Here is a 144,179-nt window from a genome sequence, read left to right as displayed (position 1 = left end):
CCCCTCCGCCGAGCTGTCTCGGGGCCGCCCTGGGGCTCGCCTCGCCCGGCCTCTCAGAAACACTTCGCTGATCGCGCCTTGGCTGTGACGATCCAGGCTCTCCTGCCTGCTGGTCCCCGGGAAGGTGCGGCCTCCTCCTCCCCACCTCCCCCGGGGCAGCGCGCATCCGAGCCCCGCTTCTCGGCAGCGGTCCTGAGCCCGAGGCGCCTGTGCGGGGCCCCGTGGCCCAGCCGCGCTCCCGGGGCCGGCGGCTCGCGGGGCGGCAGGCTCGCTGCTCCGCGGGGCCGGGCCGGCTCCTGGTAGCGCGTCTCTGCGAGAGGGGCGAGGGCTCTCGGCGGGCCCGATCCTGAGCAAAGCCCCGGGACACGTTCACGAGAGCTTCAGGCTGCCGGACCCGTCCCCGGGACCCCAGGTAGCGCCGCGTACTGCTTTTCACCGTTGAAGGCGCGGGGATTTCTCCCTCGGGAGCCCCTGCTCATGCTTAGCTGTCATCCACTCACTCCCCCCGCGCCCAGCTGCGGACAAGGCCGCCGCCTGCAAATGCACCGCAGCTCTGTACCTCTGGCCCCGATTCTCTTCGGCGAAGACTTGGAAGGGCCCGCAGCCGCGCGATTGGTTTTGCAGCGGGGCCGCAGATCCGGATGCGGGGAGCAGGGGCGTTTTGAAGCTGCCCCTTGAGTGAGTCCCAGCGTGTGCTTAAAGGTTTGCTCGATGCGCGCAGAGCTGCAGTCTGTTGTCAAGCGCGGGGGAAGGGACGGGGGCTCCGGATCCGCGGGGGCGGGTGGGGGACACGCTCCGGCCTCCAGCGAGGCGCCTCTGCGTTTCTGTCCCTGCCCAGGCTCGGAGGGCAGACACAACGGCTTGACCCCGTTGAGGGCTGGGAGACGGCGTTTAAAAGTTGCACCGCGGAGGAAAACGAAAGTGCTGATTCCCGAGAGAAAGAGAACCAGGCGGGTTATTGTGTTTTACATGCACAAATGCATGGGCTTTGGTCTTCACTCAAACGGCAAAGTTTCCGCAAATCTGGGCTGACCCCTGAAAGCCGAGGGCTTATTCTGGATTTCCACGGGTTACCTGATACATCAGTTTTGACTCTAAAGATCATCCCCCCCAAAACATGCACGCTGGCCACCAGCACTCCCGCGATTAAAGCAGGAGAAAACTCATCCTGGCGCTGTGCCCCGCTGCCGTGTTTCAACCGAATCCACCAAACCTTTCTTGTCTGATTAAATCGCTATCCAATCATTAACAAATAACGCCTATAAAAACAGCCAATAAAATAAACCGCAACTAAAAAACACCCCTCGATGTCTGTGTAATCTAACGTCCTTGGATGTCTCCGAGTGTGGGGTTTAGACACCTGAGTGAGGAGGCTTTTGACAATGCAGGATCTGCCTGTGTTGCTACGTGTTGTTCGCACACCCTCATGAGAAGAGGGCGGGGGGGCGGGGGTGTCAGCTGTGCTTCCACCAAAGAAAAAACACTCCATTAAAATATTCTGCCTTAACCCCCGGAGGCCGCCTGTCCTCTTTGGCCTTCACACTGACCCGGCGACCTGGGCACTGGCCTTCTGCCCCCCGCCCAGCGCACTGGCACCTGCCCGGCTTCCCAGGGGCTCCGCAGGAACCACGATAAGGACTTTTTTAGGAGCAAAGGTGAAAAAAAGGTTAAGGGCGGTAATGGGGCTTCTGTCACTTCGAGGCGAGGGGCACGGCTAAGAAGGATGTGATGGAAAAGCAGGCTGTGCGGAGGTTTTCATTGCAGTTAAAGGCAAGAGGCGCATACGAAAGCTGCCTGGAATTTGCTACCGAGGACAAATAAAATCTCCCTTGACCTTTCCACACCGGACTTTGATTTCACCTCCCGTTCCCTCTTCATCTGGGCTGAGAAACTGTCGCATGTTTCTCATTCAAACTCACTTGAAGAATCCACAGTGTTTAGCGTTGTTTTATAGCAACGGCAAAGGCTGCTGGGCGTAAACAGCTGCAGTCCCAAACCCAGTGCACAAAAGAAAGATGCTCCAGGATCGTATTTCCAGAGCTAAAGTGTGTGCTGAGCTTTCAGGATTCACTTGTTTTGGGGGGGCTTTGTTTGTTTGTTTGTTTGTTTGTTTTCAGTGGGAAACTTCCCTGAGTGAGGAACGTAGATCCTTGCCTAAGATCCCATACCACTTAATTTCCTCAGCTGCCCCCTGCAACAAAACGGGAGATCGCAATGATTTATAGCCTAGCCACGTCTGATAAATAGGTGCGTTGATTTTATGTGCAGGATGGGCGTGTGGAACTATAGAAATCCACGAGTGCAGAGGGGCTTGCGGACCTTACTGCGGAATTCATCCCTGGAAAAGCGAAAAAGGTCCTACAGAAAAAAAGAGTAGTACTGCCCCTACCAGGGAAGCGGGAATGTCAGTGCTCCGCGGGCGATCAGCACGTGCGGCTGCCTGCCCCCGTCTTCCATCGTCCTCCCCCTGCTCCGGCCGGGGAGCTGAGTGAGGGCTAGCCGGGGGCACCTGTGAACGCCCCAGGCTTCTGAAAGGGGCTACAAAGTGCCGATGCACTGATCCAATTTGGACTAGGGCAAGGGTGGAGCAGTGGGGAGGGGGCCGAATCTGGTAATCCCCTCCACAAGTGGAATTGCTACTGACTTCCCCTTCCCCTAGATCTTGATCGCAGCCTGGTAGAGGTAAGGCGATGCTAGGCGGGGCTGTTCACCGCATCGCCGCTGCTTTTTCCTGCCAGAAGCATCCAGCACCTGGCGTGATCAGGTTCACTCCCGGGCATTAGCTTCATGACATTCCCTTCTGTGCCTGTGTCTTGTCAGATGCGCTGGTTTTGCTGCCCGGGTGCACGCGGGAGCATTTTTTTTCAGCAGCGCATGTCGGAAGAGATCTTTTCTCACCCAGCCCGGACGCTCCCGACACATCCGAGCAGGCTCGGACCGGCAGGGGTGGCTGATGCTGACAGCGCTCTGCCTCCGGGCCGCGTCTCTCACGTTTGGGACTCTTAGCCACGGGCTCCCGGCTGATCTCAGCTGCTCAGACAAAGCCTAGCGGGAGAAGGGGGGCTCCCAGGTCAATCTAGGCAGGAGCTCGAGTGCACTCTGGACGGGGCTTCGCACAGCTGCCTCCTGCACAGTCTGGCCCTGGGAGGCCCCCGGATGGGGGGGGGGGGATCACAAAGAGGTTGATATCGAAGAGGATCGTTGCCATCTCCTAGCTCAGTGCAGGGGAAAAGAGATCCCTATGTATTCACTGCCACTGTCAGGGACAGGCAGGAACCAAAACACACGGCTCTCCCTGTGGATGGAGAGGAGCAGAGCTCAGACGCCACTGCTTTGCTTCCCACCCTGGCCTTGGCAAGGCAAAGCTTCCCACTGTGAGAGCGGGGGTAAGGAGAGAGACGGATGCAGGCAGCATGGGAAGCTCCGCGCCCACCCGCCCCGTCGAAGCCCGGCCCGAGCGGCCCGGCCCGGTGCCCATAGCGAGCTGCACGACGTGCCTGCGGCCACCGGGGATTTTTTAAAATTAAACGGTGCCTCTCATGCCTCCCCCCCACCAAATCACCCACGGGTGAGCCCGCGAGGGGCAGTAAGATGGGACTGAGTCCAGCTGGATAAAGATCTGGTATCCAGACTTATCTGGGTGGAAACTGGCCACGGTGACAGTGCCATGGCCAGGCCGGGAGCAGGGCGGGAAGAGGCCAGGGCAGGCGGACTGGCGGGGAAAGCGGCGAGGCGAAACGCAGAGTCCCGGCCCGCTCATCCCGCAAAAGGAAGCGGAGGGGCAGGCGCTGCTGTGCTTCCTTCTCGGTGCTGGCTGAGACCCCAGATCCCCGGTCTGCTTGGCCCTTGCAGGGTGGGTGCGACCGGGCAGGGCTTAAGCAACAGGAGGTGCGTGCGTGGGTTTGTTGTTGCTCCCGCGCCCGCCCAGCCCCAGCCTTGGGTAAGTGGCTGGATGCGAGTCCTGTCGCAGTCCAGGAGCAGCTCCCCTTGCCCCGGGGCGCAGCCGCTCCCTGCCTCTCCCCGGGACCTCCCACCTCCTGCGCCGCTCCCGGCCCAGGCACGGCCCGGGGATCTCCAGCGCGTCCAGCACCGGGCCAGCTGGACGGCCCCATATATCCGTGTCATGGCTCGAGTCAGCCAGGGTCTTGCTCCTGGCCCTGCGGGAAGTAGGGCGAAGCGGGACGGCCTCCCAGGTGTGGCTCGGGGCTTCCAGCGAAGCTCGGCTGCACAAACAGCGGGGCCGCGCGCGGTCCCCTGGTCTTGACGGGCTCTCCGAGTGTGGAGCAGGGTTGGGGGATCAAATAGCCCGGGGATCAAATAGCCCGATCTCCCTGGCGGCGGCTGCAGGGTAGACCCGGGACTGGGTTTCTAGAGTCGCAGCCGGACAGGACCTGGCCCCGCTTCTGCCACCAGGCGCCTCGAAAGGCTCCGCGCGGAGCTTTTGCACTTAGGGCTGATGGCAAAACAAGCCGGTGATTTAAAGCGCAGGGAAAACCATCATAAAAACGGTTCTCGGAGGCTGACGAAGCAAACGGAAAGCTGCTTCTCAGAGCCGCGGCTGGGGAAATCCCGAGCGCCGCCAATGCCAAGGCCGCGGGCAGAGCGGGCAGCGAGCGGGGCGGTCAGGGGGCGGCAGGAGGGCAGCGCAGTCCCGGTGCTCCGCGCTTGTGATCCCGCCGTGCCTGGCAAAGGCTGTCGGAGCCAGCCGGGGGCGAGAGGATCAGTTCTTCCTCGTGGGCACCGGTCCGAGTTTGTGACATTGGTCAGACTGCGAAGAGTGAATCAGACACGAAATTCCGGCTGAGCAGGAAACAGGGGTGAAGGCTGGCAAATCGCGGGGTTCACTCCTGTGCTCAGCGCGGGAGACTGGCAGTGCACTCTCCGGGCTGCCGCACGGTCCTAGCACACGGGGGGGCGGGGATCCCCCCGCACATACACACTCTCTCCCTTGGCCACAGATAAACCTGTCCCTTGCCTCGCTTTAGAGGTCAGTAGGGAGAAGATCTGAGCGCTTGGGCATGGCAGGGTTTTGAGGAGGGAGAAGAGGATGCTGTTGTTGGGCTGGGGGAGAACAGCGCAGCTTGGCCAAGGCAAATAAGGGCCATTAGGACTGAGGGTGCGGGGCCCCGGCGGGGCGGATCACACAGCCAGCCGAGCACGCATCGCCTTTCTCGGCTTTTGCAGTGAGATCATGAATGAAGGGTCCCTTAATTCGTGGCTGCAAAAGGCAGCGCTCAGAATACCTGCGGCCAGGAGCTGAGGGGCGGAGAGTTGCCCCGGATTTGTCTCTGGTTGAATGGCGCTGGGAAGCGATCGGGGCTGCGGCGTTTTTAGCAAACGCAAGCAGAGATGGGTTTGATCATTGCGTTTGCATGGCAGGCTGCAGGCGACGGCTGTTTTCTGCCTTCGATTGTTTGCAAATGAAATACGCCTGCTTCTCGCCGGACCTTTCCCTCCTGCTTGGGGTAACAGCTTACCAGAAAGTGAAAGAGGGGGAAATTCACAAAACCAGAACTACCTTATACTAGTATGAGAGTAAAAATGATCAATGAAAAAAAAATTTACGGAACTTTACATGGACGTTGCATCATTTCCCCCAGCAGTTCGGAATTAGACACATGCGGGTTTTTTCCCGTTAAAAACATGAATGTTGGCATGTCCTTCACACACACACAGGTACACGTTCGCTTACGTTTAACCAGTCAACCATTTTCAGACTTTTTTATGGCAAGAACGGCAATCATTTTAGTTTGCTGTAGCCACGAGAAAATGGGTAACGCTTTTTTTTTAATCCCAAGAACTGCAAGTCGCAGCATCGATCCGAGTTCTGCGAACAGATCTGCGGCAGTGACCTGGAGGCTGCGGTTTGAACGTTGTGCTCGTCGTTTTAGCGCGCTTCTAAATTAGTTAAACGAAAAATTGCTTTTCAACGAGATCAAGATATTTCTGTCCGATATGTTTAACATAAAGAGAAGAGGTAGGGGAAAGGGAGAGGGGGAAGGGGGAAATGCGGCAGTCTTAGCCAAATAATAGAAAGCTGACCATTCCTGTTAGGAAAAAGTCTGCAAAAAACAAAGTAAAACAAAACTCTGCTTAAAATTCATTTTATGTCCAAAAGAGTGAATATTTTCATCTCCAGTTTCTCACCAGAGCGAGATCCTCCTGGGTTTCAAATATCTTTCGATACACACAAACACAGGTAACGTATGTGTATCTATATACATACACAAACAAACACATATATGTTTATATTTAGATACACACATATATAAGCACATATATGTATAGATACACACGCAACGTACATATATGTATATACGTGTATATATGTATACTTATACACACACATAAACATATATCATATATCAAATATATATGATATAGGCACATATATATGTATATACCCCCATATGCATATATATATGTGTGTGTGTATGTGTGTGTATACACACACGTACACTCATACATACATACATACTAGTGCCCTAACCCTGGTTTTCTCACACGTACATCACTTCTGAGATACACTCACCACATATACAAATACGAACATACAGGGGTACGTGTGTGTGTGTGTGTGTGTGTGTGGTGCGTGTTTCTCAGAAGGAAAGAGTAATGTACGTGAGAAAACCAGGGCTAGGGCTAGGGCACAAGTTTCGTGCTGTGCAGCAGAGCTATAAGCCGCAGGAAGCAGAGAGGACCGGGCTCAGGCGGGCAGGTCCTCCGAGGACTCCAGCAACAGCAGGTGCTCCAGACCGGACCCTCAGGATGCTCCCGGGCCGCGGGACCTGCCTGTCTCCTGCCCTCCCCGCCCTCCCTACTGGAAACCCCGGGCAGGCTGGAGACAGGCCGGCCAGTTACATCGCCCCGACGTCACTGTGGCCCGGCTCTGGCTCTGGCTTCCCTCAGCTGCACAGTGCTCGGCGCCCCTCCAGCCCGGCCTCCCCCAGGGGCGCGCCTGGGGCCAGCACGGGGACTGGCGGCCCTCTGGAAAGAGCCGGGCGCTGGGCTCGGCCCGCAGCAGGCGCTGCCTCCGCTCCGCCGCTCAGCCGGGGCTGGGCAGGGGACAGGGCGGCTTGGCCGGCGCCCCCCGCAGGCAGCCGCGGCCCCTCCCCGCGGCCCAGCCTCGGCTCTCCTGAATGCCAGGCCTGTATATTTGTAGTTGGATTTCGCACGTCAAGGGTAATTTCTTCATACAACTTAATGGACTCGGTTTGACATCCATAATGATCACTAATCATTCAAATTATTTTCGCTAGCGCCCAGACATGTTCCAGTTGTTGTGATAGATCGCGTTTCACCGTAATGACGGACAATTACCATTTCTAATTCTCCGGCTTTTGACACCTAAATCCACACACCATATGTGGCTCCGGTGCGAGACACGGATGACATCTCAGCGGGCCCCGCCGGACCCCCAGCGCCGGGGGAGAGCAGAGGACGCCCGCACAGCCCCTGCCCCGGCGGTGCCCCCCACTCCCCCCCGCGGCACGGCGCTCTCCCCGGCGGGGCCCGGCGGGGCGGGCTGGCTGGCTCCCCGGCCCGCACCCGGCCGAGCCCGCTTTCCCGGCCTGCGCGGGAGCCCGGTGCCCAGATCGGAGCCCGGAGCCGGCTCCCCCGGGCCCGCTCCTGCCCGGCCTCCCCGAGGGCGGGGGACGCCCGCAGGCCCCTCAGGGACCTCCGCCTGCTGCGGGAGCTGGGCAGGGCTGCGCCCGGGAGCCCTGGGCCGGGGCTGGCTCCCTCCGCCGCTTCGTACCGCCGGCCTCACCCCTCGCTCCGCCGGGGCGGGCGTCGCAGGGACCCCGACGGGCCGGGCCCGCGGGTCGGCCCCGCTCCGCGGGACGGCTCGGGGAGCTGCCGAGGCGCTTGGCGCCACCCGATCGGCCGGGCGGGGGCGCGGGGCAGCGCGGCCCGGCGTGGCCGCTGCCTCCGGCCCCAGACTCCCTCGCTAGCTGCCCCGCACATCGCGGCTGCGGCGCTCAGGTGCCGCCAGAGGAGCCGCTGGGGGGTCGGAGACTGAGATGAGATTGGCTTCTCCTCCCCTGGCTGCGGGCGGGGGGACCTGCCCGGGCCTCGCGCACCGCGGGAGCAGCCCCGCAACCGAAGCCCCCGCATCCCGATTCGCTTGGCTGGCCGCGGGAACGGGGCGCTGGGGAACCCCGGCCCGCCGCGGGGCTGCCTCGCCGGCCCCTCGTGCGGGGCTCCCGCGCCGCCCCTGCGTCTCCCTTTTCTTCCCTCGCGGGACGCCGGTGCCCGGTACTCAGGGAGAGCCCGAGCGGCGCGGACGGCGCCCGGCCCGCAGCTCCGCCAGCGACACCCTCACACCAGCCTGCCCGGGCTCAGCGGGGGGAGACTTGGGGGGGGGGGGGGGAGCCTTTTGTCACAACCAGATGAAGCAGACGGATCCCCCCCCAGCTTCTGAATGCAGACGCAGGGATCCGTCCTGCCCAGAGCCGGGCTCCTTCACAGCTGCCTAAACTGACTACTAAAAAACCCCCCAAAAAACAAAAATACAAAAAGAAAAAAAAAAGAAGGAAAAACGGAAAAAAAGGAAAAGAACAAGGAGAGGGAGAAAGAGAAGGCAGGGTCGATGGGCGCCCTGTATACCGGCCAGGGCAGATCTGTAGACTTAGCACAAGCCGATCTATAGACATAGCTGAAGCTTCATCTGAAGCTGATACAGATCGGGGACGGGGGCTGATGAAGTGAGCGCCCGCTCACGAAAGCTTGTGATGCATATATATTCCCAGTCCACACATACACACACGCACACAATATTTATATATAATATATGAACGATATATGAAATATATTATATATTAAATATATCCTAAAATATATTAAATGTCTATATTCTACATCACACATATCACATATATGTGTTTGCATGTGTACATATGCATATGTGTGTGTGTGTATACACACACACACACACACACACACACACACACACACACAGACTCTTTATGCCTGAAGAAGGGTTTGTGCCCGAAAGCTTGCAAAGATTAATTTTCCCAACTATTTAGTTGGTCTAATAAAAGATATCACATCTACCTAGATCATTTTGTCTTCCTACACACACACACACACACACACACACACACTTTGGTATATATAATACATATACACATCTACATACTTTGGTCAGTCTATGGTAATGCTATGTCTACTGGTTTACTGGTTCAAATCTCCTCTGCCTGGTACTTGACTTCAGGCTGACACGGCTCCCTATTAAAACAAAACAAAGCAAATGCCAACAACAGCTTTGGAGTAAGAACTGCCTTCATCATGGGGTAGATCAGCAAGATCTGCCCGCGAGGGAGCCCTGAAGGCCCCAGGCGGGCACCGGGAGCAGGGGAAGAGTTTCCAGCTGCCCCGCGCGCCCCTCGCCCCCAGGCCCTGCCAGGCGCGGCCGCCCGCTGCCTCCCGGCCGATCTCCGGGGTCCGCAGGGGCAACGCGCAGCAGCTGCGGGACCGTCTCCTCTGGAGGGAACCGTGCGGGCAAAATACCCGGGCGATCACTGCTGGCGAAAAGAGCGACCCCCGATCCTTCCCCGGGAAAAGCTTTGTGAGCGGATCAGGGATTTGATCACGGATTTAGAGGCAGCCGGAAAGATGGAGGAGAGTCCATCTCTCCTTGCCGCATGCTCCGTGCGATCGACAAGCGCTGGGGCCCAGGTGCCCAGCCCAGGAGCAAGGCAGAGCTCCCCGGCCCGGAGCAGGGCTGCTCCCCCCAGGTCCCTCTCCCACAAGGATCGCCCCTCGAGCCCGGTGGCAGACGCGGCGCTAGGAGGGAATTAGGTTCCTAACCACGGAAAGGAGGATTTCTTTTAGCCACAAAAGTGGAAGGCTTTGTCCACGTGTCTGCTTACGGGGAATTGCTTGTCTGAGATTTCTCGGTTCCCAGGGAGGTATTTTGATGGGAAGGTTTATTCCCAGTTAAACTTTCACGGCCTGTTTGAGGCGTTCCTGCCATTTCCCCGGGAGCCAAAACACTTCCCCAGCCCTCGGGTCGCACATAAATGCCGGGGACAAGCTGCCAGGGGCGCGCTCCCCACGACGGAGCTTCAGGTCGATGCCGGGAGCCCCGTCTGCCTTCCCGCCTAGGAGGTGAGATGCCCCGGGGAGCGGGGAGATGCCCGGGGCTCGTCCTCAGCCGAGCAGTAAATGCAGAGCGAGGGGAGAGGAGCCCTCGCAGACACTCAGGCATCTTGCTGGGGCACGGACGGGGCGGCTCTTGGGTGCCCGGCGGGGTCAGGGGCAGGGTGTGCAGCAGCTCCCCGCGCTGCCAGCAATGGGGCGGGCAAAGCAATCAAGGGAGGAAGGACTGGAGAAGGCTGGGCCCGCCTGCCCCACTCGCCCTGCTCCCCCGGGGCCGCGCGCCCGCCAGCCCGCCTCCGCCCCGCGGTGCGGGAGGCAGAGGCGGAGGCTGCCTGCAGTGCCCCGTGCCCCCAACAACGCGTTGCCCCTGCGGAAGGCCGAGCCCGGCTGAAGCGGAGGCGATTTGCATCGAGACGCTCCCTGGGAGGAATCCTAGCAACATCTGGCTTCTGCTCAGCAGCCAGCTGCTTACATAGGATCTTTCTCCCCGTCAGAGCAGCAGCCTCCTTGTAGTATTATCCGACTCAGCTCTTTGGAGCATAGCACCTAGCAGCCAACCCGCTCGGGTGAGCCGTCCCTCCTCTCCCTCGCAAACCTGTTGCCCGCAGTGGGAGGGCTGGTGTGGGCACGGGACACCTGCTCTGTCCCAGTGTGCAGGATGGGCCCACGGGCTCACAAACCAGCTGTTGCGCTGCATGTTGTGCTGCCAAGACTACATGGGGATTTGCCGCCAAACAAAGAGATGGATCTTTGAAATGCAAACAAACAGACTTAAGGAGCACAGTGTTTTCCAGGAATAGCTTATTCTCCTTTCATGAAAACAGACTTCTGCATAGCTGTCCTGAAAAGATACTACCTTGTACCAAGAAGAAATTGCTGTCAGTTGTAATTAAAGTAAAAACTGGACAAATTTATCTTTATTCAAGGCATTGTCTCACTGGGTTTAAACTCTTTCTTCCCTTCTTTGCTTCCCTTTCTCAGAGCACAGTGGGGCCAAAAGTTTTTGGCAGGTGTACCACAAATTAGCCTGGACCCTCCCTGAGTGCTACTCCAGCCCCTAGCTCTGCTTCTCTCCTTCCTGCCCTGTCTACTACTATCCTGCCTGTCCTCTCTCCAGTCTGTGCACCACACACAGAGATTGCCCGTGCTACTCATGGCACACACGTTGTGGGTTGGTCACCCCTGTCCCAGCAGATCCCATCCAAGTCTCCATGGCTAAACATGCCGGAGGCTGATTTTGCTTTGTCAAATGAGTATTTTGTTGTATTTCTGTTTTCTTATCGCTGGGGGCTAAATCAGTGGAACGATATACACAGTGGGACTTCTTCCTGTATCCAGGCAATGAAATTCAATAGGTTTCACTTGCAGAAGAATTTCGGGACCAGCGTCTTAGTTTTGCACCCAGAGGAGGTGGCTGGCATGTAGACTGCAGTGGAACCAGGACTTGCCCTGAGGCCCTTCCAAGTGCTAGCAGAATGATTACAGGGTTGTAGGTTGTAGCCATGTTGGTCTAATGATATAGGCAGAGAAGGTTCTTTGAATCTGGTATCTTTTATTAGACAACTTAAATAGTTGGAACATTTTTTCTTAGCAAGCTTTCAGGTTTAAAAACCCTTCATCAGGCTTAGTGTGCAGTTGGTGTGCGCTCTTCCTGGATGGAATGAATAGTAAAGAAGCCAGAGGTTGGTATGCATGCAAGAAAGGCAGTCATTATTAAGCCTACCAAGCATACTGGCTTGAGGTGACCATCAGCTTCCTTAATTGTATTGAACTAAGCAGTACAACTAAAACATGGGTTTTTAGTAACACATAAATGTTCTTTCCTGAATGTCTTTGACAAGGATTTGGTCCTCATTTACTATACTACTAGCTCCTTTATTTAGCCCACTAAAAGAAGAGACTTACAGATATGAAGAAAGGCATAGTAAAAGTTCAGATCTGATTTTTCTGCAAAACTAGCCTTAAAAAGAGTAGAGTGAGGTTCCTTGCAGTTTTCCTAACACTCTTTCTTCTGGGGGGAAGGGAATGAGGCTGAAGATTTTGGAAGACATGTTCCCCCCCTAGTGCCATGGACCTTGGGGGTCCTGTAGGACAGGGGTGTCAAACATATCCTATACCCCAGGCTTCATCTAGACTGTGGGGCTCCTCAGTGGGTCTGATATGTGGGTCTGGTGGCAGTGGCAGCAAATGTGGCAATGGCAGCAGTGGGGCAAGTGGCAGTCACTTGCTGTAGCTAAAGCAGCACAGCCCTTTTTCAGACCCCTGGTGTGGAAAGACTTGCCCACCATTAGCCACACCCCCAAATCCCATGGCCCACTGGTGGGCTAGATGGAATGGCGCTGTGGGCTAGATCCAGTTTGCAGGCTGTGTTACCTACATCCCAACTGTAGGTAATTCTGCTTCTTTGCTTACCTTACCTTTGCCCTGCAAGATCCATCCTACAAGCAGTTGAGTGCCCATTGCAGCTGTTCTGGGAGAAGTAATGGACTACAGAGCTCTACCTCCCATCTAGATGAGGATACCAAACTCCCTCCCCAACCATTCCCAGCCTATAGTACCTTGTCAAATAGGCATGTTTCTTTTAAGGTTCCCATCTTGTGTTCTAGACTTTAAATAATTGTTTAAACATTAAGTCACCAGACCTTTTCATTGCAAAGAAAACACAAAAGTGATGCATGGAGGAAGCAATGGAGTTCCATTGTCAAACCTGGAAATTTATTTGGTGAAGACCCTCAGTGTGTTGGAAACTGCAGAAGCTCTCTCAAACCATGACTTTGCCTTTAAATGCTCTCTCTCTCTGTTTCTCTCAAAAAGGCTTACTGTTATATAAAAGAGAGTGAACCAACATTTATTTTATAACTTCTAGCCTTTTCTTTGGTATATTGCAGCCTTAAGGTTACCAAAACATGGTTTTGTTTTTTAATTAAAGTATAGCTTGCAATTTGCTGTATCCATTTAAAAGTCTTAAACTAGTATAAGAATGGTGCAATTAGAGTAAGTGATGAAAATTTTCTGGTGAGGACTTCAAAATGCATCAAATTAATAATGAACAAGGTGAGGAAAGTGTTGCAAATAATGTTAATTAAAAAAGACCATGTGTAGTCCCGTTGAGAGCATGTGAATAAATGCTCTTAATAGAGTTTCTATTGGGATCTTAGTTTACACTGAAAATGAGGAAGTCTTTATAATTCATAACTATTAGGGAGTCTTTATGAATGGTCTTTCTCATATTTCCCACTGGAAACCATTAGATAATCTGTTTTTATTATGCAGAGCCAAACATTTGGTTTAATATTTTTGTTTTAGAACAGACCACAAAATCATAGGGATATTAGCCATCTCATAATTTTTAGGGTGTCTTAAAACTGTGTACATTTATTCCTGTCTTGAGAGTTTCTTAAAGTTACAAACTTTGATCCTTGTTCTCCAAAAAACGTTACCCAAGATGCACATAAAACAGGCATTAAAGGGGTTTCCTACCCTATGTTTCTTCATTAACCATCTACCTTACCACCCACCAATGCTGTGGATTTAAGAGAGGCTGCATAATTGAGTCTGTAAATTAACAAAAACCCAGACAGCTGCAGAAACTAAGCAATAGATGGGACATTGGCCCTAATGTTCTCATATTAGCACATTAAACAAGCAAAAAGGGAGCTCTTAATTATACCTGATTTTATGGGAACTTGATAAATTCCTTCTGCTGACCTTCCTGCAAAGTCAATGTATTTTTTGTACTAGTGTTGAATTCATAGATATAACAAAGGCGCTGGGATGGAAGGATTATTCTGAGTATCTGAGAAATACTCTAAGTAGGTAGTAATGAACCTCAAGCACAATCCAAACTGCTGTTCAGTTTTCTGAACTAGGGGTTATTCAACATTCAAACTGACAGCTTGTAAATGTAAATTTTATTAAATGCACAGCAATAAAAATTTGTAGGTTTCTGTCACTTTGAATTTTAGTGGCTCACAATGAGGCCCCTAGCCTTCTAAATTACAGCTTGTACAAGCACAGCTCTGAGCCATTCACCAGTCTTAAACTGGTGCTTTTTAAAGCCTCATTATATGCATTTGCTCACATAATACCCTTGTCAAGATCCAGGTATGCATGTCTCTTGTCACTGATGGGCTGACAGGCTTGTATTTTCAGTTGCTTTTAGATCGTATATTTATACAAAGCTTTACTCTCATAGGTCTAGAAAGGTAGAAAATAAAGTAAGACTAGCAGTGATATTACACGGCTCAGGTAACCTACACTCCAACCAACCTTGTTTCTTTTATTGTAGTTGCACTTCCTACATGGGACAAGCAGGATTTGTCTTCAGACCAAGTGATTATGCTTAAGATGAAGAGTTCAAAGCTGCAGGCCAAGTGGCGGTTTGGGAACAAAGCAGTTGATATGAGACTCTAACAGGAGATATTTCAAAAAAGTTCTTGCCTGCCAAAATGAAATCAGTGGAAGTCTTGGGTAATATTTGAGTGATAGGGCTTGATGTGGTGGCAACTTTGCTGACTTAAGGATTGTGGGATTTAGCCCAAAGGTGCATGCTGCCAGATTTTTTTGAAAAGACCTCAGCTGCATCCCTATGTAGCTAATTAAAATGATGGACTTCTCAGAAGTTGTATAACATCCAGTGCTCCATTATTGTTAATGTGAGCCACTTGGTACCAAGCACATCGCTTACATGCCTAAATGGGAGATACAATCTTTTAAAAATCTGCTCCTGAGGCACTAGAATGAAGATATGAATGTCTGGTCTCTTTCTCCGTAAGGTATTGAGTACAGATTATTTCCTTGCCCCATAACCAATATGATTGTAAAATATTCAGCAGGGCTATTCTCCTGGACACCAGGATTTGGAGGTATCTGGGAGTAGAGATTTATATAGACAGGACGATGACAGAAGATATTTTCTACAAGGTACTTGAGCTTATTCAAAACTACTAGCATTTAAACCTAACAGATTTACTACATGTACTACATGTATTCCTGGAAAACAGCTGCTGGGCCACAGAAGTAGATCATGATCCAGAATGCTGAAAGAAAAAAGAGATCGGAGAACTAATGAAGAAGGAGAATAATTCAAGTAAGTGGTATGACCAGAATATACTACAAGAAACAGATAGGAGTCTAACAGGAACAAACGTCTTGAGAGAGATGTAATCTATTTGCACAGGAACAGATGGTGTTGGGAAATATTGAAAGTTAATCCTGTTTCTGATACTGACTCTGTGTGTATGTGTGTGACCTTAAACTAGTCCATCTGTCTTTGTAAAATAGAATAGTAATAATGATACTACTTAGAAGTGATATTGTGAGAATCAGTCAGCTTATTACAAGCTTGCACTGTAAAAGTACAGTACAGTACAAGCATAGTACAGTACAAGTACAAACTTGCTCTGAGATGACTGACTATGAAAATGCTGAAGGAGAATTATTGTTGAGCGGTTTCTGTACAAAAGTGATTGATACCTGGGCAAATAATCTGTAATAAAAAATCAACCATTTTTTCTTTTTTCTTTTTGTGAAATGATCATTACTTTCTCAGGGTTGATTTATATTTTAAAGGGATATCATAGAATCATGGAATTTTAAGGTGGGACGGGACCTCAGGAGGTCACCTAGTCCAGTGGTCGTCAACCATTTTTGTACAGGATCCATTTGTAAACACCAATGGCCAGTCTCTAACCAGTGTCCCTCACTTCTGACCCACTGTCCCTGCCCCCAGGCTCCAGCTCCCCAGTGTGTGGGGCAGGGGGTTGGGTGTTTGAGGCATGGGAGAACCCAAGCAGCCCCTTGCAGGTTGGAACTCTGATAGCCTGCAAGGAAAAAGCCACTGCTTCCCACATTTTTCTCCTTTAAAGGAGAATCCAAAGTTGTTGATTAATTTTTAAAGTTTCTTCATGACTCTTTCATACATTTTTGTGACATGCTTTTGGGTTGTGACCCACAGGCTGAAAAATGCTGTTCTAGTCCAACCCCCTGCTCAAAGCAGGACCATCTCCAATGAGGTCATTCCAGCCAGGGCTTTGTTGAGCCAGGCCTTAAAAACCTCCAACAATGGAGATTTTCTGATATGTTCCATGGTATAAGGTTCAATTTATAATACCTGCAATTATGATGGTATTAAACATAACAGATTGTATAATAATAGACTGTTCCAGAAAAAAGGTTTAAAGATCTACATAAATGGAGCTAATAGTACAGAAAAAGGACAAATTCTACTTTTTTGGTGAAATATCTGCAGTGAAACTTCACATTTTCAAATAATTGCAGATAATTTATATACTACTAGAGCAATAAGGTGCAGCCACACATGCTTGCTCCAGAGCAATCTGACTTGACTTCAGGGTATGAGTAGAGCGGACACGTAACGTACAAGCTTTACACTAATGTATGTTAGTTAATGTATATAGTTAAGTTAGTATGTTAGTCCACTCTGAGTTAAAGTTGCCTCTTGGAAAGAGAAGAGTAGCTGTATACTAGTTTAAATTAACTGGATTGAGGAGCTTGGCATTAGATTGTGCAGGAGTCTCAAAAGTTCTTTTACATCTGAGGTGCTAAAACTATTGAGGAAAGGGAAAAACTTGTAGCAAGGGCTTAACAGATGAACAGCCATTTACGAAGGATGTCAGGAAAGGCAGAATATTCTTCAAGAAATAGGGAAAAAAGAACTAATCAGCAAAAAACCCACCAAAAAGCCCTACATTTTGGAGATCATAAGGTGGAAGGAAAAATTGAGATCTGCCAAAATTCATGCTGAGTTAGGCTTTACAAAGGGTATTAAATAAGAACAGTTTCTTCAGCTATATAAATAATAAGAGAAGAATAGAAGAAATCAGTCATGAATTAGAAGTAGGGTATAAATAAGGATAATCTAGGTATGAGTCTAACTGAATACCTCACCTAATTTTTCAGTAAGTGAGACTGTGATGAATGTTAGGGCAAAGACAAAATAGATAATGTAAATTGAGGGTATGGAGATGGAAATAACCAGCACCAAAGAAGAAATGAAACTCAAAGTTTTGTGTATTCAAATCAGGGTACCTGATAATCTCCAACCTAGAACTCTGAAAAATGCAGGTCTGGTAGCAATTTTTTTATAGCTATCAAGGGAGAGGTGATACTGAAAAAAGACTGAAGAATAACAAGAGTAATACCAGTATCTGAGAAGGGAAACTATAAGTCTATTAGTCTAACCTCAATGGAATGGCAAGGGTTTAAGCAGATTTTGAAGGAAAGAATAATTAAAGGCACTGAGGTAAATAAGATACAATACAATGTGACTTTACCAGAGGTAGATAGTGCCAGGTTAGTCTGATATAGTCCTACAATAAAATTACCATATTTTCTTTGTCAAGAAGCTCAGGGTATAAATTAGCCATTAATAAGCATAGAATAGAAATTAGAAGGAAGTTCCTAAGCACCAAGACATTCTAGAATAGTCTTCTGCTCAGAACAGTGATGGCAACCTTCCACCCCCCCAAAAAAAACCAAACCACATTTTTAGTATGGATATTAAAAAGTTTACAAAAAAGTCACTATGTGACATGGTACCTGCAACAGCAGAGGACGCAACTTAAGGACCAAGGTGGTTCTTTCCAGTACTACCTGCTTAACCCCTGGCTGTCGGGGGACAGCAGGAAAGCATAGACACCCCAGTGTCCTGGCCAACCCTGAGAATGCTTCCTCCACCATTTGTAGGGGCTTTGTGTAAGGCAGTGCTTCTCAACCAGGGCGTCGCATGCTTTTTTCAGTGCGTCGTGGGGTGCTCTTCAATATTAGCACTGTTATATGCAGAAACATCTACACGATTCACAAGATAAATCCAGAGATTTTAAATGTGAATTTAATAGTTCAAAAACATTCTGATCCGTTATGGATTTTCTGAATTCTTTGCAACAGAATTATTTTTCTGTAATCAAGAAATTAGTGAAAGTTAAGAGCTGGCATTTTGGGGGGGGAGGGGAAGGTACCTTGAACCTAAAAATGTTGAGAACCACACTTTTAAGAGGTAGGACAGGGAATGGGATTTTTCAGGTCTTCTTCCAGGCCTGATTGGACAGTTTGGAGGTCACGTGGAACCTTTATTGGCAATGAGACTTGCCTCCTATGTGTGTTTTAAGTTGCTCTCTTTCCATACGTGACCTACCACCCTGGAAGTGTCTTAGACCCTTTTACAGTTCTATAGTTAGGTTGCTGCTCTTTCCTTTGGTTTCTGAGTGTGACTGATGCTTTTTTTTCTGGAGTCAAAAAATAATTTTCTTGCAAATGAGTATGTGTAGTAGGACAGACACATTTGGCTAGTCTCTCTATGAAGCTCCAGAGTAAGTTTCCAGTGTAGGTTCCTCATGATACCTAGCCCAGAAGTGCTGTTGCAGTCTCAAAGGTTGGCTAGGTATGGTCTAGGTAGACCACACCATTTTTGCAGGGTTTGGGTCAAGACTTTTGTGCCTGGACCCTTTTCTCTCCCATAAGGAGATAGCAGAGAAGGATCTGGCGTGTTATATTCAAATCCTTCCATTGATTTTGTGTGAGGGAGATGAGGTTAATCTTCTCGTAAACATTTACAAGAATGTAAATGCCTTCCTAGTCATGTGTTTGGTGAACCTCTGTGGGTCTATTTTACGAGGTAGTTTATGGAGAAGATCTGGCTAGTAGTCTCTCCTGCTTTATTATGTCATGCAGTTAATAAAAGTTGTGGCCTTGCTTTAACTATATGCCTATATGAAAGGTCTTATTCACTTCAATGTTTGGGACATATCGTGATCAAGAGTAGAGTGCTCTTATTTAAAATGCCTAAACTTAGCAAGAGAAACAGAAAGGAGAACAGAGCAGAGGCAAGAAATTCGACCTTAAGATGGGACAACTATTTACATCTATACCAAGTGATCCATTACCATTTCCTCTAAGTTTTCAATCTGATCAATTATTGGTTCATATATCTAATTTACCATCAAAGGAATTAAACTGCCCCATCAGAAAATACACAGATGTAAGCACTGATTGGGTAGACACATTAATTATGGGAATTATTGGAAACAGAATGTTTAAGGGGGATTTTTTTTTAAATCTGAAAGCTTCTGATGGACTGAGAGCTAAGAAAGAACATAGTGGGCACATCTACACGTGACTCTACGTCAGCCTACCAACACACTATAGTGATGTAGCATCAGCAGGCAAAAGCTGTGATGACGCAGCTACATCACTGTAGCAACATGCTCCCTCAGTATAGTGCGCTGCTACAGTAATATAGCAGCTAAACATAACTGTGTGCAGCTGGCATGGCACAGTATGGGCTGTTACTGCACTATTATTTAGTACTTCCAGAAGTACAACGTATGGCCATGTGTAGATGTGCCCAGTGTTGACTTGAGCAGGACTAGATACTACCAGTGTATCTATGACTGATTTTCTAAAGCAGCTCCCTCCCTATCTTTTTGTTAAAGCTTTGGTCTTTTTCCCAAAACACCAAAGTCTTTTGGGAAGACTTCTTGGTCAAACTGATATAATGGGACATTTACTTGCTGGAGGAGAAATGGTCTGGTTTCCAATGGAACTTGCCCATTGTGTTGTACTCTAGATGCCCTATAGAGACAAAACTCACTAATTTTGATGGGCTTTGAATCAGCACTTAATGCAGGGAACTGGATCCCTGAGGAGTGGCATGATTGGTTGAAATAAGGAGTTTACTAGTTCTGCACAATTTTGGCTGAATTAGACAATAGCAAGAAAAAATGCCTCTCCTAAACTGGAGAGTAGTGTGAGCAGAATTCCACCTATTAACCAGCACTACAGAAAATTTAGTCCTACCTTACTAATAGTGAAAGGTTGTGCTAAATTTTCTTAAATACTGGTTGATGTGTTCCATAGGTGGAATTTTGCTCCGATTACCCTACACTGCTAACCAATTTTGGGAGGAATGTTAAGGAAGAACCAGCTGGAAGGAGAACAAGAATAACAGATTTTTTTTGTTATATGCATTCCATATAAAATAGGATTTTTTCCATCCTAGGTAAGTATTTTTGTGCTGAAAATTCTGGCTTACTCTATATGTCGATGCATATACAAAAATCCTGATTTGCATCCGACTATCCAGCCATGCGTGTTCTCACATATAAAGTGGGTATGCATTTGCTCATGTAGAAGAGCTACACCTACACAGAGTATGCCACAATCATTTAGCCTGGTTTAGTTTGAAGACAGAAGTCAGTACTCCTCATCAGTGGCTTAGGGTATTGGTATTAGGCCATGCAATACCAACTTCCCTAAATCTTCCATGAAATGTAGAGAAGGTTACAAGAGATCAGCAGCTATTACCAGTTGAATGCTATTTGGTGTCCCAGGTGAAAGAAATTGGTTCTAAGTCGAGTTGCTAGTAGAAATATCCATATTTAAAATCCAAAGACTGAAAGAGATTTGAGATTGAATTACTCTCTCACATTAAGACTTGGTCAAACCAGGTCAAGGGTAAGGCACATTAATAGGTAAACTTGCACTGCTGTTGCCTCTGCCATGGTTATAGAGGTTTTCAGGATTGTTGATGAAGCTCTTTTACAAAAAAAATCACATCAGGTTAACCAGAGTAAAGTAATCACAAATTAAGCAAGCGGCACAATAAAGACTGAACCTTCTAATAAACTACAATATTTATTGCCTGTGTTATTGGATGAGCTGGACATATGTAAGTAATAATCACATTCAAGGTCACTTTTCTGAGATTTTTTTTCTCACTGTTCTCAGAGATGCATTAGAAGAGATTTAGACAATGAGAGCTGGGCATACTTCCAGAAATGAGAAATCTCTCTTTTACTGCGCAACGAAAAAACTATTTTGCTCCTTAGTTTGTTAATTCTGTAATATGCCTTGCAATTTCCTTTTCACCTTTTAAACTGCTCTTTGGGGTATACACTACCTTCATTTTGTGTCTTATTAAATGTTGTTGATGTGTACCAAATAACAGAGTAAAACAGCAACAGTAATAACACTTCAGTTTCATAGTTTCCTTGGAAGGGGTGTGCTGATAAGAACAATTCATACTCTCACTCTGCATAAAGTGACTACATTGCAGCGCTCAATGAGGCTGAAGAACATAAACTACCAAGCCAGTGATTATCAACCAGCATGCCATGGCACCCTAAGCTGTCCTGAGATCCTTTCAAGTATGCCACACAGTCTTAATACTGTTAGGTATGCACACATGATGCATAAGATAGAACCTGAAATTTCAAATAAGACTCCATAGCTTTAAAAACATTTTTCCCTGTTGTGATCTTTCTGAGCTCTCTACAACAGAAGAATTATTCTATTATTTTTCTGTAGTCTAAATATGAATGAAAACTAAGAGCTGGCATTTTCCAAGGGGTGCCTTGAGTTGGATGAGTGGTCCTTGAGTCCTAAAAGATTGAGATTAACAGGTTGGAGCCTGATGTCTTCACCCCATTATGGTAATATAACATGCAACAGAATGGAAAATTAGACCTTGATTTTTTTTTAAAAACCAAAATGTGTTACAATTTTAATACTGTTGGGCAATGTAGGCATTAGAACTCACAATTTTTTCATTTTACAGGACTGATTTTAATATGCCAAGAATGATTTGAACATATCGTTGTCTTCCAGATACTTAATAAAAGCACTGAGGCTCTGGAATTTTAGTCGCCTAGTTACATTTCCATGTTGTCTCCTGGCTGCCAGTGGCACAGATAGTTTTATTTTTTAATTTATTGCATCATCCTTTGTTTTTCCAACATTTCAGCATTATCGATTTAAAAAAGATTCTGGTATTTTAACAACTTGATTATTAAACAACTAACAATTATGTTATGAAGATACTGCTAAACTAAGAAATTAGGAGGACTGAGGATAACCACTGTTCCTCTCCACAATGTTTCCTTTCTTAGAGTAAGAATACTACTACCTTAAAAAAGACTTAAGCTAAGACAGCATGTAGAGAAACTGGAAGAAAAGGAATGAGTTACAAAAGAAAGTCAGTCAAATGTCTGTACTTTAGGATAGTTGGTATATGTATGGTTTGGTACCAGAATGGATGTATTCTGCAGATCTATTTTGTGGCTGTCTCTTCCCACATCCCATATTTACATACTTGCATCCTCTCACTTTATTTATTTCCCATTGTCACATGCACTGTCCTTAACTACTTCATCATGTGCTTCACTGATTTTTTTTCTTTATTATTAATCTGACCTTTTCTATAATCTCTTCCCACCTGCCCCTTTCTTATTTTGCTTCTCCCCCTTCACTGTTTATTTGGTTGCTTCCCATTCCTAATTTCTTCCCTTTTTCCTTTCTCTCCCCCCAGCTGTCTGACTTCCTTTTTCCTTCCCCACCGGGCAGTTTTTTTCCTAAATCTGTGAATCCCCTACTGCTCCTTCCCTTTTCCCTACTCCTGATTTGTGCCAAGCAGCTAAATGAAAATAACCAGCTGTTAGCAGAGTAGTGGAAGCACTTCGGAGCTGGTTAGTTTCATTCCCAGATTTGTTACTCCACTATGGAATGGGGGAGTGAAATTAACCAGCTGTGAATTGTTTCTACTACTGAGTTTCACAGCTGGTTAATTTAAATTAGCTGCTCTACTCCATACAAGAGCAGAACAGAAGAGTCTGCTGGGCAGAGAAGACTGTTATTTCATTGCACTAGCATGAACTATGAAAGCTTATCCCTGCTATAACGCTTATTATGTTTGTGGTAGTAAATGCTGTAGTTAAGGCTGAAAAGACATTTCCATATAAACCCCTTAGCTTTGTTCAGGCATAACTTTTTAAAATACTTTCCCATAAGCTTAAAACTTCTATTTTCCAAAGGTGACCTTTTTGAGAGAATTTGAGTAACACCAGTTTAGCTGTTAAATTACAGGAGGGTTGCAGAAGACTGTTCCAGCTGTAATGATATTCTAATAATTGTGCACTATTAGAAATATTAAGTTAATCATTTAATGAAAAAAACATTTGAAAAGTAATTAAGTTTAAGCTGCGACATGTGCATGAGCAATGTAAGCATTTGGTGACTTTGTTGTAAATAGCAACACTGTCGTAGGTACACAATGTTACTTATTAAATGGATAGTAGGTAAAATATTTTGGGAAAATTGAGATTTGGTACTTGCATCCTGAAGCAGTGCTCCCAGGCTGCTGAGAAAAATATAGTGGCATACTGGCCTGCCAGAGTGCCTTCTATCCCGGTGAGTGGCGAAACACCAGGCCTCATATTCTGAGTCTCATCTACGCTATTACATTAAAAAAAAAAATGTATAGCGTTAATTATACCAAACTTCAATAGCTTCATAAAACTTGAAGGAAAGTTTGTTAGTTTTGATTAGTTCTGATTGCTTCCCTTTTATAAAGAAGCTGTTTCAGTCCAATTACAATACTGATCTCACACAAGTTCCTGTTCAATAGACGTTAACCTTTGCATTCGAAATTCAAGACCTATTTACCCTTTTCTTCCTTCAGGAAAAATTCTATTGATTACTAACTAATACCATTTGGCCTTGACTCTGAAAACACGCAAGCATAAAAGTACACTTATATCCACAAACAGTCATCCTAAAACTTACTGGGCTACTAATACGTGTAGAACTGTTGGCAGGTTTGAAACTTTTAAAATAAAGTTACCAAGAAACAAAACCCAGTTGTAAAGGTGAGATTTTCTCTCTCTCATTTTAAAATGTTGTTTTGTTGTTGTTGGTTTGCTTAAATATAGTCAGCTTGTCATCTCATCAATTTAAATAAGTTTGAAATAGTTTCGGTTACACCTACTCATGAATCCTGCTGCCAATTTCTGTGGTTTAAGAATGTATTTTCCCATTGTCTTCATGAAAGTGAAAGATATGTCGAAATAAGGGAAATGAAGGCTCTGATCTTGCAGTTGGATCTGGCTGGGTAGATTCCTGCAGGCTGCATGATGGCAGAATTGCCCCCTGACTAGCTCTATAGAGGAAATGATGAGCCTGTCCAAAAATTGCTCTTCACTGCAGAAAATAAAATTCATTTTCTTCAGTCTTCCAGTTACAGTAATTTTAAGTGTTACTTTAAATTATAGCAGGTTTAAAAATAAATTCAGACATAACTGCCGTTTTTAAGTGGCTTGTGGCCCTTTCTCATATAATTAAGTAAAATGCCTGGCTCAGAGTTGGTAATAAAACTCCTTTGTCAGAAACTGAATATCCTCAATTAATGGTTAAGAAATGTTTCATTCCACATTTCTAGGTGCTCCAAAGGGAAATTTCCAATAACAGTGATGATTAGAAAACAAGAATATGGGGGAAGTCAAGTCTAAAGTCTTCAAGTCCACTCAGATCTGGAAAGCTGCCAAGAGGCATGCCTTGCCCACTTTCTCTATTTTCAAAACCAGAAAGAGGGAGAGAAAACATGTTGAGGGTGTCCCTCAATGCTGAGTCCCTCAAGATGTGTTTCTAGTGGGCTTGAGAACAGCAGTGGGGGATGCCCCTCAGGGGATTTCACTGCCCGATTCCTGGGTTTGATGTGTGCAGTGTGAGTACGCCTGCTTCTTGGAGGCATTCTTAAGAGCATTAGGAAAATGGTATAGACTTACCTTTTCTTTGGCCTGAGGCCTAGGATGCAAAGACAGAATGGCTATTTTTTTTTAAAGCAATGAATGTAGCTTATAGGTTTAAGCAGTGACTTGTACTGATGCAATTTACATCAGTACAGTTTTGGTAGAGGCTGGTATTAGTGTAACAACATCCCACTAGTTATGTTATTGTCTAATAACCCTAGCATAGACAAGGTCCAACATTTTCTCCACTTAATTATAATGGGCAGCTGTAGTTCTTTCTACAAAGGGAGATATGTGGCTACCAAGGAAAACAGATTCTTTTTACTACCTCAAGACAGTGACTACCAAAATCAGGTCAGAAGTAGGGGCGAGATGAAGAAGCGGAAGTGCAAGAAAGATGCCATCACATGCTTCCATCCCAACCTTACAAACTCCCAAACCGAATGGGCCTAAAGATCCAGCCCAGCACCTGGACAATTCCTGGGCAGTTAGCACCTTGCTTTTTCAGGGACACCCTAGCACTAGCACAGCCTGGGCAGCACTAGGGGAAAAAAGGAAGCAGCCAGTTGTCAGCCAGATTCCAGGCTGGACAGGGAGTTGGAAAGAAGGCGTTTCCTTGCCAGCTGAACAGGGTTTCAGCCAGAACAGGGTGGGGAAATGGGAAAGCACTTTCCCTGAGCCTGAGGAAGAGCATGTGTACCCAAAAGCTTGCACAAAAAGATATATATTTTTTGTGATTTGTTACTTGGTCTAATAAAAGATCTCACCTCTGAACCAAGAGTTCTGCATTCCTATTGCCTGTGGGGCAGTGCTCACCCCACGCCACAAGCAGGGGAGCGACACGTCACTGCGGAGCAGCCGGCAACCTCTGCTGAGCCGTTACCTCTGACTGGCTGAACTGAGGGACAACCATGGGAAGCTCCTCTGTAGCTTGTGTCTGCAGCCATATGGCTGAGGGCCGGCAAAACCTGGGGGCCTCTGAACCCCAAGTCTCTGGGCTTGGGCCTATACGTAGGATACCTGCCAAAAGACTTTGGAAACATCTGAAGCCCCTGGTTGCAGGACTACTTACTCACCGGCTGTAGGACCACTTACGAGTCTGAACTGACTCACGGATTTGGACTTGATTTGGCTTCGAACACAAAACATTAAAAAAAACAACAAAAAAAAACACTCTCCCAAGTCCCGCCCCCTGCCAAGGAAGGTGGCTGCAGCCCCACAGCTCAGCGACCTGCTCCGTGGGCGCAGCCCCACCTTCCCCACGTGCCGCAGCGCACAACACGCGAGGCACCGCCCAGCTAAAACCCCTCCCACAATGGGTCGGATCCTAGTTAAGCCCCGCCCCTTGGAAGCCTCCCCCTTGGAAGGCTACTTGAGTGGGAGGAGCCCGCGCGCGTGCCCTTTCACCCCACGCCCCTTAGTTACCACGCTGCGCGTCACGGCGGGGCTAAACCATTGACGCGCCAAGTGCCCCGGGCCGTACCACTGTCCCTCAGGAGGTGACAGGGCGCCTGCTGGTCCGAGGGGCCGGCTCGGGGCCGCTGGTGGGACAAGCGCGGCTTGGACGCGCGGGGACGCCGTCTCCTCCCCCCGCCCAATGGTTCCGCCCAGCCCCGGCCTTAGTGACGGCGGCCGCATCGCGGGAAGATGGCGGTGGCGGCCCCCGCGCCGTGAGGCGGCCCCGCGGAGGCAGCATGTCGGACTCGGAGGAGGAGAGCCCCGAGCGCCAGCTCAAGCTCGTGCTGTTGGGGGACGGCACGTCCGGCAAGGTCAGTGCCGGGGCGGGCCCCGGGGGCGGAGGCGCCCCGCGCCGGTGCTGGGGCGGGTGAAGCCGGTCCCTCCCGCGGAGGGGGCCTGGCGCGGTCGTGGTCCGGCAGCTCCGCGGGGCGGGCTGGGTCGCCGTGCCAGCCCGGGGCTTTGGAGCACTGCTGCGTGTCGGGGCCGGAGCCGGAGCTGGGCCGCCGTGAGCGGGGAGCCCGGCCTGGCTGCTGAGCGTCCCTTGGGCGGAGCGGGTTGCTTTCCCTCCCGCTTCCCCTAGATGATGCTGTTCCCAGCTGTGCGGGTTCAGCACTAAACCCTGTGAAAGGTGGCAGGGCTCGGCCACGTCTGGGCACCTCTAAAGGCGTGCTTCTTTTAGGTCCCTCTCCCGTATTGTCACTTTTGTTCTCAGGCTTGGTAATGTTGTGTGTGTCTGTTTTCCGCAAGGCTTTCTTCCCGTGCCTTTCATCCCGTGCTCTTTGCAAACTTGCTCGGTGCCCGGCTGCAGGATTTTTTTTCTCAGGCTCCTTTGTGGGGGAGATGGCAGATGCATGTTCCCATGTGAAGACCAGAGTTGTTTACTGTCTGTTTCGTCCTCCTGACCAGTCTGACTTCAGTCCGTCTTCTAGGAGGCAAGATGATGTGACCTTGCAGACAGGAAGGCAGCAGACTTGCATGAGTCTCTCTTCTGGTCTCGTGTCTGGGAGAGGAGGGGTGGATTTGTGTGGAAATGCTGGCAGCAGAATTAAAGCAAAGCTCCCTAGTTGGCCAGTCCCAGCTCAAGGTAATGCCTTTTTGCGGTGCCCAGAAGTGGCCCTTTCTATGTGGTAGGGACAGGTGCTTTATTCCTCTTCACTTTTACTGTTGGGCAACGAGGAGGAGTGAGGAGCAGCATAAACATAAATGCAATTCTTTCTCTCACTGTGGGCAACCCATGGAAAAGCATGGCTGGAAGGGACCTCGAATTCATGAAGTCCAACCCCCGCAGACAGCGTGAAACAGGGACAGATGACACACAGGACCGTGAACGCACTTGGAGGACAGGAGAGCAATTCAGAAAGATCTTGATAGATTGGAAAGCTGGGTTAGAGCTAATAGGATAAACTTCAGTGCTGACAAATGCAAGCTGCTAGACCTCGGGGGAATAATCAAAGACAAATAGGTAACAATTAGCTGTATGGCAGCACTGTAGAGAAGGGTCAAGGAGTCTGGGTAGATCAGGGACTTGGTGCGAGTCTGTAATGTGGTGTGGCTGCAAAAAAATAAAACTCCATTTTGGGCTGCTTTTGTAGGAGCATTGAGTATAAGACATGGGGGATTATCATGTGTGTCTACTTGGTTCTGGTTACGCTTTATTTAGTGTATTGTGTATGGTTTGAGGCTCCACATTTTAAAAAGCACAGCGGGAAGTTAGGGGTCAGGAGGCAAAAATGATTAAGGTTTGGAAGGCAGACCTCATGAGATCAAAAGCCTGCTGAAAAGGTAATTAGGTGGTATAATAGCAGTCTTCAAATATCTGAAGGAGAGCAATTTTTCTCTGCTGCATACCAATACCTTGAGGTTGCAAAAAATAGGTTTAGATTGGACATCAGGAAAGCCTTCACTGTTAGATCAGCAAGGCAGTGAAATTTCCTTCCTTGGAGGTGTTCAAGAAGAGGCTGGATAAACATTGGTCAGAGATGATCTAGGATCTGGGAGCAGAGTTCTCCCTGCCCAGAGATCTCTGTTGGAAGCAGCAGTTGGAAGCTCTTCCCAGTGATTCCATGTGCGATCACAAGAAAGCTGTGCAGCCCCTAGCAGGTGGATATTGGAAGAAACCAGGCTCAGTGAAGCAGAGCTTCACAAGCAGCTTAGTCACAAAAGAAGATTAAAGGAGCTGGGATAAGTTTATAGAGTGGATACAGATAGGGGAGTTCTAGCTGTCTGGTTAGAGGGTGTGATGTGTGGAGTTATACTTTCTGTCCTTAGGTTGCAGAGCAGAGTGGAGGATGTTTGGTTTTCCTGTGCTTTTGGCTGTTACCAGTTGCCTCATTTGGCTAGGAAATATTTTTTCCCCACCTGTTGCTACAGGTATTCATTTTTTTTCTTTTGCATTCTTCAGAAGCATTAGGTGTTGGCTGCAGCAAAGGCTGAACAGTTAGATTGGGGTGTCTCAGTGGTTGTGATAGGATGAAAACCCAGAGGTTCCTGGTTAGAGGTCTTGTTCTCTTACTCAGGATCTGATAGGTCACCAGATTTGGGGTCAGGAAGGAATTTTACACCAGGGTCAGATTGACATAGACTGTGGGGATTTTCGCCTTTCTTTATAGTGGGGAGCATGGCCCTTTTCCTTGGATCTCACAAGCATATTTTAAGAATGCTTGCAGTAGGGATACACCAATTAACATTTTTTTTTTTTTTGGCTGATACTGGTGGCCAGTTATTAACCAGCTGTATTGACTGATACCGATCTAATAGCTGATATGCCGCACAGCAACTTGGAGAGCAGCATCTGGTCTTTAAGTCTGTGGGGAGGAAGGTGCGAGGGAGATGGAAAGGGCATGGTGGGGCAGATCAAAGTCTACGTGGTGAGGGAGGGAGTGGGGCAGGGGTAGGCACTGCCCAGAAGGTGTAGGGCACTGTAGAGAGTGGGATGGAGCCATGGGCAGCTTGTCTGGGGGGCACAGAGGAGTGGGGAAGGAGGCAGATTCCTGCTGGTGGGAGAGGCATGGGGGGCATGTGCATAGGGTGAGGGTTGGCTGCCTGCTGTGGGCTCAGGGCCAGGGGCTATGCCAGCCTCTTCCTGGTGGAGGGGCTGGGCTGGGGCTGCACTTGGGGCAGGCAGTGGCAGCACTGGGTACAGGGGCTACAGGGAATTTTGAGGCGACTTCAGCCTACCCTGTAGCCCCCCTTCCCCAGTGTCAGTGTCACTGCCGCCTGCCTGCTGCATGCCCAGCCCAGCCCCCCTGTTGGGAAGAGGCCTGCGTAACTTCTGGCCCCAAGCCTGCCTCAGGCAGCCCTCCCTTGCCTCATACACACATCTGGGGGACACATGACCCCATGCCTCCCCTGGGGGTGTGCAGAGCAGCTGGGACCACCCCTCCCACCCCTGATATACCTGTCCACCCCAGATGTGCCACCCGTGGCTCCATCCTGCACCCTGCCCCAGCCCTAATTCCCTCCCCCACCGTGGTGACCTCAGTCGGCACCCCTGCCCCCCCATGACCCTTCACTCCTCTCACCCCTTCCCTCGACAGACTTACTGGCTGGATGCTGCTCTCCAAGCTGCCTGGCTGCATTCCTGGCTACATACATGCTGCATCTGCACGCATGCATATGGTATGTATCAGTGACATTATTGGCTACACTGGCCAAAAAATGCTGATTGACGTTAATGTCAATTTTTATATGGACTGATATATCCGTGCACGTCTACTTTGCATTGATGGCACACTGACGGACTTCACCCTCCTCTGTTACTTGTGGAAGGTTAGGGTGTTCTTTGTGTTTTTGACAGGGCTGTGTAGTTTTTAGGAATAGGTTAAACAAACAGTCGTCTAGCCCAGCCTATAGAAGTTCTGTAGCTGGCCAAAAGTGTTTAAGGCCTGGGTAGCTGAGTGCAGTGTGGGATAGCTTGGCTGTAGTGGGAAAATCCAGCCTGGGTTGGAAGCATCTGGGGCAGGGTGGCAAGGTAGATGGAAGAGGTGAAAGGCATCTGAAGAGTGTGGATTTTAATGTTGTCAGGGGAAGAAATAAATGTTGCTAGATGAGGAGATGGAGGAAAGGAGAAGAAAAGAGATGATGATAGAGATGGAAGCGGGACAAAAAGCAAAAGAAAACCAGTTATAAAATGGTGAAAATAAAGAAAAGAAAACATTTGTGAAGGTAAAACTGGGGAAAATAAAATGCACCACATGAGAAAATGTTGTGATAGAAGAGGGCTAGAAGAAATTGGGCAAAATTGAGTAACATAGAATTAATTAGATCAAAAGAAATCAGAAATGGGAGGGGGTAGGGGAAGGGTAGCTGAACTAGATAAAAATAAACAGCAGTGTAATACAGTAAGCAACTTATAAAAGGGCTGAGAATGAAGAAAGTAACTGAGCTGAAGAATTTGTTTTGTTGTTTTGTTTTAGGCTTATCTCCAAATGGTTATTAAAAATCAGTGACTTAAATGCGGATTGGAAAAAAAAATGGTATTGTAGTCTGGATACTGGCTTGCATCTTGTTATGGATGGACTGGCTTGCATTTTCAGAAGTATGGCAGAAGTGGTACTAACTAGAGTTCTGCTGTGCTGCTGTTTGGAAGACTGTATGCCCCTGGAGGCAGGTCTAGGAGCTATTCATAAGGAAGGAGGTCCTGAAAAAACAGATGGTTGGAGAGATAGCAGGAGAAATTCCACCCTCACCCCTTTTATAGTACTGTGAGGCTGGGGGAAGAAATAACTCTAGAATTCAGAAGACTTCAGAGGTAGGGAGCCATCCTTCCTTCCATCCAAATACGGGGCTTGATATGTAGGATGGAATATGAGCAGGGCCCTAACTGGGAAACGCACAAAATTCTGTTTTCTTGATCTGATGTTGGAACTGGGTTTTTCAACTTTGCATTCCCTCTGGATTCTTTCCCCAAACTCCCTTTTATTTTATATGACAGAAACTAAAAGAAAAGTCCTCCAGTTTCATTGGTTAACGGACTTGCAGACTTCAGTATTCTGAGGAAGGTGAGCTCTTTACTGACTGGCACGTGACAGTCATCAGCCAAATCAAGAACTGAAATGTCTTCCTTTTAGCTGCAGTACCATATTTTCTCACATAATACATGTTTCCTCCCCCAAAACCGGGGAAATTGAAGTACACGTTATATGTGAGACATGCAGTTCCCCAGGAGTTCAGAAATTTTGTAGCTGGGAAGTGGTGGCAGCTTTAATTGCTGTGGCTCCCCAAGCAGATCATGGAGCTATGGTAAGTAACACTGTCTTTGCTAAATATCCAGACCCCTGACCCCCACCCTCCCCCACTAGATTGCATTACTCCATGTGGTGGATTGGGCTGGTGCATGAGGTCAGTCCCTGTCTGAATCCAACTCAGGGCCCCAGACTGGCATGCTGGATTGGGCCCCACACCTGGCCTTAGATCTAGCATGGTGAATTAAGCTGGTGCATTGTGTTCCACAATTCTCATCTGGCATGTGGAGCTGGTTGCAGGCTGAGGAACAGGCATGGCTTCCACTACTCAGTTACTTGCCCATAGTACAAGGGAAGAACTCCTTTCTTCGTAGTGCTTTTCAGAAACGGTGCCAATATTATTTTCATGGGCATTCTGTGTGTGAGAGCCTTTCTACTCTTCTAGTACTTTGTATTTTTATGCCATTTTTCATTTGAAGATTTCAAAGTGCTCAACAGATATTATTAAACTTTATTCCACACTATAATACTGTAGTCTCAATTTTGAGCCCTGGGTGTGGGTGGTATCATGCAAGGAGCCATTGGTCAGCCTAAATACAAAAAGTAAAATTTACATGCAGAATCTTCACTTTTTTTAGGGTTGATCAGTTTTCTTTCAATGACTCTCTTTCATTGTGGGAAACCAAATAATTCCAGGTTATAAGTGGATAATCTGGTACAAAGCTATGCTGCTGGGGAAGTGTTACAGGAAGTTCTTACAAAACTGAGCAGAGTGATAGCTGAAATTCAGTGGTGCTAAGGGAAAATGTAATTTACATAGAGACAAATGCACGTGACACAATAGTCATCTCTGAATTAGGTGTTCATTTGGGGAACTGGACTTGGTAATCATTGTGGATAGTTCTGAAAAAACAGGTCAACATGCAATGGTTTAACAACTGTGAATAAAAGTGAGTAAAATGTTAGGAATTAGGAGAGGAATTAAGAACAAAGCATCACTGCCATTATAAGCCCATGGTGTGTCCTAATCTTGAATACTGAATGTCATCCCACCTTAAAGAATATACTGGAACCAGAAAAGATGGAGAGAAAGGTAACAAAGGTCATCATGGCTGTTAATGATCTGGAAAAAGACACTAGGGAGCTACAGGTAAGCTATTCACTGTGTCTTATAACTAGGGACTACTGGAATTTGCATTGGAAGTGTGCTACACAGCGGCTCCTTTAATCTTGCAGTTTTCCCCATGTGCCCCTCCCCGCACTGGTTGGCAGAGGGGCCTCGCCGCTCACACTTTATCTGCTGAGAGGCAAAAGCTGCAGTTTTAAATTTGCTGTGGCTTTTGTCTCCTGCTGCTGATTGGCTGAGGAGCCCTGGCAGCCCTGCTGCTTGCTGACCAGATGGGAGAAAAAAACTGTGGCATATTTAAATACGCCACTTTTTTTTTTCCCCACTCCCATCCATTTAGCAGCAAGTGGTGGGACTGCTGCGGCCCCTCTGTCAATCAGCAGTAGGGGTGTATATGGGTGAAATGGCAAGGTTAGAGGAGCTGCTGCGTGGCACGCTTCCGGTGCAAATTCCAGTGGACCCTACTTATAATGCAAAATGTATGGAGCACCTCCTGAAATTAGGAGGTTGAAAACAACCTAAAGGAAGTACTCTTTATACACAATGTATAATTGACTTGTGGAGTTTATTGCCATAGGATCATGTTGAAGCCAGTAGTATAATTGGGTAAAAATAGATTGGACAAATTTATGAAGGGTAGGTCCATCAAGGGCTACTAAATACAACTGGCAGGGATATGACCTGAAGCCTACAGTATCTCTAAGCCAGTAATTCGTAATCTTTTTAGACGGTAGCCTTAACGTTGTTGGGGCCATGGGCAAGAGAGTCATTTGGGGCCCCTTAGAGGCTTAATTTTGATGACCTATGAGCAGGTCAGACATTTTTTAATTTCAATTTCACTTCGCCCTATCCATGTAACTGCAATGAAAGTATCTTAATACAGTATTGATAATACGAATATTCAGTGTAATTAATTTTTATTTTTATAAAGCGCGGGGCCCCAGGCGGTCACCCAGTTAGGAAAGGCAAAGGCCGCTACTGAGCCGTTGGTGAGGTGCTATGACTGATGCTATCTGGCAGTAACTGTATCTACCCTTTAACTTGCCTGCTAACACATCAGGGTATATATGTATGTATGCATGTATGTTACTGTTTGTTTGTTTATGGCAACAGTGCCAACATGGGTCATGCAATGAGTTGTTGCTTATGTTTTTGGATGAGCTATCAGGTATTTATCTTTTTTTACTTATTACATTAAAATGTATTCTCGTTATAAAGGGACCCATCACTCCATCATGCAAACAAAATAACCCCCTGCCCACACCTTTGTTTTTTTAAGTTTATCTGTTTTTAATATTTATTTTTTATGACCTTACTGACAATTTTTAATTTAGCATCTTGGAGTCTTTGGGTAAAAGAAGGGCTACTTAAATGTTATCTATCATATACATTAAAGCTGAGATTCAGCAGTTTATCCTTATTTAGCAAAACACATAAGCATCTGCTTAAATTTACACACATACTTACATGCTTGCCGAATTGGGACCTAAACAGAGTCTTAGCTGTGGAACGCCACAGTCGGTGTTCCACTTGGGTGTTAGTCAAGAAGGCAATGAGGGCAAAGCTCCCTTACAAAATCCCCTAATCCAAAAAACTTCTCCAGATTTATTAATGAAATTCTGGGGGTGGACAAACCTTAAAGTGACTGAAAAACTCATCCTTTTTCTTGGAAGGTTGGATGATTTTACGAACTATTTAAACAAAAAAAACCTTTTTTTTACCTTGATCAAAGAATACAGATACTGGTAATATTCTTCATTAAGCTTTTCCAAGAATGGCTGTAAAAAATCATTTTTAGAATTGGAAGAAGGTCTGGCATTACAGAAGAGCCTCATTGAGCATATTTCTCCATTTGTTGATGTGGAGAAACTTGAACTGCTGCTGTTAGTATTCTTGTGGATAAATACTTACTCCATGAATAAATAGAGGACTCCAGTCTCCAAAGCTGGCAATCCAACACCTTTCATGAGCCCTAACACTCATTTAAAGTATTTAAAAAGTTAGTCAATGATTTTCTGCTATAAATTCCTATAAAGAGAACTTGGCCATGCTGTTGATTATTTGTTGTGATATTTGGCTGGCTGTTGATTGAATGTGTGTTGTTTATTTTTATTAACACCCCTAGAAACATTTAGGGAATATCAGGTGTTGCAAAATGATAAAGTTAATATTTATTGAACCCTTTAAAACAAGAAGGGAGTAGTTGCTTATTTAATGTGAATCTAAATCAACATTCTGTATTTTCTAAAGTCAGATGATATTTTGTTCCGCATCTAAGATGCTAGTCATTATTTTCTAATAAAAGGAAAAATTACATGAAGAGCATCCTACATGTTTTGCAAAGTAGCATTCAGTTTACAGGAAGAGGAAGGTATAGAGTACGTTCCTGCAACACTTTTTTTTTTTTTTTTTTTTTTTTTAAGTCTACCAGTAATATTTGTTTCATACGCAAGTAAAAAAAGTTTGTAAAGTGCAAGTATTGAGATTACAAAATTAGTGTTACTGAGTTTTTAGTATTCCAGTCAAAATTTGTAGCGAGCTTTTATTCTGAATATGCAGGTGAACTAATAGCCAGAGGGAGCAGTTAGAATGTCCTTAAGACTCATGTTCTGTGGTCCTCAACCTTTCACTAGGAACCCTGAGAGAGAATACCATTTGTATTGGCTATTTTAAAAATTATTTTCTTAGTTTTCTATAGGTCTGTGTTCTCTGAAGTAAAAGGAGAGTTTCCTACTACTTTTAATGGATTTTGGTTCAGGTTCTAAAATATTGTTTGCTTTCAAAATACCTATTATTCTGACATTTATCCAAATTTGAATGGACAATCAAGCAACTTTTTGTATTATTATTTTTTTTAAACAACTTTATAGCTTTCTGAATAAATGTCGTCTTATTCACATTTGTACCTTGGTTGTCGACTCCCCTGGCTATGACATTAAAGTTAACTTCTTATGCATAAAGGGTACAAACTTTTAATTTATTTTTCTACAACAAACTTCTAGTGTCTCTTATTTTTTCCATATTGTATTGCATAATGGTATTGCAACTTATATGTTTTTCCTTACAGGACTATTGTATATTGTTTACAGGCATGTCTTATTTACTTGGTATTTTCTAATACCGGTTTTTAATTTCAGCACTTTGCGGGGGAGGGGGGCTGTTTTTTTTTTTTTTTTTAAAGTCTTAATAAACTGAAGGATTGGTTAAATTCCTTTTCTGCTCACTTTGACTGTTAGTCCTTGGTAGTGGAAGGCCTTTTTGAAGCTGTTACCTGATACCGTTTTTTGTACACATAGGTATAGAAATGTAAAAAACTTCTGGCATTGCTTTATTGTCAGATTTGTAGACGTTTTGTTAACAAGAAATGTAATAAATGCTTGGCACTCATCTGCAATACAGAGGTGTGCGCGCGTGCGTGTAGCATGGCATGGCATGAATTTTAATGACGTCTATTAGTTTTTCAAAAGTTGTAAGTATGCATACAGTTGATGTCCTATACTCTTTGTATCCTTTTTATATCGTGGTTTGTGTGTACACATACACTTTCTATTTTTTTATTTCTCTTCTTTTCACAAATACTTTAATAAATATTGTATCTGTTGCGCTAGAAAACAGTTGTGTAGCAAACCACATTGCTGTAAATGTAGTTTTGTAAAATGTAATATTTAGGAAAACAATTCCCAGGGTACTGTTTAAGGGCATGAATATGAAAATGTATGTATACACAGTTTTACAAAACTTAGCTTTTTAATGCAGGTACATGTTTGCCAGATAAGTCCTATCCTTGAATCCACAGAGAGCCCCAATAAGTCTGTGGTAGGGGGCAAATGCCTGTTCCCTTAATAACTGCTGTGTTCTGACAAGAGCTGGTTCTTCTACAAATCAGAACTTGCTTTAAAAAGTATAGCTATGGGTAGGAACTGCATCACTTCATTTTTGTGCAGTAATAGCATGCAGAAACAGTGTAAAATTCTGGATTTTCAATATTGTAATATTTTAAAAAATGTAAAGGAAACGCAACATTATGGCTTCTTTTTATATACATACCATGCTACTATAATATCTTTTGCTGTATTTTCAGCTGACCAGAATGCTTGTCTGTTTGCTAATACAGACAAGCGGTAACCACCATCAGCAGGCATTGATTAGAAAGTTACTTGACTCTTATTTCATAACTCTGCTTTTACATTGGGCTTGTTGACTTTTATATACCAAATTAATTTGATCTGGTTCTGTTTTCAGACATCCTTAGCCACGCGTTTTGCCCAAGAAGCTTTTGGGAAACAGTATAAACAAACTGTAGGATTGGACTTCTTTTTAAAAAGAATAACATTGCCAGGTAAGAGAATAAAGAACCTAACATGGAAAGTGCTGGCGACACTAAGACTTGCAGAGATAAGGTCTTGAAAATGCAGTACATAAAATAAGCTTATATGCTGCTTTTCATGCAGAAAAGATAATTTGTGATTTGTTTTTTTTATTATATTTCTTAATATGTAGATACCAAGTGGCAAAGGGTTGTGTATTTGTAGGTCTTTTATGAATAACAGATTAAGTTCTACAAAAAGGTCAGTTAGCTATACTTTTAAAAATTACTTTTGATAGACATATACAGAATGTTATTCAAGTGGATACCGTAATTGAGCATTTTATTTGAGTGGATAGTGTAATAATGCAAAAGAATAAATAAAATATAACTTTAAATGAACTACCTACAAAATGTAAGTTTTTTGAAAGATATATAATTAAAAAAAAATAAAGTATACTGAACTTTGTATTTGTGTTGTGGGGGAGAAGTATAATGTAGCTATGGAATCGCTGTGCTCTAATATGTGAATGCTGTTTTATGCAAGGCAGCATGAAATTGCTGGCATTTAATAGACCACTAAAATTTAGGGTCCCTCGGCACTCATAAAAATACAGTTTGAGCATTCAAGATGTTTCACTTCGGCAAAGAAACTATTTAGATGCCAGTTGCAGCATGCTGCATGGAAAATGCAAAGAAATAATAAAAAAGAATGGTTGCTACTTAAAGTTTGCTTCTGAACAATTGGGGGTCTAAACTGAGGCTTTCGTTAATTTGTGGTGGTTCAATCTGTAAGCATGATAGTATTCCATTAAAAACAATTTAGCCTGGTGAGCTTAATAAACCAAAGCTGGGGAAAGCATTTTTAAGTACCAAGATTGCAGTTAAGTTTGATAAAGTCGATGCAAGTTCTATCCTTATTATTTTGGTGACGTACAAATAGCAAACCTGAAATGAAATATATTTTAGCTCTAAAATGTATGTAGTTCTGAACATTATTTTATTACAGTTTTATTTTGTCAATAATTTTCCAAAGTCATGTTTATTTTGTACCCAAGTGAAATAGAATGTAGGAGTATAAAAAGATTATTTTGTTCTTTGTTTAATTATTCCACTGTACTCTTCTGTGCCTGGTTTAAGTTCTAAGTCTGTGTACTTATTCTCTATAAAATGGAATGAGAAATATTTTATTGTCCTGTCTGCTCTTCTAGAAATACAAGTATGTAGAAGAATTGCTGCAGCACTTGCAAATGGAATGTGTACACAAATCATGCAGCGTGCATGCTGAGAACTTGTATTTTTGCAAGTTTTTTTCCAGCTGTTAAGCATACAGAAGCTATTAGTACATTATTGGGATTCTAAATATTCTTGTGGGGTGGAAACTTGGAGAACTATCAACCTCTTGCCCCCCCATTTATTCTGTTTTGTTCTTTAACTAGTTTGTCATAAAGTAGGAGCCTAAGTATAAACAACATCTAGAACATCCAGGATAATGACTGCTTGCCATTTTTTTTCATTTCTTTCTACGTACAATAGAAAACATTATACTGATTCATGCAGAACCTTTTTCTTCACTTCTTTTTTAATTTGTGTATATTGATGAATACGTAAATACAGATTTATACATTTTTAATGGAAAGAAGCAGATTTTTTGGAGGCAAGTTTGAAAGTGCAAGAGTAATATTATGGAATGCAGTACTTCAATAAATTATTTTAGTTTCTTAGTTGTGGGTTTTTTTTTTTTAACTAGTTTTGATTTTACAGTATTGTCTGTATTTTATAAATTTTATTGTACTGGACAAAACTTGAGGGACATGTCAATAGAAAAAGATGCCCTAGCTTGTATTCTGCAATAGAACAGGTGGTTGATCAATTCTTGCTGTTGCAAAATTTAATTTATTTTATATTTAAATGGAAGTAGATTTTTCAAAATTTCAAATGATGCAGTTTTAAAACCAAACAAACCTATTTTGCTATCCTCATAATATGGGGTAAGATTAATTTAAAAAACAAATTACAACGTGGTACTATTGAATAAAAATAGAATGCTAGTATCAGTAGTCTTGGGCTCTTTAATTTTGTCAGTAACTTCACTATAAAAAGTAGAATCTTTTATCCGGCAGTGAAACAAAATGGTAATTTAATACAAATAACAAGTTTTTTTCATTGGTTTTAATTGTGAACAGTATGACTCTGTGTTTTAAATAGTCACAAATTCTCTTTGTGCAGCTTTTTTCAGGGTAATTACTTCCCAAATACTAAACCATTTCAGTATATTTCATGATCCAGTATGCTGTATAGTCTGGATGCAACCACTGTGCAAATTTTATTGCTTAAAATAGTGTATCTGTTAGTCAGAGGTTCTGCTGATAGAGCTTCTTAAGAGCCATAGTCAAAATACTTTCAGGAAGGTTGTGGGTATAGTCCAGTAAACAGGGTTCTACTGTGAAAAGGTTTTTTAAGTCTTTATTACAAGAAGTGGGCAGACTTAGGTTTTTAGTTCCATCTTGACTGTAGCACTTTAAGTAAGGTTAACCAATTCACCAAGTATACTTTTACAAGGTCACTGTTGAATTCTCTCAGTGGCTTTACTTCAGACCTTGATTCCTGCACTCCTGTTGCCTCATTTACACATTGTAGCTTCCTACGTTGTGCTATTTTCTACAAAGTAAGGTATACACACGTTTTCTTATTTACTATTTGTAAACCATACGCAGTTTCTTGGAAATTCTTCAATCGTTACTGCTTACTGGCATACGGATGTTGATGCTTTCAGAGAATGCACTACATTTTGAAAGCAATAGTTTTCCTTCATTTGTATTTAGGTTGTCATGTCCCATGGTCCCCCCCCCCCCTCCGCCCCCCATACTGTCATTCATGAATTAATATATACTTCCTTTACATTTGTCAGTTAATAGCAGATTTAAGTTTCATGCATTTAAGAAGTTGTTACCATAGTTAATAATTCAATTTTAAAGAGTTGAGTGTTTTTTTACACTGTTCCTTAAAAAAAAAAAAGACCAAGATTAGATGCTATACAGTACATAAAATCTGGCAAAAATGTATTAAATGGAAGAGGGCTAATAATTTCTCCTTTTATAGATAGCAGGATAAATTTCAGTAACTTCTATAGTTTTAATTAAAGTCAGGAGCCACCTGGATGAAGGAAACACATGGGCTTTATTTTTTTGGGGAAAAAAAAAAGGATTTTCCTGGGGGTTATTTTGTAGTCAACAGAAGAAAAATAATACTTCACAGTTATGTATTTTAAGGCCAGAAGGGACAAATCATCTCGTTTGATCTCCTGTATACAGAGGTCAGATAATTTGACCCAGTTATCCCAGTATTGAACCTATTATTTTACTCTGTCCTAGGGGGCAGGGAATACAGTTGGAAATAATTTAAAAACGTTTTAGTACAAAATTGTTCATATAAAAACTTGTTTTTGAAAGTTATAGTATTTCTAAAATATTTTTTCCTTGTATCTGGCGTGAATTCAATGGAAAATTGTCAGGAAAAATCATTCAACCAAGTCAGATGTAGAATGCAGCAGCATGCCTTGTCTGGTGGGCTTTTGAGTATGTTTAGTTTGGTTACCCACTGAAGAAGCAGCATAGTTGCTTTACAGTGCTGATTCACCAGTTTGTCTGTGCCAGATAAGTTATGGAAGACTTAGTCCTGTGCTGTCTGTAGGTACTGCAGATTTATGTTCTAGGCTTTAAAAGAGTCACTAAGCTGGTAAATGCACTATCAGAACAGATATGCTTTTTCTACAAGTGAAAAGTTAAATTTACTTTGAGTGTTCAGTTTCCTCTGATTCCATAAAAAATTCCATTTATATAATTTTAGAAGGGGATTTCATAAAAAGAGATTCAATAAATAAAAGGTAAAGTTTCTACATTCTCTTGCATAAATTGAATCTTGCAGAATGTATGTGAAATTTCTGGCTACTGACTTTTTTATTTTTTAAGAACAGGTTAAAAAATTTGAACATGTAACCAAAATAAAATGAGGTTGCCATACAAATGGATCAGCCGTGCTTTGTAACACAATGCATATCTATTTATACATTTGTAACTTAGTATCTGTAGTGACAAACCAGTAAAATTCATTTTCATCACAAGCAGGCTATGCACTTTTTTATAGGACTCGATGCTAATGGTAGTTCCTTGTAAATTTTCTGCTCATTGATGGATGAATGGAAGATATTGTTCAGTAATATAAAATTTAAATTTTTTAAAGTAACAATAGTTTTAAATTTAAGGTGTTGTTGTTTTCATAATCCATAATATTGTGCTGTTTTCCTTCCTCTGATATCAAGTGATTTGATTATTTTAAAATGTATTAAACTTGAATTTTGTTACTTAGGGTATAATCAGTTTAATTTTTTATAGTGTTTTTGTCTAGGTGCAATAATTCACAAGAAATTATTTTTGTACTTTATAAATACCATTAACCTAAGCTGTGTATTGATGTTATTGAAAATTTACATTGATCTTAACTGGGCTAGAATATGGTGCTACTTTGTATTCAGTTTAGCTCTGGAAGTGTTAAACTGATAGCAAAAGAGGACAGTCAAAATTCTTAATGCGTTACATAGTTGACGTAAATCAGGATGTAGGTGTTTCATTGTCATTATTTGCCTATAGAATGTAGTTCTGCTAAATCATCTGGTTTAGCAGACCACTGAGTTTGGATGTAAGGTACAAGTATTTTAAAAATTGCATGAATACTAATTTGGCATGCTTACATAGACAGCAGCAAACTTTTTATAGCACAGGAAACTTCTCCCCTCTTCCCCCAGTACCCACACTTTTAATCTAAAATATAGATTATGAGTTAAAAATTCACATTAAAATTGTTTGGAATTATGAACCAAAAGATGGTCTATTAACTGGCTCTGAAAACACTCTCAAAGAGTGGGAATTTGTAAGTAAAGTGAGGTTTGTGGCCAAGTGGTTAGTTTTGGGGTCCTTCAGATTTTTTGGAGGAGGAAGGTTTTCACTCTGAAAATAGGGTTCTGTTAATAATTCCATGATAATATAACGATACATTATAATCCATTAGCTGTATGGTAGTATTAGGAACACCACTGACAAAATAGTTATTTGTATGCATTTTCCAGCTTCTAAATCTTTTTAAAGAAAGTTTAATAACTTTTCCAGGTATAAAATGCATAGTTTAGGTTGATATTACTGGAAATGAAGGACAGTGCAGCTGCTTTCTTGTCAAATTTTCTTTTGTAAAACTTATTTTCAAATTGCTTCACTGAAGTATATTTTTAAACTTCAGTTAGGGAAATTGCCCTGTGCACAATTCTAGGTTTTTTTTCTTTCAATGTCTGTTTACACTTAAATGTTCATATCTATCTAGTTTTACTGGATCTAATACTTACAACAGAGTAGGAACCTTTTTTTTTTTTTCTTCCAGTTGATGTATTCCTCTAGGTATTTTGATGTGTCTAAATATTCTTTGGTATAGAAGGTGCTGTTTGTGAAAGCTGTTTACTTGTATACTGGTGTTTTATACAAGCTTCTGCTACATTTTGAATATACTTAAATGTAAGTTCTCCAAATAAGTTAACTAATTTCTGTATTTTTCCCCCCAGGAAATGTGAATGTTACTCTTCAATTGTGGGATATAGGTGGGCAAACAATAGGAGGCAAGATGTTGGATAAATATATCTATGGAGCCCAGGTACAGTAAAAATAGTCACTGTAATCCAAGGTATCGTCAGGTTTACTAAAATTTGTTCTCATAATTATATATTTTTTTTCAGGAAACTATAGATCATAAAAAATTAGATATCTGCTTATTTTTAAGTCTTTCTTTAGTAATGCATGTGAAGTCTTATTTTTGCTATGGTAAAATTTGTTTAAATTAATTGAGGTGGAGGGGAAGGAAAGGTGCTAGTTTGTAGAACCGTAACCAGTCTCCAAAACAGATGCATGTTTCCATGTATTGTAGCTTGCTTGAAAAAAGCAATCTTAGTAAACAGTACAGGCTATTTGGATATTCACATGGTAGATACAGTGCTTGCTTTGAGAGTAGATGCCCCCTGAGGGGAAAAAGTAGAAGGAGGAAATTAAGAGCAATCCTACACCATTAAGTTCATACATGCCACTGGGGTTATAAGAGGGTAGAAAAAGGAGGCGACTGGGTAGCTGATTTTTTGCAGAACTGCTATATAGTGAAAAAATAAAATTTGTTCTAAAAGCTAGCTAAGCAACTTAAAATACTGTTGCAGTATTTACTTTATTTAGATGTTGTGTGCACTCATTATTCTGGCACAGTGATATCTGATTGTCTACTATGTTCTTTTATTTTTGGCAGTTGCAATAAATACCATGAACAATAATACCTTTTACCATATACATTAAAAAGAAAAACAGGTGAACTGATTTTACTTTGATTTGTTCCTCTTTACTTCTCACAACTTGTGAGCTGGGGTTACAACTGAATTCCTGCATCAGTCTATTAGACAGAGGATACTTCCAATTAAAGGAGACTCTAGGATGTGCAGACTGATAGGGTAAAGGCTGAGACTATCATCAACTTTAACATTTTATCACTTTCAAAAATAAAAAAAAATAGTTAAGCTGTCTTTAGACATCAAGCCTGCCTTCATGTCACTCCAGTAGTTTTTGTGGTCTTATAACAGTTTCTCTCTTTTAATGAAAACTATTTTCCTCCTTGTGAAAGATTTATGGAGCGACAGGAAAGCTGGCTACCTTGAAGCAAGGACTATTCACAAAGTGTTGTCAAATGAATTAAGTAAGCAAATGAAAGGAATAAGACTGATAATTTATTTTATTGTTTTCAGGAAAACCTTAGGAATTTTTTCATCACAATAATTTTAAAAAGTTCACATTGAGATGTGTATTTCCTGAAAAAGCTGATTGTGTGTTTAAATAATATTAACTATTTCTATTAAATTCTGTCCAAATGGAGAGATACAGAACCCACTGTGTTTTTAAAGCATGTATTTAGAATTGGATCAAGTAGAATTGGAAAATGTACAGAGGGGCAACCAAAATGTTCAGGGGTATAAAGCAGTTGCCATAATAGGAGAGACTGAAAAGTCTAGCACTCAAGTTTGGAAAGAAGAGGGGTAGAGGGTGGGGGGATATGATGGAGGCCTATAAAACTGGGTAGTCTGGACAAAGTAAACACGGAACTATTGTTCACTAAGTCCCAGAATACTAGAACTAGAGGACACCTGCTGAAGTTAGCAGGAGATATAGGTTTAAAACTAAAAAGAAAAAGTACTTTGCACAACATGCAAGTAGCTTGTGGGATTCTTTACCACAGGAGGTGGTAGAAGCAGATAGTGCAGCCAGGTTCAAAAAGGGACTAAACAAATTAATGGATGGTAGAACTCTTAATAGATGTTGAACAGAACAATTACAGATGCTTCTTTTGGCATCTCTAAACCAATAATGGTGGGTGCCAGGGAGGGTAATGGTGGGTAGATCACTCTAAATGCATCTGATTCAATGTTCTTCCTCTAAAGCATCCACTTCTGCCACTGTTTTGAGGTAGGATTACCAGTCTAGATGGACCATTGATCTGACCCACTATAGCACTTATTCTTTTTTCAGCTTTCTTATAAACTAGTGGCAGTTCTCTCACCTCTCAATTATTGTACAGATTACTCCAACTTGTATATGACTAGTTTTCTCCCATGGGTTGTTCAGGCCACTTTTTTTTTTTAGTATGGATTTTGAGTCTCCACTGAAGGATGAATGAAACAGCACCAAAATAAGTCTTATTATCTTTCCTTCTAGATTGCATGAGCTTGAAAGCATGGCTGAACAGAAAAAAAGTTGAGCTAAAATAGGTCATCTCAGGGAGATTGGAGGAGAGAGCTATTCATTTTAAATGCATAATGACATCTAAAGAAAGGGAATGGGTAGGCACAGCAAATGCTTGTATGAACCTGCTGTCCATCTCACAGTACCCATGTGAAATTGTTGGGAGGTTGAGCCTTATTATCAATAGCAATTGTAATGTCAACTTTTAATATTAGACACAAAATTTATTGCTCTTTTTAGAAGCACAGTCATACTACCATGAAGGATTGAAATGTAGAAATCCATGATGTCCAAAAGTCAATTGTTTTAAGTATTCAAATAGAAAGTCTGTAACCTGACCTGTTGCTCTTTTAATTGGAATTGTGCCTTATTTTGGTGTTAAGTAATTTGTTAACATATTCCATGTGTTTTTTATTTTTTATTTTCATAAGGCTTCAAACCTGGAAGTATTTTCTTTAGAAATGAAATTATTTCATGCATGTCAAATATTTGGTCATGGTAATTTGCATATATTAAATTTGGATTCTGAAGCAAAAATCCTGTAATGAATTATCACTGCCAGACTTACTCTCTTGAAATCAAAACTTCAGGATTCTATTTACTTAAATACACTTGTAAATCTACTTCTAAGTGCCTCAGTACAGAAATAGGAGCTTGGTGGGATTTACAGAAACATGTAATCAGGTTATGCCCTCAATTCCAATAGAAGGTTGATGGGGTTTTGGCTTCTAAGGCTGTGGGCGACTCACGAATGGAGAGGTGAAGTGCATGGCCAAGAGCCTGGATCCCATTGTAGTTTGCTGTATACAAATAAACACACTGTACATTTGAAAGCATGGGAAATCAGGAGGCTCTACTGAAAGATACGGTTTTGAAAGAGTGACAGATTTATCACTAAGTTGTCCAGGCATAGATTTGCCACTATTGTAATGGAACTAAACTTCTGAGGTGGTCATGTGTTGACAGCTTGACTTGCCATGAGTTAACTAACCTGTTTGTAGGCCTATGGCTTAAGCCATAGGAACAAGTTATTGCAAGGAAGTGGGGTATGAATTGTCTGTAAGTTCAGTAAGTGCCTGTGTCCACACTTCTCTCACTGTAAATGTGAGGCAGTTTACAGCACTTCTATTAAGGGGTATGCTACCTCACACTAACTATTGAGTAAGAGTAAGCATATGGGAAGTTACAGTGCATTGCATACGCCAGAGTAAGTTCACAAGCTTGTTTTACCTCACAGTAGTTCACGTGCCCATGTTTCCAACTGCTTTAAACACTTCTGGGAATGGCAGCGTAGGTGCTGTCACCTGAGTGTTCTACCTAAGTTTCTGTTAATTATTCCTGCGGAGAAGGGTCAGCCTATCCATACATAATGGCACTTTTTCCCCTCTTTGTCAAATGCCAATAGTGGCAGACAGATCTATAGTGGGGATTTACCTAGGTGTGCTCCTTTGGCATTTTGGTTGCCGCTCTGTACATTTTCCAATTCTACTTGATCCAATTCTAAATACATGCTTTAAAAACAAAGTGGGTTCTGTATTACTCCATTTGGACAGAATTTAATAGAAATAGTTAATATTATTTAAACACACACAATCAGCTCTTTTAGGTGTGAAATAAATGTGGTTGCACATTGCATAAATATCAGAATAGGCAGCATTACCCAGAGCACCTGTTTGAAGCCTGGCCACTGGACAGCCAGGCAGGGAAGACATGTTAGGAAAGAAGGAGAGGAGCAAGTCAGAGCAAAGATTGGACAGTGCTCTGGAAAAGATGGGGTCCTAAGTCCTAGCTTGAGGCTCTGGTCACAGTGAGGTTGAAAGTATCCTAATGGTATTGGTCCAATTTAATCCAGTGACTTAAATTCAAAGTGCCATGGACCAACTTCAAGAGGAGGGCTAGAGAGTGCTTTAGCCAGTGTCTAGCCCTTGATCTAGTGATTTTAGAGCATTTTTCTGAAAAGCAAGTTTGGTTCTCTGAGGGGACCCTAGAGCACAAGTCTTCTGCTTCTTGGATAAATGCTCTAAATGTTAGGTTAAAAAATGGGTTCGACATCCTCCTTCTCTTCCTCCTCCTCTATTGTTTTACTTCTAGAATGTATGCACACAGAACAGTCCTGTTCTGCCAGACTTATAGAATCCAAACTGTGAATAAATGTCAAAACAGCTATGTAAGTGTTACTTTATTTTAATGCAACTAAGATTTATCCCTAAGTTTCTGGAGAGTATGCAAAAAGCTGTAGTTTTGGGTGTTAAAGCAGATGGTGCTGTCTGTCATCTGTGTTGCTGATTATTAAGAACTGATAATTTACTTGTTGCATTGTATAGAACAGGAAGCCTTCCCAAGGAACATAGCCATGGAAGACTCTGACCCTACAACTTGCTGCATGTGAATGTCTGCTGTGGTTGTGCTGTCTCGTGTAAAGTTGAATGCACTCCATGTGAATACAGGGAATGCCATTGTAGTTTTGGAGCAAATGGTAGATACTGATACAGTATGAGCTGTAGAAATAATTTCAAACTGCTTTCCACTTGCATAATTTTAGGCCACAATTTAGTCTGATTATATTATCAGGCAGTTGATTCTGCTCATACCTTTGAGGCAGGAAACCCATACGAAGTCCGGAAACAGAACAGAAAAATGCTGTATGAAGCACTCTTCCTTGTGAGTAAGAACTGTATTGACTCTCCAGGGTGGAGCTTCATGTTATGCTATGGTGGGAGGTACCATCTTTTGACTGAGGCAGCTGCTGCTGTCTTGTCCCATGTTTTACAATGGTAGTGAAACCCTGGTGTTCCAGTCAAATTCCAGTGTGAATTCTCATTTCCCATGTGGTTTCAGTTGGCAAAGTTGTAATTTGCTTCCTCCTGAAACTATTGTTTTTGTTTTGTTTTTTTTAAATGTTGCTGGTCTAGAATGGTGTGTTGACTGCATTTCAGTGGTGGCTGAAATGATAATAGTGGTTAGAGCTTTGGGATTTTTCTGTTTGAAAGATGCTAAGTAAACATTGTTTAAGCATGCAGATGGGAGACATCCTTTATGATCTAACTTTACAAATGTATTTAATGTGTTAATGTATTATTCTTATGACTGCTGGTATAAAGAACTTAATACACCTATATTAACAGTAGGAAGATATAATAAGAAATTAACAACCTAAATATATTATTTGCATCATTTCTTATTACGTTAGATCAGGGGTCAGGATTGGAGGCTGGAATGATCTAGTTTGGGTGGGAGGTGGCTGGGCATTAGGATCTGGCTGCTGTTGTCGCTTTATCCCATTGCTCAGCTGTGGTCTGGTGCAGGGCAGAGCTCCTCCTCTGTTGGAAACACAGGTGGTTCAGGAAGAGAACTCCTGCCCCATCTTGCCCCAACCCTCCCAGCTGCTCCAGAGGCCAGAGGTTGCCTACCCCGGCAGTAGATGGTTGTCTGCTCCTTTTTACTCATGAGGTAAACAGTCTTATTCCCAGAGACCATCATTGCTAGGTATTGGTAATCTCTTATTAATCCTATCTGAGAGGCAAATGATTAAGTAAACAAGGACAATAAAGTGCCTTCTCGGTAAAGATGGCCTAACTCGCTGCCTGTTTCAGCAGACGATAGGGCAGGGTGGCACCTAAGAGCAGTGGTTCTCAACTTTGTTAGACTTAGCACCCCTCAGAAAATATCAGTTCTTAGTCAAAAGTGAAAGCAAAAACTATAGAAAAATAAGAGGGTAATTCTTCTGTTGAATAGAACACAGAAAGACCACAGAGGGTCAGAATGTTTGTGACACTGTGAATTTGTTTGAAATCTCTGGGTTTATCTTGTGATTCATACTTGCACACCTAGTAGTGCTAACATTATCTTGGACCTGGTGAAACCCTTGAAAGAATCTCAAGGCACCCTGGTTGAGAGTCACTGTTCTGCAATAGTTGTTTCAGAGAGATGTAGGAGCTTTTGTAAGCAGTAACCTACCTTTCATATATAAAATATTGAAGAGAAACTTCTGATTACTTAGTTATGTTTATTCTGCAACTAGAAGAGTGGTGTGTAGTATTTCATGAACACACAACATTTTAAAATTTTAAATCAACTCCTTTGTAGTCAGGTCAGTCATTGGACAGTCAAAACAGGATAAGCATTGAGAATAAAAACAATAAGTATGAAACTTAAATTGTTTTAATACACCTGTTAAAGTTTGACGTTATTAAATGAGTACATTTACATTACACAATTGTCATTTACTATTGTCGCAAAATCTTCTATAATTACAGTTCGGATATTTATAATGTAACTATATTTCAGACCCACTTTTGGTTTTCAGCTGAAATTGCTGTCTCTGTCTACATCCCCTGCACCTTGGATTATATTAATAGTGATTTGCAAATCAAGGGATGTAATTCTTTTGCTCTGTTCAGCACTGGTTAGCCCTTACCTGGAACACTATGTCCATTTTTGGGCCCACACTTCAAGAAGGATGTGGATGATTTGGAAGCAGTCCAGCACAGACAACAAAAAATGCCTTGGGATCTAGGAGGCAAGACTTATGAGGAAAGCTTGAAAAAATGAGGGTTATTTAGCTTGGAGAAGAGAAGGCTAAGGGGAGATTTGGTAACAATCTTCAAATACCTGAAAGGCAACTACAGAGAAGAGGGAGATGGGCTTTTCTCCATGGCTGTTGGGGACAGGAACAGGACTAGGAACAGTGGCCTCAAGCTGCAGCAGTGGAAATCCAGCTTGTTAATTAGGACAAACTTTGTCTGAGGGTGGTCAAGAATTGGAACCAAGCTATCTAGATAAATTCCAGTCTTTGCTCTGGTATAGTGCCCGAAGACTGGAAGAAGGCCAATGTGGTGCCTATCTTCAAGAAAGGGAGGAAAGTGGATCTGGCAAGCTATAGGCCCATCAGCCTTACTTCTATCCTGGGGAAGGTTTTAGAAAAGTTTATTAAAGAGGCCATCCTTAATGGACTGGCCAACGTCAGCATCCTGAGGGATAGCCAGCACGGGTTTGTTGTGGGTAGGTCTTGCTTGACCAATCTTATTTCCTTTTATGGCCAGGTGACCTATCACCTGGACAAGGGAGAAGAGATTGATGTCATATATCTTGACTTCAAAAAAGCCTTCGATCTGGTATCCCATGATCACCTCTTGGTGAAACTGGCCAATTGTGGCCTTGGGTCCACCACGATCCACTGGCTGGGAAATTGGCTCCGTGGTCGGACCCAGAGGGTGGTAATTGACAGAACTCAATTGTCATGGTGCCCTGTGACCAGTGGGGTCCCCCAAGGCTCTGTCCTTGGACCCATATTGTTCAACATCTTCATTAATGATGTGGACATTGGAGTCAGAAGCAGACTGGCCAAGTTCACCGATGACACTTGGGGCAAAGCATCCACACCTGAAGACAGGAGGGCGATCCAGGCTGACCGGACAGGCTTAGCAAATGGGCGGATGAGAACCTGATGTTGTTTAACATGAAAAAATACAAGGTTCTCTACCTTGAGAGGGAAAACCTGCAACATCCTTATAGGCTTGGCAGTGCTACACTGGCTAGCACTATGGAAGAAAGAGACTTGGGGGTCATCACTGACCACAAGATGAACATGAGCCTTCAATGCGATGCTGCGGCTAGTAAAGCGACCAAAACACTGGCTTCCATCCATAGATGCTTCTCAAGCAAATCCCGGGATGTCATTCTCCCCTTGTACTCGGCCTTGGTGAGGCCGCACCTGGAGTACCGTGTTCAGTTTTGGGCCCCACAATTCAAAAAGGATGTGGAGAAGCTTGAGGGAGTCCAGAGAAGAGCCACATGCATGATCAGAGGTCAGGAAAACAGACCTTACAACGACAGGCTGAGAGCTATGGGGCTCTTTAGCCTGGAAAAGCTCAGGCTTGGGTGATCTGATGGCCACCTATAAGTTTATCAGGGGTGGCCACCAGTATCTGGGGGAATGTTTGTTCACCAGAGCGCCCCAAGGGATGATGAGGTTGAATGGTTATAAACCGCTGCGAGACCGTTTCAGGCTGGACATAAGGAAGAGTTTCTTTACTGTCCGAGTCCCCCAGGTCTGGAATAGCCTGCCATTGGAGGTGGTTCAAGCACCTACATTGAACACCTTCAAGAGTAAATTGGATGCTTATCTTGCTGGGATCCTATGACCCCAGCTGACTTCCTGCCCTTCGGGCGGGGGGCAGGACTTGATGATCTTCCGAGGTCCCTTCCAGCCGTAATGTCTGTGAAATTTATGAAACTGTGAAATCTCCATCCAGAGAGCACTTTTCACCACCAGGTTGGACAGACACTTGGCTGGGAAGGTTTAGTCGGGGATGATTCTTTTTTCAGCAGGGGATTTGACTAGATGATCTTGTCAATTCATATCCCATCCTACACTCTTAGGATCTGCACTCTAAGCATCCTTTAGAGCTGGTACATGCTACTTCAGTTGGCTTGTTAATAGAATAAGAGTGCTGGAAACCAGACCTTGTCTAGAGACCAACAAATCATTTCTATAATACACTTATGTCACAACCTTGGTAGGCACTGGGAGTACCTCTCCTCGCTAGGCCAGGCCCCCCAACTTACCTGCTACATCTTGATGGAACTATAACTGAAAATTCATAGATTCATAGATGTTAGGGTCGGAAGGGACCTCAATAGCTCATCAAGTCCGACCCCCTGCATAAGCAGGAAAGAGTGCTGGGTCTAGATGACCCCAGCTAGATACTCGTCTAACCTCCTCTTGAAGACCCCCAGGGTAGGGGAGAGCACCACCTCCCTTGGGAGCCCGTTCCAGACCTTGGCCACTCGAACTGTGAAGAAGTTCTTCCTAATGTCTAGTCTAAATCTGCTCTCTGCTAGCTTGTGGCCATTGTTTCTTGTAACCCCCGGGGGCGCCTTGGTGAATAAATCCTCAACAATTCCCTTCTGTGCCCCCGTGATGAACTTATAGGCAGCCACAAGGTCGCCTCTCAACCTTCTCTTGTGGAGGCTGAAAAGGTCCAGTTTCTCTAGTCTCTCCTCGTAGGGCTTGGTCTGCAGGCCCTTGACCATACGAGTTGCCCTTCTCTGTACCCTCTCCAGGTTATCCGCATCCTTCTTGAAGTGTGGCGCCCAGAATTGCACGCAGTACTCCAACTGCGGTCTGACCAACGCCCTATAGAGGGGAAGTATCACCTCCCTGGACCTATTCGTCATGCATCTGCTGATGCACGATAAAGTGCCATTGGCTTTTCTGATGGCTTCGTCACACTGCCGGCTCATGTTCATCTTGGAGTCCACTAGGACTCCAAGATCCCTTTCCACCTCTGTGCCACCCAGCAGGTCATTCCCTAGGGGTTCAGTGGTGTTCTAAGCCTGAACCCAGAGATGGGGTACTCGCTGCCTTGTCGTGGTTGGTCCTGGGGCTCCGCCTCCCCTACACTCCATCCACTTGACAACCGTCGGAGTTGTTGTGCCGCTGTGCCTTCCTGTGGTCCCGGCTTCCCTTCTGTAGCTGAGGGACCCAGCTTCTTTGGTCTCTGCTCACAGTGCAGGCTCATGGTTGCAGCCTGCCCCTCACTGCAGGTCCTCAATTCTTCTTAATTCCAGCATAGGGTTTATGCTTATGGTGCCCTCCACAAGCTCAGGGTGGGCCAGACCCTGCCAGTGCCCTAGGGTTCATGACTGACCCCAAGCTCGCTTTTGTGGAGCTTGGGGTTGACAAGCCTTGCCTGGCTCCCCAACACTGCCTTTGCCAGCTCACCGCAGGGCAGAGTTTGTAATTATTGCTTGGCTGGGTTGCAGCCCAGCAAGCTCAGCTTCTCGCCTCTGTCGGCATCTGCTGGCGTTTTTAAATCCCCCACAGTGGCAGCTGCAGCTAACGTCATCAGCCAGCCGCCACTGAACTTTATTGAGAACTGCTTAAAAAGTTGGTGCAGAGCTAGGTCACACAACCCACCTGCTGGAGCGGTCTGCTTCTCTGGTAAGTTTTCTGCAGTGCTGGGGTCCCTGGGTCTATCCCCTAGAGCGTCGGGGCTTGTCCTTGGGAACGGCTCACACCACCACAGACCTCCCTCTTTAACCTGCTTTGTGACTTCATGACATCTTGCTAATCGTCCGTTGCCAACTGGTGTTGTTCCTGGTGCATTCGCCTTGCTTCCTCGATGGAGTCATCTCGATTTAATATATCTAGAAAGAAAGTCAGGCACGAGGTTGGTTGTTTTTGCTTTTTGCCAGGGTGATGCACTATCGTGAATTTAAATGGTTGTAGGGCTAACGCCCAGTGGGTTATCCATGTTTTGTCTGTGTGAGACCTCATTAACCATTTTAATGGGGCATGGTCCATCACTACTAAAAATTTCCAGCCCTGTAGATGGTATGTAAAATACTCTTATCGCCCAACAAATTGCCAAGCACTCTTTCTTTATGGTTGCATACTTGCTCTCAGCTGCTTACAGCTAGTGAACACCATGGGATGCTCTTTTCCTTCCTGCTGTTGCAGCAGCACTGCTCCCAGTGCGCTGTTGGATGCATTGGTCTGGAAGATAAAAGATGCTGCGAAATCAGGGGTATGTACCACTACTTTCCTACACATTGCCTCCTTTAGTTTCTCAAAGCTTTCAGACATTTCAGGAGTCTATTGTGGTGCCTTTGCACATTTTCCTCGCAGGGCATGTCAGGGTTGCTGCTAGCTCCGAAGTGCGGTATGAATAATAGTCTCCTATAATAGCTGATGAATCTCCCATAATTGCCGTCAGTTCTGCGGTTCTTGGAAGTGATGTATTGCTTCAACTTTGTCTTTCAGGGTTCTGATTCTTCCTTGCCCTGCACAGAATCCCAAGTATTTAGTCTCATGACTGGTGAGTTTGCACTTCTTGGGGTTAGCTGTCATCCCAGCTGCTCTTGGCTCTCCTAGGATGGTTTTCAGGGCCTGGAGGGGTTGAGGCCAGTCTGTTGTAAAAATGACTTATAGTGTCAATATAAGTGGCCGGATAAGCCACATGTGGTGCTAGTAGTGAGTCCATCAACCTTTGAAAAGTGACTGCAGCCCCGTTAAGCCCGAATGGCATCTGTAGGAATTTGAATAAGCCCCAGGGTATTCCAAAGGAGGTCTTGGCACAATCCAGTATTTTCACTGGAATTTGCCAGTAACCTTTGGCTGGGTCTGTGGTGGATATGAACCTCACTTCCCCTATCTTCTCCAGGAGGTGAGCAACATGAAGCATAGGGAACGTGTCGAACGTTGCCAACTCATTTAGCTTTTGATAGCTGATGAGCAATTGGGGCGTCCCATCGGATTTGGTGACGGGTACTGTGGGGCTGCGTCAGGGACTTTGTGACGGGCAGATGATACCTTGCTTTCACATCTCGTCTGTTTCTTGACCGACTTCTTCGTGTAGCTGTTGGGGTATGGGTCACCACCTTTCTTGGACTAGCGCCCCGGGTGGGATCCTAATCTCCTGTTCCATTCCTCTAGCCTGGTCAGTGCAGGGGTTTGGGGGGAACTGCACCTCAAGCTGTGGACAAGCAAATCTTGTGCCATGGGTGACAGTGTGTGTGTTAAGGTGCAGCAGGGTGACAGCTGCAGGGATGGTGGCCCCTGCTGAGGCCACGACGCCTGCTAGCTGTTGAGGAGATAGGTGCAGGGGGGTTCTGGGGCCCTGCATCCCTAGCTGCTGACGGACAAAACTCGTGCCATGGTTGCTTGTGGGACTGCATGTCTTCGTCTTGGGACAGTTGATTGTATTGATTCTTTCCTCTCCTTAGCCTCGTTTTGTAGGTGCTAATTGATGGCAATTAACTGGCTACATTAGCTAGGTCCTGTGTATTGAGCTGGTCCCTGAGTGAATCATGATATGGCCTTAGTGAGGCCGCAGCTGGAGTACTGCGTCCAGTTTTGGGCTCCACAATTCAAAAAGGATGTGGAGAAGCTTGAGAGTCCAGAGAAGAGCCACGCGCATGATCAGAGGTCAGGGAAGCAGACCCTACGATGACAGGCTGAGAGCCCTGGGGCTCTTTAGCCTGGAAAAGTGCAGGCTCAGGGGTGATCTGATGGCCACCTATAAGTTTATCAGGGGTGACCACCAGTATCTGGGGGAACGTTTGTTCACCAGAGCGCCCCAAGGGATGATGACTAGGTCGAATGGTCATAAACTACTACAAGACCATTTCAGGCTGGACATAAGGAAGAATTTCTTTACTGTCCGAGCCCCCAAGGTCTGGAACAGCCTGCCACCGGAGGTGGTTCAAGCGCCTACGTTGAACACCTTCAAGAGCAAACTGGATGCTCATCTTGCTGGGATCCTATGACCCCAGCTGACTTCCTGCCCTTTGGGCAGGGGGCTGGACTCGATGATCTTCTGAGGTCCCTTCCAGCCCTAATGTCTATGAAATGATTTGGTAAATGGTTAACACAGTAGCTTAGCAGCCAGGCCTGCAGTAGTGTCTCCCATGCTCCAAGACAGAGAGTCAGTCCCACAAGTACCCATGGCACAAGTTTTGTCTGTCATCAGCTAGGGGTACAGGGCCTCAGAACCCCCCCCCCCCCCCCCCCCCCCCCCCCCCACCGATTTCCTCAACAGCTGACAGGCGTCTTGGTTACAGCAGGGGCCACCATCCCTGAAGCTGTCACCCCACTGCGCCTTAACACACATAGTGTCACCCATGGCACGAGCTTTGCTTGTCCACAGCTTGATGAGCAGTTCCCCCCCAAACCCATGCACTGATCTTCTTGAAACTTGACAGGCTTCGTGCTCTCTGCAGAGTCTACCACCCCTAAAAATTTCATCCAAATCAGACAAAAAACAACGAAGTTTATAGATGTTTTATTTTTTTCACCATTATAACCTATACCCTATGGCCGGATCACCAAAACGGCTCCTAACTGCTTTGGAAGCTCCGAACCGCTTCGGGAAGCCTAACAAGGCCAGCGCTTCGACCTGGACGTGCTGTTTCAGACCCCAAAGCGTCCGAAGCTTCTCTGGATCCGAAGCTCTGTCTGAAGCCTCTCACAACCCTAGTAGGAAGCATGACTAATACCATATCTCCTGGTTGGAATACTCACTGCTTTGCCCCATGATCATACTGGGCCTTCTGCCACTCTTGTGACTGGTAGATTTTGGGTAGCAATCTCTTGTGCTCTCTGTAGTCATTTCTGTAATTCCTTTCAGTAACTTTTGGCTGTGACCCTGGGTCCCACCGGTCTCTCCCATTTTTCCCCGATCATATGCAGCAACCCTCTTGGGTTGTGCCTGTACATGAGCTGAAACAGTGAGAATTGAGTTGATTCTTGTGGCGCATCACGTAGTGCAAACAACAGTGGCGTTAGTACCATGTCCCGCTTATGTGGGTCCTCCTGTGCGCACCTCTGGAGCATCCTCTTGATTGTTTCATTTAGTTTCTCCACCAGTCCATTGGACTGTGGGTGGTAGATGGATGTCTTCAAATGAGTAATGCCTAAGATATTACATAGGGCCTTCATCATTCCCGACATAAAATTGGTTCCCTGGTTGATGAGGATTTCGTGAGGTATGTCTACCCAGGCAATCCATTTTAGCAAGTCTTCTGCTACCTAGCTGGGCTGTAATGGATCTGAGTGGCACCTCTTCTGGGAATCATGTGGCATAGTCCACCAGGACCAGTTTGTATTGGTATCCTGCATGAGACTTTGGTTAGGGGCACTACGATATCCAGTGCCACCCATGAGAAGGGAGTCTCAACTACCGGCATTGGCTGTAGAGGGGCCTGAGGTGGCCTCCGCTCTTGAGCTCTTTAGCATTCAGGGCATGCTGTACCCCGCTGCCCTACATCATCCTGTAGGTGTGGCCAGAAGAAGTCGTGGGCAAGCCGTGCTTTCGTCTTACTTCGCCCCAGGTTGCCTCCCAACGGGGTGTTGTGCACCAACAGCCAGATCTGTCACTGGAATGGGCTCGGTACCACTAGCTGATACTTCTCGGCCCCGAGCCCTTGTCCTCTCTATACCCGATAGAGAAGACCCCCGCTTTACCTCATACTGGGCTATTCCTGCTGATAGCCCTTCTCTGGGGTCCTCATCCACTGATCAGTGTAGCTCAGGATCCTCTTGCTGGGCCTGCCAGAACTGAGGCGCACCAGCCACCTGTTCCCAGTTTGCATGCCCCCTCATCTCTTCCCTGTCGGGTGTTCATCTCTCCGGCCCAACCTTCGCCTTTCCTCAGGTGTTTCCTCTCTTCCTCTGTCATTCTCACCTGCTCCAAAACTATATATATGGGGTCCTACTCCCAGCCTATGATCACTTTGCAGGCCAGTGACAGGGCCAGTCCAACCTTCAGGGCGATGACGTTCCAGGGCAAGCTGAAAGGCAAGTAGCATCCCCCAGGATACATGTTATAGTGAGGGGGCTGGCTGTCTTCACTCCAGCCTTTGGTGCCAAGTCAGCACGGAGTAGGGATTGCAAACGCCTAGTGTTCAAGCTTGCTCAGACCGCTCGGTCCCCAATCCATGCTGTCACCACAAGGCATTCCCATCCACCCTCCTGTGACGCAGACCCATAGCTGCAGTCCATGGGGTCTCTGTGCTCTATGTCCCTGAGCCTGTCCCTCGGCGGGGGGGCAGGTGTTGTCACGTGGCTCAGTTTATTCAGGCCCAATCCACACTCCTTGGAGACGTGACTGACCTTGCCACAGTGGTAGCATACTGTGCCTCTCACCATCCCTTTCTGAGGGCCCATCTTCTCCTCTTCCTGTATGGGGTTGATGACTGGGGCCTGTAAACCCTGACCATGGCTGCGTTCGTTCTCTGAGACTGAGAATGCTTCCACTAGGCGGAGTGCCTCCTCGCAGTTCCGTGGTTGGTGCTGTCTTACCCATGTCTGCATCTCATCCTCCAAATCCCACAGGAACTCTTCCAGTAGGACTTGGTCTATCACTCCCCTCCTCATCGAATCTGTTTGCCAGAAGCCATTTATTCAGGGCATCCCTCAAATATTGCATGAAGCTTTGGGGCCTCTTAACCTCTTTCGCTTTTCATGCCCTAAAGGCTTGCTTGTAGCGCTCAGGCGATATTTCTAGCCTGTACAGGATGGTGGCTTTCACTGTCATAATTATGGGTTTCCTCCCTCAACAGGGCTCAATATGCTTCCTGGGTCTTGTCAATGACTAGGGCCCCCAGCTGGTGAGCCCATTGTGAGTGATGAAGCCTGATTTGTATGACTGTTCACTTGAATGCCTCTATATAAGCTGCTGGGGCGTCATCCTTGGTCATCCAGGGCATCTTAAACAGGGACGTGTTAGGTTGCATCCGTTCCTGTTGATGTGCCCCTTGTCTCTGCAGCATCTCAAGCACTTGTCCTATTGCCTGAATGGCCTGGGTAAAGGGTGCTGCATGGCGGCCTTCCCCAGGTTGGGATCGCTGATCCTGTGTTGAAGAAATTCCTGGCCAGTGCACCACCGTCACGACCTCGGTAAGCTCTGTGAATATCTCTACGCTCCCTGGGATGGGCCCTCCTAACTCATCTGCCATGTCTTGATGGAATTATAACTGAAAAGGAAAGGTTCAGTGGTGTTCTAAGCCCAAGCTGGAGACAGGGTACTCACTGCCTTGTCGTGGTTGGTCCTGGGGGCTCCGCCTCCCCTCCACCTCAGAGAGCAGGGCTGGCCCCACCTCTCCTCTCTAGCTTGAGCAGGGGCGGGGACATGGCCAGACACATCCCAGCGTGGCCCTGTTAAGGCAAAGAGGGCAGGGAGGGGGTAAAGTCTTTCCTCCTTCCCCTCCCCACCACTACAGCTTGAGGTCTGCTTGTCTTCAGGCAAGTGGTGGAGGCTGTGGCTGGCCAGGGCTTGCAGACCCCAGCTGCAGTTCCTGGGGGCAGAAGGGGAGGAGGAGGAATTAACCCTTTCCCTGCCCCTTCACCTTAATCCGACTGGGCATGGGGGAGTGGCAGCAGCCTTTGTCAGGATGCCTAGGAAGGGGTTTATTTCCACCCTTCCTTGCCTGTCCCACTGCCAAGGACTTCAGCCATCCCAGCATGGCCCCATAAAGGCTTAGGGGGCATGGAGGGGATTAACTTCCCTCCCCCACCTACCCCCACCAGGGGACCGCAGCCAGGGTGGAGCATTTCCCCCCCCCCCCCCTTACCATCCTGGGCACGGAGAGCGGCTGTCACAGAGTTGCAGACACTGGGGATGGCCCCACCCCTACAGCTCAGGCCGGCCCCACTTGGCCCTGGCCTAAGCAGTTGCATGGCGGGGCCAGGCCAGGCTGTGGTGGCAGGGTCCTTCTCAGTGGCTGCAGCTCAGTGATAGGGAAGCTGAGCCCTGTTAGTAGGAGCAGCCTGGCCCAGCGCTCATGGGCAGCGGCTGGCCCAGCAGCAGGCTAGCCAGGCCGGCTTGGAGGTGCTGCGGGGACTCATGTGTCCGCAAGCTTGTGTAAGAATAAATCTTGTTCCATTTACAGCCCCTTTAAATCCTCTCATTCCAATTCCTGATATTCAGAAATGCAAAAGTAAATCACTATGTACCTACAGTTTATCTCATATTTTCCCATATAAAATTACCTGAAAGGATGGGTGGAATATGTATGAGGAGGTCGGGAATGTGTTAAGGGGCAAATGATCGAAGACTTGCAAGTGGATTGGTGGAAGTCAGTGCAAGGTATCGGATGCAGTAAGTGTGGTAAAGGAGAAAAGTGTATTTCCAGGGAAGGAGGTCATGTGAAGGAGGTGCTGGTTTTTTAAGGAAGTTGATGGGATGGATTTGTAGCGGGGGGGGAATGTTGGTACATGCTTCTTTGACTATTTTTTTTCAGAGGTGGACACTAGGATAGGAACAGGAATTGTAGAAGCGGATTGTGGGTGTGAGTTGGGGATATGGGATACTTGTTCTCCAGCTATTTCTATATTAATAACTGTGAAATCTGTAGAGGAGATGAAACGAAGAGAGCAAGTAAAAATCTGTAGGGATATTGGGGACATCAGTAGATTTCTTATTAGTATCTATCCTAAGTATTTCTTGCTGGCAGCCTAATCTAAAACCCACTGTAAATGGAGAGAGTTCGGTAGGCTGCACAGGTTCTGGATCAGTCCTTTAGTTTGTCCTTCTTAAGTTAAGTTGACAGTACTTACTTGCTAGTCTTCTGCAACAGTAAAAGAGTGGAGCTGGCTTTTTACCCCAGGGGAGCGTAAAAGAACCAGGCAGACTTTGGGGGAAAAACTATGAAACTAGAAATTAATTAGAAAGATGCACAGCAATCTTTCTACATCTTAGCTCTTGCAGGACTAACTTGAAAAGCTGTATTTTTTTTTTTTGAGAGGATATTTTTAAAAAAATGTAGCTATTAGACAGTGACATTGTAATATAACCAATATACAGTTTTCTTTTTGCTAATTTACTGTTGTGTATTTAATTATAATGCAGCTAATAGCCGAGTTGTATATTTTTTCAAAACTGCAGTATTTGTTTCATATATACATATATTTTTTTAGTGGAGTTCAATGTACTATATTATTACTGTAATGTGATGATTACATATGAAATTTAATTATAGATAATATCTCAGCTTTTGATGAATATCCAAAATAAATTTAATGTTAATTAAATGTAAATAACATTAGTGAATATTTTTTCAGTTAATGCAACATTTCCAATATATCTCTTTCTTATTAGGGTATCCTCTTGGTATATGATATTACCAATTATCAGAGCTTTGAAAATTTAGAAGACTGGTATAATGTGGTAAAGAAAGTGAATGAAGAATCAGAAACACAGCCACTTGTGGCCTTGGTAGGCAATAAAAGTAAGTTGTTAATGCTAAAATAATAAATACACTGAAGTGCTTTGAAATAATAGAGTGAAATAATATAAGGCCTATTATGTTGTTATGCTCTAATTAAATGTTTTGTATATTAAATTTAATTTGGTTCTGCATGGCAGCAGTAGTGACAATGCTTTCTCTGTTGGCTGGGAATAAATTTAATAAAATAACTGTGTTTTAAAAACATGATATTAAGTCTAAAGAATTCAGTTGGTAAGATTTCTGTTAGATATCTTATGTGCCACCTGTAATTTTGACTAAGTTGCCCTTTTCCCATGAATCTGCTGTTTGTATTTATCCTTAACTCTTTTCCTGATTATCAGAACATGACCTGATAGTTTGTTCAGTTGTTATCATCAAAGAACCTTAAGAAACTGCATCCATGTTCTTCCCTCACTAGAACAAATCACTAGATCAATCTTAGTTCTCGCTTCCCCTTTTCTGAGCCTTCCAGAAATACCCTGGCTAGAAAAACAAGACCCAATCTCACTCTTACACTGTTCCAATTGGATTCAAAGTTAAAAGTTATTCCAAGAGTCTAAAAACAAATGAGGGTGGGGAGGGAGGGGGGAGTTCTGCCACCTTTTAGTAATGGTAACATATTTGTTTTAACAACCCAAAAGGTCAAAATAATTTTTGTGCACTTCTCAAATGATTTGAAAAATGTCAAGACCCAGCTTGGGGTGGGGGGGAAGAATAATTCAGAAAGGTAATATTTTGTTCCCACAATACAACCTTTTTTTTAACGGAAATCCTGAAAGGATCCTACCACTCCATCCCTCCCTTTCTTCCTCCCCATGCCCCCCCACCCCAATAAACACTGACTTTCGGAGCTCTTGTGCACATATAAGTAGCACTTCTGAATGCGTAACACAGATTCTGTAGCACCACTAGCCAGTACCGTATTTACTTAGATCCAAGATGACCTTGAATTCAAGATGACTCCCCACCAAGAATTAGATTTTAGACATGGAAAATTTATAAATCTACTAGCCAGGTGCCCATCAGGAATGACAGGGGGAGGGGGCGGGTGGGGATGCAGTGCCACCACCCACCACCCTGTGTTGCTGCTGCCTCCCAAGAGCAAGGCGGGGGAAGCTTGCCCCTCTGCCCCCCTTGGCCAGCTCCCTGCACCGCTGCCATCTCCAGGGAGCAGGGCTGGGTTGGGGTAAGTCCAGCATGGCTGGCCTCATCCCTGCTGCTCCGTTCCCTCCGTTGCTGCTGTCATGGCGGCATGCTGCTGCTGCCTCCTCCTGTCCAGAATGCTCTTGGAGCATTCTGATTGGTTGTTTCAGTAACCAGAGTGCTCCAAGAGTGTTAGGGACAGACAGACAGACTCAGCCCTTTAATAGACTAAGCCCTTCCATGCCTAGAATTTAATTATTGGGGGAGGTAATCTTAAACTTGTTCCCCTCAATTGCTGCAGGAAAACAGAGGAAGGTAGAGACAAGGGGACAGGCAGGGGGAAAATAAGTTGGAAAGCAGGCATTCTCTCTCTCATCCTTTGCCCCCTAGTGACTACTCCTTGACCACTTACCTCCCCCTTCTGCTGCTTTCCTCACTGATCTAGGCACAGGTCAAGCCCTAAAGGTGCTCCTATGCCATGCTGCAGGGAGGAGCTATGCTGGGAGCCTGGTTTTCCAGGCACAAGTTCCTCCTTCCCTGCCCTGTCTCCCCTACTGCTGAGCCTGCTCAGGGGGAAGGAAAAATCTTTGCCTTCAGAGCCTTTTCCCTGCATAGTTATTTCTTGCAGTCTAGGGCAGGAATGGCCAGAGCTCTCCTGTCTGCTGCAGCTAAGAATCATAGAAAATAAGGGTTGGAAGGGACCTCAGGGGGTCATCTAGTCCAACTCCCTGCTCAAAGCAGGACTACCTCCAACTAGATCATCCCAGCCAAGGCTTTGTCTAACTAGGTCTTAAAATCCTCCAAGGACAGAGATTGCATAACCTCTCTGGGTAGCCTGTTCCAGTACTTTACTACACTCCTTATGAAAAAGTTTTCCTCATCTAACCTATACTTCCCCTGCTGCAGCTGGAGACCATTGCTTCTTGTTCTGTTGTTTGCCACTACTGAGAACAATCTAACTTCATCCTCTTTGTTGAAAACTGCTATTAAATCCCCCTCAGTCTTCTCTTCTCTTCTCCAGACTAAATAAGTCCAGTTCCTTCAGCCTCTCCTCATAAGTCATGTCTCCCCAGCCCCCTAACTATTTTCATTGCCCTCCACAGGCATGTCATTGCCCTCCATTTTCATTGCCCTCCACTGTCTCCAATTTGTCTATATCCTTTCCATAGCAGGGGGCCTAAAACTGGACACAGTACTCCAGGTGTGGCCTCACCAGTGCAGATCACTTCCCTCAATCTGCTGGCAACGCTCCTACTAATGCAGTCCAGTGTGCTGTTAACCTTTTTAGCAACAAGAGCACACTGTTGGCTCATATTCAGTTTATTATCCAGTGTAACCCCCAGGTCCTTTTCGGCAGAGCTGCTGATTAACTAGGCAGTCCCCAGCCTGTATCGGTGCATGGGATTGTTGCATCCTAAGTGCAGGACTTTGCACTTGTCCTTATTGAACCCCATGAGTTTTATTTTGGTCCAATCCTCCAATGTGTCAATGTCCGTGAATCCTAACCCTACCTTCTGGTGTATCTACTAGAGACTGACTGATCCAGCTGACAGCTTTGAGTATCTGCTGTACAGAGAAGCCTGGCTGGCTGGAGACCACAGAAGCAGTGTCCAGGTTCCTCTTTCCGTGCCAGTGAGCAAGGGAGGGGATCTAGGTAGGGAGCAGAGCTGAAAGCACAAATCTGCATGCTACTGATGCTGTCTGTGCCCCACCTGAGCTCTCTGCACAGCACTTGCCACAGCTCCCAGCTGGAGTGGACTGATATTTGCTTCTAAGACAAGACTTTGTTTTCCCTATGATGAAGGGTGGGGAGACCTTGGCTTGGAATTGAGTACATAAGGTAATATTCTGTATTCTACTGAAATACAAATAATGAATTTTTTTTCACTGATATTTTACCTAGAAATTTGCTGGAAAGACGCCATCATAGATTAGAAAAAATCAAATCTTGATTTTGTTATTTCAGTTGAGAGTTTTTCATTTCCTATGAACATGGGACCAAATTTGGGCCAGTTTTTTTTCTCAGTTACGTACGTGCAACATTTGTCTTCTGCCCTGAGTGTGGTTTGCTCAACATATGCTTCTATTTTGTCACAAACAGATAACAGAATCATTGCTCATAGAAGCAGCATGGTTTTGATTCTTGCATATTGCAGGTTAATACCACTAACAACTACCAAGTGTTTCCAGATGAATGTGCTCCACTTAGAATGGTTCAGCCTCTCTCTTCAGTAGCTGACGAGTCTCAGCTCCTCAGCATGTTGTCCTGTTTGGAAAATATAGATCCACATATTTAGGTCTAAAATGGCCAACTGTGATACTTGCAGTTTGACTTCCTGTATAAAACAGGCCAAAGAACCACATCTAATAACTTCTGTCTCAAGCTCCAGTTTGTCGTAGCATATCTATTAGGAGGATATTCTGATAAATTGATTTAACAGCAAATAATGGAGAATCCACCATTTCCCTAGGTAAGTTGTAACAATGGTTAATTATTCTCACTGCTAAAAAAATCCATAAAAATGCTGAATACCCAGTCCTTTTTGGTGCTTTTGAAATCGAGTAACTGTGTAGGTGAATCGCTATGAATTTGGAAGCCTAACTTTAGCTAACTATTTCAGAAATTGTGATGTAGGTTTAAAAAGTGCCACCAATTAAATATTTTAATCGTCTTTGTCTTCAATTTCTGTTTGCCACGTTTCACACATGCTCCTTGGTTCCTTTACAAATTGAATCAATATTTCTGAATATTAGTTTAATGCACTTGTATGGAATTGAAGTGAGAGAATATTTTTGATTTAGTTAATATTTTAATTGTGGGGAAAAATCTTGAAACAGTTGATTTCTTTAAAACTCGACATTTTTACCTCCACCTTGAAATTGCATATAAATGTTTCGGTTTGTGTGTACAAGAATATACTTACACCATGTTTTGAACTCTGGTAGTTGAAAATATCTTTTTATATGCAAAAGTTATCTTCAAGTAATAGAGTGAATTGTGGTTGTGTATAACTCCTTGTAATTGCACTTATTTTTCACTGCATTTGTCTCGGTTACTTTTCACACTACTTTCTCTGTGACAGCTACTTGTGTTTTGGGATCTTGTTACATACGACTGTAAATTCTCAAGCAAATCTCTATTTGTAATAACTGTAAATCCTGTTTGAGAGGGTCTTTCATGGAGGTAGGTTTCCAAACTCTAAACTGATATGATTGCTCAGTCTATGGCTCACAACATCACTTTTATTACAATGTAGAAAAACAGCATAATGGAGGACTAAAGAAAATTATATGATAACCTATTTATATGCTGAGCTGAAAAAATCCTTTATTTACTCAGCCCTAATTATAAAGAAAATATGTCTTTTTTAATTGCATCTTTCATTTTAAAGCTTTTTATTCCTTAAGGACCAAATTTTCAAGTATGAAGACCAGCGGTGACTCGAGTAGGGTGCAGGGCCTGGGGGAAATTGGCTCATGCAAGGCCCCGTCCCCACTCTGATTCCGTGGGCCCCGGGCTCCCAGCATCGGCAAGGCGGGTGGGGGATAGCAAGCTGCTGGACAAAGAGCCGCTGCTTTGTCTGGCTCTGCGGGGCCTCCCAAAGCATGGGGCCTGGGACAGTTGCCCTGATTCACCATCCCCCTCCCCACCTCGGGATGGCCCTGATGAAGGCTTAAATTATGCCAGCCCAACAAAACCTGCATTTTTGTGCAAAATCCAGTCTGTTGACTACATGATGATGGGGAGGGAGTCTGATCTAGCTAAACTGTTTCTAGTTAGAGCAGATTTTTTTTTTCATGTCCCCCATGCACCTTTCTTCCTTCTCTCCTTTTATGATTTCATTTGTCAGCGCATTTTGCTTTAGAAGTTGTTTTGCTCTTAGTTGGGGCGGGGGGAGCTTGTAAACCACCATTATGGGTGTGTCTGTCTACTATGTTGCATGCATCTTTCATGCAGTATATATTTTCTGTGTTTGGTTGCCATGTCCATACTACCATGTTAACTACTCAGCTGTTTTTCATCTGCTTTTCATCAACCTTTGGAGGTTACTCAAACAATGTTTATGTTCCTCTCTTTCTCCTTTCATAGTAGTCAGATGAGTGGAAGACCAATATTTCTCTTAAGTTCTAGATCTAGTTTTCTTGGAGCTGTCAGTAGTTTTCTTTAAACAGATTGTGTTCTTCTCCTTCATATAAATATGCTCACTGTTGTAAACTGACAGGTTTTGAATGTTTTTCAGTCAGAAACATTTTTCTGTTACTTTTAAAATAAAAAAGGAGGATGAGCACAATATATTTTAAGCAAAAATGGCAAATTTTATGGGCTCAATAATATGTTTCAGAATAGTCAATTAGAATTAAACAGCACTCCTCTATCATGGTAAAAAAAATTCTGTAAATACCTGAACAAAGAATTTTCCTCTCAAAATGTAACTAGTTGGAGTCTTGCAGAATAAAATTCTGTAAACCAAGAAGAATAAATTCCAGAATTCAGTGTATTAAGTTCATTTTGCTATAGTATGCTATATAATGAGAGAACTTGCATTTAACAGTTTGATTTTAATGTGAAAAAAGATCTTCCTCTTTCACCATTTGTGCTGTAGACTGGTACACAAAGAAAACTTGATACAATATTTATGAAACCTGGAAAAGGTTCTCTGTTAGCCTATCAGAACTGAAGGATGTTGTTCTGTTTTTATCCTCTGTGCTCTGATTTTCTTGAATGTCCTGAATGTGAATTCTAACTTGTGTTTTCAGCTAGGATATTGTTTTTTAAACTTTGTATTCTCAATGCATTTATTCTTTAAGAACAAAGATGAAAACTTTCCTCCTCTTCTTGAAGAACTTTTCAGCTCCGATTTTAAAATGGGAATTCTACTCCTTGCAGCAACTTGATTCCTGGCTTGTTATGGTGAAATTATTGTAATGTTGGGTTTAATTTTCTTTTGTGACTTGTCTTGAAACAGAATCCAGTATTCTGTCATTTGGTTGAAGAGTCTTAATGTGGTTTGCATTGTACTAGAGCATTTGCAACAGTGCAAGTGCGCGTTGTCCTCCGTTTAATTATGCATTTGATGCTTTAGCTTTTATCAACAAAGTCTTATAATATGAAAGAAATCTGGGCTTCCTTGCAGGACCAGTTGGGAATACAGTGAAGCTTGTCTAAGATGGAACTTGTAGGAGCTGGAAACCTGCTCAAGCCAGAACATTTCTATTGTCCTGACATGTCTAATTTGGGAATTTAAATGTATTTTAGTTTGTGTGAACTGGAAACTTTCTAAAGTGGAAATGGAAAGGAAATATGAGGAGGCGTCTGGCTTTTCAGGTTCCTGCTCAGATGGCTTTCATTATCCTGCAGGGCACTCTGTGGCAATGGGGATAGGGCAGCCATGGTGCTAAACTACCCCCACCCCCTCTTTCACCTGGACAGCCCTTGCTACCCAAGTGTGTCTGGCATGCAGCCCTGATCCCTGGCTGCTGGGGCATCCTTTAGAGTTGTTGGCATGCAGGAAGCCTGGGATTGGGAATAGGCTCCCTTGTCCTGGTGTGCTCACTGTCGCAACCCAAAGTTGTGATTTTTTGTTTGTGCGCGCTTCAGCACTGCTAAATTATTTTCCCGCCGATTGTAGCTTTCTTTGCACAATAGAGTTCTCTGCTGAAGGAGAGAACTCTGGTGCAACGGGGGATTTCCCACCAAATTACAGCTTCTTTGCAGGGTGCATTTCTCTGCATACTAGTGATGCACGTTGCAAAGGAGTTCCCGCCATTTGTATTCAGATTCGTGCCACATTATTGGCCAGTTCCAAATGTAGGCACACGTGGCGGCTAGCTATTGGCTTGCTAGCTGTACAAAAGGCTTGAGTGGTTTCCGCCCAAGTTGGAGGACTCCACGAACACCAGGAGGAGGAGACTTCACGCTGTGTGAAGATCTCTAAGCGCTGCGGATCCTCACGGACCCAACGCTTTTCTTAAGCAGGCAATAGAGGCTTAACAATCGGACCCACGGAGCTTTAACTACTCCGGAGGGGAAACAAAAGAACGAACCGCCTCTAGTCTCTCCCTGTCGCCGAGCGCAATCCAAGATGTATCCCTTTCCTGTGAACCCAATTTTCGAACCCACGGAGCCTAAACAACTCCAGGGGACCAGGGAACCAAACCGAACCTGCGGAGCTTGAACAACTCCGTGGGAGCAACCAAATTTGTCATAGTCCTCTAGCGAGGATTTAAGCGGAGCTGTGCCTGGAAACCTGTCCAGCCTACACCACTCTACCATCTTTGGGTGTAAGTAAACAATCTTTTCAATCAACCACTACGCATTTGTGACTGATTCTAGCTCGCCACCGGTTTTCTCCGACCCCGCGTGCCCGGGCTGCTGGCCACAGCCCGCATGCGCAAAGGCGGGCCGCGGATCGCCCCTCCCGACTCGCGTTTGGCGGCGGGATCGGGGCTTGGCCCACACACTCACATGCCTGGGACACTTTTAAAAGGGTATCACAGCAGCCTGGGACTAGGAAGTGCCAGTTTCCCTGCCCAGGCACCCTGTGGCGACAGTGTGGCATCCCCGTTCCTCTTGCTTCCTGGTCCCCATAGTCTTTCTGGTTGCATGTAGCAACATGAATAGGATAGCCTGCAAGCTCTTGCAGGTGGCCTGGGTTGGGGAGCTCTGTGCAAGTGGCAGCAGTTAATTGGGGGGCACAGACTCCTTCCCCCCCTCCCCCTTCCCATTAGCTACTGCTGCTTCTTTCAGTGAGCCCCTCACTCTTGCCACCCAATTGAGGCTGTTCCTGGGTGTCCTGCAGTGGCAGGGAGGAGGCAGTGAGTAGAGCCGTCCCCTTTACCCCAGAAGAGCCAGGGATGTTCCTCGTTGTCCTGTGGGGGGAAACTCTTGTTGCTGCTTCCTGCCCTGCAAGGACTGGTGCTGTTCCCTGGTCCCTGTAGACCAACAATCAGCTTTTGCCAGTGTCCTAGCTGTAGGCATTAGGTTTCCCACCTAAGCTCTAGCAGTCTGGGCAGCACAAATAATAAGCATATAATGAAATGTAAGTGTAATTACAAGGAGTTGTACACAACCACAGTTTACTGTATTGACGATTAACTTCTGCATGTAAAAAGATATTTTCAATTACCACCCTGATGACATTGCTCCCCCCACCAGTCCCTCTGATCAGGCCAGGATCATCCCTGTCTAAGCCGTCCTGGGTAGGGTTTGAATAGGGATGATCCTGCTTCATACAGGGGGTTGGACTAGATGACCTCTGGGCCCACATCTCCACAAGCAGTTTGTGGTGCCTCAAAGCCTTTTGAGGTGCTGCAAAATGCATGTGGCACATGTTACTCTGTTCACCATGCTGTGTATGTTATCTGGAAATTCTGCAGAGGGCAGTGGTGCTAGCATTCTCTTGCCCCCAAATTTCCAGGTCCCTGGGGAGCCCTGTGGGCTGGATGATGTGGTGCTGCAGGCTGAGTCTGACCCATGTGCTGGTGGCTGAGCATTCCTGCTCTAGAATGTTTGCAATTCCACCCATTTGACATCACCTGAAAATTTGCTAGGTCTGTATTCAATCCCATCCTCCAGATAATTAATGAAGATTTGAAACAGTACTGGATGTAGGACAGACCCCTTGGAAATCCTTTGCAATACCTCCTCCCAATTAGACATGCCATTAACTGAGAATTATGAGAGCCAATTATATATTACTTTTGCAGTACTTTCATCTAGACCAGAGGTAGCCAGCCTATGGTATGCATGCCAAAAGTGGCATGTGTCACACAGAGGCAGCCTGCGGCAGACTGGGGAGTGGATAGGCTATAACAACAGATAGGGCAAGGGGCAGAAAAGAGCAACACATCAGGTAAGGAGAAGAATGCAGAATAGAAGATTGGGTAGGAGCACAGGGTGGAGAACAAAGTAGAGCAGCCAATCTGGCAGGGAAAGGGGATGGGACTGGCAGTTGGCAAGTGTGTGGGGCTAATTTGTGATATGCCTGCCAAGTAGATCAGCCCCCAAAGTGATATAAGGCATGTGCAGGCATTACACGTAGGTCGACCAGCTCTACTTTAAATCAGTCTAAGTGCCTAAATGTACATATGTTCGGGGATCAGGTTCTGGATCAGGTCCCTGGAACGTCTGCATGCGACCCTAGGCTGTATTTCTTTATCCTACTAATGAAAATGTCATGGGAAATCGTGTCAAAAGTCTTGTTTTAAATGAAGGTATATTGCATCATCAACTGCTCTCCCCACACCCACAGAGGCTATCACTTTGTCCTGGAGCTCAGGTTAGTCAGACATGACTTGTTTTTGATAAATGTCTGGTGGTGGTTCTTGATCACTTTGTGCCTCTCTAGGTATTTAGACAAAGATTCCTTGTTGACCTACTTCATGATCTTTCCAGGTACTGATACTGTACCTGTAATACTCTGGATCCCTCCTCCTTTCCTTTCTCAAAGATGGGTACTATTTCCCTCTTCCCCCCCCCCCCCTTTTTTTTTTTCTAGTCATCCAAGACCTTATCTGACCTCCACTAATTACCAGTGATGATAGCCAAAGGCCCTGGAAACTACCTCTGCCAGTTCCTTCAATATTCTAGGATGCATCCCCTCCAGCCTTGTGGAGATAAAAACACTCATTTTAGTAATCCCCAACTTGTTCTTCTACTATTTCTTGCTGCTCATCTCCTCCCCTGTTCTAGCTGCCAGCTGTGCTTGGCATTTCATAGTTTACCTTATGTGTAAAGACTGAAGTGAAAAAAAGGTGTTGCACACTTCATCCTTCTCTGAGTTGGGACTTGCACTTGAGTTCGTTTTCCTCTGAGCATCCTATGAGTATGTCAGGAGGGTTTCTGTTGTTGCATTTTATGTCTCTTGTTAATTGCAACTTAGTTTGTGTCTGGATTTCTTGATTTCCTCCTTTTGTCCGTACAGTACTCTTATACCCTCCCTACTAACATGGCCAAGCTTCTCCATTTTCTGCAAGATTCGTTTTTTTCTGAGTTTCATCTCATTGAAGAGTTCACTGTTTAGCCAGGCTGGTGTCTTGCCGCACTTCCTGTCCTTTCTCCTGTAGGCCCCACTTGCACCCTGAATATGGCCCCATATTACTTCACAAGTCAGGTTGTCAAAAACAGATTAGGTAACTTGTTCATTTGTTTGTTTACATCAGTAGTATGGTTGTCAAAGAATTTAGGGAGATGTTGAGAACTTGTTGATTGAAATGTGATGAGTATGGACAGATTTTTGCCTCTAGGCTGGAATGTAAAAATGTTACCTGTGAATTGAGTGGCACCCTAGTCAGAGTTGTCATCAAATCTAAAATGGGCTACATTCCTAGTTATGCAATTGGCATCACTAAAGCTCAGCACCTTTCACAGTCTTGTGCATCTCCTTTGTGCAGGTTGTTAACAAATTTGTTTCTCCTTGAACTTCCTTTAATAATCTGAAATATTTCAATTTCCTACTGCAAGGATCAAAATCCAGTAAAAATTTGCATTTAGAATCTTTTTTTTTTTTTGGTGGGGCTGGGGTTTTTTGGGCTTTTTTTACCTTGTTTATGCACATTTTGCATGGCTAATCTTTAAAGAATGATTAACAACTGCTTTCAATCTTTGGTTTAAGCAATGACTGGCTACAATGTTTGCCTAACTAATATAGGATTGCTACATCCAGAAGGAGCATGTAATAAGGAAACTTTAAAATTCAGGAGTCTTTCTCTTCTCTACCTTACCTTGAGGGTGCTGTTTGTTAATTCCAGTTGACTTTCTGAGGAGTTGGGGATCTCCTAAGTTCTTGAGGGTTTTCTCCTCTCCTCTTCTGAGCTATTGATATCTCCTCAGGACTGCTGAAACAAGGAGCCTTCCCTGCAGATTAGACCATTGGGAGCAGAAGGGGGAAAAAAAACAGAATAATTTGAGACCCATCCCTCTCCTTTCTTGAGCATAAGTGCCCTTCTCTCTTAGGGCACCTATACACGTGCAGGAAGGCTGCTCTGATGCACAGTAATTACAGCATGTCAGAACAGAATCGATTAATTGTGTCTGCTGGAGCATGGTAATTACTGCGTTCCAGCAGACTTCAGTATCACCTGTATCGGCATCCCCATGCTAAAAAATGGCGGCAGGGGTGCTACATGCTTTAGTGAAAACACCCCTGTCACCGTTTTTTAGAGTGGTGATGCTGAAACGTGATACTCTGGGCACTTTAATTAGAGTGGTTCTCAAAGCCACTTTAATTAAAGTGCCCTTCCCCCCCCCACTCCCAGAGCACGTTTATGAATGCCCTAGGGTTCCTGCTTTTGTTTTTTCTGTCTTTCTTCCTAGTTTATGTCCCCTACATCCTTCCACAGTGGTCCTGTCTCACTCCTTTGGACTGGACTCGGACTGAAAGTCCAAGTAAAGACTGACTGTAGCTAAAATCCCACCCAAGTTGGCCGCTTGTATTCACATTTTTAAATCCATTTGCTCAAATTAGGGTTGGGTATTTGACCGGTCAGATAAAGTTCAGTCAATGGACCAGTAAAACATTAGTTAAAAATTATGGAAAAAGGAAAAGCCAGTAGGTCCAAATAATACACAGAAAAAGAACATTTTTTTTCATTAAATGAATCGAAAACAATTTAAAAAATATTTTTGTCAAGAAAACTGCAAAAAGTAGATTTTTTGTAAAATTGCTATAATATTTGACCATTTAAAAAATATGCAGTCAATTGACAATACTTGACTGGTCAATTGACCAAGCTTGCCAAACCTAGTTCAAACATCAGCAGCTCTGTTGCCTATACCTGTGCATTTTCAGTGAGCAACTAATTAAAATTTGACTTGGAATTTGTCTTTATAGTTAGAATTTCACATTCTTCACAGATTTATTAATAAATGAAAATGAAATATTGAATCTTTACATTTGTCACTGTCAGCTATGAAATCTAAACAGCTTTACTAAAGGATGTGAAGTAATAGTAAAAGTATATAACTTGCTTGGTATTTCAGTTGACTTTAACACTTGGAACAGCAGAGCTTTGCTCCCTTATATTTTGCCACATAATACGTAATTTGCACCCGACAATGATGTAAGCCCTATTTTTTAGAAAAAGTTTAAGAAACAAAAGTGGTAAAAGTCTCATTTTAGACTTTTACAAAAGTATCCTATTAAGAATTACTATAAATTAAGATACAGTTTTAAAGCCAGTAACCTACGTTTTTTGCTGTTGGGATCTTTGACTTGTTAAACTGTGCATCAGCTTAGTAAGCAAATTCACAATGGGTCATCTTGTGAGTGTGTATCGGAGATTGTATTAAGTTTTATTTGACTACTGATGTATTTTTTAACTTTTGATTAGTTCTTAAATATTTTTCTTCTGCATCTGATCTAGAAGCAGAATCCCAATGTCAAGCCAGTATTCTTAGTGGATATATTTTAAACAAAAATTAACCCAGGTTGCATGGGAGCCTACACTCTTTTGATTTATAGCTGCCTAGATGGTCCCAGGGCAGTGGTTATCTCTAACTTATATTGGGTGTAGGAATTATCAGGCACCAATGTACATTGGATGAATGATTTCTGCTCTTGGAGATATTAACCAGATCCTCTCCCCAATAAAGACTAATAACTCAGATTTTTAAACAGTCTTCATGACAGATGGGGGGCATAAAGGAGAGAGCATCAACACTAATTAAGAATGTTGACTATATGTTCGCCTTAGCTGTGATTGATTGATCTAGGAGTACTATCTCTGTGCAGGAAGTGATGTGCTGTTATATTGTGAAGATTAAAGGTTACATTTTAGTGTGCCCTTCAACTTGCATTCATGTAAAACACAATCTTTTTACCTATCTTATCTGACTGCACAAACATTTCCCAGCCCACATGTGAATGTTTGGCTTTACTTTGCACTCATGTGAATCTTGCCAGGAGGAGGTCTTGTCCAATTTGCTTCAGACCCTGATACTACCTCAGTTTCCCTTTTCCCCCAGTTAAACTTCACATGAGTTGGGGGTTCTCAGTAATGCTCATGAGGCCTACTTTCCTTAGCTCTTCCACCAGGAAACAAAAAGGGAGTTGCTATGTGGAGCAGTTCACAAAACTTTCTAAACTCATGCTTCCCGTTTTAGTCTTGGTGTGCCTATTCATACAGTTCAATCATGTGACTCCTAGTTGCAAAAAATCTGAACCCCCTTAAAATACTAGTCTGCACTGTGATGGAATCAGTCTGCCATCTTTTTTGTGTCTATCTAGAACATTGTTTTTTAATATGTACATAAAATACTTATTCCAACCTCCTACCTAGGATAGGAAATTGCACGTAGCCTGTAAATTATTTTTGTTTTTCCAGTGATGAGTTTGGTCCCATCACTAAAACAATACTTAAGTCAATGAAAGAGATAAATGACAAGTGGAAATAACCTTGTATGTGAGGTAATAAAATATTTGCATTCTGCATTGCATTAGGGACATGGGCAAATTGAAATTAAATTTCAGATCATAGAGTTTTTTACTTAACTGCAAGCATGTTCCTACAGAAGGGAGCTAAGCAAATGGCAAATTATTGGAAAGTTGAGGACAGTGCGTTTTGCAATTCTGATGTGCTCTGTGGGCTGTGAAGTGGGAACATACATTCAGGAAGATTCTCTCCCTACAATACATCTCAAAGAGTCTAGACATGGACAGGAAGGATGACCAAGTGTTGGACCTAGTCTTTACACATTTATCTGTTTGGATAAGTGCCTCTATATCTTGCCCTCTTTTTTTACATATAGTTCCTATCCAGAATCCTTCTTGAATTCATATGTGAAGTGAGGAGCCAGAGTGGAGATCATCCAGTAGGTTAAACAAAAATTTAAGTTTTCTTGTGGTCTCTCCAAATCACTAGTTGCCCTGGAGTTTGATTGCAGAAACCATGAGTTTTGGCAGTGGCCTGTGCCTATGGAGGCTCATAGTAGCAATAGTACCAAGTAATAGGGCAGCATGAGGAAACTTCCTCTAAGTACGGTAGCAAGAAACTGCTGTAACTGATTATTATTTTTATGGGCAGCGCCTGTCAAGCCCAGAGCCACTTCCTGTGCTCAGTAGGGGCAGAGGGGGTAGTCTATAGCCTGCCTACTTTTTGGCTGACTAGGACCTGCACTGTACCTGATTACACCTAAGTTTCCTTTTCATTCAGAATTTGAGAGAGAGTATAAAGTTTAAAGAACAGTTTAAAAGAGTAGACTTATTTAAGTCCCATTGATAAATCAATACTGTGTTAATGGATATAACTTGATTTCCCTCCCCCCCCCCCTTAAAATTTTGATCGTGTGTGCTGTTTAATTTATGCACATATGTCATGCCTGCAACAGAGGATAGAAATTAGTAGCTATGTCCAAAAAAATAACAAAATTGTTACTGTATCTGGACACTCAGAAACCACTGTGGTGAGCATTACAGAAATGCCTGTAAATACTAGCTTTCAGTAACAGTTGTGTTTATATTTTTGCAAGCATCTGTGAAGATACCTTTTAAAAATGACAAATAGTAATAAATCATTTAAATACAAAGGATAAAACAGCATGGGCATCCTGTTTTTATAATAATAGACAAATGAAACGCTGAGAGATCTTGTGCTATTTCCAAGGATTTGTCTGTAGTTTATTTAGCAGTGTAGACATACGTCTAATGAAAAGAGATGCTGCATAAACCATAGTTCAGGCTGAATGTGCTTCTGTTTTTGGTTTAGGTAGAAATGTTTTTTCTGGCTGCGTCCTTCATACTTAGGTCTTCTTACAACAAATGGAAAGCCCTTAATTGTACCTAAGGGAATAGTTAATCTACAGTGGACATATGGTGGACAAAAGCTGAGTCTAGTAAATGAAATAAAATTATAAACAGAAAACGTGTGAATGTCTGCACAGTCTGACAGTGATGGGAGATATTGTACTGTCTGAGTGTAGCTTACTTAAAGTTACTTTGTAATTCTTTTATATTAGTGAGTTAATATAGGTTAATGCAATTTAAAATAGATCTGCATAACTTTTAAAAAATAAACTAGATACAAAAGTTTTATTTGGTTAATAAAACATGAACAGTTTTTTGCAAAGGCATGGAACATACATATTTAATCTTTGTACCCCCTTCACCTCTTTACTGTATGACAAATATATTTTGATGCCATCAAGGGGATGGGACTTGCATTTTCGAAAGAGTTGCAGGATTTTGATTGGGGGCAGTTAATCAGCATTAACCCCGAACCGCTCTTGGTCTTTATGGATTCAAGCATTATATGTGGTTGCACTGCTCCAGCAAAAGGTTAAGTATTAATGGAAAATGTTCACAGCTCTTTTACTCAAAGAAAACATGTTACTTGTAAGTTTTCTTTTGATTTTTAGTTTTACAGTTACATTGAATGTCTTCATTCATTTAGCCATCCATAAAGCAAATATTGTTGCACATGCAGTGGATAATAAGTCTTTTTAGGACTTCTTGTGTGGTATGTCACAGATCATTAACTGCAAGTAACCACCTGACTTGAGGGAAGTCTGGAAGCATCATTACAGTGAAATAAGCTTTTATTTCTGTATCACTGCAGCACATTGATTTGTAGGAATGTCTCCCATTAGCTACTGTGGAAATATAGTCTCATATATTACCATTGAAGGAAGCTGATGATAGAGAATAACCAATGTTCAGGTGTGAAAAGGACATTAATATCAGAATGTTGGACAAAGTAAGAGAAAAGAAAAGAAAGTCTATTATTGTAGCAATGATTTTATTTAAGGACTAGATACTGGTAAGTAAATATTTTTGGAATTATTTGTTAATCAGTGCTGGACATCAAGACTAATAAAATATAGTAGGAGCTAAGTACAAAGTTGACTTTACTGCAACTTCATCTGGTCTGTTTACACGTAATGAATGTTTACTACTCTGCGGTGGGCAGAGGGTAGGAAGAAGGAGTAAGTATCTCCTGCTTAGCAGGGAAAGCTTAAGGTTTTTTCTATTTTAGATCGGACTAGATTTTTTTAAAAAGCCAAAAACTTTGAGATCCTGTAATTTATTTCATCCCATCATAGACTCAAATGAATGTAACTGATAGCAGGTTGGGACACTGAAACACAAGTTCAATTACTAAAATATTTTATGGCCACGTTGACCTTGTGGAAGATAACATTAAAGAAACACCTTTGCATGCTATCTTGATCTACTTCCCTATTGTTTTAGTAAATATTTGGCCTCAACCTCTATCCCACATTGCATCTTTTCAGTGGTAAACAACAAAATGTCATTGTAAGGGGGGGGAAGGGCGGGGAGGAGTTCCTGGGCACTTGAAGAGAGAGTTGCCATCCCCCTGTTTTAGGGCAGTCTGCCCTTGCACTTTTCTATAAAGCTTTGATGTAAATGGATCTCTAAATGTGGGAGGTTGCCCTAATTTGCGGCTGTGATGTACTGGGCCAGTTACATGGCTCTGAGCCATCCCTACACCATGTCCCATGCCTTGCAGATAGTATCCAATTCCACATGCCACTTCCCCAGCCTCTTACTGGGCTGTTTTCGGCCTCTGGCCCACTCAGGCCTCAGGCCCCTCTCACTGGGCCACACTTCGACCTCTCACTGAGCCGCACTTCATGCTTTGTAGGCTTTGGGTCCCTCCCAGTGGACCTTGGTCCCTCTCTGGGCCTTTTACCTCTGAGGCCTCAGATCTCTCCCAGTGGATTTTGGCGCCAAGCCCTTCCCCTCTACAGGGTGACCCACGAGGCAGTGGAGGATGAGGCTTCCCGGCACCCCACACTCGCCTTTCACTGGGGAGGCACAGGTGTGGCATTTCCTGGGGGCTGCCCCACCACAGGTAATCCCCACCACACCAACCATCCCCAGCAGGGTGCAGTTTCAGGTCTTACCCAGGACCAAGAAGAACCTCCATCCTCATAGTTCTTCCCCTAACCTCCAGATGTTACAGGAGGTGCAGTCCTTAGGCTACGCACTGTTATTCCTCCAGCTCCCCAGACATAACTGCTGGACCTGCTCCCAGAGTCTGGGCTTATACTCTGCCTACCCAGCCCTCCTCCAGTCAGGTGCCCCCTTGCAGTCAGGTGACTGCCTAATTGGGCCTGAACCCACCTGCCAGCTGCTCCACAGCCTGTGATGTTCTTAAAGTGGCAGGCACAATTAGTGCACTGCCACAGTTATTCATTAGGAGAGCATTTATTTTTCCCTCCATCTGTATCTTTCCCCAGTGTTTAAAATAGTTTTTTAAAATAATAATTTGTTTTGAGGAAAAACAAATATTTTACAGTAGCCTTTTTCAGGTGTTTTTTTAACTGTTCTAAAAATTGCTTTTTTACTATTGGCAATTGCTATAAAAATGCATATAAAGGGCAAATAACAGCTAAAGATTTAGCTTTTGGGTACATACAGATGCAGTTTCATGTGGGCCCTTCTTTTGCTGCAAAGGTATACAGTGAAGGGGTTTTTTTTTTTTATGCTCGATTCTTTTTATCTTTTCATTGAAAGTCAAAATGATAGACAATTTTACTACAACTAGATTTTTTTGATACACCAAGATAACATCACATTCAGTACGTTATGCTTACCCTCAAAATATGATTATAAGCGTTTTGCTAAATTTGGGTCCTTGGCAGTGGTTCTGTTGACCTAGCAAGACAGTCCTGAGGTTGACTTCGCTGGATGGTGTGGGGGCCAAGGGGGGATCGAGGACCGGGAATCCTCGGGAACGCTAGCTGGGGTTGCAGCTGCGATCCCGTGACGGGCAGATGGGTACTCTCTATCACCGGAGCAGAGTTAGGCACAGACGAGACACGTATCAATTGGAAAAAACAGAGGTGGCTTTACTTACACTGTAGAGTCGTATACAGCGCAGGCAATCGTAGTTGCAACAATTCTAATCTCTAGTCGCTAATCGAGGAGCTCTTGTAGACCGGGTAGCTCAGGTCTAACTCGGGCATGCAACATGGAGGATACATCGCAAGGCTTCGTCGACGGGGAGTCGTTGGCAGGTGATCAAGCTGCCGGAGTTCCACTCCAGGGGGAATCGCGGAGTTCTCCAACTAGGGTGGAAACGCCCCTAACCTTTTATATGGCTAGTGAGCCAATTGCCAGCCGCCATGTGGGAATCATTTAACATTGGCCAATCGTATTATGCAAATCTGTATTTCCTCGGCGGGAACTCTATCCACGCCGGAACTCTTCACCATGCCGAGACTTCTCCTGCCTTACCGTGCCTTGTGCTGGAAAGTTCCACTGTGTTGAGGCACTGATCCAAATCAGCTCTGACAGATGGGACATCAGTGCCCTGGGATTCTACTTTCAGTTTAGGTGGCAACTGTGTGGTCTCTTCTCTCTGGCTTGTTTATTCTATACATCAGAATGAGAGAAAACATAAGTGGTGATGTTCTTCCATGCACTTCTTACTTGTGGAACAAAAACAGAATGCTGCTAAATGCATAGTGCAGATCTTCATAATATGATTATCCTCTTCCTGGCTCAGCATCTCATGGAAACAAATGACTCAGTTCACTCCTCTCTTGTCAGGATCTCAGGCATCTTTGAGGCTTTTCTTAGCTATCTTCTTAAGAGGAGCTGAGGTTCTACAGTTCACAAAGTGATTTTTCAAATACCAATTTATTGAACCTCTCCTAGTCTGGACCAATTTGATCTCTGGTGTAAAGCGTGTGAGGAAGGGTATTTGATATCTAATAAAACAGAAGAAAGTAACATCTGTGCATGTGTACAACTGCTATTAAAAAACGAACAAACTTTTTTTTCTGTTCAAATGTCATATTGTCGTATACTTGTTTAAAGTCTGTTTCCAAATAAATGTGAATATATTAACAGTTTCATTTTCACTGTATAAGGTCACATTGCCTCATTTAGGTCAAAATTATGTTGGGATACAATGATTTATGCTTTTTGGACCCCTGTACAAAGATGAAAATATATATATAGCCCTTGGCGCACTGTCCTGGCTATGAGCACTAACCACCCTCCCCTTTCATTTTGCATTAGCTTTAAGAAGAGGTGATTGGTTGGTCATACCTCACTCATACAACACATGCCTCTAATTGTGCAGCAGTATGCTGTGAATGAGTTAAAAGATCAACATTTGCTCTTGGTTAAGCAGGTGTAAATTTAGGATGTATCTAGCCAGTTGCCTCAGATTGTAGTAATTATGAACAGAATTTGGACCAGAATCTTCCTTTGGTTTCCTGCTCCCCTTCTTTTTTTTTTTCTTATATCAAATATGTTTCCTGTGTTACTTACTGAGCATCATGAAATATGGCTATCATTCAATCTGAGACTTTAGTAATCCAGTAATAGTATCAGAGGACTTAACTAGAGATTGTTGTCTAATGAATGGTGATGGGAAGAAATAAGTAACATTTAGTATTTTCTGAGGTGAAATTTGCTTACTACTTACATTTATATATTCATTTATTATTTTGTGGTGTAGTAGCATTTAGAAGCACCATCCATGATTGTTGTCCTGTCATGCTAAGTGCTGTACAAAAACAGAGTAAGAAGCCATTCCTTTCTCAAAAGGTATTACAGTCTGAATGAGACCTAAAAGATAAGAGTAGAGGCACACACGATGATAAAGTGACCTGCACCAGGGCTTTTCAACTTCTCCCTCACTAGGGACTACATGCAGAATGGGCTGAAGAACTGGGACTGCATGCTGTGGGCACCACCCTTTGTCACACTTGCAACCCAGGTAACTCCCCCTCTACCCCTGTGTCCTCCCCCTCTACCCCTGTGTCCTCCCCCTCAGGTGGGCAGCCTACCCCTGCCAGTCTCCACACCATACACACAGCCTGTATCCCCTCATCTCCCCTTCCTCGCCACACAATGCATGGGCAGACTGCCTCTCTTGCTGCTCCTGCAACCACCCACACCCATTCCCCATCACTTGGGCAGCCTTGCTCCCTCCCCTGCCATACATACAGCCCATGCAGCCTGGCCCCCTTTAGCTGCAGCACACCTGCTCTTTCTGCCCCTAATACTGGCAGGAACCAGAAGGTGAAGGAAGGAGGAGAATCTGGAAGACTATGGCCGCTGTCCCCAGAACAGTGGCCAAAATGGTGGCCAGGTAGGAGTCCAGAGGCTGCATTTGGCCCTTGGGCCACCAGTTGGACAGTCCTGACTTGCACCAAATGGCTTGTCCAAAAAAAAAAATAAAATAAAAAATGGAAAGAAAAAGTGAACTCCAATTGTAATGCCTCTGTCAGTGCATCCTAAATCAACCACCTTCTTCAGTCTCAGTGTTAACATACCTTTAACATTCTTTTTACCTAATTTTTGTGTATAACGTATATAAATTTATGTTCAGGTAAAGTAGTTTCATAGGTAAGAGTAAGATGTTCCCTTCTGATTCTAACAATTATACAGTAAAAGCCCTCAATTCAGAATAATTATTCCATTATCTTAAACGTGCAGAAGAAAGTTCTTTGAAATTACTAGCCTACTATCTTTTGCCTCATTCCCTGCTGCAATACATGGGAGTTTTTAGTCAAACTCCCAAATTGGGCTATATACAAAGTGTTTTTCCCTGTGGAAAATGTTGATGACTTGGTGAAAAATCTAAAAACAAAATGCTTCACGTACTTGATTCCAAGATGAGATTTTTTTTTTTTCCCCCTCATTCAACATGGGGAAAGGGAACCTCATCTTAGAACTGAGTAGCAAGTTAAAAATATGGTACCTTGAGTCAGCCTGGATTCTCTTGCTGCTCCCCAGCTCTGTGTGGATTCCTTCTCTACTCCCTGACTCAGCATGGCCAAGTCAGGCCCTTGCTTCTTTCTGGCTCTGTGCTGGGACCTACCTTGCTCTGTGAGAGACCCAGCATGGAGGATCTAGCAGTGCAGCTTATAGCAGTGAGGGAGGATGCCATGGAGGGGAACAACAAATGTCTGGGGCAGGCAGCAGGGGGACAAATTCCAAGCGACAGGCATAGGAAAACTGAGTGGGGGGAAGACACTGGGGAGGAAGGTGCAGGGTTGTAAGTTGTAGGGGGGAACAAGGGTCCAGGGTCAATCTGCCTGCCTCTGCAGCTACTTGCTTACCCAAGCCTTTTCCCCCTGCCGCTGCTTTCCCTGCCACAGGGGGTGGGGGTGGGGGAGGGGGATGAATTTAAGACGATCCTCCAATAATTAGATTCCATACATAGAAAGTTTTTTGTAATTTTCCATGTATAGAATCTTAATTTTGGGGAGTCATCTTGGATTTGGGTAAATACAGTATGTTGATTTGGCTACAGGTCGTTGTCTTGCAAGAACTGTAGTTTTCTGTGTTCCTTTCCTTGCTGTATCCTTGACTCCCTAGTTAAAGTACATGTTCCATGATGCAGAATAGTCTATTCTTGGTTAGGGGAGGTTGGTGTATCTTCAGAATTCCTGATGAGTATTTATTAAGATAAGGGAGAAGCGGTGGATATTGTATACCTTGACTTCCAAAAAGCCTTTGATCTGGTGTCCCACAATGTTCTTGCAAGAAAATTGGAAGATAGCAGGCTTAACTGCGACACTGTTAGGTGGGTATGAAGATGGCTGTGGGCTAGGACTTGGAGAGTCCTAATGAATGGATTTGTGTTGCATTGGCAAGAAGGTGGGCAGTGGTGTCCCACAGGGGTTGGTGCTTGATCCTGTACTTTTTCAACATCTTCATCAATGACTTGGATGAGGTGGTGAAGAGCTCACTGGCCAAGTTCGCAGATGACACCAAGTTATGGGGAAGCATGGTCATGCTTGAAGATAGGCCACAGATGCAGGCAGGTCTAGACAGCAAGTCAGGACCAGATGAAGTTCAATGTCGAGAAATGTAAAGTGCTCCACCTGGGGATGAACTATCCCCTGCATTCCTACAGGCTTGGCAATGACAACCTGACCAGCACTATGAATGAAAGAGACCTGGGGATAATAGTAGACCACAGCAGGAATATGAGCTGGCAATGTGACTCCATTACCAGCAGGGCAAATAATACTCTAGCATGTATCAATTGATGCATCTCCAGCAAGACCAAGGAGGTGATTCTTCAGCTCTACTTGGCACTGGTGAGACCCCAACTGGAGTATTGCATCCAGTTCTGGATGCAGCACTTTTAACAAGGATGTGGTACAACTTCAGAGAGTCTAGACAAGGGCCACCCATATAATTGGAGGCTTGCATGGCAAGCCATATGAGGAAAGGCTGAGGGACCTGGGACTTGGTGGCGATGTGTAGGGGGTGCACAGGGGGCACGTGCACCCACTGAGAGTGCTCGTGCACCCCATGACAGGTTGCGCTCCCCGCTTAGGTGATGGGCGGGGGGCAGGCAGGAGCGCTGGTCCCCCCGTGAGAGCACTGACCGGGGAGCGGGAGTGCTGGATGAAGCACCAGGGCTGCTTCTGGGAGTTGCTGTGGCCGCTTCCTGGTCGGTGAGATTGGCTGTGGGGGGACCTCTTCCCCCCCCCCCGGTTGCTGACTGGTTGCTGGGTGGGGGGCACGTGTCCGTCCGTCCCCCCCCCCCCTTACTAAGGTGACACGAGTTCCCCATGCTGGGACTCTACAGCTTGAAAAAGAGAAGGCTGAGAGGGGACTTAGTAGCAGTTTATTGGTACATCGGGCTCATAGATTCATAGATGTTAGGGCCGGAAGGGACCTCAATAGATCATTGAGTCCGACCCCCTGCATAGGTAGGAAAGAGTGCTGGGTCTAGATGACCCCAGCTAGATGGTTATCTAACCTTCTCTTGAAGACCCCCAGGGTAGGGGAGAGCACCACCTCCCTTGGGAGCCTGTTCCAGACCTTGGCCACTCGAACTGTGAAGAAGTTCTTCCTAATGTCCAATCTAAATCTGCTCTCTGCTAGCTTGTGGCCACTATTTCTTGTAACCCCCGGGGGCGCCTTGGTGAATAAATACTCACCAATTCCCTTCTGTGCCCCCGTGATGAACTTACAGGCAGCCACAAGGTCGCCTCTCAACCTTCTCTTGTGGAGGCTGAAAAGGTCCAGTTTCTCTAGTCTCTCCTTGTAGGGCTTGGTCTGCAGGCCCTTAACCATACGAGTGGCCCTCCTCTGGACCCTCTCCAGGTTATCCGCATCCCTCTTGAATTGCGGCGCCCAGAATTGCACGCAGTACTCCAACTGCAGTCTGACCAATGCCCGATAGAGGGGAAGTATCACCTCCTTGGACCTATTCGTCATGCATCTGCTGATGCACGTTAAAGTGCCACTGGCTTTTTTGATGGCTTTGTCACACTGCCGACTCATGTTCATCTTGGAGTCCACTAGGACTCCAAGATCCCTTTCCACTTCCGTGCCACCCAGCAGGTCATTCCCTAGGCTGTAGGTGTGCTGGACATTTTTCCTCCCTAGGTGCAGCACTTTGCATTTCTCCTTGTTGAACTGCATTCTGTTGTTTTCTGCCCACTTGTCTAACCTGTCCAGGTCTGCTTGCAGCTGTTCCCTGCCCTCCGTTGTGTCCACTTCTCCCCATAGCTTTGTGTCATCTGCAAACTTGGACAGAGTACATTTCACTCCCTCGTCCAAGTCACTGATGAAGACATTAAAGAGTATCGGTCCAAGGACCGAGGACCGAGGAGGCTCGGTGAACAACTGTTGACCATGTGGTGCCTTTGAGGAGAACCAGGAGTAATAGCCACAAACTCCCGGAAGACCGTTTTAGGTTCAACATTAGGAAAAACTTCTTCACAGTCAGGGTGTCCAGATTGAGGAATAAGTTCCCTCCAGATATGGTGCAATTGCCTACTCTGGAAATCTTCAAGAGGAAACTGGATAATCATCTTGCTGGGGTCATCTGAACCCAGCTGTCTGTCCTGGCTGGTGCGGGAGGCTGGACCCAATGCTTTTCCAAGGTCCCTTCCAACCTCACAATCTCTAAATCTAGACCGATGTAGTCCATCTGAGAAACCTGCTCCAGAAAGGAGAATGGGGAACAATTCCCATAAGGCACTGTTTCTGATTAAAAATATTTCTGTTTTCAATCAAAAAATATGTGCCTTCAGTTTTCCCATGAAAATATAGATACTTCCTGCCAAAAGTTTTGTTTGCTCAAAAAAACAATTTTCAGTTTCTGAAAAACGGTTTTGACAGGCAATTTTAGATTTACTCTAAACTTTTATATCATCCTCTAGACTCGGCCAGCAGGCAACGTTTGCCATAAAATCATTAAAGTTTTGATCTGTTCTTCCATTTGAAAAATAGTGCCATATTTAATGATATTGGAATCAAAATACCTTTGACTCACTAACAATATTGTGTAAAAAAACAAAACAAAAAACCTAACTTTCTAATTTATTAGGAAAAGTATTGCATCAAGTATTAAGTATTGACAAAAATGTTAATAAAGCATTATTTAATACAGTGGTTTTCAACTTTTTTGGACCTTGAGGCTCCACTTGTTGGACTTGATGAACCTTTCTGTAACTGTTGTGAAGTAATTGGCACTCAGTTTAAAAAACTGATAGCTCAGCCTGGCCCAGCATGACTAAACCTTCAGTGCTTGGGGTTCTGTGCAGCAGGGGCTGGGGCAAATCCTGGCAGGGACTGAGGCATTTTTTTTTCCCCCTTTCCCCCAACTGTCAGAGCTGCTTATGCTCTGGGTCCTCCCCAGAGCACAGCAGCATGTGAAAATGCAGCCCCTCCTGGGGTGCACAGCAGCAGCCGAGTCCCATGTGCTCCATGTCTGGCTGTGTCTGCCACCAGTGGGGGTAGAGGAGGATAAGGGGAGGGGCAGAGGCTGCAGGGGGGGCAAACAATTGCTGTGGGTCTGACTCTGGCCCCAGCCTGGGCTTAGGACCAGAGTGGGAGCTGCAACAGCTGTCTGCCTCCCTCCTCCCTGAATCTGAGAAGAGGAGCTCTTCCTCCCTTTATGCGCACTGGGAGGATGCTTGTTTTACATCCAAGGCACTGGGATAGGCACTGCCTCATGGGGGGACAAGGCCCCTTACAGCTGCACCCCCCCCAAGCTAAGCTCTGACTGCCTTGGCCCAGTGCTAGTGCTCAAACCCCTCTTGTGGCCAGGCAGGGTGAGGACTCTGAAGGAGAAGGGGTAAGGCAGCAAGTTCCTTGCATCCCACCTCCCTTTCCCAGGTCATGCACATGCTGCCACCTCACAGAGCTCAGGTGAGGCTGTCGTCGTTCTCCCTCCCCCCCCACCCCCCCGCAGCAGCTGTCAAAAGTTGCCCCCTCCCTCAGCCACTCACCATCCTGTGCAGCAGGGTCCTTCCCCTGGCCCCTCAGCCCAGCTGGGTCCTGCGCTTCCCAGGGCTGGGTCCATTCAGTCCTGTGGCCCTGCCCTGGGCAGAGGGAGGGGAGCGTAGAGCCTGGGCCAGAGACCACCCAGCCCTGGGCAGCGAGGCAGGTTCAGGCAGCTGCCCCCAGGCTGGGATTGAAGGGCAGGGGCTGAAGGGCTTTGCACAGCCAGTCATAGGCATAAGCACTTTTACTTGTGCCCTGGGGGTGGGAGGTGGGGGCAGTGCTTTAGAGTAGATCCTAGAGTCACTAATTAGAGTGCCACTGTGTCTCCTGTATCAGTGTCCCCACACTTAGAAATGGTGCTAAATGCACTAAATATTGGTTATCGGATTTGTATTGACTGATGGCTGGTTAATAATCGGCTAGCAGTCTTGGCCAAGAAAATCTTTATCAGTGCACCCCTATTGCACGTGCTGTCAAATGATACTTTAGAACTTTTTCATTCCATCCTTCATTTCACTAGTTGTAATTTTGCTAAAGAAAAGTGAAAAGTTATGAGAGAATTCTTTGAAATAACAAGTTTTCACTTCTAAGAGAACCTATAATTTGAACTCCTGCACATTCAAACATTTCACTAATTGTTTCTTATTGATTCAGTTGTAATGAACTGAGAGTTACAAAGCTGAAGATTTTTTAAAGGAAATCGAATGTAACAAAGAATGTAAGGAGAGTTCAGCATTGCAAGTGATTCATGTTACCAAATTACTAAATTTCTCATGCTGTCCTTTTGGTAAAAATACTTAAATGCCAGGGTAAGAGAGAACTTTCTGAAATGTTGCAACTTTTAATTTAAGCACAGTCAGGTTAGTTTTCAGAGGACTTGAATAGTTATTGGTGTAGTTGCATATTTCAAATGTTGATTGCTAGGGCAATAATATTGGTTTCTGAGCATGGCCAGTACTTTCTCCAGCTGCTTTATAGTGATATCTTGAAGCTTAAAATGTAATCTGTAAGAGTAAGCCACAAAAGCCACTCTATATTAAAGCAGACTCTGACAGTAAATTGCAATTGAACAGCTGGCAATACTACTGAAGTAATAAACTTACTTATTAAAAAAAACTAAATAGGAGAATTATATTAAAAAAGGGAGGAATATGTTTACAGACCAGTGGATATAGTTTAAAACCTGGGAAGTGCTCTAGATTAAAGGGCCCAATTTATGAACATCTGTTCTGGCAGTTTCTGTGAGATTCTCATGTTCTTTACAATAAAAGTGTGAAACATTTTTTTTTTCCTGTACTAATCATACTTTTCTGCAGTTCATAAAACTCTTATTCAACCTTATGCAAGTAGGCCTTTCTGCTTTACACACTTGCTAGAGTAATAGCACTAAAGAGCAAGTGTTATAGCAACATCACAATCCCAATACAGTTGTCCTCACTTGTTCCAAGAAGTCTTATTGATATCCAAAGCAATGACTGAACACTGATTTTGTTTTTTTTTTTTTCTTCCTTTTACGTGTTTAAACTTAAAGCAAAGCCCTGAAATAATAATAGTAGCAGGTCATTGGAGAGTAAAAGGAATAGATAAATGTTTATATAATCACATTGTTCTTTGAAATGGAACATATTTATAAATAGACATTAGGGGCTGGATGGGACCTTGTGAGATTGACTCCAGCCCCCTCCCCTCCCCCCCCCCCACTTCCATAGGTAGGAAGTCAACCAGGATCAAGTTACCCCAGCAAGAAAAACATCCATATGTTTTTGAAAGAGTCCAGAGTAGGTGCTTGTACCACCCCTGGGGGCAGAACTGTAGAACCCTAGACACTCGCACTGTAAAGAACTTTTTTCTTATGTCTAGTCTAAATCGACCTTCCTGGACTTTATGGCTGTTAGACCTTGTTATCTCGTGGGGAGCTCTGGTGAATAGCTGTTCTCCCAGGTCCTGATGTACCCCTCTTATATAATTGTAGGCTGCTACCAAATCCCCCCTGAGCCTTCTCTTTTCCAGACTGAAGAATCCCAAGTCCTTCATCCTCTCCTGGATGCAGTACTCCAGCTGTGGTCTCACTAGGGCCGAGGAAAGCTGGAGGATGACGTCCCTGGTTTTGTTTGAGATGCATCGGTGGATTGATTTGGTTTGCCAGCCACAGCATTACATTGGTGGCTCATATTCATTTTGTGGTCAATCAAGACCCCCAAGTCTCTTTCAGTCATGGTGCTAACGAGCAGGTTTCCAGCTCCTACAAGTTCCATCTTAGCCAAGCTTCACTGTATTCTCAACTGATCCTGCAAGGAAACCCAGATTTTTGAAAGCTCCAGATAAATCCTCAAGCTAGTGATATGCCTGCCAAATAGATCAGCCTCCAAAGTGATCTTAGCAGTGAAATCATTGATGAAGATGTTAAAGTGTACCAACCCATGTACCAAGCCCTGAGGGACTCCACTGGTCACCCTGTGTCGCATTGATTTTGCTCCCATCAACTAGTACTCTTTGGGTCTGACCCTGTAGCCAGTTACCTAGCCATCGGACTATAAGATGATCAAGGCCACAGTTCCCCAGTTTAACCATGAGGACATGGGGAACTTGGTCGAAGACTTTCTTGAAATGCAGATATGACATCCAAGTCTTCTCCCTTTTCCAGGGCACGTGTTACCTGGTCATAGAAGGCAATGAGTTTGGTCAGCCAAGACCAGCCAGTCACAAAGCCATGCTGGCTGGCATTCAGGTGCATGCTGTGCCGGTTGAGTGGTAGGCTGGGCTGTGGCCAATAGCTCCGAAACGGCAGGCGGGTACTTTTGACCGATGGAGCGGAATGAGGCACTGAAGCGTATTGGTTGAACAAAGAGATTATTTACTTACGCCGTCGGTGTACACAGCGCAGGAAGAAGAACTGACTTAGGTTACAGTTGCAAACGTGAGCTCTCCGAGTCAGACAAAATGACGTGAACAGCTTATCGGGCCGGCAGGGCACGGGGGTACGTCGGGACGGTCGGCGACGGGGAGTTGTTGGTGGATGATCAGTCCACCAAGTTCACTCTGAGATGTGCGCGGAGTTCTCCGACTTGGGCGGAAACTGCTTTAACTTTTATATGACTAACAAGCCAATTGCTAGTCACCAAATACGAATAATTATAACCGGCCAATGGTGGTGCACGTATTTGCATAAAGTTGGCGGGAGCTCTTATTGCACCGGGGTTTTCTACCATAGTGGAAAATTCCACTGTGGCGAGAAATTCCACTGTTTTATAGGTGACACTGTGACATGGGCACTCAACTACTGGGTTCTGACACACGCCTTCCATTAGTCTGGTGTCAATGGATCCCTTGACAATTTCTCCAGGATTTTTCCAGGGATGGACATCAGATTGATTGGTCTATAATTCCCCAGGTCATCCCTTCTCCCTTTCTTGAAGATAGGGACCACGTTGGCTCTTTTCTAGTCTTCCGGGACCTTGCTTGAGCGTCCCGAGTTTTCAAATATCTTTGCCAAGGGGAATGCAATGATGTCTGCCAGCTCCCTCAAGACTCTTGGGTGCATTCCATTTGGGCCTGCGGACTTGTGAATGTCCAGTTTCTCAAGGTGTTCTCTCACCTGATCCACATCAATTTGGGGCCCATCATCTGCTCCCAGCATGGTTTGTGTCCTTTCTGACAGTGTGATCCCCTTGGGAAGGTGAAAAACCAATGCAAAAATGTAATTTAGGAGATCAGCTTTTTCTCAGGTGTCAGATTTCAGTTGCCCCATTAGATCTCGTAGGGGCTCAATGCTATCTTTGTTCTTTTTTTGACTTCCCACATATCTGAAGAAGGACTTTTTGTTGTCCTTGATTTCCGTAGCTAGCCTGAGTTTGGTTTGTGCCTTGGCTTTTCTGGACTGCGCCCTACAGGTGCAGGTGAGTGCTGAGTAGCCCTCTTTGGTGATGCTTCCCATTTTCCAACTGGTGTAAGCTTCTCTTTTGAGTTTTTAATGGGGTCCAACAGTTCCTTGTTCAGCCAAGGGGACTCCCTTGTCTGTTGACTCCATTTCTTGCAAGATGGAATGGCTTTCCCCTGTGCTTCAAGGATTATGTTTTTGAGAGATGACCATTCCTTGCGTACTCCCTTTTCAAGGAACGTATGGCCTCTTAATTGCCTGACTGACCAAATCTCTGAGTTTGCAAAAATCATCTTTCCCACAGTTAAGGATTTCTGCTTTACTGAGGAGTTTGCCTGCTCTTCGGTGAACTAAGAAGATGACCAGTTCATTCTCACATCGCTCACCAGGTTCCTCCCCTTTGGCCAGGACCAGATCAAGCAATTCCTCTCCCTAGTTGACCCATAGACCTCCTGCATTAGGTAGAGTTCATCAATGCAAGCGAGAAAGCTACGCGCCTGTCAGATTTGACCGTGCGCTCATATCAAGAAATGTCAGGGAAGTTGAAGTCCCCCATGACGATCATGCATCAGGAGCGCGTGGCCTCGACCAGTTCCCTATTGAATTCCCAATCTCGTTCTTCCTTCTATTTTTTTCTAAAACATTCGGTACTCTGTATGCTTTAATTTACACAAGAATGCCTATTAATGTTTCATTCCTGTTGGTAAATTATTGTATCTTCAGGTAGTGGGATGTTTGTTTTGTTTTGTTTAATTTCCATATTTAACTCATGTCTATGCTAAAGATATTTTTACCCCTGTTCATCTTTTTTCTAATATTCAAGGGCGGACAGTACCTTGATGCATCAGTGGTGTGGAGCCTATCAGAGCTGCTCAGATACTTCCTGTAACTCTGGAAGTCTAGTTATAACTTGATGTGGAGCATGCTTTGGCCACCTCTATGTAGCCCCTCACTCTTTCCTTGACTGAGTGAAATATTATCAGGCTACATATCCTCTGAAAGTTTGGGAGGCATTAGGTTCCATATTGGAGGCATTTAAGCTCCATGACTTTTAGAAAGAACTGGTTTCTAGGAAGATAATGCATAAATTTATAAGGTTTATAGGAGTTATGCCTTTGACTTTAGTGGTACTGTCGCAGGGCACCTCGGTGCTCTGCTTCTAGAGAGGAGAAACTGCCAGGGAGAGAACCAGAGACAATTGAGCACGGCTGCGGGTTGCCGGATCAACTAAGGGGAGCCAGCTGGCCAGAAGGGGGCAGGGCCTGGCCCTTATGAAGCCCAGGGCCGAAGCCAGGCTAGGAGTTCTCTGCCAGCAGCCTGGGAGGCAGGAGCTCTGGGAGTGAGGATGTGGAGAGGAGCCTAGCAGCAAGTACCATGGTCATATGGAGCAATGTTGTTATGGCCATAGGGCTTCGGGTTTGAGTTACAGCCAGATGGCTTGAGCTTGCATTTGTGTTACAGCCTAGGGGCTTGGGGCTTTGCTTTGACATTTGTGATATTACACCCGGAGGCTTGGGTGAGGCTGTAGGGGTTGGAGGAGGCCTCAATCATAGGGACCCCAGAGAGTGTGGGGTGCCCTAGCGCCAAGAGGGCGCATTAATTTCACAACGCCAGTGAAGGCGCAGCTTGCACGCCAGTGCGGGAGCAACTGGCGGCAAGGAGCGCGGCCAGTGGGTCGCGGGCGCAACCAGTAGGTTGCAGACGGGGGACATAGACGCCGGATCGCATGCGGGGTACATAGACCCTAGCCCCAGAGCGAGGGGCAATTTCATTGAGAAGCCCAGGGTGGGCACGGCGAGCCCCAAAGAGGGGGAGCGCCACGTTGTATTATTGAGAAGCCCCGTGGGGGCACGGCGAGCCCCAAAGAGGGGGAGCACCACATTGTATTCTTGAGAAGCCCCGTGGGGGCACAGCGAGCCCCGAGGAAGGGGAGCGCCAGATCAGGGAGCCCAGGACGGGCGCAGCAGATGCTAGCAAGGGCATCACTGGTGGGGGAGCATTGACCCCAGCCCCAGGGAGGGGCGATTTACTGAGGAGCCCTAGAGCGGGGCGATTTACTGAGGAGCCCTAGAGGGGCCATATCGAGGAGCCCGAGACGGGCATAGCGAGCCCGGCCGCAGGCTAGTGCGGCAACACCCCTCAAACCGAGGCAGGGTGCTGCGGTTGCCCTGAGAAGACAGGGAGTAGCAGCGCGGTGAGCTGGGGTCAGAGAGAGTACCCGTGCGGTTGGCCGGAAGGGCCGGGGCCTGCTAGGGAATCCCTGAGCGGGACCGCACCATCAGGAGAGTCCCAGTGAGAGGCTGGGTGCGAGAGAGAGAGAGCCCAGAGTGGGCTACACTTTAGAGGAGGCCCGGGAAGCGGGCGTACAGACCTAACAATGTCTATTACATCTGCGAGGCTTGGGCCGTGGTATTAGGGGCTGGTAGGAGCCACGCACAGCCCATAAGGCTGGGGTGCTTGAGTAGCACCCATCGTACGGGGCGATCCACGAGGGGTCCAGGAGCTTACGTGCCCGAGGAAACACAAGGCAGCCTCCCTATTACATATTCCAGCAAGACGTGGCGGGCGAGAATGGAGGGTTCCCTCGGGCCGAAGTAGCGTGGTGAGAGGGCCTCAAGGAGATCACGGCCCTCCGCGAGGACCCCGCCGTGACAGGTACCATAATTTCACATGAAAGTTCGAGGCCAGAAGAAACCGGTGTACTTGTCTACTCTGACCTGCATAACACGGGTCATAGAATTTCACTATGTATGTAATTTTTGTTTCAGTGTTATAATTTAAATTGAACTAAAGGGTATTATTTTTGGGGGAAACAAAGTATCCAGTTTCCATTTCAAATAATGGAGAATCAACCCCAACTATTGTTATTTATTATGATTAAAACTGTATGAGCCATTAGTGACTCAAGTCAGAATCCCACAGTATTTAGGTAATGCACAAGCACATAACAAAAAGGCAGCCTTATACTGAAGCATATACTTTGCTTGGTCAGCTATTATGATGGTCATCACAATTAATGAATGTCCAAACTTATTGTTGAATTTGTCTAGTTTCAATATCTAGCTCTTGAATCTTGCTATGTCTTTGTTTAAAGGGCTGTATATTATTATCATATTTACTCAAATATAAGACAGGGTCTCCCCACCCCCTCCCCAGTCAGCACGGGGGAAACAAAGCCTCTTGTCTTATAATCACATACAGGGAAACCTCATTAAATACATTGTATTTCATTAAATGGCTGTCAAAAGCAGCATATGCTCAATAAATGGAAAGCAACTATGATGTTGTTTAAGTGCAGCTAACACTGAGCATGACTATAAAACATATGGGGAAACATGCTGAATATTTTTTTTTGGGGGGGTGGAAATACATATGCACGCACGCACGCACCCCCCCCCCCCCCCTCGCGTGAGCGCACGGTGTGAACTTCGTAGCAGGACTAAAATATTTTAACTGTCAAGTCTGTTTTGGTCTGTCAGGTGAACCATTGTGATCACTTGATGGGGATATTTATCTATCTCTATATATCGATATAGAGATGGATAACCCTGTCAAGTGACCTCGATGGTTCACCTGACAGACCAAAACAGACTTGACAGTTAAAATATTTTAGTCCTGTTACGAAGTTCACAAAGTTCACACCGTGCATTCACACGCTCACACACCCATCACCATTGTAGTGCTTTCACTTATGGTCATAATTGTTGTCATTGTTGCCATCATCATCATCATTGCAGTCCTCATCCTTGTTCTTCTCCTTGTTTTCCTCCTCCTCATTGTTTTCTTTGGAGGGTTTTCTTCTGGAAAGTCTATGCCAGTTCCATCTCCACCACATAGAGTACAGGGTGAGTACGGTAGAAATAATCGCCGTCTTACTATTGCCCTAGAATTGGTGTATGACCAGTTAAAAAAATTAGACGTATACAAGTCAGCGGGATTGGATGATCTTCATCCAAGAGTGCTGAAGGAGCTGGCTGAAGTCATTGCAGAACCTCTGGCGAAACTCTTCCACAACTCATGGCACTCTGGAGAAGTCCCTGAGGACTGGAAGAGAGCCAACGTTGTGCCCATCCACAAGAAGAGCAGGAGGGAGGACCCCGGGTAACTATAGGTCAGTCGGCCTAACTTCTATCCTAGGGAAAATCCTAGAAAAGTTCATCAAGGAGTGTCTTTGTGATAAGCTTGCAGAAGGCAAGATTCTGAATGGCAGCCAGGATAGCTTCATGACAGGAAGGTCTTGCCTTACCAACCTCATCTCCTTCTATGACCAGGTAACTTGCCACCTGGACATGAGAGAGCAGGTTAACATTGTATATTTAGACTTCTAAAAGGCCTTTGATCTAGTATCCCATGATGTCCTTGTGAGAAAATTGGGGGATTGTGGGCTTAACTCTGACACAGTCAGGTGGGTGAGAAACTGGCTGCAGGATAGGACCCAAAGAGTTGTAGTGAACAGATCTGTGTCACTCTGGTGAGAAGTGGGCAGCGGTGTCCCAAAGGGTTCGGTGCTTGGAGTACTTTTCAACATCTTTATTAATGATTTGGATGTGGGGGTTAAGAGCTCACTGGCCAAGTTCAAACTTTGACACTAACTTTGGGGAAGCTTGGTCATGCTTGAAGATAGGCTACAGATGCAGGCAGATCTAGACAGGCTGGCAAGTTTGGTAAGTCAGGACCAGATGAAGTTAACATCGAGAAATGTAAAGTGCTCCACCTGGGGCTGAACAATCCCCTGCACACCTACAAGCTCGGCAATGCCAACCTGACCAGCACTATGAATAAAAGAGACCTTGGGGTAATAATAGACCACAGCATGAATATGAGCCTGCAGTGTGATGCTGTAGCTAGTAGGGCAAATAAAACTCTGGCATGCATCAATTGATGCATCTCCAGCAAAATGAAGGTCATTCTTCCACTCTGGTCAGCATTGGTGAGACCGCAGCTGGAGTACTGTGTCCAGTTCTGGGCACCACGCTTTAACAAGGATGTGGACAAGCTTGAGAGAGTCCAAGAAAAGAGCCACCCATAAGATCAGAGTCTTACATGGCAAGCCATATGAAGAAAGGCTAAGGTATCTGTGACTTTTCAGCCTGAGGAAAAGAGGTTCTGAGAGGGGACCTTGTAGCAGCTTACATCAAGGGCTTGGTGAGCAACTGTTCACCAGGACACCTGAGGGGAAAACTAGGAGTAATGGCCACAAACTCCTGGAAGACCGATTCAGGCTTAACATTAGGAAAAACTTCTTCACAGTCAGGGTATCCAGACTGTGGAATAAGATCCCTCCAGAGATGGTGCAATCACCGACCCTGGGAATCTTCAAGAGGGGACTAGACAGTTACCTTGCTGGGGTCTTCTGACTCTGCAGTTATCTTTCCTGCTTGGTGCAAGGGGCTGGACCCAATGATCTTCCAAGGTCCCTTCCAGCCTTACAGTCTATGAATCTATGAATATTGAGGTCTACCATTTCTTTTCCATTCTCCTCTTCTGTCTTCCTGTAGTACCAGAACATTTCACTCAGCCCCATTTTAATACAGTCCTTGACTGTGGGGCCTGAGTGCCTGTCTGTGAGCAGGTTTCTGGCTTTCCACAGGGCATACCTGAAGCAGAAGATGAACTGGTTGAAGCAGGCTGTTGGTGCTACTTGCTGTTTAGTCAGGTGCCCATGGAGGACCGCTTCCCTGGTCAGGGTTCTGAAACCTGTCACCACCAGGAGAAGTGCGTGTGTTTTTTCTTCCAAGCTGCTCTGGCATGTGGGCAGTCCCAGAAGAGGTTGTCCATTTGTTTCTGGCTGCCACCAGCAGGTTGGCCTTGGGCAGTTCAGTGGACCTCTCTGCCCTGCGCTGTTTTTTCCATGCTTATATAGGGAGTGCCTTTCCCTGTTCCTTGACCGAAGTAATGTATAGTTAACTTCCCCACTTTCACTTCCAGTGGGAAGATCTTGGCTTTATGCCAATTTTATGGAAATGGGAGGCTTGCTTCTATAGCCATATGGCTGAGGGCAAGTGAAACTCTGGGGCATCTGAACCCCAAGCTCCTGGGCTTGGGCCTGCATGTAGGATGCCCACCAGGGGTTTTGGAAGCATCTGAAGCCACAGGTGGGGGTGGAGGATGTTTGCCAGTAGTAGGGCCACATGTGGTTCTTGAATGACTCACGGATTTGGAATTGATATGGATGATTTGACTTGGGACATGAAAAAGTTCCCTTAAAAAATAAAATAAAAAATATATATAAGTACAAAAGTGCTGCTTGAAAGTGGGTTAATGGAGTACCTTTGCTAAAACTTGCAGCAGTTTGAAAAAGTAAAACGTATCAATTTTGGATTAACTAAATCTATGGGTAGCTGTAGTAATTTGCCTACATGGTGAATTATGTTTATTACAAGGTCAGTACATCCAAATTTGTCCGTCACATTTCTGTGCGCCCAGGGAAAGCAGGGCCTGACCTTAAGGAGGGGGAGAGGAAGGGACCTCCCACCCCTAGATTTATTTTCCCTGCTGTAGCAGCAGGAGGTGGAAAAAATCAAGGCAGACCTCCAGTAATCAGATTTTATACTTAGGAAATTATAACTAGGGATCTCTGTAAATCACAGAGGAAGTGCCACTCACAGCAGCTCCTTTAATTTTAAAAAATTTTTCCGCTTGCCCTCTCCCCAGCCCTGATTGGCAGGGCCCTGCCAGCTGGGCCATTTGCCGTTTGCCACAGAAGCAAAAACCATGGTTTTAAATTTGCCACGGTTTTTGTCTCCTTGCTGGTCAGCAGCAAGAGGCAGGGCTGCTAGAGCCCCTCTGCCAATCAGCAGTGAGGAGGCAAAAACTGCGGCATATTTGAGACTGTGGTTTTTGCCATAGGTGCCAACTTTGTTTTTTGCCAGTGGGTACACAACTCCTGAAAAAACCCTCCAAAAAACCCAGCGCTTTTAACTAGGCATGTTTTCATGCGAAGCCCTGCACGTGCCCAGAAGAGGCAGCATGTTACTTTTGCCCAGCTCTGCAACATCTGTAAAGATTGGGTGCTTTCGTGGCGCTTTTTTGGCACTTTTATCTAATAACTCAGGGGTTTTCAACCTTTTTTAAGGAGTGTACCCCTTCTGGTGGTTACCCTTCCTGGACTGTACCCTCTGGACAAGTGGGGTGGCCAGTTGATGAATGGGGGAGAGGGGAAGTGTCCCCTGGCAGCAGGTTGACAAACAGGGCAGGGGGTCCTCTGGTGGCCAGTCAGTGGGGGGGGAGGAGCAGCCACTGTACACCTCCTGCCACTGCTACACACTTCCCAAGTACCTTCACTTCGCGACACTGCCACATACCCTGGGGCCTTCCCAAGTACCCCCAGTTGATAACCCCTGTAATAGCTGATTGAATCAGCTTAATCTAAAAGCACCAAAAAGCCCACTGAAGCACACTATCCTTACAGATGCTGCAGAGCTGGGTAGAAGTAAAGTAGTAATATGCTGCGCTTCTGGTAAAGTGTCGTGGTTTTTTTTCTTTTAACTCTGCAAGCACCTGTATGGGTGCTGAGCACCCACTAACTTTTTTTGATGGGTACATGAGCCCCAAAGCACCAATGGAGTCAGCGCCTATGGCTTTTGCTTCCCCAGTGATCAGTGGCAAACGGCCCAGTTGGCGAGGCCTCTCACCAATTGGGGTCGGAGGGGGCTGGTGAAATGAAAAAAATTAAAGTAGCTGCTGTGGGGAAGCACTTCCTCTGTTATTTATGGAGGTCTCTAATTATAAGGACTTTTATACGTTTTTTACATATAGAATCTAATTATTGAGTCATCTTCTGTTCAGGGCCATCTTAGATTTGAGTACCTGCGGTAGGTGGCAGGGACAGTGATGTGGTGTGACCTGAAGAGAGACATCGCAGCTAAAAATTTTTTCAAGAACAGAATGCAGCAGTCTCTGAAAACTCTAGTGAAACTTTGGCTCTAGTCCCTCCTCTTTTATTTAGTCCCTACTCCTTTTAGCAATTGTGTGACTTCCTGCATCTGTAGGGCATCAGTGGAAGATGTTTCTGTGAGGAATGATTTTGTTAGATGTGATATGCAAAGATTCGAAAATGTAATTTATATTCATCTAGATATAACTGGTTACCCTTAGGCTGCCTTGTAAACAAAGCATTGAAGCAGACAAAGAACTAAATCTAGGATATCCATTTAAACCTCTAACTAGTTATGTATAATAACAAGAATATTTGTCTTGAATATTTGAATATCAGTCTTTTAACAAGAATATTTTAGCCAATGTTACTTTAAAATACAATTTTATTCTACTACTAAATATGACACGTCATAAGTCATCTGTCTTTGTTCAAGGCATTTGTAAGGGAGCCGGGGTTGATGCTGGAGGGTTCAGTATGGACTGGAGGCTCTGGGATCCCAGGCCTCAGTTAGATATGTAATCTTGCTTTTCTCTCCTTATCTTTGTTTGACTGTCTCCCCCTTGGAACTCTATTTACCTCTTTATGTATTTGTTTGTGACTTTCTCAATAACTTCATACCTTGCTCTCTCTGCTAGCCATTGAACTTAAGCTTCTCTTACTTCTTGTCATTATTTTTCCTATCCAAGCCTTTGAGATTAAATTTATAATGTTATTGACTTTAGTTTCCCTCAGATTTTCAGGGAACATTGGTTCAGCAGCCCAATGTGCACTGCAGACTTTTGTTCTTACTTTGTTGTAAGGATCATACATGTGTTTTGGGAAGTGTGGGTTGCTCTGCATGTGCACTTATTTTAGTACATTAGACCTCTTATAAGAAGTTTAGCACTTTCTCTGGATGAATTAACTTGATGGATGAGCCATTATGGTCTTTTGGTTTAAATAATATATTCACTAGGAAGGATTTCCTTTGAAACCAGCTATAGTCTACTGGGTAAATAATCCTTGTGAATTAATGTAGAACTTCCTTCATAATCCTATGAAATTCAGGCTATTAAATGCTCTTTTTTTATTTTTCTTTCTTAAATGCATTAGTAGCAAAGATTCCTTAAGTACCTTGAGGACATACAGAACTAACATTGTCACTAGTTGCTTTCATTTTTTATTTGTACCCAGAAGATACCAGGAGACATTTTAATTTGGCCAAATCAGAATTAATTTGACCTCATGTTTTAGATGATATTTGTGAGAAGTCGCACAGGGTTAACTTTCCATCAACTAGAATAAAAGATCTGCATGGTATGTATTTAGTTTTGCGGGGCTTTTTGTGTGTTACTGAACCTCACTTCTTGTTCTGGACTACTTTCCTCTGGCATCAGCATAGCTGCATCGCCCATTTCTGTGGCCCTTGTAACCTCTGATTTTAATTAAAAAAAAAAAAAAAGATGCTGTTCAAAGCTTCTAGTTCAGTGTGAGAAATGAAATCTAGCCGAGGCATGTGACCAGCTGTTTTAAGCCACAAGCAAAGTGATACTTATAAAAGTGGTGGGGGCAGGTTTAAAACTTTTTAAAGTGAAGCTGATGGTTTAGCTGCACATTTCAATAGTGCTTCTTTTTGTCAGCTGCTTTTAACAGTTAGTCTATGGTTTATAGAAGCAGAAGCGCATGCAATCAAGCCAGGGAAGGTACCTTGCCATGTCTCTAACATTTTACAAAACTTCTCTTTGAATCTGGGGAAATTGCTTGTTAGATATGTACAGGAAGTTGGAAGGGTCAAGTTCTGCCAATGGCCACCCATCATATGGGCATATCTACGTCCACCTTATCTACTCCTTGTTTTGGAGGCAGATGAAACTCTCAAGGCCCTGATGACAAGCCACAGGGGCGAAAATTCCTGCCTCACACCTTACTTTGTTCACATTCTAATCCTGTTCATCATTTGCATGGCTAACTCTGTTTTCCTCCAGAAACTGCTGGTTTTTAAATAAATGTAGGTTTTTTTGTTGATTAAACCAGATTTAACAAATATCTCTGAATGGGAGATGGGAGAAAAATTATAACATGGGGAATAATATTAGTAAATGCAGTGCTTCCGAATGGTCCTTGCCCAGTCCAAATCCTGTGTATTTCTGTTCTGACTGGGCTAAATTGTGGCTCATTTTGCAAGCTGTACATGGGAAGAAGGGTGCAGTAAGTCAGTTTTCCCTTGATGTGGGTAGCTTGTTCAGGAAGCAGAGCTGTCTCTGTGGGAACATTTGGTGGAGAAAGAATGAGGAATAGGTGGAGCCTTTGCAAGATCTCCCAAGTGCTCTTTGCTTCACACCTGGGCTGGTCCATTAGGGACTATGTACCGGTACAGGCACCCTAGTATACAATGTACCTCTGCCCTTCCCTGCCCCAAAGCAGAGGGGAAACAAAAAGAGACATTGCACTTCTTGGTTTTTTTTTTTTGCTTCTGGGGCACAGGAATGCCCTGCCCCCTCTTTGAGGTTCTTGGGAAAACTGCAGTTTAGCTTTTAGTGTTCTTGCAAGTGGATGAAGTATCTTTTTTTTTTTTTTTTACGCTAGCACAATACAGATTACCTTTCTAGTGATGGCATTCATAGGCCTAGGATTTTAAAAAGGGGGATGTGGAGCAGTGAATGGGATAGCAGTGGTGACAGACAGGTTACTCTTTCCTGCACCTCCCGGGCTAGCGGGAAACACCGGGGGGGGGGGTAGAAATTGGAGGGGAGTGGAGGTGCCACTGAGTATGGCGGGGAAGAGAAGGTACAAAGTTGGGGGATTCTTATCTACTTTGGGGACCTTTTTCTATGTCTTTGGCTGCTGCTCCCACAGCATGCTACAAAAAGGGTGTGTGAACTTGCCACCACACCACCTCTAGATCCACACTGGATGACATTAGAGAAGTTTGGCTTGGTGTTTATCTGCTTAGTTATGCAGCTGTATTGAGCAATTGTTTCTATGCTTTATTGATCTGGCTTCAGCACTTTTATTGGCCTAACATCAGAGTTGCATGGACAATCAAAAGTGGTCAGACCGGACCATTACCTACCGCCAGCATCTGGAAAGGGTCCAGGGTGTAAGGTTAACAGCAGAGGAGCTCTTATCTATTGCCTTGCTGACACCACCTGGGGTGTAAGTTTTTCTAAACAATTTGCACCTCCACTTTGGCTTTTGCATATGCTCCTGGTGAGTTTGTATGAGGCCAGAGCATGCACAATAAGTTAATTGATTCCAGCCTTAACAGCATCATGAGGACTGCTGCCAGATGCCTTACGCTAACTCCAGATGATTGCTTACTAGTCCTCTCAGGTATTCCCTCTCCTGACATCCAGAGACAGCTGCTACCCTGGCCCTAGGCCTCAAAGCCCAAGATCCGGATTATTCTTTGCACTCCTGCCTTGTAGCTGAAAGCCAGAAAACCAACCTTGGCCTGAAGTCTTGGAACCTGTTCTCCACTCAGGCCAATAAGCTCATTGAATCTGCAGATGGCATATCACCTACAGCATGGACATCCCATCAGTGGAGAAGGCAATATGCTGCGCACGAATTGTGGCTAAAGAACTTCATCCCCAACACCAGCTCTACCCCTCAGGATCACAGCCACCCTGCAAGGGTTGGACTGCACTTTAACCATTTCAGAATGGACATTGGACAGTTTAAGGCAAGCATGGACTCTTGGGACCTCTCCAGTGACACTGGCTGCAACTGTGGTGCTCAAGCTTAGACAGCCAAATACATGATCTATGAATACCCTTATGGCCCTCTTTTGGGTGTCCAAGATCTTATTGACATTGACTATTCTACCTGTTGCTCTTTTTGGCCCTGTGCTTCTGACATACGAGTGTGGCGACACTCGCTTCGTCATCTTCAGTGGTCAGTCTATTGTGAAGTTTCATTGCGTTTCTAGTATGCGGCATATAGTTCTAAAACATATCACAGCAAGCTATGGAAACTGAACTAGGGACTATGATGAATTATTAGTAAGTGTGTTTGTAGTCCTATATTATTCTCTCTGTGTTTACCTAAAGAGATATGGACTCTATTTCCTTAACAAATAAAATAATTTGTCAATACTTATAAGATATAACATCTCTAGAGGAATATGAGACAAATGCAGTAAACAAAGCACACAGGTAAGTAATTTCCTTTGGTCCATAATGACTCCCTTTAATTCCAGCTTTTAAAATTCTTTAAAGACTGTGTCCATGCTGGGATTAGTTTTGTGTATAATTTACATAATTAAATGAAGTTATAGTGCCCTGGTAATACTATATCATCTACATTGTATACGTTTAAAGGTACCTTTTGAAAACCGAAGTAATAATTGAATATATGGGCAAGTCAAGTGAGTTTTGTCTTTCCTGACTTGCTATTAGATTGCTCTTAAGACTTACAGATATTATGGAAGGGACCCATAATGAATTCAGTAATTCCCGCATCAAGCCAGTTCTATTTGAGTTATAGGATATCCTTTAGATAGATATTTGGTCTTGTATGTTCTTCTAGTGGTTAATTACCCTCACTGATGGAAATGTGCAACTTATTTCTAGTCTGAGTTTGTATAGCTTCTACTTCCATTCACTGGATCTTATTATGCTTTTTATAGCTAAATTTAAAGAACTGTTAGTGTTGGAAATTTTTTCCTAACGCAGGCCACATAGCTCACAATCAGTTAACCTGCTACCATTTTTAAACAAGCTAACTAGCTCAAACATCTAATGTATTGAATTAGTACTGCTTTCAGTAGCTTCCTTGTTCCTTTTACTACTGTTTCCTTTACTATAAAAGCAAGAGAAGTTTTCCCACCCCTGCTAGCTCATAAATAGCATTAAGCATAGATCTCAGAGGTGGACCTAGGTAGAAGAGAAGGTTCTTATGCTGCAGCAGTTCTTACTGTTAGGCTGGAGACCAGGTTTTTGTAAAGCTGAAATAAGAAATGAAGTACAACAGGAAAGAGTGGCAGAAGAAAAAGTAGTTCAGATTCTCACCTGATTATAAATTGGTATGACTCCATTTAAGGCAAAAGCACAGGGTTCTTGGACTTCCTTGACCATGTGTGGTTTCAGGCTGCCATGGTGCCTGAAACCCAGCCCTCTTACTGACTGGTTAATTACATAGATAATATTGAGATGTCAGTTATCTACAGAGACTGGGGCAGGAAACATCTGCTGGTACAGACTCCTGTGTTGGCTAGGGTCTATTCCATCTCTGAAAGGAAAATGAGGCCTGGTGTTTTGGGGCTGTTAGTATATAACAGGGGTGGGCAAAATGCAGCCCTCAGGCTGGATATGGCCCACAAGGCCATTCTATCTGGCCCATAGGGCTCCTAAAATTTTTAGAAAATTTAATATTTCTCTGCCCTTGGTTCCTGTAAAAAATGACAGGAACCAAGGGCAGTAGGACCCACAGGAAGCCCGGTGGGCTCCCACAACAGCAGGGCCTGCCTGCCCCCCCCCCCCCCCCCCCCAGCCAGAAGCCCCAGTAGAGGCTTCTGGCCTGGGACCACATGTCTTCCCTGCACTGGAACCACAGGTAAGGGGGAAGGGCAGGGGAGGACCCCAGGCAGGGAAGGAGCCTGGGGAAATGTGGCCCGGGGAAAAGCTAAGTGCAGTGGGGTGGGGGAAGTGGCCCCTCACCTGCCCCGTGGTTGGCGCCCTGCACTGGAGCCGCTCGCAGCCTGCATGGGGCTGCCTGTGCCTGATCCGGACAGCCCCGCAGGCCGCGAGTGGCTGCAGCGCAGGGTGCCAGCCACGGGGCAGGTGAAGGGCTGCTTTTCCCCCACTGTGCTCAGCACCACCTTGTAACCCACCACCGCTGCCAGCCTCGGCCCCGCGCTGGCTCTGGGCTCGCCCGTTGGGGCTGTGCATGGTGACAGCAGCTGCGGCCCCCTCCACTTGCCGTAGAGGTAGCAGTGTTTGCCACTGCTACCTCTGTACTGCCCAGCGCGTGAGCGTGCTCCGGGCAGGCAGCAGCAGCAGCAGCCAACACTGCCCGGCATGGCAAGCGGGGGGGCTGCAGCTGCTGCTGCTGCACGCAGCTCCAACGGGCAAGCCCGGGGCCAGCTCAGGGTCCAGGCTGGCAGCAGGGACGGGTTACAAGCTGGTGCTGAGCGTGGGGGGAGGGAGGGAGGGCGGAAAGCAGCCCCTCACTCACCCTGTGCCCGGCACCCTGTGCTGCAGTCGCTTGCAGCCTGCGTGGGGCTGCCTGTACCTGCTCCAGACAGCCCTGCGTGGGCTGCGAGCAGCTGCAGCAGGGAGTGCAGGCCATGAGGCAGGCAAGGGGCCACTTTTCCCTGTGCTCAGCAACAGCTTCTTCCCTGCTGGTGAGCAGGGGGTCAGAGCTGTGTGCTGCCCGCAGCCTGTACCACGGGGCTGGGGGGCACTGGGACTGAGCAGGTGTGGGAGCCAGGGGGAACACGGGGCCCACACCGGTGTCCCAGGGCCAGCGTTGGTGGGGCCCAGATCAGGGCGGCAGGAGTACAGGGGTTCCAGCCATCAGGGGCTCTATGGAGCTGGGCCAGCTCCCCCCTCTCCTTGCTGGTGCTGCTCAGCCTGTCTCCACAGACCCCTGCCAGCCTGTGCCCCGCTTTGGGCCTACCGGTGGGTGCTGGTCCTGGGACACTGGTCCCAAATTGGTGATCAGGGGGCAGGCCACCTGTCAAGGGGGGGGCTACCCAGGAAGCCCTTGACAACCTGCCAAAACTGGGTAAGCGACCCTCTGCCCAAAATCATTGCTCGCCCCTGGTATATAATATAAACAATTTGTATCTCTGCCCCTTTTGTATGTTGCTTACCTTCTAATGTTTGACTAAATCTCTGATTTGACTCATTTAACCTCTTTTCACTTGAATTGCTTTTCTTTTTTTGGAGTGTTGACAAACTGATCAATAAAGCAAAAGTTCATATGGAATTTACTTAACATCTGAAATTTGGCTATTGAAAAGAGTTTTAAGTGTGTGTATGTGCATACATACACTGTAGAAGACCTGTTTGCACTTATTCTTGGCAGATCAGTTGCTTGTATTCTTTGTCAGCCTATGTACTATATTTTCAGATTAATTTGACCTCTTCATAGAGAACTAGTCTTAGGAATTGAGTTGTACAGAAGAAACTAAGAAGGTTGCAAGAAAAAAAATCTCACTATGCAGATTTTAATTAAAATTTGCATACAGGTTTTTAATGCAGATAAGTAATTAAAGACAGAATGTGGCTGTGTAAGAAGCCATATATTTACTGTAGTTCAGTTTTAGTACTTTTTACACTATAGCCAGTCACAGTTTGTTACAGTTTTTACTGAACTGTATTTTAATGTTATTTTAAAGTGGAGTGGCTCTGGCTGAATTTTGTTTGTTTGTTTGTTTTTTTGCCTGGTAATAATTGGTTACAAAAACTTTAAAACATCAGGAAAAACTGGGTTCTCAAACTAGTATTTGGTTCACGTGGAACAGTTGAGCAGTAACAAATAGGTCAGTAACTGAAGAAATGCATATAGATATGTGCCAATCTTGCTTCTAAACTGCAGAAATGTTTGGAAGAAACTGAAGTGATGTTTGAAATGACTTAATGCTGAAGGTTTATTATAATAACAATAATACTGCTTTGGCCTGATCTCTGAACATTTATGGCTTGTTTTTATACCTTAGAGAATGATTTAATGTTCATTTGTAATTATTTGTTGTGGGAGAGCTCCTGGAGAGGTATGTAGGAGAAATGCTAAGTATCTCCAGCTCTTTATTACATCTATTGGAGGCAACAAATGGAATGAGCCAAGGAAAGCCCAAAGACCTGACCTAGGTTGGGTCTCACAGGAGCAAGTAATTTAGACCATTGGAAAAAACCTCTACACTCCAGAAAGTAGCCAATTTTTTTGCAGGGCTATTCAAAGTGAGATCAAGAAAAGGACACCTGTCAAAGCAGTTTTAGAGTTAAAGGTCAGTGCAACGGCAGCCACTGAGAAGGCTGGACTTGGATCCTTTGAATGGCTTGACTGTTGCTGACTAGCGAGGCTGAATAAAACACTTGCCTGTATGTGCCTCAGTTTCCACTTTTATAAGTTGTGGATGATGAAACAGTACTTATCTTTCTTTGTAGATTTTGTTGACATCTAGGGATAAAAGCTGATATGTGCATTAAATCTTGTTTATAAGAAAATGTTCATATGAACAGTACATTGCAGAGAAATATATTACTGAGAGACTTGTTTGTAATGCATTAGTTTTAGGTGGACATACGTTAATAAATGAAAATGTAAAAATAAACCCTCTTGCTTTATATTATACCAGGTCTAAATTTGATACTTTTAAGTATAGTTGCTCTGTATATTTTATTTGGCTTACAAGGCACAGATACTTTGTGAGATGTTTTGCATTGTGGTATAGCAAGAGCTGCAAACCTATGAATAGGGACCTACCTAATTCATGGGGACTGGCCTGCAACTTCATGGACAGAATGCAGGCCTGGGCAGCCATTTTGTGCATGAAGCATGGTAGGCCCTTCACACCTCAGGTGGGGGTTGGCCCTAACCCTCGCTGCTGATTGGCCTGTCATGGGGCCCTGCCCCATTGGCACTGATTGGCTGTGATGGCTGCCACCCCTACCCCCTGCTGCCAATTGGTGGAGGGTGCAGGGCCACATGACAGGCAGCCCTCACAGCCAATCAGCAGCAAGGGGCAGGGGTGGCAGCCATCTTGCTGGCAGCCCTTTGAGTGGGCGACTCCGTCCTCCCCCCCTTCCCCACTCTGACAAGGTGCTGTAGCACTCGGTAAATTCTCCCCCCTCCCTCCCCATGGATTCTGTGAGCGTTGCCCGGATTTCGCAGAATCTGTGAAATAGTGAATTTGGTAGATCCCTACCTATGAAACCTGTTTCTCCTCTTTCTCAGCCAACTGCTAAACACGCTGTGGCTGCACCTCCATCTAGACCAGGAACAATGGCTTATGCCTCAGGGGTGCCAACAATGGAGATGAATGAAGAAGAAGCCTGAGAAAGTGAATTGTCTCATCTGTTGTAGAGATAAGGGAGGGGAAAATTGTGGGTACTTCCTAATGTGAGGCTATAGTTAACATACTAAAGCTGACATGTTAAAAGCCAGGAACACCCCCCCCCCCCCCCCCGACCCTTAAACATCAACCCTACATACCTAGTGCAACTGAATCAGTGTGACCTAGAACAAAATCTCCAGTTTGCAGTGGGTGTAGTAGGGACTGACTCTCTCTTATTGCAGGACAGTGCCCTCATATCCACCCCCATCTCCTACATACAGAAATCCAGGATCTTGTTCTCAGCTATTGTGATCCCCCTTTCTGAACCAGGAACCTTTGGCTCCAAAATCTTTATTTGAAACTTGACAGTCTAGCTCGGTTCATTATATTTACAGTCTATCTATTTTTAGTCCAGAATTATTTAATCGTTAATCTTAAAGATTTAATTTTTCATATTAATAGTGAGATTATTCCAAATCTGAATAAATCAGCCTTGAACTTTGAGGGTGAAATCTTGACCCTACTGGAGTTAAAGATGTTCTGCTGTTCTGCAATTGGAGGAAAGATTTCACTGCTAGACATTTAAGAGTTGAAGTTAGTGGTCTGGGCTATTATAAGGCAGCTATCTCTGAATTGTTAAGTTAGATCCTGAGCTGTAACAGTATATAAAATAGGGAAAACGTAACATTTATTTCTTCAGGTTTCCTACAAGTTTATGCATTTTATAATAAACTTAGTAACACTCATTTCTCTGTTTTATTTAACTAGCAGTACACATCCCTGTTCATTTGGCAGATGAGCTCTATTTATTATTTTAGATGCATCCAAATCAGAAAATATGAGAGGTGTTGTAAGAGGAACTGAATCATCCTTGGCTCACAGATGTATTAGACTAGCACCATCTTCTGAATACTTGGTACATTACAGTTTTTGTTTTTAAGCATAACAGATTGAATAGAAAAATACTTATTCAATTTGGAGTTTCACTCATCTTAAGATCTTACCATATTTTTCTTATAAGTTGTGCTGAGTTTATTTTAAAAAGTTGCATATATTAGTTTTTATATTGGTTTTATTTATTTATTCTACATTTTTGTCATTATTTTATTTGCATGGCAGAACAGGTTCTAATTTAAATTCTTACAAAAAGGAAATTGACTTTTTGTAGCAGCACGTCTATCAATGGGGGGGACAGTGATCACCTAATAATAGAATTCACCATAAGACGGCGAGTGGGTAAGGTAACTAGCAGGGTGAAAGTGCTAGACTTTAGGAAAGCTGATTTCAATGAACTCAGGCAATTAGTCAAGGATGCACTGCAGAGTAGGAGATCTGAAGAGATGGAAGCCCAAGGAGGGTGGCTGTGCCTTAAGGAAACGATCCTTCAGGCACAAAGCAAGACGATCCCTGAGCGAGGCAAAAGAGGGAAAGGGGCCAGGAGGCTTCCCTGGCTGACCAGAGAAATCCAGAGCAGCCTAAGGGACAAAAGGGGAGCACATAAAAAGTGGAAACAGGGAGAGATCACCAAAGATGAATATACCTCCTCTGCTTGTGCTTGTAGGGAGGCAATTAGATGGGCCAAAGCTACCATGGAGCTGAGGATGGCAACCCAAGTAAAAGACAACAAGAAATTGTTTTTTAGATATATAGGGAGTAAAAGGAAGGCCCAGGGAGGAATAGGACCCCTGCTAAATGGGCAGAAACAATTGGTGACGGACAGGGGGGACAAGGCTGAACTCCTCAATGAGTTCTTTGCCTCAGTGTTCCTAAGTGAGGGGCACGACAAGTCTCTCACTGGGGTTGTAGAGAGGCAGCAGCAAGGCGCCAGACTTCCATTGGTAGACCCTGAGATGGTGCAGAGTCATTTGGAAGAACTGGATGCCTTTAAGTCAGCAGGCCCGGATGAGCTCCATCCAAGGGTGCTGAAGGCACTGGCCGACAACATTGCAGAACCACTGGTGGGAATATTTAAATGCTCGTGGCACACAGGCCAAGTCCTGGAGGACTGGAAAAGGACCAATGTGGTCCCCATTTTCAAAAAGGGGAGGAAGGAGGACCCGGGCAACTACAGACCTGTCAGTCTCACCTCCATCCTTGGCAAAGTCTTTGAAAAAATTATCAAGTCTCACATTTGTGAGAGCCCGGCAGGACAAATTATGCTGAGGGGAAATCAGCCCGGGTTTGTGGCAGACAGATCGTGCCTGACCAATCTAGTTTTTTTTTATGACCAGGTTACGAAACGCCTGGACACAGGAGGAGGGGTGGATGTCGTATACTTAGACTTCAGGAAGGCCTTCGATACGGTATCCCACCCCATACTGGTGAACAAGTTAAGAGGCTGTGACTTGGATGACTACACAGTCCGGTGGGTGGCGAATTGGCTGGAGGGTCGCACCCAGAGAGTCGTGGTGGATGGGTCGGTCTCGACCTGGAAGGGTGTGGGCAGTGGGGTCCCGCAGGGCTCAGTCCTTGGACCGATACTCTTTAATGTCTTCATCAGTGACTTGGACGAGGGAGTGAAATGTACTCTGTCCAAGTTTGCAGATGACACAAAGCTATGGGGAGAAGTGGACACGCCGGAGGGCAGGGAACAGCTGCAAGCAGACCTGGACAGGTTGGACAAGTGGGCAGAAAACAACAGAATGCAGTTCAACAAGGAGAAATGCAAAGTGCTGCACCTAAGGAGGAAAAATGTCCAGCACACCTACAGCCTAGGGAATGACCTGCTGGGTGGCACGGAAGTGGAAAGGGATCTTGGAGTCCTAGTGGACTCTAAGATGAACATGAGTCGACAGTGTGACGAAAGCTATCAAAAAAGCCAATGGCACTTTATCGTGCATCAGCAGATGCATGACGAATAGGTCCAAGGAGGTGATACTTCCCCTCTAGCAGGCGCTGGTCAGACGGCAGTTGGAGTACTGCGTGCAATTCTGGGCGCTGCAATTCAAGAGGGATGCGGATAACCTGGAGAGGGTCCAGAGAAGGGCCACTCATATGGTCAAGGGCCTGCAGACCAAGCCCTACGAGGAGAGACTAGAGAAACTGGATCTCTTCAGCCTCCGCAAGGGAAGGTTGAGAGGCGACCTTGTGGCTGCCTATAAGTTCATCACGGGGGCACAGAAGGGAATTGGTGAGGTTTTATTCACCAAGGCGCCCCCGGGGGTTACAAGAAATAATGGCCACAAGCTACCAGAGAGCAGATTAAGATTGGACATTATTGGACATTAGGAAGAACTTCTTCACAGTTCGAGTGGCCAGGGTCTGGAACGGGCTCCCAAGGGAGGTGGTGCTCTCCCCTACCCTGGGGGTCTTCAAGAGGAGGTTAGATGAGCATCTAGCTGGGGTCATCTAGACCCATCACTCTTTCTTGCTTATGCAGGGGGTTGGACTCGATTATCTATTGAGGTCCCTTCCGACCCTAACATCTATGAATCTATGAATGTTCATAGCAGATTAACCAAGCCGATTTGAATAACTCATCTATTTGTTTGTTTTTGTAATACTTTTACTAATATTTCCTAGTAGTTTTAAAGACAAGATTCTGATAATTTTTCTAGTAACAAGCTGAGTTTCAAGCTACATAGTGCTGTTATTTAAATAGGGACACGGCACAAATCAAATTGTAAGAGCAGCTACAAAATGTATTGACTCCAGAGAAGAAATTTTTTTTTTTATTGAAATCGTTTCCTGGAATAAAACACTTGCTTCTTTTAAATAGGTTTGTTTAGATTAGATGGGAGAGAATGCAGTACAGCTGTCATAAGTTTAGATGCTTACTTGTAATTTTTTTTAAATTGAATTTTTATAAAGAAAAATGTTTTGTTTCAAGGAATATGTGGATCTAAAATTATGAACTAACATATAGTTAAGTTTGGGAAGTCTGACCCAAATGCTCTTGTACTGGTTCTTTCACTTAAAACAACTGTATTATTTCTGTGTTTGTGAAAAGTTGAGTCTTGTAAAACAGACACATTCCATTATTCATCTGGTAAATTATTGCATTTCCTTCTTTGGTTTAGTGCAAGTGAGGGCAGGACTCAAACTTACATTTTATAGAGTGTGTTGCTGGGTGTTTTAGATTAGCCCTTTTGACATGGCACAGAAGGCAAGAATTTATCTACATAGAACTTTATGCTTTGTTAATGTTGGTGACAACTGAGTCATTTTCATGAATATAAATCCAATAAAAAGAGTTTTCTTCCTCTTTCTCTATTATAGGCCATAGGTTGTAATCTATTCAGTTATTAAATTTAAAGCTCTTATCTCAAACAGCATTATATGTATCATTTATCTTCTTTTTTCTTGCAGGTTGTTTAGATGCAATGATTGAGTCCAGAAGTAAGAGCTTTAATAAGCAATTGCATACAATTTTCTTTGGTCAGGTGTTAATCCAAGAAATTACTGTCAGCATTGTTACTGGATTGCGTTGTAGTTGAGAGATTGACCAAGAAGAAGAAAATATTTTATGAAGCATAGTTCAGCGGACAGGAACTCAGAAGATCTGAGTCCAATTCATAGTTCAGTGAGAGGCTTCTTATATGATGTTTGGCCTTGTATCTCATTTTTTTCCAATAGAGTTAATACCTACTTGCCTTACAAAGGTCTTGTAGAGAGAATCCAGTAATAATTGCGAGGTGATGATAAGAGCTGGAAACAGCTGGATATCTAGATGGATAACAGTAGAAAGAGGACTGCCATCTTCCCAGAGTGGGTCTGTCTATAAAAGGCATATTAAAGCTTCAGTGTAGAGCAGGGTTGTCAAATATATGGCCTGCAGGCCAGGTCTGGCCTACTGATAGCTGAATAGACTACTGGTAGTTGGGAGGTATGACTAGAATTTGAGGTCTTTAGACCCTCATGGACATGATTATTGGTGGCAGCTTCCCAGCTCCTGCACTGTTGCCTGGATGCAGCCTGTTGCTGTGAAGCCTAAGCCCCACACTGCCACATGCACCGTGCCACAGCAAGTCCCAAGTCAGAGCCCTATGCCACTGATCTGGAGACCCATGCCACTGCATGCCCATTGCTCCATGCTGCTATCTGGTAAGAGCCCCACAGAGCTGCCCCCGACTCCCTGCTGATGCCTGGCTAGAGTCCATTGCTGACACCTAAATGCAGTCCTGCGCCACTGCCTGCCCCCAGACCTGTCCTGCCTACTGAACACAGCCTCAGTTGCTGCTGATCCCACAGATCTGGTCTGGGAGGAGCCCCTGCAGTCTGGATCTGGCCTGGGACCCAGGGTGCATTTGACATCCCCAGTGTAAAGGAAAGTTCTTCAGCACTGCTGCCTTTGCTGTATGTATGCTATAGCTACAGGACTTCATGGCCCTTACTGGGAGTGAATAATAGTCTTAGAACACATAGTTACAGGGGACACTTAGGAAAGTTAAGACAAGTCAACTTAAGGTGTGAAGTTGAAGTACATTTAAGCCTGTGTTGATTGCATTCAGAAATAAAATAGCTGTAGTTTGCTTTAGCTGAAAGCAGTCCACTCATTTTTTTTAATGAGAGCATCTTTACGGAGGTTAACACCTCTAGTTCATTTGTTTTAATTTACTTGAGTGTCTCTGTATGTAAATGTGCCTTTAGAGTATGCCTTTAGAGTATGTCTGGACTGTAAACTGTAGTGTAATACAGGAATACCAATGCTATCTTTAAACTTTAATAAGATAGCTTGTGTATTGGAACTAGTTTGGAAACAACATGGAGCTTTGTGTGGGCTAATATCTTTTGGGAACTGGAGAGGACAAGCCAGTAGATTTTAATCTTTAACCACCTTCTCTCTTACTTTATCCCTTCCAAAAAAAATGAAGGAAACAGTTGTTTTTATGGTACATGTAAAATTAAGACTTACTGCAGTGCAACACACTTGATACATTTGATTAATGCTCTTTTTTTGAAAAGCATTCTTGTTTCTTAAAGTACCTCTATTAGAATAGATTCCTAACAGGAATAACAATTAAAGATACATCTGACATGAAAGCAAAACAAAACACAGAATGGATCAAGTTCAGAATGTCTGTGTAGTCTTAGTCTGCTTAGTTGAAGACTCTATGGTGTCTGCAAAAAGATTTTGCCAAGAATGTATCAAAAATGAAATGCGGGAAATGTCCAATCAAAAGAAAATATTGTATAGTATTTGTTCTAGGTTTTTTACATCTTTCTAATTTTCAAAACAAACTCATATATGCTATTTTTTTCTTTACATTTCTTTTGCATATTTTTCTCCTTTTAAAAATGCTAAAATGGTGGGATTTGCACGGTATATTATAACTTACTTCTCCAAACCTTATCTCCAGAGTAGCAAACATCTAACACATACTGAAGCATCTTTGTGTAGCATCCAATCTTAGCACAACGATGCAACTGCTATCTGTTCATACTATTTGACTGTATATATAGCTGATTTAAAAACCTAGTAGAAGTGCATTTTTCAGTGCTGACTTGCTTGTTTTTTAACAACAAGAAAGAAAGAACAAATGTTTTTGTTGTAGACTTAGTGAAGATAAAATGCTGGATTTCTTTACGTGCTCTGTTTAACTATTATTTTGGAAGTCCTGTATTAAATATGTAATTTTTTTTCTTTCAGAAAATATGGCCTCTAAATTAAAAACCTTTCTAATAAATAGAAAAATCCAGTAAAGGAAAACTTGTTCCACTGTGTTTAGCTTTTGCTATTTCATGTCCTAGAACCACTAGACGTATCATATGAATGTGTGCACATATGCTGACAAGCTGATGTTAGCATGCTCTTACTTTTTCTGAAAAGCCCTACCTAACCTTTAGCATCTCTTCGAAGATTACTTTGTTTTCAAGCAAGAGTAATCTTTGTAGTTATATTTTGTATGCGTATGCAACTGCCATGGCTAGGGGATTTACAAACAAAAGGGAGTATACCTATCTCTCCTCTCATCCCAGACACCTCTTTGCAGCTCTGGTATTGGAACTTTTCTAGTTTTAGAGGAGTCAGGACTGGATTGGAAACTTTCTGCCTTATTCCTCTCTTGGCATGAATTTTTTAGTGGTCTGCCAGAATCTGGCCCTTTGGTTTAAACAGATTTAAAATGATAAAATACACCTTCATAATGCTTTTTTTCTTGAATTATTTTAACTCATATTTTTTTATATATCTATGCTGTTCTATAGAGGAGGAAGCTTTAAATATATTGTTTGTTAGAGGCTCTTTCAAGCTATCAGTTTTGCATCTTATAAATACTTCCTAGATATTTTCATGCTTTTTTAGGAAATGGGTGTAAAACAATAGCTATTCTAAAACACCAGAGCACTAGCTATTATTACTCTGCCTTAACAATTCTTCTAATCCGGCATTTGATTTGTTACTATGTCCTCGTAAAGAAGCATCGGCACTAGAGTGTACATGACAGTGAGAAAGTAAACACATGCTTGCAATCAAATTAATGTATTTCATCTGTCTTCAACTAATAACAATCTGTCATGCTATCTATCCAAGAAGGGGCATAAACAGTTTATTTTGTGTTTGGAATAACTTCCTGGAGGTAGTTAATGTGACACGTAGTTTGTCTGACATGAGTATAACCAGATCAACACTCTAGATGTTTTCTCGATAACCTAAAAATTACTGAGAAAATCTGTACTGGAACTATATTTATATTTCATTTTCAGCTTCCTTATGTCAGTGGTGGCATATTTTGCAGGACTTCACTGAAAGAATGTTCTTTTTCTTGGCATTTGAAACAGTTTTAGTGTGAGAAAAGGATTGCAAGTATTAATAAAATATATTAAGTGTACAGAAGTTGCAGTTTGTACTGTGTACCTTCTGAAGGAGGGTGGACTATATCTACAGTAACATATAAATAAATCAAATTGTTTTTTCAAAAGTAATGTTTGCATATGTTTATGATTTATAGTATAAAGGAGAGATGATCTAATGCATACTGAAAAAAATGCAACTAGCTAGTGCCTATAACTTACATTTTCATCTTTACCTTTTATCAAAGCTTGTCAAATAATTACTACTTTTTCACTGAAACCAAAGCCTTTCCTTCAATTAGAAGGTAAGAGTATACTTACCTGAATCTTTATAAAATATAAATTCTAATTGGCTCATCCCAATATTTTTGAAGAAATGGAGGACTTATTAACAGCTCTATGACTTTATTGCACAGCAGTAAAGCGCAGGAAAATTACTTGGGTAAGGGAAAGCTGTAGATTTAATTTGGTGGCCTAAGAAGGATTCTGGCTGGTTAGGACTACGGGCCCTGCCAGTCCACACCTTCGTAAAATATTTTCTAACCCTATTAAACAGGTGTAGTAAATCCTGCTGCCTAGTATTCAAGCACTTCCATCATTTCTCTTCATCCCCTGTTGTCATCTCATCCCAAGCACAAAATGAAACGGACCTTGAACTTCTGAGATTAAACAAAAATAACTGGTTCATTGAACTCTATTTTTTCATACAAAGTGGACTGAAGAGATGGTGTTCATGAAATTATTGTGCAACCAGATGCTTAAGTTTTATTTCTGGAGAAAAAGGCTATGGTGTTCCTATAGTAAGAAAATAAGATAGAGAAACTTCTATACTGCCCCTTTATTATGACCCTGGAGTATTTTTAGAAGAGAAAATATGTACATAATTTTAAGCACATGTAAATCAAATTAATAAATTATTAGAGCATTTTACTTGTCATGTCTGTGTGGGCTAATCATGATAGCTCATTATTTAAACATTATGTAATTTTATAACTTGTATGAACAGCTGCAAATACTTTGCAGAAAGATATTTCATTTTCCACAACATACTATATAAAAGAATATATTTTTCAGTGCTATAGAATACTATGCATGTTTACGCATAGCTTGAAAACTAACCTAAATTCTACTTAAGCATAAAATTGTTAAAATGTCCATATTGAATTTCTAAAAGCTCCTAATTAATCCATTTTTTTTATCAAATAATATAAATTGATTAGCAAAAGTTAAGTATAAATAAGAGACTTAACCACTAATGACAGATTCCCTCACAATGTAGTTGGAATTGTACATTTTAAAATCTCAAGAGTACTTGACTCAGACTGGGGAAGTCATTTGAGGAAGCTCTTATATTCTGTCTTTAATGTATTGATGTATATATAGTTTAAAAAATGACACCTTTTGGGTGATTGTTATATTATATGGAAATAGGTTTGAGTCAGATTCTAATCTCTGTGACAATGGTGCCATTTAGATTAGACGCATCATATGCAGCTCCAAGGTAAGCTCTAGCAAAGTATTAAGCACAGTTAGTGGTCTTGCCTGTTCTATGCTATACCTGCTCTCCTCTGCTTTTGCTGCTCAGTGCAAGCATAATGTTTATTCCCTTAGCCTCTCTGAGCTCTCTTTCTTCTCTTTTACTGTTTTGAGACAACTGCAGGGGAAAACTTCATATACAGAAATGAAATCTATTGTGTCCATTGTCCAGAAAACTGCTGTTCTTTGGCATTTCATATTCATTTATGAAGGGTTGCAGACAGCTATATAGTGAAGGACCTTATAGGGGTCTTTGGACATTATTCCAGTATAAATGAACTTCTTTTGGCATAGAACCATGTAAAAGTAGTAAAACAAAAGAATGATACATAACTTGCTCAGTTGCTCATTATCGTCTTGCACTTGGTGACCATTCACAAGACAAATGATTATCTCTATATTTCATAGTGTACATTATTTTACTTATTGCCCAATATATTTTTGGCACTTAATAGTCTTTCAAGGTAGTTGCATCTGTAGGTAAACACGTTTTATTTCTAAGTCTTATTTCTTGAGACGGTTTTATTTTCTGTTGGGAGTTGGTGTCAGGCTTTTATTTGTTGAACTTAACCTTTGGTAAATTAGCAAGTCTAATGCCAATCTGTTATCAAAATCAATGAGCTAGACCAGGTCTGTCCAACTGGCAGACTGTGATTTGCAGCCACGGTTCCTCCCTCATTGCTCTGTCTGCAACAGCAGCCAGAATCTCTGGGTTTCCCCTCCATCCTCTGGCTTTCAGTTTCTACCTGACCATGGGGGGTGGGGCAGGATGGTGTGGCATGGCCAGGGTGCTGGGACTGAGCCGAGAGCAATGTGGGGTGGGAGTGTAGTGCAGTGCGGTATAGTGTAGAAGTGAGGTGGGGGAGATCCATGTGGTATAGAATCATAGAAAATTAAGGTTGGAAGGGACCTCAGGAGGTCATCTAGTCCAGCCCCCTGCTTAAAGCAGGACCAGCCCCAACCAGACCATTCCAGCAAAAGCTTTGTCTAGATGGGTCTTGAAAACCTCCAAGAATGGCCATTCCACCTCTCTGGGTAACCTGTTCCAGTGTTTTACTACCCTCCTAGTGAGAAAATTCTTCCTAATATCTAACCTAAACTTCCATTGCTGCAACTTGAGACCATTGTTCCTTGTTTTGTCATTCTGAATTAAGGGGTGATTCTGAATTAAGAAAGTATTGGAAATTCATAATTAATCAGTTATTCCCTGTTGTCTGTATTTCCTTTTCTGCCCATTGACCCAGCTTCAGGAGGAAGCTGCCTCTGCCAGCACTGAGAATAGTCTAGTTCAGGGGTTTTCAGCCTTTTTTGAGCAGTGTACCCCCAGCAGTTGGTTGAGGGGTTGAAGTGGGGGGTAGCAGCAGCTGGTCATGGGGCGGGAGGGAGGGGTTGCACACGGAGTGGCGGCCGCGTGCAAGCTTCTCCCCTCGTGTACGGCCAGCTGAGTGGTGCCTGTTCGGCCCGCAGAGGAGTGCTACTGCCTTTGCCTTGCCCCAGTCCTGCTCCTGTGAGGCAGTGGCACAGGGTGGCAGCACTCTATCCCTGCCTGCCTGCCCACATGTACCCCCTGGGACCTTTCAAAGTTCCCCCAGGAATATGGGTACCCCCGGTTGACAACCCTTGGTTTAGCTCCATCCTCTTTTGAATCCCCCTTCAGGTATTTGAAAGCTGCTATTAAATCCACTCTGTCTCCTCTTCTCTAGACTAAATGAGCCCAGTTCGCTTAGCCTCTCCTCAGAAATCATGTGTTCCAGCCCCCTCACCATTTTTGTTGCCCGCCACTGGACTCTCCAATTTGTCCACATCCTTTCTGTAGTGAGGTCCTCAAAACTGAACACAGTACTCCAGATGTGGCCTTGCCAATGCTGAATAGAGGGGAATAGTCACTTCCCTGCTGGCAACACTTCTACTAATGCAGCCTGGTATGCCATTAGCCTTCTTGGCAACAAGGGCACACTGCTGGCTCATATTCAGTTTATTGTCCGCTGTAACCCCCAGGTCCTTTTTTGCAGAGCTGCTGCCCAGCCAGGTAGCCCCCAGCCTGTACTGGTGCATGCAGGTATTCCCTCCTAAGTGCAGGATTTTGCACTTTTCCTTGTTGAGTCTCATGAGATTTCTTTTGGCCCAATGCTCCAATTTGTCTAGGTCATTCTGAATCCTAGCTCTACTCTCCAGCGTATCTACTAATCCCCCCAGCTTGGTGCCATCTGCACACTTGCTGAGGGTGCACTCTGTCATTGGTTCTCAACCTTTTTTGTACCAGGACCCATTTGTAAAAATCAATGGCCAGTCCTAACCCACAGCTCCCTGGCCCTGCTGATGCCACTCACTCCCAATCCACAGCCCTCTGGCCCTGCCAATGCCTCTCATTCCTGACCCACGGCCTCTCCACCCCTGCCAGTGCCCCTCACTCCCAAGCCACAGTCCCTTGTCTCCACAGGCCATGCTGATGCCCTGTACTCCCACCCCGCACCCTCCTACCCCCAGCCCCACCAGAGGGAGGCCTCCAGCTGCTCCTGTCCTGCTTGGGCTGGAGAGCAGTGGCTGCTGTGGCTCTGGCTCATCTGGGCACCAGTAGAGTTAATCCAGCCCCAGCATAGGCTAGAGAGAGGAGGAAGGGAGGCCTATGGCACTCACCTGTCCTGGGCTGGGCCTCCTGTGCTGTGCCAGCCAGCCTGGTCATAGCTCCACTCACCCTCTGAGCTGCATCTCCCAGGTGCCCCACCCCTGTGAGTACGGGCCCTGGCCCTGGTGCTGCCAGCACAGCCACATAGCTCACCGCCACCCACAAAGGCTTCCCCCCACTTCTTCACCTGCTGGAGGGTCAGATGCCACTCTCCTGCTCTCCCATTCTGACGCAGCTTTGGCAGCTGGCCACCTTCCCCCAGTGCTGGCAGGCACCTGCCCTCCCTCACACACCCTTGGACAGTCTCCAAGCCCCGGACCTCCAATCCCCACTCCCCATACCCTTACTTGCATCAAGCTGGAGTTGCTCCTAATACCCTGCATGGCTGAATGCCAGCCATGTGCATGTGCACACACATGCATGTGTACCTACTGCCTCCAGTCATCCCAAACAGCTCCTTGCAGGCTGGAATGATGCCAGCCTGCTAGGGAAAACCCATGCTTTCCCATGTTTTTCTGGGACTTGCTTGCAACCCTTTTCATATATTCTTGTGGCCCATGGGTTGAGAAACACTATTCTATGCCATCTTCAAGGTCTTTGAAGATACTGAACAAAACTAGCCCCAGGACTGACCCTGAGGCACTCCACTTTATACCAAGTGCCACCTGGACATTGAGCCATTGATTACTACCCTCTGAACCCAATGCTCCAGCCTGTCTTCTATCCGTTTTACAGTATACTTATCCAGCCCGTACTTCCTTAGCTTGCCTGCGAGATTGTTGTGTGACACCATATCAAAAGCCTTGCTAAAATTAAAGTATACTATATCTGCTGGCCACCCCACATCCACAGAACCAGTCATCTAATCATAGAAGGCAATCAGGTTGGTCAGGCATGACTTGCCCTTGGTGAATCCATGTGGACTGTTCCTAATGACCTTTTCATCCAAATGCTTAGAAATGGATTCCTTGAGGATCTGCTCTATGATTTTGCTAGGGACTGAGGTGAGGCTGGCTGGTCTGTAGTTCCCTGGATCCTCCTTTTTTCCCTTTTTTAAATATGGGCACTATGTTTTCCTTTTTCCAATCATCTGGGACCTCTCCTGATAGCCAAGTATTTGCAAAGATGATAGCCAGTGGCTCTGCAATCACATCATCTAACTGCCTCAGCATCCTCAGCTGCATCCCACCCAGCCCCATGGACTTGTACACATCCAGCATTTCTAAATAGTCCCTAACATGCTTTCACCACTGTTGGCTGCTCACCTCCCCAAACTGTGCTGCACAGTGCAGTAGCCTAGGAGCTGACCTTGCCTGTGAAGACTGAGGTGAAAAAGGCATTGAGCATTTCAGGTTTTTCTGCATCCTCTGTCACTAGGTTGCCTCTGCCATTCAGTAAGGGACCCACACTTTCCCTTATCGTTGTCTTGCCACTGACATACTTGTAGAAATCCTTCTGGTTACCCTTCACATCCCTTGCTAGCTGCAACTTCAGTTGTGCTTTGGCCTTCCTGACTTTGGCTCTGCATGCCTGAGCAATACTCTTAAACTCTGCCCTAGTTGTTTGTCCAAGTTTCCACCTCTTATAATCTTTCTTTTTGTGATTTAGTTTTCTGAAGAATTCCCTGCTAAGCCAAGCTGGTCTTGTTATATTTGCTAGTCTTCTTGTGCATTGGGATGTTTTTTCCTGCACTCCCAGTAAAGATTATTTAAAGCACAGCCAGCTCTTCTGAACTCCTCTCCCTCAGCCTGGTTTCCCAGGGGATCCTGCCTGTGAGTTCCCTGAGCAAGTCCAAGTCTGCTTTTCTGAAGTCCAGGGTCCTTACTCTGCTCCTTTCCATCCTTCCTTTCCTCAGGATCCTGAACTCAATCATCTAATGGTCACTGCTGCACAAGCTGCCATCTGCTAGTACATTCCCCACCAATTCTTCCCTGTCTGGCAGCAGCAGGTCAAGAAGAGCACATGCACAAGTTGGCTGCTTCAGCACTTGCACCATGAAGTTATCTCCAACACTCTCCAAAAAATTCCTGGACTGCCTGTGTACTGCTATATTGCCCTCTCAGCAGATGTCAGGATGATTGTCTCCCATGAGAACCAGAGTCTGGGATTGGGAAACTTCCGCTAGTTGTCTGAAGACAGCCTCATCCACCACTTCCTCCTGGTCTGGTAGTCTATAGGAGACACGCAGCACAACATCACCCTTGGTGCTCTCTCCTTTGACCCTAGCCCAGAGACTTTCAATGAGCCTGTCTCTGATTTCATACTGGACCTCTGAACAATCAGATAGCTCTTTTACATCAAGTACAACTCCTCGTTCTCTTCTCCCCAACATGTCTTTCCTGAACAGTTCGTACCCATCCATGACAGTGCTCCAGGCATGCAAGCTATCCCACCAAGTCTCTGTTATTCCAATCACAACATATTTCTATGACTGCGAGAACTTCCAGTTCTTCCTGCTTGTTTCCCAGGCTCGATGAATTTGTGTACAGGCACCTAAGGTAACTAGTTGATTGGCCTGATTCTCAGGAGGAATGAGAACACTTCCCTGTTGCCCTTCCTGCTTGCTCTTTCTCCAGGTAACCCACTTCCCCACTTACCTCAGGGCTTTGGTCTCCATCCCCTAGAAAACCTAGTTTAAAGCCCTCCTCCTCTATTGAGGAGGCTCCTGCAAAGATCACTTTTCTATCATGTAATTCCACTTGCTTCCTTTTATCTACCACATCAAGCACTAGCCAGTTATGTTCCCTTTTGAAGCCTTCATGGCTTGTCTCCAGCCTATCATAGCTTCAGTACGTTGATTTCTACTATTGACAGGCCTTCATCACCCATTGTGTTGGTTTTTTTTTCATCTGCTTGTTGGCAGTGCAGGGAGAGCCCAGGATTGGGATCCCCCTTTGCCAGCAATATGGTGCAATTGAATTTAATGTACAATCCCACAATCGCGCCTCCTGCTATGCACATGTAGCCTGGCAGGTGGTGCGATTGTGTGGTTCACTCGCTAGATACAGTTCCTCTTTTACTTGCACTTGTAGAGATGGCCTAAGACTTCTAAGCACTATGAGAAGATAAGCAGCATCAGTCCAATTCAAAACTTTCTCAGTAAACTTCCAAAGAGAATATGACCCTTGCAGGAAGTGGTATTGGTAATTCAGAGGGGTGATTTTGAATTAAGAAAGTATTGGAAATTCATAATTAATCAGTTATTCCCTGTTGTCAGTGTTTTCTTTTCTGCCCATTGACCTAGCTTCAGGAGGAAGCCGCCTTTGCCTTTTCTCTAGCGTAACATTTAGGGTACTCTTCCAAGATGTAGGAAATAAGACTTTGTACCTCAAGTGGAGGGATTTTACTCCAGATCTCTCACTTTCTGGGTGAATGCTCTAACCATAAAGAGATTATGCAACAGGTGGATAATGATCACCACCACTGGTCAGTTTGTCATCTACCCTTAGGAAGGGACTAGACCATTGGCGATGCGTAGGGGGTGCACACGGGTGCATGTGCACCCCCTGAGATTGGCCGTGTACCTCCTGGAAACCCAGACACAAAACCAGAATTGGTTTCTGGTTTTGCTGCTAGCTCAGCAATCAACTGCTGGGGGGACCCTCCCCCCTCATCGGGGATCTGGTGCTCCCCCCCCAGACTTGGGAGGCACCAGTCTCCCATGGAGTAGACACTCTAGATGTCATGTGGACAAAGGCATCTAATGTGCGACCTTGAACCAGGTGTCTATGTGCTGAAGAGGGGAAGGAGTCTTTAAACCTCTGCTTCCCCTACTTCCACCGTCCCAGCCACCTGCATGCCCAGGCGCCCAGTGTGGGGAAGGCAAGGCAAAGAAGCGAGCCCTGCTGACCAGCACCTGGTGAGCCGCTATGGTTTTTGCCATATTGTGTTTCATATAGCAACTGGAAGTGTGGAATGACCATCTGTTCTAATTTGTCCATCTTTGGCATTTTTATCATTTTTGTTAACTTGTATTGCTGTTGCATCTAAGGCCCCAAGCAACAGGTGATGACCCTATTGTCCTGGATACTGAACACACACAACAAAAATACTATACAGTTTTCAGAAAGCTGACAATTGAAATTGGATAGATTTTGGTTGGCAGTGCGGTGCTGGTGCAGTAAAAAAAAGCATAAAAGTGGTGCTGTGAGCATCATTTCCACTGTTTTATTTTAAGAAAGTATTTTAATTAATTGGCCTATCTCTATGCTACGTAGGGGCAAGCAACTTTATTTTAATCCAGGTACTCCCTAAATTAGGAAATAGCTGGGACTTTGGAGTAATGTGTTCTAATATGTCTGAGGCATTTTCTCCAATCTTGTTAATCGGCAACTTTGTGAGAATTTGTTTTTAATGACAAAATTTAAAACGCACTTAAATGTAAGTACTTTATTCCATGTTCAAATGGGCTTGTTCCCCCTTCATTCTCCCATTTTACAATAACTGAAGCTGCCAGTTGATTCGGTCAAAGTTGGCATCCTAGAAATTGCTGTTTCAGAATTTTGCAACTTTTATGTTGTTATTATTCAGGAGTGCCTTCATGCAGCTGAAGTGATTTGGATTATTAACTATTATTTTGGTTTCTATGCTGTACCATAATGATTGGCAATGATCTGTACAGTGAATTAGTGAAATCTAATTTCTGTAGAAATCAATGACTGTCATAAATTCTCAACTTGTTTATGGAATCAAAGCACTTGAAGTAATTTTATGTAATTGTATTTTTTTTTTTTAATGGAACAGTCACATTTCATCCATATATTTTTAACTGATAGGCATAGGCTGCGACAGAATATGAACAAATAATTCATCCTACTTAAGGTCTAATGACCAGAGTGGAATATATACTTGAATGAATTATTTTGAAATTAACATCTTATAGTTTTAAGAATCTGTTCTTTTCTTAGAATAACTATTCACTTTGAATGAAACAAATAAAATGATGCCCATCTTTCCCTGCCTGCTCTGCACTAACTTTTTTTCATTGCTTGCACTTTCCAGGTTTTTTTGATGCCTGAATTAATTTAATCCTCACATTGGTGGATGACAGGTTCATGAAATAGACAAAACATTTCAGTGCCAGAGAGAGATAGGGATGGATGAAGATTTGTAGATCTGATATACAAGGGTAATCTGTTCTTAATTGGGGTTTAGTGAGGATTCCTAAACATCAAAATGTATGGCCTTTTTTGAATATTTGATACTACAAGATAGCTTTGAATATATATCCAATGGCAAGATCAGAATTGGTATGGTACACTTATCCATATTGCTGACAGCTTTCTCAAACCAACAGTTTTTCACTTGCAAGGCACCCTTGATGTATGAGGGAGATAAAGATTGGCAATAGCATGATTTTGGTTTTCCAGGCTTCTGGCACAACAGTCAAATGTAGAAATGTTTAAATATGTGCTCAGGAAATGATGAAGTATACTAAACTTATTACTGGATATCCTGCTTTGAAAATATTGGAATCTCTAATGCATCTTCATTTCTGGATTTTGCATAAGAAACGAGACAGTGTCTGTTAAAGGACTTTAAAAAAACAAATGAATAATAATAGTCCTGTTACATCGTAAAAAACAGAAGAAGTAAGTTGTTATAGCTAAATTACTTACATTGCTGTAACTGTTGTTCAGGTTGTCCTATTACTCATCTCCCTGCAGGCACTGCTTTCCAGGTTGTTCTTTCTGTTACAGTCATGCAAGTGAATCCCATTGTTTCTTTTACCCATTTTCATACCTTCTTCATCTGCTGCACAGATTATACTAAATTGTAACACAGATTATATTTGCTCGCTGTTTTGTGTTAGGGTTAGAGGTGCTTAGTAGCTAAATCTTCACATTATGCAGTTCTTATGTTAGAGGTACGTAACCCAGTTATGATCTTTCTCTAAGGTTTTTTTGGCTTTCTCAAACTTTCAACAGGGAATTTAAGGTGTTGGTGAAATAGAACTATATGTGTACTTAAGGTACTCGTGTCTTAAGAAACGTTATGGGTCAGGTCCTTTTAAGCCCTTACCCAGCATCTTAAATTCCTTGCTGAAACCAAGGACTTACACAGACATACAGTTCCTCCTGAATAACCAGGAATTAAATCACTCCCAGAAGAGTTTATCCTGTGAGAGCAAATATCTGTACATGCTGTAAGTGAAAACCAATGCTGAATTGTGGCATGAATGATGTTGGCCGTGGCTTACGTGAAGGAACATGGAGTAATGGTCTCAAGTTGCAGCAAGGGAAGTTTAGATTGGATATTAGGAAAAACTTTCTCACCAGGAGAGTGGTGAAACACTGGAACAGGTTAACTGGAAAGGTGGTAGAATCTCTGTCCTTGCAGTTTTTTATGGCCTGGCTTGACAAAGCCCTGGCTAGAATGATCTAGTTGAGGATGGTCCCGCTTTGAGCAGGGGGTTGGACCAGATGGCCTCCTGATGTCCCTTCCAACCCTAACTTTCTATGAAGATATCTCCTGGATAATAGCATAATACCATGTAGTTAGTGAAGCTGCTTGAACTGATTGTTTCCTAGTTTAAAATGGAGAAAGAGTGGCTACCAGGTATTTTTTGGGAAGGCCTCTGGATTTTGGAATTCTTTTCTTTATTCTAAGTATGTTGGAATGTTCCTGTATTCCCTAATGTTTTTTTCTGGGGGAGAGGTCAAGGGTGTTTTGGTGTCACTTGTTGGGTATTGTTGCTGGTGGAATCTTTACTATAATGTTGGCATATTGTTTTGTTAGGAGAGCTGTTACGTTAAATGGCATCAGCAGCAGTGTCCTTTGTTCTAAAAAATTTTTTTGCTTGTGTGTTCATTATTTGTACAGGTGCCGAGAGTTTGGATATGCACTTTTAATACATTTAAAGAAATATAATAAAATAAAATTAGAGTCTGGGTTTGAGGCCCTTCTAAAGCTTGTTCCATTAATGTTGAATAAAAAAATAATTCTTCCCCTCAAACAGTTCTCCAGCATGTTGTTTTTTTCCAGCCTCACATTAAACCTAGTATGTGAAGACTAAAAATAATTTAACATAGAAAGTATTCTGTATTTTCTGCTTAAAAGACAACTTGGCTCAAACCACTCCTTGTAATAGATGTTATTTTCAAGAGCAAAAAATCAAGTAACTGCTACATTAGCTGTCTGGGTTTTTTTGTTTTTTTTAATGGTCATTGAATTAAGTTGGAGCTTAGTAACTGTATTTGTTCCTATTATTTTTGTTAAATAACAAGTATTTTAGCTTCAATATTATGAAAAAGCAGTATTATAAACCTTAGTGTTAATAGCTTAGTATTTTAGTCTTCCACAAATTAATGCCTGTGGTAGCTGGACGATTTTAGGCCTGTTCTTGTAAACAAGGCCTCACTGATGTGCAAGGAACAGCAACATGTGGCAAAAAGCTCCACATTAACCAAGGTAAGCAGTATAAATGGTGTATAGGAATCCCCTGTTAGACCAAAAATCTCCTAGAGAAAATCTCTAGAGCCTACAAATTAAAGACCTCCAATATCATTTTTAAATAAAGCCTTTTATGTAGTATGAGAACATTTTTTCAGCTGATAATCAAATGACACTATTATGCAGACTTACTAGATTTGCAAATTTACAAGTTTTTACAAGTCAGTTGGGTCCCTTCCTCAGGAAATCAGTTTAAGTTTTTTTTCCTGTATTGACTCAAAGAGCCTAGTTGTCCTTAAATCCTTGTGAATATATTTGCCTTATAATTTGACGGCATTGAGTCAACACCCTTATAGGCACTGTAATGCAATAAAAAGAGAAACTGTTCAATATAGCTTCCAGTTACCTTAGGATCAGATTTGGAGAAATTGGAATGCACACAATAAAACCTGTACAAGACTTGAGTACCATGTTGTGTTTTAAGCAATGAGTGCTTTTCAATGAAACATATTGTTTAAAACCTTTGCCTGATTTCTAATGGGCATAAAATGGTAAAAATGAAAGTAATGCATATAACTCTTAAAATATGCATTTTACATTTTTAATAACACTTTTTTTGAAATTTAGCTTTGTGGAACTGAAAAATCTGATTACAAATAATGGAATGTCAGTATTGATTCAGTGCAATTCTAGTGGTTGTTTTAATGTAATGGATACTTTTGCTGCACTGCTCTGTATTAAAATTCTTTAAAACACATTCCTTTTTTAACTTGGAAAAAATACATAGAGGCAGACATATTCTGTAAGTTCTTACTTTTATTTTGTAGCAGTATTTGAATAATATTAGAATCTTCCAAGTGCAAATTTTTGCAAGTAGAACGTTGGAGCTTGGTTCTTCCCTCAGTCTCCCACATATGGATCCTAGAGAGTCAGTCAGAGCTGCACATGTGTGTATCTGTGGTGGAACAGTCTTAATTTTTAAATGGCATTTATTGCATTTGACAGATCAGTGTTTATTGTAATTTATGTTAGGTGCATAAAAACACATTTTATATAATGGGTTATTTTTCATTTAGCAGGTAATTATAAAAGCTCAAGGTTGTCATTTATGTATTTGTGTGAAGAAAAAGATTGGATCTATTGTAAGCATTTTAAATGAATAGCTGTTTAGACAGGTATCTAAATTTTAATGGGATCCATTATAGTAATTTCTCCATTTCTTTGAACCTTTTTACAGTTGATTTGGAGCATATGCGAACAGTGAAAGCTGACAAACACCAACGATTTTGCCAGGAAAATGGTTTCAGTAGCCATTTTGTGTCAGCCAAGACAGGCGATTCTGTAAGTAGTATAATTTTTTTAAATTATAGGGTATGATATAGTAGTTTTACCATCTCCAAATATCAGGTCATTAATGAATTTCAGTTACTGAACTCCACGCATGCCTAGATTTTTTTTGGTGTAATATATTAAAACTGTGTTCTGTTAATTACTGTGAAGTCTCATCTAGTTTGAAATAAGCTATTGGCTTTAATCTGTAAAGAGTTTAAGATCTTGCTACCATTTATACTGTCTCTCTTCCTCTGTAAACCAACTGATTTCTCTCTGCTGATAGTCTCTTAGTAAATAAGCTTAAGGTCACATTATCTGAATTTTCAGTAGAGGGTCCCCAGCCAAGAGGCATGCTCCCCCTGGTGGTCCATTGAAAGTTGAACTTAGTGATCTTCAGGTCTTGATGCAAAGCACATTTTCAGTCAGTGAATTGTAATGGAAGTATGGCTGGTTGAGTAATATAGAAATACATTCTGGTTTCATTGACTACAGTAGGCAAAGTAAATTTACGTGCTATTGTGTTTCTTTTGTCACATACCTTTGTCAGTGGGCATGCAAAAACATTTCAATAAATGTAACATTTCACTAAATTAGTAAATTTTGTATTGCATTTAGTGTATAATTTTGTATCTATCTATATGATTGAATAACAAAAAATATTTTGTCATGTATGTTTTAAAATACTTGTCCAGAGACCATAAAAGAATATGCCACTATTAATTTCATATCTACTACCACTCACTGGTGAACGGATGCCATAAATTAATTTAAAAGGTTTATAAACGGTATTTTGTGATGTCTGTCAGTGTTCCTATTATAATACAAGTTATCAAGGGTTTTATATTTGTCCATAAACCCTGGTGTGTGTGTGTGTGTGTGTGTGTGTGTGTGTAATTAATAAATAAATAAATAAATATGAACTCTGCCCCAAACCTGTTAAAAAAAATAAAAAAAGTCTGAAACATGAAGCTTTTTGAGTGTAGATCCTTGGTCATATTCTATATGGTATACCCATGCTATAATTCATTCTTTTTCAGACAGGTAATGTTTCCTTTTGGAGTTGATATGATGCACTATATCAGTGATAAGCAAATTAACAGTTTAAAAACTGATATTTTTAAACATTTTTGAAAGAACCTTCATACTTAATACGTGTCAGTGATCTCTGAATTATAGGAGTTAATTAAGATAAGTTTTAATTGACATCTCAAAAACGTAAGGAAACTTGAACATAAAAGAATACATTACCTTGCTGTATGTGTAAGTATCTGCTCTCAAGCAACAGTATTAAAGCTTTCACTCCCCTCCTAACTCTTCTTCCTAGTGAGTGTGTCTAAGCTAAACTAGGTCAGTTTTAAACATTTTAGGGTTAGTGCAACTACAGTCTGTCTGAAACAACTAATTTTTTTGGTAGGGTCCAGTAATGCACTATAGAATCACAGAAAAGCAGGGCTTGAAGAACTTCAGTAGATCATCTGGTCAAAGTTTTATGTATGGTTAAAACTAAAATAATTGGCTTTGACTCGTTCAGTCAGTGTAGAGCTAAACTGAAATATTGTAATAAATATTCTTGCTACTGCCCAACAGTATATGATTAAATCATAATGTAAAGGGCTGGAAGGCATCTCAGGAGGTCATCTGCTCCAGTACCCTGCTGAAGGCAGGATCATCCTTGTCTAAACCATCCCAGACAAATGCTTGTCTAACCTGCACTTAAACTTTTAGTTACAAAGATTCTGCAACCTTGCTACCTAATCTCTTCCAGTGCTTAACCACCCTTCTAGTTAGACTGTTCTTCCTGTTACATAACCTAAATTTTCCTTGTTGCAGTTTAAGCCTATTCATTATTTTACCTGTCCTGAGTGGACATAGAGAATAATAGATCACTATCCTCTTTATAACAAACCTTTTCATTTATGAAGCCCGTTAACAACTTGTTATTAATTCCTTCCTTAGTCTTCTCTTCCATAAAGTTAGTAATCACAGTTCTTTCAATCTTTCCTGATATATCATATTTTCTAGCTCTCTAATCCTTTTTATTCCTGTCTTCTGGACTCTTTTCAATTTGTGCACGTGTTTCTTCAAAGGTGGTACCCAAAAGTAGACACACTGCTCAAAGTGAGGCCTTACCAAAGCTGAATAGATTGGAAGAATGTAAGTCTCATCCTCTGTGTTGCAAAGTATACTCCTTTGGCCTGACATCTCCCAAAACCCAATTATTCAGGGATCTGTATTGGAGCTGCCGGGTAGATCTTCAGAGGGGAGTAGTTTAGGCCACTGTGGGCGCATCTCCACGTGCAGTTAATGCACCTGAATAAACTCCAGTGCTGTTTGTGCCATCTCCTGGGTGCAGCATTTACACATGCGCCCGGGATTGCAGTACATTGAGCTGGGGGGGGGGGGGGGGGGCACAGCGCCAGCTGGCAAAGGACCTAGGGGTGTCAGTCTGCCAGCCTGGGGCTCCTCCCTCCCAGCTCAATGTGCAGCAGAGGGGCTGGCCTGAGCATAAAGGTGCTACAGTGTGGGGCTAGCTGGTAGGCGGTCTCTGCATTGTAGCACCCTTGTGCCCCAGCCAGCCTGGTCACTGTCTATACATGCATTGAGGCAGATTAAAGTACTCTGCTGCAGGATAGTACTTATATTTGGGAGTACTATCCTTTGATGGAGTTAATTAGTTTACTCTGGCCTAATAGAGCTGCACATGGAAATGCTGATGTTTTAATGTGGAGCTAATTAGTCTGTTTTGGAGTAAACATCACATGTAGATATGCCCTGTTGGTATGAATACTGTGCAGATATGTAAAGTTCCTTGAACTGGCTTAGGATGGCTAATATGGATGCTATTGTTTGTTATATTCTAACTAGTTCTGTGCAACCAACTCAGTTACAGAAGATATGATTCCATGATGTGGACTCAGCCCAAATATCTGACTAGAAGGCAAACTTTTTTTTCTTTGTTACAGGGGTTTTGTTGCTGTATTACCTATTTTTGTTTACTGCCCCAGTTCCGATTCAGTGGCTGGCTACCCCATACCATAGATGCTTCTTAACCAGGCATTTGTTAACCAGATAACACCATTTCTTAAAAGCCTTCATGAATTTAAGACCCAGTCTTCCAAACGTTTTGGCTTATGCTTATCTTTAAATGTGGACTACTCATATGCATTAATGCTTGCAAAATGTAGATGCTAAAACCTATTGTCCTGTAGTTCAGAAACTTGTGTCTCAGTGGCAGAAATGCACTAGTAAAATATACTTGAAATGAACTTCTGTGAATAACCTTATTCATTTACTAGATGAAGTTATTTTCAGATCAGTTTTGCTCAGGCCAATTTTTACATATTTACATATTGTTTACAGTTCGGGAAAGGCTTGATGTATTAAAAACTACTTTGAGCATGTCTGTTTTTAATCATTTAATTGTTTGTTTGTTTGTTTGTTTGTTTGTTTTTGTGTAGGTCTTCCTGTGCTTTCAAAGAATTGCTGCTGAAATACTTGGCATCAAATTAAACAAAGCAGAAATGGAACAATCACAGGTGATTGTCCTGATATATTGCTTTTTCATAGCTGTTTTGCTTACTGTTAAAACAATCTACATGCAAGCAAATAATAAATTTCCCTTCAAAGTGAGCTAAATCTCATGTGCTGATTCAGTTGTGTGTTTTTTACAGCCTTTCCTGTGTATTTATTCCTCATAATTCCATAATTAGAAAAGGTAAAATTACAGAATTTGTCATGATAAATTAGGGGAAAATTAATTGAAGACCTTTATCTTTCTTTGGAATTAAATTTAGCTATATCATATAAATTGGAACATACATGTGTGCATACCTATATATCCCCCAGGTTAGTGTAAGTAGATACTTCAAACTAATGAATGAAAACTGTTTAGAAGCACCAACAATATTTAAAAAGTCAGTCTTCTAATTAAAATACTCTGGTGTTTAAACATTTTCAGTTCAGGTTGTGTATTCAGAAGGGCTTGGGTGTGAAATCCAAAAAGCTTTTATATACCTCCTTTCATAAATTCTTAAAAATAAGGGTTGTAATATACAGGTAACCTTTACAATATCATGACTTTGGAACAGGAATGCGTGTTTTTTTTAAGTGTTGTTGTAATACCAAAATAGACCTGTGCCAACTGTTTAAAATTCTGAATGGTTGATTGGGATTAATGTATAGCAGTTATCCAAATAAGCCCCAAATATAAGTGAAACCCATTCACGTATAGCTTGCTCTTTAGTTTGCTAAAATATATAATATAAAATAAGAGTTTCTGTAAAGCAGCATATAAAATTTATGTTGAAGAGGTTAGCTAGAAAACTTTATTTTAAATAGTGGAAAGGCAAAATATAGTTTACAATACACACTGAATAAGCCAAGCAGAAGATCCATTAGAAACTGAATTTGTATGATTCATGCAAGCAGAAAAGATTAGTACAGTATCCTTCTGGTATTTTTCATTAAGACATTTCCTATTTTCTTTAATTGCAGAATGTGTGGAGATAGTTTATTACATTGAAAATCAGTTGTTTTCAAATCTTCTTGGCATTTGTCTCTCTAATGTTATTGAGACTCTGCCTTGGACTCAGATCTTCATGTATAGTGTCAAAAAGAACACCCTCAAATCCTCAAAAAAAATTATCAAAAAGACATTTCATAGGAGGGAAAATTGTAATTGTCCTAGTTACACAATGGAAAATGACCACTAATATTGGTTGAGAGCCAGCATCTTCCAGAAGCATAATTTCATAGTGCTAAGAGTCAGAAGGGACCTAAACGGATCATCAGGTCCGACCCCCTGCCCCAGGCAGGAACGAGTGCTGGGATCATAACACTCCAGCCAAATATCTATCCTGCCTCCTCTTGAAGACCCCCAAGGTAGGAGAGAGCACCACCTCCCTTGGGAGCCCATTCCAGAGCCTGGCAGCCCTAACTGTAAAGTAATGCCTCCTGATATCCAGACTGAACCTCCTCTCTAACAATATGTGGCTGTTATTCCTAGTAACCCCTGGTGGTGCCCGAGGGAGCAGAGCCTCCCCCAATTTCCGCTGGTCCCCCCAGGTGATTTTGTAAATGGCCACCAGATCGATCCCCTTTCAGCCTTGTCTGGAACTAGGAATGGGACTAGGCTCTTCCAAGAAAGAAAGATGTTGTGACTTTAGATTGGGTCAGGGACTTGGGAGAAATGAGATTTGTTTTATATATCACAAATTTCTTGTCCAAAACCAAACAAGTCACTTAATATTCACTGCGTTACAGTTCTTCAGTTACTGCATGCCTCATTTCACAGCACTGCTTGTGAAAATACATGTGAGGCAGAGAGCAGTAACATATGGCCCCCAAGGCTACTGCAACTGGCCCATGGAAATGGAGGACTTTCCTTGTGCCCATACTCATGCTGGGGCTGAAGAGAGGAGCTGTGCTAGGGTTGAGAAACTTCCAGTTGTTCCACCACTGCTTCTCCCCTCCCCTCCCAACCTTCCCCAGGGCTGTGGCCTCGATGCAGCTTCCTGCAGGTGGAGAACTGGGGGACTCTGATTTAAGTTAAACCAAGAGCAGGTCTGGGACAGACATTGCATAAAGAGGTTTGGCCCAAATCAGTTAAGTCTGATACTACATTCAGCCAGGTGCATCTCAAACCAGTTTCAGCCATTTTCAAACTGGTTTATGTGCACTGAATGTCTGTTCTGTTACAGGTTTAAACCAGTTTCTGATCACTTAAACTGGTTGATGTGTAATGTCTGTCCCTAGCCCAGTCTCCACACAGCTACCCACTGACAGGAAGTTGTGTTTGTGCCTCAGATGGGATTGGAGGGGGGGGGGATGTGCCCCATGCTGAGATTGGCTTTCGCCGGCCAGGGAGTGGGGGGCAATGGCCAGTGCCCTTCCTGATAATGTGGGGGCACCTTGAGAAGTGCCGGCAGCACTTCTGGGTTTACCACCGACATTTCCAGTTTGCCCCACCCCCAGTTGGAACAGGCCTCCTCCCCCACCAGAGGTGGCCAGACCAAGTCCAGACAGTCAGTGCCTTGATGATTGCAGCTTCTGCCAAAGAGCAACAGATAAGAACTGCTACCGACTTCCTAAAGCCTCAGCTAGGGTGTATTTCTGTGAGGGTGAGGTCCCTTAGCCTTTCTCCACCAAGGAGTACCCACAAGGCATAGTTACTTGCATACATACGTAAGGATGCTTACTACATCCTGTTGTTAAGAGCAGGAGAGTGGAACAGCTGTTTTAGTATCTTTCTGACTCTCAGAAGAAAGCAGATTTTTTTAAAATGTACTATGTCTAGTCTGTATAATAACTTTAAGGTCCAATAATAGAGGTCAGATAAACCCCAAATGTGAAAAATCTGTGTGTGAGGAACTCGTGCCAAAATAGTATCATGAGAAATAGTGTAATTGGAAACCTGTTCTATTATTAATACATCTCTTCAAGATTGCTAGTTATTTTGTGTAAAAGATACCAGCATTCACAATACTAACGGTTTTCAACTCTCCTCATTTTATACATGAGAATCACAGCTTTCATTAAAAAAGTTCTTAAACCTCATGCTTGCAAAGAAAACCTGGGAAATGTGACTTGTGTGGTTAGAGGATAAGTAACAACAATCCCAAATGTATTATTTAGTTCAGACTTTTAATTTTTTGAACACTTGGAGTTAGTTGGCAATTCTGCAAAAACACTTGTGATGAGGGCAGTTGTTCTTGGCCACATTAAAGACGAGAGCAAAATTTCTATTGATTTCAAACTGTTTTGAAGTCTGTTCTTGCACCATAACTGCCTTCTTATCTAAAACTGAAGATACCTGCGTGTGATTGGAAAAGAGAGTATGTTTTAAGGTGAAATTCCAAAACAAGAACATTTCATTTTTTTTAACTTATTTTCAGCCCTCTAATTTTTCACTCATTTAAATCACAAGGGTCCTTTGAAATGTAGGAAATGGCTCTTTAACTAATAAAATATTTTTCTTTCAATTTTTTTTACTTGCAGTCATAGTATAAAAACTGCATGGGGTACAATTTGTTTCTTGGCATTGGCAAGGGTTAGCATTTTTGTAAGGGATATACATTTTCACTTCAATTAATTAAATGCCAATTGAGCAAATTAGAGCTAGTGTCAGTCGTGTACAATAAAGTGTTTGGCAATTAAATAAGATGCGAAATTCAGAGCAACTGCACTAAATAAGGAAACGTGCAGCTCTGCTACTTGACAGAAGCTTATTATCAGATTTGATAGTGGTAGTATCAAAATGGATCATGTGTATGCAAAAGGAGTGAATCTAGTAGTAAAATTGCTGCAATGGTGTTTTTCTCCTTCCTTTACTGAAATTCTTTTAGAAAATCCAAGTTATTTATGTTAATCAGTCTCCTGCCACGAAGTGACTTAAACATGGGTCACTAACCTAGCTGTGTTTACATGATGGGATTTAAACCAACATTTGGGGGAACAATTAATTGCTTATTGATTGCAAGGTTTCTTTTCCTTGGCTTTAGCGTGGATCTTGGTATGAAGAAATTAAGTCTGGTGAGGTCAGATAACACTGTTTAATGCTGAACCCCTACAGTGCTTTACATGGGATTTGGCAACCTTTCCCTTGATAACATTGGGTCTGAAGTTTACTAAATCATGACTGTTGTCTACCAGATAAGATAATATGAAGTTGATCAATTAAACCTTTAGCAGAGTACATCACCGGGTAATAAATCTAGATCTTGTACCTCCCAGTTCAATTACTATTGCTTGTATAACATATAATCTTTATTTACAAAGGTTATCTTCAGCAAGCAGTGTTTGTATATACTTATCACCTATATTAAATAGTGTTTCATATGTATGTATGTACGTATGTATGTACGCATGTATGTTTTTTATCCCCCTCAACTGTATATCATTTGTAACTGGAAAATATTTTGAATGTAAAAAGAAATAATATAATGATAAGAATTATATAAGAAATGCAGTGGATTTGGTCCATAGTTTCCATAGCAATTTTTTTCTTTGATATTGCCTTTCTGGGGTTTTTTGAACATATTATTTTTTTTTTTTATCCCTTTAGCAAAAACATTGCATTTTATTCTGAAATATTTAATTGGGTTTTTTTAACAAGGGAAGTTGAGAAAATTTTTGTTTTTGTTTTTATTAAAGGTAAATATTTGGCAAAGAATTGTCAAGGCAGTTGTTTAATATGTATTTCATGTCATTAGAAGTTTACCATAAAATTCAAATATGCTTTTTCTAAGTTTCCTTTTGCAAAGTATAAGTGCCAGTCATTTCACTGCAAAAACACTTTTTCAGGATTTACAAATGACTAAGAAAAGTTTGCATGTAAAACAAACATACAAACTCAGAGCACCTGGATATGAGGCTTGTGTTAACTTTATTATTTTGGACCAATAATGATACCACAGTAATTATATAGTGAGCATGATCCCCGGGTGGCTTTAGTACAGTTTTGGATAGGAGACAGATCTACAAACATTGAATTATACACAACGAAAGAAAGTTTGTCATCTTTTTCTCCTTTTTAGTTCCTTTTCTTTTTCATCCTGCCACTACTATTACTTCATACATTTTTATTGGTTCCTCTTGTTGATTAGTTTCATACTGGTTTTTAGAAAAGCCATAATTGATAAAGCTGAGAACCAACTCTTGACTCCAGCTATGTAACTATCTACTACATATATTTCTCTTTAGCAGCGGGGATAGAAACATACTTCTTGTTCAACTGGTTTGCTTTTGTGCTATCACTTGTCATTCCTTCTTTTTCAGCTATTGATGTCTTCATTTTCTCCTTTTCTTTTGTTTCTCATTCTTCTTGCTTTCTGTCTGTTATACTGATTCGTGGTTGACAGCATGTTGTCAGGGCAGAAATAGTGAAGTATCCTGAAGATAACCAACAGAACACTACCAACTGTCAAAGTAAAGTCTGTTCAGTGCAGTAGTCCAAGTATTACGGTAAAAAAGATGCATTTTTTTTCAAGTTACGTTGCTTTCCTGTGATGTCGTGATTATGACACTGAATATCACTCTAAATACATACTACGTTTCATAAATATAATAGTATGTTACATATCAATTCAGAACTGTTACAAATATTGAATTTCCAACACTGAATGTTAAAAGTCCACCTGACTGAATAGGCCATTGGGTAATCACAGCATGCAAGGGAGTGGTGTACCTATTATCATTAGTCTTCTTTCTGTCTTAGTGTGAATGACAAACTGCCATTTACAGTTGGGTCAATTGGGGACAGCCTATTCGATGAGTTAAGAGCTGGTCTTGAATTTATGCATCCAGAACTGTAGCAAGATGGCTTACAGGGTGGACAGTTATTTGGGCTAGAGAGCCACTTGGGGAGTTTTGGTGAACTGTCATGAGCCAGGCTAGCACCACCCCCACATCTTCCCCAGCCCTGCAACAGCTCACCAAAACTCCAAGTGGTGCTGCCCCAAAGCCTGACCCCACGCTATCACCACCTGGCAATCCTGGGATCTCCATGGAGATTGACACAAGCAGGGCTCGCTCATTTGGGTGAGGGCCGTGGGCAGGTGGGGAACGGCATCCAGAAGTGGGATGGACAGGGGCTGGAGCAGGGCCAGGGATGGGATCAAGATCATGGGGCGGGACCAGGGCCTGGAGCAGAGCCACGATCTACTCCCTATTTGTCCCTGCTCACAGAAATGGCACCCGTTGCAGGTGTCAGCTTAGCCCCAGGCCTTGGCCCCATGATCCTGATCCCAGCCCTGGTCCCACCCACCTTTCCTGTTCCCAAACACTACTCCCCACCTTCCCACAGCTCCAGCCTCTCTGTCCAGCCGAGCACACTTTGCCCATATGGGTCCTGGGCTGGTCTCCACGGACACTCTGCCCACCCACTCTGTCCAGTGCCCCCAGCAGTGGGTGCAAGGCAGATAGGCCAGGGTGCCTGGACAGTGGGGCCAGGTCCTGTGGCGGGGGCAGAGACTGACAGTGGCAGCTGGTGGAAGATGCTGATGTGGGTGTTGTGAGGAAGTGAGTCTGGCTACCATGCTGTCCCAGCCCCATGGTGTGCCCAGAGACAGTGGAACCAAATGCACATGCCACGGCCGGGGCTGCCCCCATACCTGGGCCTGGCAGGGCCAAGGGACCCACCATAGGCCAAATTAAAATCCCTTGGTGGGCTGGATCTAGCTTGTGGGCCATATTTTGCCCACCCCTGGCTTAACTGCTCTGTCCCTACACCCATATTAATAAAATAATATTGCATATAAATGTTTTGACAAGACATTAAAAAGCTGGGTAGTCAGAATAGTACATAGTTGGCTCATTTGGTCACTGAATGGTTCCAGATATGGAAATAAGTGGTCTCCCTTTGCTACCTAACTTTGAAAATCTATTTCTCTTGCATATATGTGTTCTAACTGGCTAAAATAGCTGTCAATAGTAATATCAAGAAATATCACGGACCAGTTAGAATGGGACTCTGCTCAAAGGTTATTGTTTTAGGTACAGTGTAAGTATATTTTAATGTATAAATATAGAATCTGTTCTGTATAGAATTTCTTTTGTAAGGATATTGTGATGGGGCTCTCAGTCAATAACACATTCTATAATCACAGGTTTTCTAAATAGAATAGAAGTATCTTTGAGCCTCAAATAAACAGTGTAACAAACACATGTTTGCAGTACATCATATGGGGGGATACAATTTGTGCACACTTAGTGTTTATATTCCTTCATTTTGGTCTTTAAGCGTTCTGCCTATTATGCAATTGGTATTAATAATAATTAGCCCCTGACAAGTCTTGATACGTGAAACCAGGGAAAGAATACTACACAATGTCTATTTCACTGATTCATTCTTTATTAGTACTAGCAAACATGTTGGTAAAGTATCTGTCTTCTAGGAAAGGAGACATTCATTAAGGAAATTGCCATGTTCAGTGTTTTAGCAGCACTTCAAACACAGTTTGCTTCTCATATCTTGATAATCATTGTGTTCTCTTTTATGACAGCGGGTGGTGAAGGCAGATATTGTCAACTACAGTCAGGAGCCTGTGACAAGAACTGTTAACCCTCCTAGAAGCTCAATGTGTGCAATTCAGTGAACATATTTTCCTTTGTATTGATACCTTTGGCAGTCCTTCCAGCCTTGCACAGGCCCAGGGCTTGCCAGGAACTTTGTTTTAACAGTGACCATCGCTGTAGTGCAGTTAGAGGTTTCAAAAACTTGCTACACCATTGTGTGTTGAAAAGCAGCAGGCAGTTTCTTTGACTGGCAAAGATTCAAATGTTGGACCACACACTTTGAAAAATTAAGATCTCTGTTCCTCTGAATTATATTCCAATGAAGCAGTATAACTATGTACAAACATGTTCTCCATTTGACTGATGTTGCAGTAAAATTTGAATTGGAATACCTGTATTCAAAATAGTTTTAACAACATTTCTGCTGAAAGATTCCTTGCCAAAGCATTTTGTCGTCTTTTCTGTGATCTGAATTGATGCTCAACAAAATGTAACTTGGAGAAACTATTGTCAGATTAACATTTTGAGCCAGTAATATATTTTATCTAGGAATAATTTGGAAAGTATTCCATTGTTTATATATAGTGCAAAAATGTATAAACTGTATCTACTAAGCAACAATGCTTGAAATAAACCTGTAATATGAAAATATTTGCAATTCTGATGTCTCAATTTGTTCCCATTGCTGCTTGAAGGGTACTAGTATCGAATGTACCTTTCTTGTGCATTTTATTACTATATCAATGTCCTTTCATATATTAGACGAAATGCATATATGCTTTCATGAATATATATAAGCTTCAATCAGCAGTTTGGTCGGTTGATGATGACTGATATATTCAGCACACATTAGGAAGTGTTGATTGATCAATTAAGATCAGTCATTTTCAGCTGGTTAGTAACCCTCAATAATGTTACACTCTTTAATAGGAGGCATTGGGTTTGGAAAACACTTTTTTTTTTCTTTCCCTGCTACCCAATTTCAGTGGAACGTCTGGTTTGTTCAGTGTAAGAGGTGAACAAAAAGTTAAGCCATTCAGTCCTATCCTGTCTGTGATCAGCACATTTCTTCTCTGTACTTTTGAACAGCATATATTTCTAGAGAGTTGTTCTTCAGTTATACAGTGATCTCTGGGCATATCTGAATAGGGAACCCAAAGAGGAGTGTGTGGACAAATGTATATTTCAGCTATTCTAAAGAGAGGGAAAGAGGGGCTGTTGTTTGGAAGTACACAGCAGCTGTTACACTGTAACTTTAGATCTGCCTAATCCCACTGGTCCATGCTTAATAGAAGTTCAGAGCACATAGACTGGTTTAAAAATGGCAGATCCCAGTCTAAGATAGACCTAGATTGATATAGTGTCAGCTTAACCAATTTAGGTTAAATCAACCTATTGAACTTCAGTACAGATCACCTCCTGACTCAATTTAGGTCAGTTTGCCAGCATCCCAAGGGCCTTTGGGCTTCCCCCCACTAGCCCTCCCTCACAGAGAGAAGCCAGCATTTGCTAGGTGCTCAGGTGCTCTGGACTGTCAGTCCTGAGCCAGCACAGACACAGGCAGGTGGGGGAAGGGAGGGACTTGCAGTGGGCACCAGGGACATGAGCACCCCTTGCAAGCAAGGATTGGGCCCTGCTGCCTAGTGCGAGCCTCTTGGTCTGACCAGTGCATCTTGCCAGTTGCCACTGGTGCTGAACTCTGGCAAGATATGCCAGGCAGCCTGGGAGGCTTGCATTAGGCATCAGGGACACGAGTGCTCCACAGAAGGGAAGGATTAGACCTAGCTGCCCAGTGCAAGCCTCCCAGGCTTCCTGGTGTGTCTTGCTGGCTGCTATTGGTGCCAAGCTCTGGCACCTGTCTGATGGACGGGTCATTTTCAAGGTGGATGGGTCATTTTCGACCTGGAGGGATGTGGGCAGTGGGGTCCCCCAGGGCTCGGTTCTCGGACCCGTGCTGTTCAACATCTTCATCAGTGACTTGGACGGGGGTGTAAAAAGCACCCTATTCAAATTTGCTGATGACACTAAGATGTGGGGGATGTGGGCACGCTAGAAGGGAGGAATAGGCTGCAATCAGACCTAGACAAGTTACAGGGGTGGGCAGATGAGAACAGGATGGGTTTCAACACTGACAAGTACAAGGTACTACACCTGGGGAGGAAGAACCAGCAGCATACCTACAGACTCCCTTCTCGTCAGTGCAGAGGCAGAAAAGGATCTTGGAATCATTATTAATGTCAGCCCATGTTCATTTTGGCAGTGTGGTGACGCAGTCAGGAAGGCCAACCATACCTTGTCATGCATCCACAGATGCATCTCGAGCAGGTCCAAGGAGGTGATCCTCCCCTCTATGCGTCACTGGTCAGGCCACAGTTGGAGTACTGCGTTCAGTTCTGGGCACCGCACTTCAGGAGGGATGTGGACAGCATTGAGAGGGTCCAGAGGAGGGCCACCCACATGATCGGGTCAGCAGGGCAGGCCGTACGAGGAGAGGCTAAAGGACCTGAACCTGTTCAGCCTCCACAAGAGAAGGCTGAGGGGGGATCTAGTGGCCTGTTACAAACTAGTCAGAAGGGACCAGCAGGCATTGGGGGAGTCCCTGTTCCCCTGAGTACTACCAGGAGTGACTAGAAATAACGGTCACAAGCTGGCAAAGGGTAGATTTAGGCTAGATATCAGGAGGCACTACTTCACAGTCAGGGTGGCTAGGATCTGGAACCAACTTCCAAGAGAAGTGGTGCTGGCTCCTACCCTGGGGGTCTTTAAGAGGAGGCTAGATAAACACCTTACTGGGGTTGTTTGATCCCAGTGCTCTTTGCTGCCATGGCAGGGGGTCGGACTTGATGATCTGTCAAGGTCCCTTCCGACCCTACAAACTATGAAACTATGAAGATGTGCTGGGCTGCCCTGGAAGCTTGTGCCGGACAGCGGGGACATGAGCACTCCATAGAAGGAAGGTTCATTCCCGATCCTTGCTTCAATGGAGCTGGGTCATCCCTGATTAGCTACCAGGCACATGCCCCCAACCCCCTGTTGTTGGCATGCCCCCCACTGTTGCCACTGGGTCACTGCTGGAAGTGTTAGGCTGGATGCAGTGGGGGGTCCACAGTGACATTGGAGTTTGGGGGCATGTGCCTGACAGCAAATCGGGGATGGCCCCCACTTGGCTGCCCTCAGCCATCTTTGGCACACTGGGAAGCATGCAGGAGTGCCCCCTGCCTCTGGCCTTGGCCAGTGCAGGCATCTGCCGGCTCCCTGCAGTGCATGGCTTCCATCCAGTCTGTGCATCTTAGAAACCTGCATAGATTGGAGTGATTCTGCCTCAGGCTTTTTGAATGTCTGTACTTAACCCAAGAGACTTGAGGTGAATTTGCAGCCTACCTGGTCACTGGTAGTTCATTTTAGTTTATCAGTTTTGTCATGTTTTGCTGCTGCTGCCCATCTGTAAAGTTTATATTATAAAGTGGCTGCTTCATATTCTTACGTTTTGAACACTGCTTCCCTCACCCTGAAGTTTGGCTGTCTTTGGCCTGACTCCCCCTTCATTTCAATAGCAAACGGGCAGCAGCCAAATATGGTAAAAGGGCTGTGTGGCACCAGCTGTCTTGACTCCCTGACTAAATCCGAGTATGGAATTTCTAAAAAGAGGTGAAGGTGAGTAGTCTTCATGTGCAGTAACAACTCGGGAACTACAGTTGTTGGAAAGTAATCTCGTCTCTGCCTCCTACAAGTGTTCTTTGACCGCTCAGATACAATGGTTGTGTGAGGGCCATAGATGCACATAGGTAGGTAATCTTTCTCTGACTTTAAATGTTTAGACAAGCCTTGCATGCAACCCTGTACAGCAGGTGACCCTGAGCTATGATTGATCTGGATGATTCTGTTAGCCCATAGCAGCAGTGAGAGTTTAGTTTTGGTCATACTAGAAGAAACCTGAGAAAGAGGAAGGCAGGATCTCAAAGCTACTGTACCTTGCTGCATGTGAGATGATCCAACAATCCTGGAGGCTGATAGAAAGACTCCCATGGATTTCAGTTGGGGGTGGATTGAATCCATGAAAAGGAATTATTTTTGATACACATAATGTTTCCTAAATGTTGTAAGAGCAATGACGATCTCAAAACTGAAAGTTTATTATCTGGTTAGAGACCTGTTGATAAAATCCTGGCACCGCTGAAGTTGCCATCTAAATATAGCATCTCTTAAACCCAAAAAAGTCTGTCCATTTTCTGTTGTTAATTAGCAAATTTTACAAAATTGTCTCTCTCCCTTCAAAGATGATATAAGAACAATTTGTAGACCCAGAATAAAAACTTGCCCCTTTAATTGTTGCAGTTAGGGCTGAGAGAACCTCTCCTCGCTCTGTTTCTCTTTTTTCCTTCTTGCTTTCTGTCCTGTCCTTCTGCTCCATGCTGCCAGAAAGGATTTAATTCCCTCCCCTTTCTCCTCCCTCCTTCATCTTCCCATCACCAGGAAAAATCTATTTCTCCTTGTTTCTTGATCACAACTATTTGATGCCTACACAGTCAGATGGGTTGCAAATTGGCTAGAGGGCCACACCCAGAGAGTGGTGGTGAACAGGTCATTTTTGACCTGGAGGGATGTGGGCAGTGGGGTTCCCTAGGGCTTGGTCCTCAGGCCTGCACTGTTCAACATCTTTATCAGTGACTTGGACAAGGGGTGAAAAGCCCCTTGTTCAAATTCGCGGATGACACTAAGATGTGGGGAGAGGTGGGCACGCTAGAAGGGAGGGACAGGCTACAACTAGATCTTGACAGGTTACAGGGGTGGGCGGATGAGAATAAGATGGGATTCAATACTCACAAGTGCAAGGTACTGCATGTAGGGGGAGAGAGCCAGCAGCATATCTACAGGCTGGGGAACTCCCTTCTTGTTAGCACAGAGGCAGAAAGGTATCTTGGAGTCATTATTGATTCCAAGATGAACATGAGCCGCCAATGTGGGGACGCAGTCAGGAAGGCTAACCGCACCTTGTCATGCATCCACAGATGCATCACGAGCAGGTCTAAGGAGGTGATCCTCCCCCTCCTATTCGACATTGGTCAGTTTGCAGATGGAGTACTGCATCCAGTTCTGGGTGCCGCACTTCAGGAGGGATGTGGACAGCATCGAGAGGGTCCAGAGGAGGGCCACTTGTATGGTCAGGAGGCAGCAGGGCCGGCCCTTCGAGGAGAGGCTGCGGGACCTGAGCCTGTTCAGTCTTCACAAGAGAAGGTTGAGAAGGGATCTAGCGGCCATCTATAAACTTACCGGGGGGACTAGTGGGGAATGGGAGAGGCCCTGTTCCCCCAAGCACTACCTGGAGTAACTAGGAATAACGGCCACAAGTTGATTGAGAGTAGGGTCAGGAGGCACTACTTCTCAGTCAGGGCGGCTAGGATCTGGATCCAACTTCCAAGGGAAGTGGTGCTCGCTCCTACCTTGGGGGGAGAGGGGGTCTTCAAAAGGAGGCTAGATAATCACCTAGCTGGGGTCATTTGATCCTAGCACTCATTCCTGCCCATGGCAGGGGGTTGGACTTGATGATCTGCTCAGGTCCCTTCCGACCCTAACAACTATGAAACTATTTGACCTTGTAGATAAAGAAAATAAAGCACTATCTTTTTCCCTATTAAAATTGAAAGATTCTTTTTTTTCTTCTTACCAGTTGTCAGTCAGTGTTGTACTTCCTGAATGATGCTGACAAATACTTGTAGTACAGTAACACTTGGGGGCCTAGCCATGGCTCAGGGCCCCAGTGTGTTGGGTGCTCTACAAGCACAGAACAAAGACAACATTTGCTGAAGATCTTAAAATCCCATACAGTTTTCTTGTTACAATTGCAGTCAATGTGGAACTGCTTGAATTAATAAGTTTTATTAATATTGTACATGATCTGATCATCATTGCAAAAGTACTGTCTAGTTCTACAGGGTTACTTGACTTCCCTCTATAAAGTTCTTGGCCTAATTGAATAGGGGAAAGGTGGAAAAACAAGAAAGCAAGCAACAATTTTGACTTTGGATAAGCAACCACCCAACCAGAATTTGTGGAAAATTCCAGTGCAACCACCAATTTCCAGCCTCCAGTTTATCAAGGCTGGGAACTGAGTCCTAAGAGGCTACGTTGTTAAAAGGATTCTTTGAAGAGTTTGGAAAAGCAGTTGTGATTGCATTATTCTTGGTGAAGGGTACAGAAAAAAGGCAGAGATGGGTCTTATGAGAAAGTCTG

The 144,179-nt window shown here is 43.9% G+C and overlaps 1 protein-coding gene across 2 annotated transcripts; it reads left to right on the top strand.

Moving 5' to 3' along the window:
* Positions 1-26,053: 26,053 nt before the first annotated feature.
* On the top strand, positions 26,054-138,599 carry RAB28 (RAB28, member RAS oncogene family). Of its 2 annotated transcripts, none has more exons than XM_019479740.2 (7): positions 26,054-26,410; positions 36,651-36,747; positions 42,323-42,411; positions 60,131-60,260; positions 126,841-126,944; positions 130,394-130,471; positions 135,794-137,929. In XM_019479740.2, exons 1-7 carry the CDS (start codon positions 26,336-26,338, stop codon positions 135,881-135,883), a joined length of 663 nt encoding a protein of 220 aa, XP_019335285.1. In that variant the 5' UTR covers positions 26,054-26,335; the 3' UTR covers positions 135,884-137,929. The 2 variants fall into 2 exon arrangements, with proteins under 2 accessions (XP_019335285.1, XP_006265246.1); XM_006265184.4 differs by lacking the exon at positions 135,794-137,929 and adding an exon at positions 137,936-138,599 and having other exon boundaries at positions 26,064-26,410.
* Positions 138,600-144,179: the final 5,580 nt, after the last annotated feature.

This window comes from Alligator mississippiensis, chromosome 2, assembly GCF_030867095.1.
Source record: "Alligator mississippiensis isolate rAllMis1 chromosome 2, rAllMis1, whole genome shotgun sequence".
NCBI classification, from domain to species: Eukaryota; Metazoa; Chordata; order Crocodylia; family Alligatoridae; genus Alligator; species Alligator mississippiensis.
The sequence above is the reverse complement of the archived record's forward strand: the minus strand, read 5'-3'. Positions and strand labels throughout refer to the sequence as shown.

What these genes read in the sequence shown, in the direction of transcription:
- RAB28 (XM_006265184.4), top strand. Translation starts at nt 26,336, where the DNA reads ATGTCGGACTCGGAGGAGGAGAGCCCCGAGCGCCAGCTCAAGCTCGTG. An exon ending in AAAAAGAATAACATTGCCAG is followed by an intron (nt 36,748 to 42,322) that starts GTAAGAGAATAA and finishes TTTTCCCCCCAG; the next exon opens with GAAATGTGAATGTTACTCTT. An exon ending in GGCCTTGGTAGGCAATAAAA is followed by an intron (nt 60,261 to 126,840) that starts GTAAGTTGTTAA and finishes ACCTTTTTACAG; the next exon opens with TTGATTTGGAGCATATGCGA.